Source organism: Anastrepha obliqua, chromosome 5 (genome assembly GCF_027943255.1).
Source record: "Anastrepha obliqua isolate idAnaObli1 chromosome 5, idAnaObli1_1.0, whole genome shotgun sequence".
NCBI classification, from domain to species: domain Eukaryota; kingdom Metazoa; phylum Arthropoda; class Insecta; order Diptera; family Tephritidae; genus Anastrepha; species Anastrepha obliqua.
Window position 1 is genome coordinate 88,958,979 of NC_072896.1, and position 114,652 is coordinate 89,073,630.

General features: G+C 35.7%; 4 protein-coding genes across 11 annotated transcripts; 2 read left to right on the forward strand and 2 right to left on the reverse strand.

Annotated features, from left to right (window-relative positions):
* Window positions 1-4,202: 4,202 nt before the first annotated feature.
* On the reverse strand, window positions 4,203-8,416 carry LOC129246974 (uncharacterized). Its single transcript, XM_054885757.1, has 4 exons — window positions 8,258-8,416; window positions 7,828-8,179; window positions 6,861-7,767; window positions 4,203-6,803 (listed from the first exon to the last, which is right to left on the reverse strand). Exons 1-4 carry the CDS (start codon window positions 8,326-8,328, stop codon window positions 4,630-4,632), a joined length of 3,504 nt encoding a protein of 1,167 aa, XP_054741732.1. The 5' UTR covers window positions 8,329-8,416; the 3' UTR covers window positions 4,203-4,629.
* Window positions 8,417-9,443: 1,027 nt separating this feature from the next.
* On the forward strand, window positions 9,444-11,742 carry LOC129246976 (L-2-hydroxyglutarate dehydrogenase, mitochondrial). Its single transcript, XM_054885760.1, has 4 exons — window positions 9,444-9,879; window positions 10,055-10,568; window positions 10,637-10,986; window positions 11,068-11,742. The coding sequence occupies exons 1-4, from the start codon at window positions 9,761-9,763 to the stop codon at window positions 11,453-11,455; spliced, it is 1,371 nt and encodes a 456-aa protein (XP_054741735.1). The 5' UTR covers window positions 9,444-9,760; the 3' UTR covers window positions 11,456-11,742.
* Window positions 11,722-14,873, reverse strand: LOC129246975 (transport and Golgi organization protein 6). The gene is made up of 4 exons (XM_054885759.1): window positions 14,749-14,873; window positions 12,344-14,686; window positions 12,131-12,282; window positions 11,722-12,070 (listed from the first exon to the last, which is right to left on the reverse strand). Exons 1-4 carry the CDS (start codon window positions 14,813-14,815, stop codon window positions 11,726-11,728), a joined length of 2,907 nt encoding a protein of 968 aa, XP_054741734.1. The 5' UTR covers window positions 14,816-14,873; the 3' UTR covers window positions 11,722-11,725.
* A 3,767-nt stretch (window positions 14,874-18,640) lies between these two features.
* Window positions 18,641-105,128, forward strand: LOC129249386 (uncharacterized). Of its 8 annotated transcripts, XM_054889177.1 has the most exons (12): window positions 18,679-19,425; window positions 38,381-38,502; window positions 38,782-38,915; window positions 39,062-39,614; window positions 48,347-49,143; window positions 52,266-52,729; window positions 52,797-53,072; window positions 100,598-100,768; window positions 100,902-101,266; window positions 101,333-101,410; window positions 101,472-101,597; window positions 104,777-105,128. In XM_054889177.1, exons 1-12 carry the CDS (start codon window positions 19,278-19,280, stop codon window positions 105,035-105,037), a joined length of 3,495 nt encoding a protein of 1,164 aa, XP_054745152.1. In that variant the 5' UTR covers window positions 18,679-19,277; the 3' UTR covers window positions 105,038-105,128. The 8 variants fall into 8 exon arrangements, with proteins under 8 accessions (XP_054745151.1, XP_054745153.1, XP_054745152.1 ...); XM_054889178.1 differs by lacking the exon at window positions 104,777-105,128 and having other exon boundaries at window positions 18,660-19,425; window positions 101,333-101,405; window positions 101,472-101,559; XM_054889176.1 differs by lacking the exons at window positions 100,598-100,768; window positions 100,902-101,266; window positions 101,333-101,410; window positions 101,472-101,597; window positions 104,777-105,128 and adding an exon at window positions 81,850-85,855 and having other exon boundaries at window positions 18,641-19,425.
* The last annotated feature ends 9,524 nt before the right edge of the window (window positions 105,129-114,652 follow it).

Consider the following 114,652-nt stretch of genomic DNA (forward strand, 5'->3'; position numbering starts at 1 on the left):
TTTTTTTATTATTTTATTTTTTTTATTGCAAACACTTCATAAAAATTATATAAAATTTATAAAATTAAAAAAAAAATATTAGCAAATTGAAATATAGGCAAGTTGAGATCAAGGCGAATCTGTTAAAAGTGGTAACGGCAAATCAGCTGATTTACTTTTTCTGACAGCTGTCAGCACAGAACTGTAGCATTTGCCATTCAAATCGAATGGGAATGTAGAAGCAGTCTGCTGATAAATTACGATTCTTAGATTTGTCGTCTCGAAAAGCCCAAGTAAACTAAAGCCCCTACACATCGGAAAATCGATTATTTTGCAGCCCATTACTACTGTGTGAAGTTAAGTTCTTGGGGCCGTCTTCCAATAATCGACTCATCAGCACGAAAAGGACGAAGCGCACTTGTTGTGTGCACAATAAAAAAAACTCTTGCTTTTCGGCGCGTGCGAATGACTCGAGTTTTCACTTATTGAGCTCAAAATTTTCACCACGTGAATTGAGAAGCGTACATTTTATTTTTTCAGCTCGCAAGTAAAAAAAAAGTAATGAGTGGAAAAAATAAAATTTAGAATTTTAGAAATTCACAAATTTTATTTTTTATGAATTAGAATTTTGCAAATTTTATTTTTTCAGCTCGCAAGTCAAAAAAAAGTAATGAGTGGAAAAAATAAAATTTAGAATTTTAGAAATTTACAAATTTTATTTTTTTAATTTAGAATTTTAGAAATTTGCAAATTTTATAAAATTTATAAATTTATTTTTTTCCACTTTGACTTCAGAGCTGAAAAAATAAAATTTGTACATTTTTAAAATTCTAAATTTAAAAAAAATAAAATTTATAAATTTAATTTTTTCAGCTCGCAGGTCAACAAAAAAAAAGTGATCGTGTGGTAAAACTAAAATTCACAAAATGTGTTCAAATAAGCACCTGCGAATCAATAAGCAAATTATTTTATAGTAAAATGCTGTGCAGCAAATTACTAAAATAAACAAATATTAAGGCAAAATTAAAAAAAAAAAATTATTTAAAAATTTAATTTTTAAATTTTATTTCGATAAAACAATTTTTTAAGCGATATTTTTTTTTGTTGTTTTTTTTAAATTATTTTCTTTTTTTTACATTTTAATTATTTTCTTTTTTTTTAATTTTAATAATTTTTGTTTTTTATATTTTAATTATTTGTTTTTTTTTTATTTTATTACAATTATTTTCGTTGTCTTATATTTTAATTATTTTCTTTTTAACTTCTTACGGTATTTCTCTTTTTTTACGCGCTTAATATGTAAGTTTCTATATAAATATGTATTCATGTATGTATATGTACTGTACTATATGTTAAAATAACCACCAAGCTTAATATTTTAAAATATGTATGTCTGTATATTTAATTATTTGAAGTTTATGATATCAGCAGTAAAGATTTAATGTTATGAAATAATGAAAACTTACAATAAAAAAATATATATATTAAAATGTGTGAGAAAAAAATGTTTTTCTTTAACTATTACAATTGAATGGCAAATATTTTCGGAGAGAGCAACAGGTAAGGAATATTTAAGGGGTTATATATAGTTTAAAAGGTCGAAAAAAAGCGAATTTTCCAAAATGTTTCCTGAGAAAATTTTTAAATTTAATTATCTAAAAATTAGCACACATATTCTGTTATCTTTTAACTGCATTTTAAGACTTAGTATTAGTAAAAATATTCATTTGGAAAGGAGCTACAGCTGATCTCCGGGAGCTCTTCTCAAAAAAGACGTTTTGCGGCGACCACCATATCTCTGAACTGTATCCTCTTAAATAAAAAAACCAACTGATTTCGTTAAAGTAATATTAAATCTAGTAATTAATCAAAGGAATAAGCAAAATAAATTTTTTTGACAAAATGGCTCAAAAGCAAAAATTTATTTTTGACCAAAATTTCGGCCTTAAATCGTTTATAAAAAATATTTATCGGTGAGAAAAATCTTCGATTAATTACTAAAAAATATATTAAAGAAACTTGAGTTAGAATTTGAGCCTAATTGGTTTAGCAGTTTTCGAGTAATGTTGGTCACCGCCTTTGAAAACGCCATTTTGAGAAAAACTCGCTGCCACTCCGGCCTTGTACTTTCAAGCACTCTGAAACGCCTTTTCAAATTTGCGAGTAACTTCAAAGATATTCACCGGAACGATATTAAATTTTCTGTGTGTAGTCTTAAATATATGTACATTAAGAAAAAAAAAATCGATTTTTTTGAAAATTCTAACTCTATATACATAACTCCTTAAAACACAAAAAAATTCGAAATTTATTTTACAACGAAAGCAGGCGCATTAAAATAAAAAAGTAATTATCAAATCGATAAAGATCGTCTTGGCGTTAAAAAGAAGTACTTTAAGCTGGCCACAAACAGGGCATACGAGCGATTTGTTCCTAGTCCGTAGCACACACACTGTACACAAATCCATAAACCATCATTTCGTTGCGATCGTCGTACAGTCAACATGCGAAAAAAATCGGATGACGCGATTGCTCTTGCAGTTATTTACTTGAATAATAAGAAAAAAAACAAAACGAAAAAAAAAATAAAAAATTGATTGATGAGAAAATAGTTTCAAAATATGAGCAATCGTTCTCATATTAAATTGTCAGGAAATATGGGAGTGAGTGCTCCAGAGGATTATAAATATTTTTTATTAACACTTGTCATTTTTTCGCTTACGCTGATCTCGACGACGGTCAGTAAAAAATTGAGAAAATCCAAAAACTGCGACACAAACTAGCAACCAATCCCAGGTCAACGAAAATTTTCAATTACTTGGGATTTGTGGCCACACTTCGCCATTCACGATTGATTTTCACTGAACTGCAACAAATCGCAGGGAATTGTACCTTGTTAGTGGTCAGCTTTACTTAGCTGAGTAAGTCCCATTTGGGGTTAAAATAAATGACTTTGTATCTTACGAAAACTTCCATTTTATATAAACTTCTCTAACCCCTTTTGCATCACCGCTGGAAATGCGCGATGTACTCAAAAACATTGCGTCGGCAAGACTTTTACTGTTTATTCTAATGAAAAGAAATGTTACAGGATTACCAAAATTATTTATTTTCCTCAAACTTTAACAAAAAAATAATTTACTGCGGATTATTCCGTTCTCCGGAATAAAACTCTCTCTCATGTTTTTGTGCGCGCGGACTATTTCGCTCTTGGTGATAAGAGAAAGTGTTTGTTCGCGGGCTATTCCGCCGAATGATGCAAAAGAATTAAAAAAAAAGGTATTGTCGAATCGATAGCATCGAAGAAATCCATGTTTTTATATACTTGTGAAAGTTTCAGATAAACTTCGTTAAGATTTTGATTAAACTTAAAAATTCGCGCCATCAATTCGACGAAGAAGTGCAATTTAGGGCTAAATTTCATTAATTAATACACAAAAATTGTCCAATCCCCACAAATCTACTCTAATCTAACTAAAAAATGTGTACAAATTTTAGTAATCATACATTTAGCACTTAAAATATCTTAAAAGCATCAAAAAAAATTTGTTTGTGTGTGTGACAAACTCCCACTCTCATTTAACTGCATCTGAAGTTCATAACGAGCTCTTTATATTCATTATGCCATATGACATCCAAGTCGTGTCACGCCGCTCACACCTATGCGTGCTTCCACAACCGTGAGTGTTGCTTGCTTTTAGGCGCCAGCTATGACATGCTCTAAAAAGCAGTTTTTGCATGTGTTCCTGGTTCTGTTGAATATGCATGCATTAAGGGGTTACATGGGTTTCGTGGGTTCAAAAAATCGATTGTTTTTTTTGGATTATTAATTTCTATAACATCTCAAGAATTTTATCCTAAATTTTCAAGTCGATCCGAATAATAGTTTCGGAGATACAGCCTTTGGAAGGTGTGCGCTCCAAGCCACTTTTATTGTTACTCAAAACTTTAAACGCGTTTTTCTCGGAACCATGTTTTCAAAGTCGGTTGTCCAATGTTCTCGAAAACTACTCAACCGATCTTGATGAAATGTTGTGAGGTGTTCGAGATACAATTTACTCGTGCTTGAACGAAGGATTTATTTTCATTACAACTATTTAAAAAAAAAACAAAAAATGTCAAGCAAATTTGAGCGAAATTTTCATTTTTTTGAAAAAATGTCTGCCAAAATTCCAATTTTTACTTTTTTTCTTTCCTTCGTTCAAGCACGAGTTTATGGTCTTAACTAAAACACTTAGTTTTGTTTTTTCATTTTTGATGATCCTGTCAGGAGTTATGCTGACAACGCGAACACACCTTTTTTCGAGGGGTCACCGGAAATGACGTCACAATGGAGAAGTTTTATTTTTTGAAAAGTTCAGAAATCATTCTTTAAATATGTATCTATAAGACAGAAAAAAGTTTGAATTAAATAAATAATTTTTTACATAGAAAAAAAAATATTGAAAATAGGCCTTTTTTACCCGACGAAGCCCATGTAACCCCTTAATGAAAACCTAAATTTATGATTTATATTTAATACAAATATAAAAATACGCTAACAATGGATTTACAATAAATACACTTAACTTATCTCACTTTAACTATCTCACTTAACTATCTTTACTAACATAAACAATACTTTATTAACGCCACCCTCGGTAGTCGTAGTTACTTTCGCCCCTTTGCGCTGTTTGCGCTTTGATTCTTCTTCTGCGCTATGCCACTGTTGGCCCGTTTGACCGCCGCATGACGGCAACGTAGCATATCACTCTTGAGAGCATAGGAGCGCTGGCATACAGTGCAGGTATGCGGCTTTAGCTGCAGATGGAAACCGCGCACATGCTGTGTTAACCCATTGCGACGCTTGAAGGCACGCGCACACAAGCGGCACTGGTGGCGCCTTTGATCGGTGTGTGTGATGCTGTGCTGGTTGAGACTGTTGGCTGAAGCGAACACTTTGGCGCATATTGGACAGATATACTCACGCGGTGACGATGTTTGCTGTTTGCACTTTGCGGGCACAGTGCGAGAAGTTCGACCTGTGTTGCTTATGTTGGGCGGCAAGGTGCGCGCTCTCCTTCCACGTTGTTTCCTGTTTGCAGGACTTTGATGAATTTGACCTGCTTGTTTTTTGCGTTGCCGGGCTAATTTGCATCTGACTTCGTGCCGTCGATAGAGGCGCCAGTGATTAAATGTGTTGCGCCGACAGCAACGGCATTTAAATGTGCGCATTTGCAATTTGAACCAGCACAACGGCAGCGCTTGGCAAATATAGCGCATGTGATTGTGTAGGGCGATTTTGTGTCGAAAGAATTTCTCACAGCCACAGCAAGTGGCGGCAAAATGTTTGGGCGCGTGTTTGGGCGGCCAATGTTTGCGTGCGTGTCTGTGCCGCAGTAAGTGGTAAATGCTCTTGAATTGTGCCAGGCAAATGCGACAGCGAAAGCAAAATTTCACTTTCTTCGCTGTTTGCTTTTTTGTGGGCGCAAAAGAGTTGACGGGTGAGGATGCGACATTGGCATTGGTAGCGGCCCTGCAGTGCTTCCCATGCATTTGCACCGACAGACATTTATATTTACGCTGCAGCATCATGTAGCGCCGACGCAAATGTCGATACTCAGCAGCTATAGAGTCCGGCGCAGCTGCGGCGCTCACTTTGCGTTCAAGCGCACTAAGGCGTGCTATTACGCTGCTATTTATTTTCATGCTATGCTTGCGACGCTTTTGTGGCGGCGGTGGTGTCGCAGGCGCAGTAGTTTTCAACTGATTTTCCGTTCGGTGTACATTAGTGGCGCTAAAGTTGCCGGATTTGGTTGGATCATTGCTGTTGGTGGGTATTTTGCCATAATCGGACGAAACGTTATCAATGCTGCTGTACGGTTCATGCTGTCGCAGAAATGTGCGCTTCATTTCCAGAATTCTTACTACGTTCGGTGCGCCAATGGAAGACGGATCTTTTCCGGCGAAATTTGGCGTTATGAATGTATTCTTTGTTGGGTTTGGATTGGCAAATCCCAACAGCTGTCCAAACACATTAGGCTGTTGATAGGTAAGACAATCTTCTGCCTTTTGTGTTCTATCCGGCTGCACAGTCGGTAAACTAAATTCCTTTTCCAATTTGCAATTATAGTTAAGCGCCTCACTACTGACATCATTACCCGCACCGTAAGGCTTCCAAAGATACTCAGCTGGCACACTAACCATCGGTAATTGCTCTGGTTGTGGTTGCTGATGTTGCTGATAATGATTTTGCGTCACCATGTTTTGTTGCTGCTGATTATATGGGTCATGCATCTGCTGCATTTGCTGCTGCTGCTGCTGTTGCGCTTGCTCTCCCTGCAGCTTCTGCTGCTCTGGATGCAACTGCGATCCTTGATCAACTTGTGTTTGTGACTGATGCGCTACGTTATAGTGTTGATTTAGTGACTCGACACTGAAGAACTTCAAATGGCAACAATGGCATGTATGCAGTTGGAAGACAGATGAAGATTTGACAATGCTTTCATTCAGCACAACAATATTTGGTTTGGCATGCGTTTTATTTGCAACTGAGGATGATGATGAAATACTTGCTACCGCTGAGGTAGCGGCATTGTCGGTAGTTGGTGCTGAAATGTCATTTACTGCAGTCACCACCAGTTTTTCGTTACGAACTGTATCAGTGGCTGCACCATTGGGCAAAGTTACTGATGCCTCTGCAAGTTCGCTTACTGAAGTGACTATTGGTCTCGTTGAACGTGTCTCGGTCGCAGGTGATATTGAAGTTGTTGATTCGGTGCCGGACAGTTTATCGGTGTCTGCATTAGTGGTTTCTAACCTGCTGGTAGGCGGATAATTTTCTTCTAAAAGAAAACATTTTATTACAACTATCATTACAATATTCAACAATATCCACTTACTATACATGTCCGTGGTATCATCATTTTCACCTTGCTGATGATCATCTCCTACATAGCCCGCTTGTTCATCATCTTCAGGTTCCACATTTGCCATATATTCGACGCTCTCTCCATAATCGCCACCTTCGGTCTTCTCTGTCTTATAAATATTTTTCAATTGCCATTCCTCTTTCAAATCCTCCGCCGTATACGCATAATTGTGTTCTTCGCTGAGCAAGTGCGTCTGCAATAACTCATGCGCACTAGGTAAAGGTCGTTTATCTGGCTGTTGCCGTCGTTTTGTGTGCTCCCGATCTTGGTCCTGCTGCGCATGTGAGCCATTTTCACAATTCGTGTTCGCATCATCATCTGGTATGTTTATAAATGGATCGTCTAAATTGATGATCTCCATTATATCACAATTATTTATGATATCTTGAGCATTCAACATTGGAAAATCACAGAAATCATATTTATGTTCAACATTAGATTCAGTTTCCTGCTCCTGATCGCAAGCTTCATCCACGCCCATATCCAAATCGTCGGACAAAAAACTCTCAAGTCCCTCCGCAACTTCTTGCTTCACACGCACCACGGGCTCTTGCTTCACCTTAAGCTGTCGCTCCACGGTACGTGCGCTATTGTTCGCCTTTTCTGTACGGTATTTTCGTTGCAACTCACTCTGCGTTTCGAGCACTTTGTCCACGAAGCGTGAAAAACTTTCTAGACGTTTAAGGCACACGCGACACATTTCCTTTGGCAAATGATCATCCTTTTGTATATTGAGTGTGGGAAAGCATTTTTGTATCATACCATAAATTTCGAAATTCGTTGAAAAAGACACCACAGATAAGCAGGCGCTGCCACACAAACGGCATTTAATTTTCGGCGCACTCGGCGAATTTGGCAAATGTGCGCTCCGCAATCGCTTGAAGGATCAAATGAAAATAAAACTTTTTGATCTTTACGTATTAATATATTTACATACGCGTTCATCCTCTTCTTCGAAATCTTCGCAACCCTCCTCCAATGCATCTGTACTGGGTTTGGCGCATGCTGTGGGCACTTTTTCCTTAGTTTGCTGCAATCCGCTTTCCTTGGACATTTCTTCATTATGTTGAGCGGGAATGTTGGCGTTTTCTGTGCCTTGCAAATGCTTTGACACAGGTACACAAGGCACGGCCGTCTTTTTTAATATCCTACGGTCAGCCGAACAATTGAAGTCCTCATCACGAAAATGGCGGCTACAAATAGCACTCCATTTCGATGGTTGCCAGTCGGGACCGCGTTGGGAGAAATCAAGCCATTTCTGCATCAGCTCCTGTCGCTTCAAGGGAAATCTATAAAAATATTTCCCTTTCAGAAATGTCGCCACAAGCACAAAAGCATAATAATGACCATCAGTTTGGAATACTAACTTGTGGAAGGAAATATTATCTGCATGTCCATATTTATCGCCGCAATTTTGTACAGCACAAAATGCAGGCATTTCTGTCGTTATTATTTATTTATGCGTGAATTTGCACATACAAATTTTTGCAAGACGCTTTACTTTTTTGCTACAGCTGAAATTCGCAAACTTTTATCAATGAATCTAAAAATCAAAACAAACTAATGTTGGAGATGCCAGATCAAATTAATGAAAAAATATTTCATGTTTATTTTTGGCTTTTCCAGGCAGAACGTATTTATGTAACTTTATATGTATATATAGAACTGGAATATGGCAACAACTTTTCTGTGACGTAATTATATATGAGGTATGTGGAAAAAGTAAGCTGCAAGTATTCAAATAGTCAACTTTTAAATAAAGTCAAAAGTAAGGTTAGGTTAATGTTAAAGAGGAAGATATTTGGAAAACAACTAGAGATAATAGAAAAACAATAAAGATACAAGCTTTGTGTAAACAAAACTCTACAACTGCATCAGCTTCACAGCTTCATTCAGTCAAATTCACTAAGAGCCGAATAACGGTACCATAATATGCGCTCACTTTATTTTCTCTACTGTGGACATTGAATATTTACTACTATTTGAGCGATAAATAAAATCTTTTACTTGAGCTATTAATCAGCTATTTTTCCCGTTTGCAAATTCGTATAAGTAAAGTTTATGGACAAGTGCCCCGCGCGGTAGCACAGAGGGCTATGAGCCTGAGTGTGTTCCCACAGCAGTCGATTCTACGTAGCCGGAACGACTCGGATTTATATCCGACCAAGCACTGTCACTTCAGCAGCATTCTCTATATATGTATGTATGGGAAATGTTTAAATTGGTACAACAACAAGAACAGTCTGAGTGTGTCTCACAGTGGACAACCGTTTCAACCTAACCTAACCTACAACTTGTGTTTCGCAACACACAACGATTTATTTTAAATTTTAAATACCAATTGGCTCCCTCATTTTCGTAATTTTTTGTTAATTTATTGGCCGAAGTGTTTGCAAATTTGAGTGAACAGCATTAAAGTGTAGCAAAAACCCATTCATACAAAAGTTTTATTTATATCTACCCTTGTATTATCTGGCAGCTCTTGCGATGTTGCTAGGCGACGAACAGCTGCTTTGCAATTTACTTTGACGCGTGTTATCAATAAAATCTCTTGGAATGCGCTGACTTCCAACACGCTTAAATGCATATGTCGCTGGCAGATTGAGGCGAAGGTGGCGTGTTGGTGGGCGGTTCACTAGTACAGACAGACGACTTTCTTTCAGTTAGTATTCTACGCTCGTGAAAAACTCACACAACTAGACCAACGAAAATCGTAGAATCTTAACTCTTCTCGTCGACGATAAACGCAGTATATAACAAAACTGTTGCTCCAGCGCTTAGACATAAAGGGGGCACGACAAGGTCAATTAAGGTGGTCTCAGTGAAGGAAAGGATTTGGCTGAAAGAGAAACTGCAAATTTCCTGCGAGAATGGCACAACTCATAAGAAGTATTAAAAGATCAGTGGTGCTGACTCAGAAGATAACGAATTCGGCTGCAGCGGCGGTAGCGACGACGGGACAGCGACGTTTCAGGAGTACTAAACATGAGTAAATATATATCATATGCATATACATATGTACATACATCATATTTACAAATGAAAAAGCGTATGCACACGCATATGTATGCATAATCATTTTTTGAATTGAATGATTTTATCTCTTTGTACGCACATATGTGAGTAGTTACCTAATTTACTTTAATTTTAACATGTCTTTAAAGGGACTATGATTTGGTTGTTGTTGGTGGTGGTATTGTTGGTGTCGCGTCAGCGCGCGAAATTCTGTTACGACATCCCCATTTGCGCGTAGCTCTATTGGAGAAGGAAAAGAAATTAGCTGTACACCAGAGTGGGCATAATTCAGGCGTTATACACGCCGGAATGTACTACAAACCGGGTTCCTTAAAGGCAAAACTATGTGTGGAGGGTATGCGATTGGCATACGAATTCCTGGACGAAAAAAAGGTGCCATACAAAAAAGTGGGCAAGTTAATTGTGGCCACCAATGAAGAGGAAGTGGAGCGCTTAATGATTCTGTATGAACGCGGTCAACAGAATCAGTGTCCCGACCTGAAGCTGGTCGATGCCAAGGGAATAAAAGAGATTGAGCCATATTGTCACGGCATTAAGGCTATACACAGTCCGCATACGGGAATTGTTGATTGGAGTGTTGTCACACAATACTATGCCCAAGACTTTAAACAAGCCGGCGGAATTATACATCTCAGCTACAAAGTAAATATGAATAAAACTCTATGTTTATGAAAATTAATAGTATTAAAATGTATGCTAACGTTTAATAGGTATCGGACTTCTTGGAAACCACCGGCGACGATGCTGCGAAATACCCAGTGACAATACGCGGCGCACGCAACCATCAGCAAGTGCGTACGCGTTATGTGCTCACCTGTGGCGGTCTGCAATCGGACAAGTTGGCCGAACTGACAGGTTGTCCGCGAGATCCACGCATCATACCTTTCCGCGGCGAATACCTTTTGCTCTCGAAGGAGAAACAACATATGGTGCGCGGTAATATTTATCCCGTGCCTGACCCAAATCTGCCCTTCTTAGGTGTACATTTCACACCGCGCATGGACGGTTCTGTGTGGCTTGGACCGAATGCGGTGTTGGCATTCAAGCGTGAAGGCTATACGTAAGTAATATTATAACTTTTATGCAATCAATTAACGTTTTTATACTAATAAGCAAATCGATCACTGTTTGTTTATTTCAGTTGGGTTGATGTGAATTTATTGGATTTATTCGATGCGGTACGTCATCGTGGTTTCTTGAAAATGGCTAGTCGCCATTTGAGATTCGGTTTGAACGAAATTACTAAATCATTGTTTATAAGATCGCAAACAAAGGAGTTGCAAAAGTACATACCGGAAATTAACGAATTTGATATTAGCCAAGGCCCGGCTGGCGTGCGTGCACAAGCCATGGATAGCCGCGGTACTTTGGTGGATGATTTCGTTTTCGATAAAGGAGAGGGCGAAAGCGCACTGGCTAAGCAAGTCATCCATTGTCGTAATGCCCCATCGCCAGGCGCCACCAGTAGCTTGGCCATTGCCAAGATGATAACCGATAAGCTTGAAAAGGAATTTGACATCAAAGGTTAACACAACCTTACCACATGCCACAAGTTGTGCATGGGGTAGGATTATTTACTGGGCAACTAATCAGCATTATTACATTGGTGTTCTTTTTTTTCTATATATATTTTTTAGCATTTACAAATTCCTCTTTATAACTTTTCGTATGTATTTATTCAACCAAAGTAATGTACAGGGCACTTAATTGGCTTCTTGGTACACGCAAGAAATTATTTTATGACGAAAAATGCTCAAAGAATACCATAAATAAAAGAAATAGTTTGCTATAACTAACAGCTAGTTTAACTCTAAAATAGATATTTTTTTATTACCACGATTTGTTTTCGGTTCATTTATGTTGAATATGCGTATCTCCTTTTGCAGCGGTGCTTCTGGAAATAGCAACTTCTTGCATTTTTCTGCTAACGTTTTTAGGCCATTCGCGGCATGGGTACGCATCTTGGCATCAGCATTCTCGTCAGATTCGATGACTTTGAGCGCGCGATAAATAGGCAACAGCATTTCTTCGAATTCCATTAAATTATCGATTCCTTCCAAGAGTTCGCTCAACACTAAGATAGCCGCACGCTTGGCAGGTAAATATTTACCAGTGCTGAGCTCACAATCGATGAGGTTGAGTAGCTAAAATGCACAAATCAATTTAATTTCCGATTTTCACAGAAGCAAATTTGTATGACTCACCTCTTGGAAGAACTTTTGCACTTGGTAGCAAAGTATGCGCGTCAACTGTGCAAGATTTGAAAAGGCCGACATGCGGAATTCGTTTAGCGGACTACGCGCGCCATGCATAAAGCAGTTCACCAAAGTATCTTTGTATTTATAGCAAAGCGGACCTGCAAAAGGAAATTTTTACTTATGGCAAGCAGCCAACGCGCGCGAAATACTGAAACCTACCTAATTGCTGGCCCACTTTCAGTATCGCCTCACCCACCACCAACCGGTAGTCAATGGGCGAATTGTCGCTAAGATATTCATCGGCCAAGGTCTCGAGCACTTCGGCTTCCATCAGCGGCACCACACCGCAAAACAAGCGCACACAATTCAAAAATGTGTACGATTCCCGATTTTTGAGCGTGCTCAACGCCAGCGCCATCAGCAGATGTGTATTGGCGAGCGTTACACTGTCACGCTGACGCAATAAATCCAGCAGCATCTGTATGCCGTAAACTTGTATGTGCGACTCCTGCGATTCGACGAGGGCACGAGCAGTATGAAATGCGCTCGATTGCTGTGCCGCATTCGCCTTAAATTCACCACTAAGCAAAGTGAGCAAACATTTGACACGCTCCTGTATAAGCAGGTTGGGCGTTTGCGCTTGCAGTTGTCGCAACGCAGGCACCAGGTCACGATATGTTTCGGGAATTTGCGTTTGTTCGAGTAATTCCTGAGTGAGCGTCAATAATATAAGTAAAGTTTGATCCATAGCTTCGGTTTGCTGGGCACTTGGATTTGTCAGGTTACGCTTTGTTAAACGTTGTTGGAGCAACGTGCGTAGAAAACCTAGAAAATCGGCGGTGTTTTCGGAAATTTGCGCTTTAAGCGGTTGATGGGAAATTAAGGTATTCAGTGAGAGTAGAATTTCCACCTTAACAGGGTATTTGGAATTTAGAAATGTAATTAATTCCTCCTCAGTTTGTAGCAACTCGATTTGGGATTCATGGTGCGCGAGTTCATCGTCATCTAAAATGTTGGACATTTGTTTTAATAATATCATGAATATTCTATAAGTGAGTTGGTGGTGGTCACTATTCATTAAAAGCTCTGGCAGTGCCAGCGAGGCACTAAAGTCTTGTTGGCTTTCGTTGCTGACTATTTTTACAGTGAGCTGCGTTTGTTCCTCGTTGGGATAGATGATTATGCGTGGATGCAGCTGCTGCCAATCACTATCAAATGTTTGCTTGTATAGTTTTATGATGATATCAGGCAGTTCGGTAGGCGTACGATTGTGTAGGCAACGCGTTACAATGCTCGCAAGTTGTTTCTTTTGCAAAAATCCGTCAGGCATATGATGGTACATTTGTAACAGCAGCGGTTGATAGGGAATCAATAGTTCACTAGGCAGGCATTCTACTGTTGAGCTGCAGAATAGCTGATATGTTGCGGCAATAAGCAGTGATAGTTCATTGTGCTCCAACACAATCACACCACTAAGCACATCCGTCGGCTGGCCTAATTTAGATAGATTACTTGCAATAGTATCCCTTATCTGAGACCGATTTAACTCGCTTAGGTCATAAAGGCGCCGAAGTGACAATAGTCCAGCGCCCATACAATCAATCATGGCACTTTGGTTTAGTAAACAAGTATCAAGAAATTTGAAGACTTGTCTTATCAGATTGCTTTGTGCACGTTGCGTGTGTCCGCGAAAAGCGACAATATTGGCGATAATCTCGAAAACTTGTTTATCACTAAGTAAAGTTCTATTCGCATCAGCGTCACTGCAATGTGTGCTCTGCGTCGTATATAAAGTAGCTACTAACGTTGTGAATCCATCTTTAGACAGCAACTTTTGCAGCATCTCTTGATGCAGTTGCTTTTGAAAATCAGTTGGCGCGCGTGATATACTTTTCAACAACATAATATTACGTAAATATTCCACTTTGGTCACATGTAACCAAATGTAATTCAGTTTGTTTTGCATCTCCCTGAGGGTTTGTTCTTGTAGCGCGAACTCTTGACTGATGCTTGCTAAACGTAAACTGAATATTGCGGCCATATAATCACGGATTACCAACTCCATCGCATTTGCCATGTGGAATTGCTTGATTTTCAAAATGTGTTCAAATACCTCTATGGACAAAGTGAGTGATGCGTAACTGTTGCAGCTAAGTTTCGTGGCGCTTTCAGTTTTAAAAACTTTCGCTTCATAGAATGAAGGGTGCAATTGTTGACGCAGCGCATATACGGATAAATCTTGTACCGCTTCAATGCAGTGGCTGATATGACGCGTTGATATAAGATCTTCCTTGGCTTCGCTATTAAAGTTAACACCATTCAAAATTTGAAGCAGCATATATTGCATGTAAACAACATAAATTAACTCCCTATCTTCGTTGGCGACACTGAAGGGATGTGGTTGCAGTTCATTTTCCAGCCATGTGGCATTAAGTATACTCACGGTTTTCTCTATTAACAAGTTTGACTGCTCTGGCATAAACTTCTGCAGTAGAGCAATGTTTCGTTCCAAGCATTGTTTCTTATGGGTAACTTCTAATTTCACACCATTGTCGCCTCCACCTGTTAGGGAACAAAAGTTTATTATCCTAACACAGGCACATTTATACCCACTGTATATTTACCATCATCATAAGTGAATTCCAGAGATTCTAAAACTAAGAAATATCTTGAAATATTAACGGATTCCATTTATTCTATCTTTTGTCAACAATTTCGTGTAAATAAAGGAATCAAAGTCATTTAGTACACAAAGTTTACATTAGTAACACAGGGTTGCACTGTGGCGAGCCAACATCTCGATACAAAAAAAAATAGAAAAATAGCAAAGTTCCAATACTACTTTTTCAACATGAAGCCAATTTTTGATAGTTTCCCAAATGGCATTGCTTTGCTCCATAGGATTTTTTACGAGAAGTAAATCTTACATAATAAAACGTATTCTATTCGTCTTGTAATACTTTAGAAAATATTTACAAATGTTGAGTTTTATTTATGACGGCGGCCGCCGTGGCCGAATGAGTTGGTGCGTGACTAAAAAAAAAATAAATAATTGGCGCGTACACTTCTGTTAGGTATTTGGCCGAGCTCCTCCTCCTATTTGTGGTGTGCGTCTTGATCTTGTTCCACAAATGGAGGGACCTACAGTTTCAAGCCGACTTCGAACGGCAGATATTTTTATGAGGAACTTTTTCATGGCAGCAATACACTCGGAGGTTTGCCATTGCCAATAATAAAACATTAAAAATTAAAGTTGTGTCTTTTTTAAGCTATAATTTTATTCATCTTTTTGTCAACAGATTTTGATTTCCTTTATCTTGTTATTAAAGTATACACACCATAAATAGTTCTTTCCAACAAAACCGTTTACAAATTTTTCATCTATCATTTGTGTTTGTTAATTAATTTTGCATATAACTTTGACAAGTGGTTAGCCTATCATTATTAATTTTAAAAAAGCTAAAGTTGGCATTTTTCAAAAGACTTTAAAATACAGAATTTAGTTTATATCAACCCCTTTCCGGTACCAAATCAACGTAAATTTTTGATAACTTTCCTCTACTAGGTTAAATCCAAATTGAATTAAATCCATTTATGAAATATTTTAAACACCGCAATTTTCCAGCTAATCGAACTCAATATCATTTAAAGAACTATTGAGCGTTTAATTTTTTTGTTGTTTATTTTGAAAGCCATACATTGTAGAATGTAAATTTTCGAATTTCGTTTTCAATTTTTTTTCATAATTTTTCATATTTTGTTTACACTTTGCATTGAATAAAATATAATTTTTTTTTATTTTAATTTAATTTTAATTTATTGTTATTTTCCATATATTAAATAAATAGATAAATAAATTTTTTTTTTTGGAATTCGGGATGGTATCGCGAAATGTCATAATCTGCTTAACTGTCACATTTAGAAATGAAAAATATTTACGAAGGCTAACAGGTTTCTCATATTATCTTATTTTGCTGTTTTTTTTACCTAAATAAATAACATTATAGAGTTTAAGAAATTTTTGAAAAGAAAGCATGGGTTAAGGATTTTCTAATGCGAGAACATTAAAGAATATGTCTTATAATAATCGTTTAAATAATAATTTGTTTATAAACTATAAAAAAGTTATAAATAAATTATTTTTATATTATTTATTGTAATACTGTCACGGCCCATTTTTTCTTTTCTATACTAAAAAGTAAAATCTCGGCCTCATTTGTGTAATAAATTCTCTTTTTTTTCTAAGATGCTTTCCTTTAGTTCGGACCTGACTTAGAGCCAGTGTTTCAGAAAGAAATTTGTTTACTCTTATCCCTTAACCGGCTCGTAACAATTCGTTGGTAATTTCCGTTACTTTCACTTCAGAGCTCGCTAAGTATGCCATTATGAATAGACAAAATTTGATATTTCATAACTAACTATGAATAAACAAAATTTGACATTTCATAACATAAACAAGGTTACACGTTCCGGATGTTCGACATTTTGTTCGCTTTGAATCTATAACTTTAATAAATTGCGATACGTGTTTGTTTTTTTTTTACATACATATGTCACAATTTAAATATTCAATTTCGTTTACGAAACACATAATTGTACGCTTGATTGTGTATTCTCGGAAGCAGTGTAATAATACGTTCACATATAAGTAGATGATCTACTTTTTCGCGCTTAACTCAAAACCCATTATTAAAAAGCGCAATTTCCCATACACATTTTTTTCCCAAAATCTGAGATAATAACTATACTTTTTGACATAAAACCCCGTGTTTTCTATGTTATGGATAATTATTATTACGAATGTAAGGAGAAACATCAAAATAAAAACTAAATGAAATGAATGCCGGCAAAGAAAACAGGTCCGTAAACATAACTCCATTAAAATGTTTGTTAAATATTATTAATTATGGATTCATTTTACAGAAAAAAGCGGGTGTCCATAAACGTTTTGTCCTCTTATTACTTTATTATAAAATGTATTATAGAATTTCCGATGCGTATTACTGTCATAATTTTTTGCAACCTCAGTAAACGTCGCTTACGGATTTCCTCCAACTGTTTATTATTAGCAGTCAATTGCGCAATTAAATTAGCTATTCCTTCTCCTTGTATTTTCTTCCACCAAAATAATTTCTATGAAGAAAAACCTACCAAAGCAGTATTGACGGCTAGAATTTAGTATAATGCCGATCGCTTTGGAAAAAACGATAAAAAGGGGGTGATAGAGGGGTGTATCCCCATCTTAAAACTGAAAACAGAACCTGCCGGAGGCTTATAGTTTTTAAGTAATTTAATGTTAAAGTTCTATAATTTAGCGAAAAGTTGGTGTTGCCATACACCTGAAATGAAAACGAAGTTCGCACGCAGGGATGTTCAGTGGAAGGTTCATTGTAAAACTGCAGTATTTTTTGCTTTAATTTAAAGTTGAGAAATGAATTTGAAAATAAAAACATACAACTCATTTAAACTTAAAAACAATGATATTAAGCGTATCACAAAAAATAATAAAGTAATTAAAATTAAATTAAATTAATTAACACAGTATTTTTGCGTGGAACTCTTTATCGCGTAGGCGGCCTTCGGCCGCGCTTCAAAAAAATAACCCTCATCAGTCCAACTCCGGCTACGCAATCCACAGTATTTTTGCGTAGAACTCCTTTTCGCGTGGGCGGCCTTCGGCCGCGCTTCAAAAAATAACCCTCATCAGTCCAACTCCGGCTACGCAATCCACAGTATTTTTGCGTAGAACTCCTTTTCGCGTGGGCGGCCTTCGGACGCACTTCAAAAAATTAACCCTCATCAGTTCAACTCCGGCTACGGAATGCACAGTATTTTTGCGTAAAACTCCTTTCCGTGTTAAAACCATTGAACCCAAAATTAAAACGTCATATGCGTGTATGTAGTAAGCAGGCACAATAACCCCCATTCCCATCATTAACACTAAACTCAAGTACTTAATTTTTGTTTTCATTTGCAGGCATCCGGCAACACCATACTGTTGTAATTCCAATCTTCTTCTTGTTCGCGCTTAAAATTGGAATGTGATTGCATAGGCAAATGAATTTGCATTTAATTTTAATAGATATAATTAGAATATTAGCATAAAAATCGGTACAAACACGCGTGTGAGTGTATATTTGGTGATTTATAGTGAAATGTTAAAAAATATAGAGTGTAATGTGGCAAATTATACTGATATTCCCAAGGGCATTTTGAATGTAAATAATTAAAAAATTATTATTTCCCGATTATTAGTTTCATTAAAAAAAACATTATAGTTTGCCAGAAATTCCAAGATCGGCATTGTTCTAAATTCCAGCCGTATTGACAGCTGATTGTCAATTTTGCAGGTAATCAACCATATGTGAACGGCTAGATTATTTTCGTGGATTTATAGGTGATTAATGCATATGTGAACGTATTATTATATTCATAGTAAGAAATTTAAATTTACTACAAGGCAAGCCGAATTTAGATCAATCATACTCGTATGTGCTATGCAACTCTATACAAAAGCACGAAATCGTGATCAAAGCAGAGAATAAAAATGACAAACGGGACAGAAAACCTGCAAATGTCAAGTCTCAACTTTGTGGTTTTTCGCTATTGTTGGCAGGAGAAAAAGTTCAATTATTGCGATTTTTCCGTAAAATCGTCAGCAAAATTTTATGAAATTAAATATCTAAAGCAAATTTAATATCCAATAAAAAAGTTTAGTATTTGTGCTTGCAAATAAAATGGCAAATATATCAAATGAATTGGCCAAAATATTGAAGTAGTAGTTGCGAAAAATACAAAGAAATAAATCGAATACCAAGAATAAAAAAAAAAACTTTCTTTTCTGCCATTAAAAACGGCGGATGCAAAAGCAGCTGTTGGAATTGGGAGAAACGACGTAAAAGTATAAAAAGTGTCAGTAAAAAAGAGAAACGGAAAGAAATATTTTAGTGCGTTCTAAATTTCCTAAGTCCGCCAGGCTGCCGCCGGAAAGAAACGAAGGGTTCACAAATAGTGGGCGTTTCGTCATCATCCCCAGTTAACGCCACCATCACCGTCCTGTGTAATTTTCACTACCTGTCGTGCAGCCTCCGCAAACGTTCCATATTTGCGGCCAAACACTCCACCACCTTTGTGTGGTCAACATACTATCGACATGAAGAAAATTTTTTCAAAATTCGATAAAAATGAAAAACTGGATAATTCGCACAATCACTCCACGTCGAAGGAGACCAACAGTTTTGTTGGTAAAGTGTTTACGGTGGGGCGTGTGAGTGTGACCGTCGAAGATGTGTTGGCCGAAGGTGAGTTGGCAATTGATTTTGTTTTAGAAAAGAAATGCAATAATATGGTGCAATGATTGTAATGCATGCCTTTTGTGTTGGTGCTGGAACAGTGGTTCACGGTCTGCGCTGTGCATAATACACTTTATAGAATGTGGTGTATTGGGGTCACTTGCTTACCTACTGCTATGTACAATGAATTTATTTATTTTCTTATCTGCGACAGTTCCACTTGAGTAAACCAACGTTGCTGATTGGTTAGAGAAGCATTTGAATTGTAAAGATTAAGTTAAATCAAAAACATTCATTGCGACTTTTGCAGGTGGAACCGTGTACTACGATAAGATAACTAATTGTGATGTTTCAGCTACGCGTTTATACGATACCGTTAAAGAATATAGTTCTTGTCTCGACATTTTTCATTTAAGTACCATGTTTGAAAGCGTTATACGGATGTATTATACGCAAAAATTTAAATTTGCATAATGTGGTATAGGGATATATGTATGTACTTATATGAAGAACATATTTCTTTATATCATATCGCACCCTAAATACAAAAGGGTCACAACTCAAAATGTACTTCTGCTCAAATATGAACGAGACGTTATCAATAAAACGGTCCGCGGATGACATATGGGAAAAATAAATTTTTTGTTTTTTGGTAGGACTGTTATAAGCTTATATGGCAAATTTCAGCGTGATATGTCACATAGTTTGTTTTCTGTGCTACTGTAAACAAGTCAAGCTCGAGTGTGGAAAATTTTGAGTTGTGCCCCTTTTGTATTTAGGGTGCGATATATACAATTGGGGTCAATAAAATAGTAGTGCCTATAACAATCGAGTAATCTTGTTTATAAATAAGGATTGTCAGTTTGTAAGTTTGTTTTGCTGTCGCTCAGCATAGATTTATACCTAAACGTTAATTACAATTATTAAATATGAAGGTTTATTGTCGTTATAGCGTTAAATTTTTTTAGGAACGTTGCTGAAGTGACTTTCCTTAGCCGAATATAAATCCATTTGCTTCGCAATTTTAACCGACAGTATGCTCAATATAAAAGCACTGCTACTTGTATTGTTGCAATGCATTTTGTTTTATAATCTGGTAGATAATTTCATGGCATTTATTCCTTAAATATGAAATCCGGCATATGTCCACCACGCCTACGAGTTACTTAGTCCATTCGTTGATGTTGTAGCAGCATAAATGGGGGAATGCCCCTTTACATACATGGCGAATGGTGTTAAAGTGACAGTCCTTGGCCGGATAAGAATCCGAGTCATTCCGGTTACATAGACCCGAATGTTGTGGGAAAGAATTACGTAGAACCGACAGGCGCTTTAAATTTTGACCGTATGGCATCAATGGTGGCTTGAATATTGGAATAAATGGATTGTTAAACGCGCTGTTTCGCCATCTTGTTGGAACCAAATGTTTTAGAAACAAAATTTCAGCCAGCATGGCTCGATAGCGTTCGCCATTCGTCGTAACGACAGTTGATTCCTCATTTCGAAAGAAATAAGGACCGATGATTCCGCTAGTGCTTTATGAATTTGACGTACAGATTTATTTTTTTATTTTTTTTTTATTCACAGTAAATTTCCACAATTTGAAAGCGCTGTTCATGATTCACTTGCCAAAGCTTATAGGTATATATGTATATTAGGGTGGTCCAAAAATGCATGGGAAAAATTTATATTAAAATTTTTATGCTGCCGCCCCCCATAATGGTAAAGAATGAAAAATAAAAAGACCCGTATTTTTTTTTAATCAGACCATATTTAATGGTGCCGCCGGGGCTTTGAAATATCCCATGTATTTTGCATGGGAAAAAAATACTTTTTCGTAGATTTCATGTAAAAACCTGGAAAATGAATATATTTTAACCGGATAACTCAGTTTCTCTTCATAATTGGTCAGGGAATAACAACCAATTATGAAATAATTAATTTTTTTTTGTATTAACTATTTTTTATAGAACCCCAAAAAGCCCCCATAAAACGAAAATCTAAGAAAAAATCGTTTTGGGGATCTATAAAAAATAGTTAATACAAAAAAAATTTATTATTTCATAATTGGTTGTTATTCCCTGACCAATTATGAAGAGAAACTGAGTTATCCGGTTAAAATATATTCATTTTCCAGGTTTTTACATGAAATCTACGAAAAAGTATTTTTTTCCCATGCAAAATACATGGGATATTTCAAAGCCCCGGCGGCACCATTAAATATGGTCTGATTAAAAAAAAAAAAAATACGGGTCTTTTTATTTTTCATTCTTTACTATTTTGGGGGGCGGCAGCATACAAATTTTTTTTGGACCACCCTAATGTATATATGTATATCATTGGGGCGTAGTCCCTTTTTGGGTGTTTGGCCGAGCTCCTCCTCCTATTTGTGGTGTGCGTCTAGATGTTGTTCCACAAATGGCCGCCGTAGCCGAATAGGTTGGTGCGTGATTACCATTCGGAATTTACAGAGAGAACGTTGGTTCGAATCTCGGCGAAACACAAAAATTAAGAAAAACATTTTTCTAATAGCGGTCACCCCTCGGCAGGCAATGGCAAACCTCCGAGTGTATTTCTGCCATGAAAAAAGCTCCTCATAAAAAAATATCTGCCGTTCGGAGTCGGCTTGAAACATGTCGGTCCCTCCATTTGTGGAACAACACTTGCCAAACCTTACTGAACAGAAATGTCAACACAGTTTGCCATTCTCAACTGTCAAAGTATAGTTATCGATATGGATAGTTCTCATGCAACTAAAAATCATATAAAACAAATAAACAATTAATAAACAATACTTCTTGCTTATGTTATTTTTTTTGTTTTAATTTAAAATTTGATTAAATTTTATAAAAATTAATATTACTTATATTAGTTTGAGGAAAAATAAATCCATAATTGTCTCGGTAGATGACTGTAGTGATTGATATCTCGTAAAGTATTGATCAAACAATTTTAAGTTTATGTTCGCTGTCAAGGTGGCATTTCGCATTAAAAACTTCCTTTGCTATTTTTTGTTTGTTCCGTTCAGTTTTGAGTTACAGGGTGTTAACAATGGAAGTCAACAAAGAAAAATTCGGATCTAATTTAAAAATTTTAACACAGAAATATTGTCAATGTTTCAGTCTTTTGATTTATAGTACTTTTTGTAAATTGCCATTAATAATTAATAAAAATATTTAACGTTAAAAATTCTTATTTTAAGCACAAGTTTCAAAAAATGCCCCATTACACACGATTATTTTACTTGAAAAGCAAACCGAAAAGTAACAATATTCACTTTTAAACGCTCTTTATTGATCTAATATTTGATTTAAAGCATTTTTTACAAAATAATACTACGAATTTTATTAAAATTTTATTATTACGAATGCTTTTGGGACATTTGTTATACCGTGCAAAATAAATATGCGGGACTAACTTTCAAAAAACGATAATGAGAAAAAAATAAATCGAAACAAGAAAAAAAAACAGTCAACCAAAATTTAATTTTTAATTTTTCCAGAAATGCACTTTTTTAAAAAGTTCGAAATATCCTTACTTCTTTTTACCTATTATCAATTATAAAACCTTGCTTAAATGCTAATATTCTAAAGTATAAGTAAAGAGCTGGCACCGTTTCACTGAAAAAAAAAACGAAAAATGAAGTTCGGTAGCCGTTTTGTGGTTTTTAGAATGAGTGAAATTGACCTTTGGCCTTCGATAAAACATTGTTTTCACATATTGTAAAAATTTGTAAAAACATGTTACTTTTATAAATCGCTCGATTTTTCAGTCCAAATTTTTGCTTGCGGCGGCATGTTCCTTTTAAATATAACTTGTAAATTATAAAACCTTATTTAAATGCCTGCAGGGTTAACAATTGTGTTATGCACTTTTCTTCCACGATATTTCAATACAATAAGCAAATAGTAAAAAAACGAAAATTTTCATAGTTTTAATGGTGGGGCCTTGCACTTTTTAATAAATGTGGTGGGCGGTGCCACCCCCCTCTATTGTGGTAGTAATGGAAAGTTCAGTGATGATTTTTGGCCAGATATAAATTCGGCGGCTTAAAAATGTATTTTTATGTTTGTTCTTATTTTAACTACAGCTTTTCATACATACGTTTAGAGACATACTATAACACGTATACAGTAGGTTCTGTTTTTATGCGGTAGATACGTTCCGCAAGAAAGAGCATAAAAAAAAACAGCATAAAAAAAGCTACTAGTTCTATAGTAAAACTATAGATACGTTTCAAATGCTAAAACCGCATAAATCTGAAATAATGTAATAAAATCGCATAAACAAAATATTGTATTTTTGAAAATTATATCTTTATTTAAGAAACGTCAGAATCGAAAAATAAATTTAAGTCAGAAATAGAATCAGACAATACCCATATGTTGCGCGTTCGTTTAGGATTTGGCGTAAAATCACTTTCGTCACTTTAGGAAATGTACACGTCTGATCTAGATAGTTATGCAGGCGGTTCCATACTTGTAGGGTTAGCATTTCTGATGTAATCTGTGATGAGTTTTTGCTTAGTTGGTTTAGAATCTTGTTTATATGTACAATTCCCGATAGGTCGACATGCATTTTGTAATTTAAAAAAAAACCGCACTATTTCAAAACCGCATAAAAAAAAGCCGCATAAAAACAGAACCTACTGTATATAAATATATATATGTATATTCCATAGTTTACAACACCTTAGAGAAAAATGTGTCTTACATCAAAATATTCGCTTCACTTCCTCTTGCTGAAGCAAATTCTAAAATTACTCCGTAAATTGTCGCCAAGTCACTTTCTTATACTTCCTTTTATTTTACATTCAAATTGCCTGGTGACCTAGACATTATTTTGTCCCGCTTACTCCATTTGCCTACAAGTGAATGCTAAAGTTCAAACATTGCATGACAAATATACACATCTTACACACAAACCACACACACAGGTGCATTCTTGTGTTTGTACAAACAGGAGGCATTCTTTCACTTATAAAATAAACATAGTTAACTGTATGAAAGAGTACAATGCATGTGTGTGTGCACTTGGGTCATACTAAGAAATTTAAAGCTTGCCAAGCACCCATCTATTGTAAAACTTTTTTAAAAAGGAAATTAAGATTGCAGGAAGTATAGTTGGTGACCATAAAAGGCAAAACTATTAGCTTCTACTTTGACGTCGCCCTTCGGCAGCTAATGCGGTTAATAACACCAACACAAATTTTAATTATGCTAAAGAAGCGAATCACTTTATATGCATATATTCCCACGACAGTCGGTTCTACGTAACCGGAACGACCCGGATTTATATCCGGTTAAGGACTGTCACTTCAGCAGAGAGAAGATAAAAAGGACAAGAACTTGGCTTTACTTGTGTGCCTATCGAGAAGAAAATGAATATTGCCCTAATGCCCTTAAATATGTTAAGCAGATATTATATATTACATAGTTTATAAAAATTGAAAACTATGACGCAGAAAGTTACTTAGATGTTACCAAATACTCAACATACATACATATGTACGTGACGTGTATATGTAATACCTCTTATTTATAGGAAGTAGCATACGTAATATTTGTGTGCTTTCATTAAAGTCACGAACATTAGCTACACAAAAGAACTTTAATGCTCGTTGAGTAGAATACAATAATCGCTCGTTTACTACAAAATGACATAAGTATGTAGATGTGTATATGATGAGATGATGAGATGACCCTATACGTATTGCATTGCACAAGGTGGATTTTTTTTACAGGTGGGCATCCGCCCAGCTGATTTTTTCGTCATAGATATGTATGAATAACGTCAAAAGTATTTGTTTTGTTTACATCTGTGTGTTTACTTTGCCATTTGTGTTCATTGAGAATGCAAAGTTGGTGATTCAAAAAATATCTAAATTGAAATATTACAAAAAAAACATGAGTGAATATTGGGCTTGAAAAAAGTTAAGCATGGTAAAGGCCCCCTTTTTGGTGTTCCTGGAGGGAACATGTTGGAATTCAAAAGCAAAACCAAAATATACGTATGTTTTTACTTACATGCGAATGTCATCACCTGTACCAGTGCACTTCTTTAACCCTTTGCGCTCGAGTGGCGACTCTCACTCGCCACGATGTTTCATGCGGCAACTCGAACGGCGAGTGAGAGGCGACAGTGTTTGTTTAGACTAGATTTCTTTATATCCAGTTAATAGAAGCTCACTATTGGTTTATGAATAGGTCCCTCAGCTGTTTACGTCTTTCATAGGAAGTTTAAAGCATACTGTATATACTGTTTTTCACTCACTATTTTCTAAAAATGCTTTGTAAAAGAATTATTCATAATAAAAACTAAAATTTTGAATATAAAGTAAGTGGAATAATATATATAAATTCATCACAAAATAACAACAGTCAAGCTCAAAACTTTATTAATTCTATTAGTAATCCAGTTGAAGAATTCTTTTTTTAACATAAATATAAAAAGATATAATTTTATAAGTTTTAGTTTTTTTTTTCTCTCTATATTGCAATCCAATTTCCTTCTATTGTATTTGTGTAAACACGTGTAGCTCTATTTTTGAACTCTCTTGAATAGTTTACGGTAAAATTTAAATATTCAACTTGATCAAGGCCAAAATATGTCTATTAATGCTTCTTAAATTTATACTTTTGTTGTTTCTAATACCTTCAGCAAAGCTTTGAATTTCACTAAGCCAATAAGTCGAAGTTGCCGGTTCGCAAGCCGACAGTGCATTGGCAAAATTGTATGAACTATCATACTTATGTTGCAAATTTCTTCTTTATTCAGATATCCTGTGACTATTTTCTTTTTCCAAATCAAGGTTGGTTTCAAGTTTTTCAAACAAAAATTTTATTTTTGATCAAAGAATCGCGATTTTTTAGCCAAAAAAATAAGACCGTAATCATTCACTTGTTGTTGTTGTAGCAGCATAAACATTCCCTATACTTACATACGAGGAATGCTGCTGGAGTGACAGTCCTTGGCCGGATATAAATCCGGGTCGTTTCGGTAACGTAGAACCAACTGTCGTGGAAACGGAATCATTCACTAGACAGGTCTAGTTTACTGGGGCGGCAGCCCTTGGTCGAGGAAAAACCCGAGTTATTTCGTTAACGTAGAACCGCCTGTCATGGGAATGTGGTACAATTACGTTCTGGATATTGTAGCAGTTTACACTTCTACTTATCCAGAATTGACCCCGACATACCAAACATATTTCCGGTATATGAAGGCACCTCTCTTCCTCTGGACCCAACCTTTCGAAGCAGCATGTTTCCTGGGCCTACCTTTAGATGAGCCAGAGGAAGACGATCGGTGATATACCCTACACTGACGGAGCTTCTATTACTGCTACAACAACAACAAGAACAACAACCTTAATCATTCCACAGACACTGCATTCACTGAACTTTGCCTGATAAATATTTTTTTTTTGTGAAAAATAAAATCACCTCGATTCTTGAACAAACCTCGTATTTAGTTTCTTAATGGAAAAAGAGCTGGCGCAAATATAAATATTATATCTAACAGAGGTTACTTTGAATGGGACAAAATAGAACTTGTTGAATAAATAAATATTTTTCTAAAAAAATACGAAGTCACCTGATTTTAAAACGTACCTCGTACGTACTTACACATGCATCTGCTTAAATATGAAATTATATTGAACAAACGAGAACAAATATGAGTTAAATTCAAAGCCGGCCTGTCACCCTGTGGGCCGTTAATAAATCAGCATATCAGCATTTATACGAGAACTCAAACACACACCTCTGTTCATTTTGACTGGTACTGGTATAAGTGTCAATAACAAAAAATATATTTGTTACGAATATATATACATAAGTATAAAATAATATAAAGTTCATATAAAATTGATTTTTTAGTTATAGCTACAAAAATCATGATATCATTACGGCAAGTCTACAATCGACCAAAGTTTTGTTCTCAGCCAAATGTTTGAAAAACACTGTGAATAAGGGCTAGATGTTCACTGCCTGTTCATTGATTTCAAACAAGCCTTCGACAGTGTTAAAAGAGATAGGATCCAGCACATATTGCTTATTCTTAGAATACCTGCCAAACTAATAAGGCTCGTTAGCGCAACGCTCACAAATACACAAGCAAAACTGATCATTCAAGGGAAGCTCGCAGAGTCGTTCCCTATTAAAACAGGTGTAAAACAAGGTGATGCCTTATCAACAGTCATATTCAATTTGATGCTGCACTTTGTCGTAAGGGAAGTCAACAAAGGTGGTACCTTGATAACTAAAACAACCTAAATATGTGCTTATGCAGATGACATCGCTATTTTCTCAAGAAAAGAAGGAATGACTTAAAAGAAATTTTCTTAAAAATTAACAAAATTGCGAACGATATTGGCCTTTTGTAAACGAGGGCAAAACCAAATATCTGTTGAAATCGAGGTGGCCTGCACAGATGACAAATTTCCATGTGGGAGCCTATACTTTTGAAACAGTGCAGTATTTTAAGTAAAGCGTTTTTCAGTAAGAGCGCTTCAACTTTTTTTTTTGAATAAAACACAAACGGTTTGACTTTTTTAACTATTTTTTTTTATCGAGTTTGAACATATACATTTAAGTATGAAATTCGATTTTTTTTGCATGACCACCGCGTGCACGTTTTACGAAGTCCAATCGTTGAACCCAATTTTCGACCACTCTTTTGCATAAATCGGCCGAAATTCCAGCAATTTCGCGTTCAATATTGGCTCTGAGTTCACAAATCGTCGCCGGCTTGTTACTGTAGACCAATGACTTCACATAACCCCAAAGAAAATAGTCTAGAGGCGTCAAATCACACGAGCACGGCGGCCATTCGACCGGTCCATTTCTGGAAATAATGCGCTCATCGAACTTACTCTTCAACAAATCAATTGTAGCGTGTGCTGTGTGGCTTGTGGCCCCGTCCTGTTGAAACCACATGTCGTCTAAGTCCATACCATTCAATTGCGGCCAAAAATAATCGTTTATCATGTCGCGGTATCGATTTCCATTCACAGTAACGTGGCGATCGTTTACGTCAACGAAAAAATATGGGCCAATTACGCCGCCGGCATGTAAACCGCACCAAACAGTGATTTTTTCGGGATGCAACGGTGCCTCATGAATCACGTGTGAATTGCTTTCTGCCCAGTAACGCATATTTTGCTTGTTGACAAAGCCATTGAGCCAAAAGTGAGCTTCATCACTGAAGATGATTTTTTGGAAAATTTATAATAGGACTATGAATAAGTTCGTGCGGTTTTTTTTCGAAATTTGAAACTTTATTGACGTAAAATGGTTACAAATTTAATATTCAAAGTATTGTCCATCGCTTACTACTACTTTTTCCCATCTTTCTGGCAATTCACGGATTCCCTTTGTGAAAAATTCGGTCGGTTTTGCCGCAATCCACGAATCGATCCATTTTTTGACTTCATCGTAATTACGGAAGTGCTGGTCAGCCAGGCCATGTTGCATCGATCGGAAGAGATAGTAATCGGATGGCGCAAGGTCTGGACTATACGGCGGGTGGGGTAGGACATCCCATTTGAGCGTTTCTAAGTATGTTTTGACCACTTGTGCAACATGTGGCCGAGCATTGTCATGTTGCAAAATAACTTTGTCGTGTCTATCGGCGTATTGCGGCCGTTTTTCTCGCAGTGCTCGGCTCAAACGCATCAATTGTCGTCGGTAGACATCCCCCGTAATCGTTTCATTCGGTTTCAGTAGCTCATAATACACAACACCCAGCTGGTCCCACCAGATAGACAGCATAACCTTCAGGCCATGAATATTCTGCGCCGACGTCGATGTTGAAGCATGGCCAGGGTATCCATACGTTGCCCGACGTTTTGGATTGTCGTAATGGACCCACTTTTCATCGCCAGTCACAATTCGATGCAAAAAACCCTTTCTTTTGTGCCGTTGAAGCAGTTGTTCGCATGCCATAAAACGGCGTTCAACGTCTCTTGGCTTCAATTCATACGGCACCCAATGGCCTACCTTTCGGATCATTCCCATGGCTTTTAAACGTTTGGAAATGGTTGATTGATCAACTCCCAAAGTTTTTGCAACCTCTTCTTGCGTTTGAGCCGGATCTTGATCGAGCAATTCCTCCAATTCGGTATCCATGAACTTTGGCGGCGCACCCTCGCGTTCTTCGTCTTCCAAGCCAAAATCACCACTTTTAAAGCGTGCAAACCACTTCTGGCACGTTCGCTCAGCTAGAGCATGCTCACCATAAACTTCCACCAAGATACGATGACTTTCGGCTGCTTTTTTCTTCATATTAAAATAATGAAGAAGAATTCCCCGCAAAAACACATTATTTGGCACGAAATTCGACATTTTCAAGTGTGGTAAAAATATTGTTGTTTACGCTTCAAATAAAAAACTTATACTGACGTTTGTGCTTTACGACAGTAGCTCTCCAATGAATGTTTGGAAATGTGGATCGATGGAATAATAATCAAGTTACGCCATCTGTTGTAAAACCGCACGAACTTATTCATAGTCCTATTACATTTTCCAAAAAAATTTGTACGATTATTTTTATAAAAAATTTGCACGATTTGCAATCGTTGCTCAAGTGTGTAGCGTTCCATGATAAAATGTATACTAATGAAGTTTACAAATGACAAGCGAAAAATAAAAAATATTGCGTCGTTCGCCCTCCCTATCGGAAAAAAGTTGAAGCGCACCTATTGAAAAACGCGTTACCTAGGAGTTATATTCGCATGTAGCGGTGATTCAACTTCCGCCGTCAGGGATCGCATCAACGCCGCCAACAAAGCGTATTACGCCCGCCTTAACTTGTTCAAGTCCCAACTTTTGTCTAAAGCTACAAAGTTCACTATGTACAAGACTCTTATTCGACCAATCCTAACATATGGTTGTGAGGTATGGACTCTTAAGGTTGATGATTGTGCTCAGATTGCTCGCATGGAAAGAAAATTTTTAAGAAAGATCTTTGGCCCAATAAGCATGGATGATGGTACCTATAGAATCCGATTGAGCTCTGAACTGAACGATCTAACTCAGAACGAGACAGCTGTGCGTTTCGTGAAAGTGCAGCGCATACGATGGCTAGGTCATGTGATCCGTATGCCTGTTGACTGTACCGTGAAGAAAGCCTTGACAGGAAAGCTAATGGGCGTGAAGGCCAAAGGCAGACCGAAGAACCGTTGGATAGACGCAGTGAAACACGATCTTAAGAAGCTGGGAATACGTAAATACGAAGCAACAGCTCAAGATAGACCGCTTTGGAGCAGCATTTTGAAGAAAGCTTTGACGCACACCGCGTTGTAACGCTATGAAAGAAGAAGATTTTTTACGTACTTTGACGCCCTTAAAAAAAACCAAAAATATCTCATCACGTTTTATAATCTCTAATATAGCCAAAAATCGTGTTTTCATCTTAAAGCCGGAATATCTAAAAATTGTGACGGCTGAATTTACATAGATTCGGATACAGCACGTCAAACACGTGGGAAGATAAGCGTTTTAAGAGTAACACAGTCGTTTATGATTAATTAGCATCAATGCTCAAAGTACAAACAAGAAAATATGGTTGTGTTGTTCCAACTGTTTTTATTACAAATAAACTTAAAATTAAATTAATCTGAACAGCGGTCAAAACACAAAACAACTCATTCGTCTTAAATGACTACCTAACGGTTGTCAGTCTGTTACTTTTTATTATTCAAACATTTCTCTCTCCTGGTTGTTTATTTCTGAGCGAAATATGATTCACTCTATTTTACTCTTTTCATACTCAGAGTCTGTGTAGGCTCTTTTTTGAGTGCGAAAAAGTTAGCAGTTTTACAATTGTTTCTAACTGTTTTGTTAACCTTCGACATTTATTAGCTTGTCGATATTTTTCAAGCACACACTTTCATTTCTCAGCGGCGCTCAATGCACTAATAGCGACTTAACAAATATTTGTGTAGAGACACATAAAACCGCAATAGAGAATACATAAAATAATTCGAAATTTTAAGTTCGAAATACGTGCAGAAAAAATATCGGCATAATTAAATAAATATTTTTGTTATGCAGACACGTTACAATTGCTTATAGAATACAAAAATAATAATTTTCTCTGTACAGTGTGTGTTTGTTAGTGCTTTTGAAGACTCGAATATTTTATTGCTTGATTTTAGTGAAGAACAACTTAGAATCAGATTTCTGGATACTTCACTTTCCGAGCTTCTACGTCTGAAAAGTATCACAACCACTGACGAGTACGAGTACGAAGTATAAACAAGTTCTTAGAAAATGAGTGTAAAACGTTGTTGACATTTTTTTTCCGATACCTGATCTTAAGCGCTCTCTAAATTGAGCGGAAGCACCCTCCGAAAACATTAAGCGCCCAATCACTGAAAATATTGTGGTACTTCATCCATCGTTGGTTTTACGAGAAAGGTATTACTGGGTTCGAATGGCTACATCGTAAATTCGAAATGGTTAGAGTAAGCCAACAAGTGCTACTTTTTACCAAGTAGACAATTGAGTAGTAAATTTCTCTCTAGACGAACAAAACACTTTATAAAGCTCTAATCATGCTCGTCCTATCGTATAGCGCAGAAGCTTGGATGATGACAACATCCTATGAAGCGTCCCTTCGAGTGTTTAAAAGAAAGATTCTGCTTAAAATGTTTGGGCCTTTGCACGTTAGCGACAGCGAGTATCGCAGGCGATGGAACAATGAGCTGTATGAGCTTTACGACGAATAGAGATTACAGCGAATAAAGATCCAGCGGCCTCGTTGAATGAGTCCGAACGCTCCGGCTCTGCAAGTATTCGATGCGATACCAGCTGGTGGTAGCAGAAGAAGAGAAAAGATCGTGTACTTGGCTTCACTTGGTGTGTCCAACTGGCGGTTTACGCGCCAATCAAGAAGAAGAGTAACATCACTGATTTTTCAAAGATTTGTTACGACGTGTTTCGGTTGCCGGAAAAAAGTTTCAAAATCAAATTCAGAAGAAGTAACCAGTTTTATTTTAATAATATATTCGATTTAATAAACATGTGTTTTTTTAATAAATTTGCTAGTATGTGATTTTTCTTTGAGGTTCCAAACTTAAACAACGTATCAGCTTAACCGCTGGCTTGCTCAATAGAAAATTTTTTTAAAATATGTTATTTAAAACTTGTAAAATTATATATTTTAGTAACCAAGAATCTTCTTTTGAAAGTCTTATCCATTTCTAAAAAATTATAGACATATCTGTCTTTCTTCATTCAAAATTATTTTTGCCGCAATTGCGTTGTAATTTGGCGAGTCGTGCGAGATGCTCAGGCATCATACGAGGAATTTGCCTTCAATATTTTTCACTACAATGATTATTAAGTAAACGTTATGGGTAAAATCTCAGAGAAAGGAATTGGTCAAACTCTCAGGTCTATTTACTTTACAAGTAGGTACGACATGGTTGTGGTTTAAAATTTTCTAAGCATTTATTTAATCGCTATAAATTTTATGATATAAGACAATACGACGCTTACGACACCTTGTGAACCAAATGTTTTCTGAATTGAGAGGAGATCTAGGCAGTTTACTTCTAGTCAAAGAGTTCCTTTAATACTCACTTTTTTTAAGTTTAATTCAGAATTGCTTCAAGAATGTCGAAAATCTATCTACAGTCTCTTCGACAGCAATGAATGGTTCTCTCAAAAACGAGCATACGTCTTCTCCCCTTAGTTGTTGTTGTTGTTGTAGCTGCCAAAAGATTGCCAATATATGGATGGGGAGTGCTGCTGGAGCGACAGTCTTTGGCCGGATACATTTAAATCCGGGCCGTTCCGTTAATGCAGAACCTCCCCTTCTCTACTTAGGTGTAGGGGTTTATTCTCAGCTGAGTCAGAGTGAAAGTGAGTTTTTGGCTATTGCTTAAAAGGGGAAAGAAAAAAACCTTGCGCAATCGGAATGTGCTTCTAATTTTATAAAACACGTGTTCAATGTATTTATTAAATTCATTACTCAGTTCTCAGAAAAAAAGTGACAAGTACATAATTGCTTACTAATAAGTTCATACTTTCCATTTTAAACATACAGGCTTTAAGACGCGTTTTAACAATTCAAATTACATATAAAAGTTAAATATTATTTTACATCAATATTAGCGGTTAAATCGCATACACATTTTGACCTTGGAAAAACGCCCGCAAACGTATGTACGTGTATATGAGTATGTATGCATGAGCTGAGACTGTGCGAAAGCCTCAGTTATGGAGAAATGCAAGTACGTAGATAAATCTCCCCTTTGAATGCTTAAAATATATTAAAAAACACATACACACTTGTACATACGTACATACATATTCGTTGCCACTCACCAAAGCGAATGTTACAATTTCTGTTTGTTGCTGTCGCTTTTACGGCGTTGTTTTTGCTTATCACTTGCACTTGTTGTTGCTGGTGTGGCTGATATTTTGCATATCACCATTATCTCCATCAGCTGCTCAACACCCTTTCCCACATTCATTCACTCACTCACTTGTATTTAAATTCACTTTTATTTTTGTTTAGTGTTTTGGGTCTTCCTTTTGGTTTGTGGTTTTTTGTTTCTGTTTTTGTTTTGGGATGTGAAAACCGCATTCGCGCAATGCTCGTTAGACGTTAAATGCTAACAAAAGCAACAAAAATAAATTGATAAATAAGAATCGTCGCATAGCTTTTGTCCTCGCCCTTGTCTCCATCCACCCAGTCGTCTCCACCTCGCTCACCCTTGCGCACCAACAATTGAAATCCAACACCGTTGTGATTAATTCAGTCGAATGTTTTTCATATTCAAGTCACAATTGCAACATTTTGTATTTCGTTTTATTTTGTTTGCGTGGCATCACTGAAGCGTCCGCCGTCTCAAAATGCCAATAACTTGCCGCACCTGCTAATAGCTTCCTTCCTCCTTCCCCCTGTTTTGTTTTTGGAATGTGTGTATGGCAGTGGTATGAAAAAAAAACAAATATTCTATCTATTTACAGGGTGTTTGAAATACAAGTTTATTTTTTTAACATAAATTGTTTTAATACTGGCAGGTCTTTCTTACTTGAAATCTTGAAGATCGGGTTATTCTCTTGCTGGCACAATCAACTTGAAAATTCTAGCCAAACTAACATCCTGAGGGTTGTAAAACTGGCGCATGATTGTCAAGAAGCATTTGCATCGTTCCGACAGTTTGATCCGGATTTTAAAGTGTAGCATCATTTGCCTAATCGTGGCCAAATTTCTTCTCCTTGAATCCTTGAATTCAGTAAAATAAATTCAGGAGAAGTACAAGAACAATTTTCCCTGGTTTTACTTTAAGTGATATTTGGCTTTCCTCAATACTGCCTAATTGTCTACAAATCACTTGCGGCATGGGATATATGATAGTTTTCCGAAGTCCTTGCGTTGTGTAATAAAAGCCAAAGTCGAATGATTGAAATAAATACGAAAACATTGTGCTTGATTACATATTTAATAAAAAATAATAATTTTTCATAAAATTATCAAATTTTGTTATTGCGGGCTTTTATCGGTGGAGGTTGTTGTTGTTGTTGTAAGCATAAACATTTCCAGTATATGCGGTTAATTCTGCTGAAGTGACAGTCCCTGACTGGATATAAATTCGGGTCGTTACGGTAACGTAGAACCGACTGTCGTGGCAACGTTTTTTTTCTGTCGAACGACTTGATGATTAAAATTGCAATTTAATTTTTTCTATGCGTGGAAAGGATCTTTTAGTTCTGCTCCGCTTTGCGGTCTTGATGGTTTGCTATACATTTTTCTGGTACATCCACTATAAAAAGCACACACTATAAAAAGCACATACAATAAACTATCGATGCATCCACCTTCTCCACCTAACCTTACATTTAGTATTTTAAGACTTCATGAGCTGAATTGGCTTCATTACATCTTCTATTCAACATACCTACTTGATTTCTCAAAGGTATTTTTCATCGCGTTTCCCCTTAGAGTGTGCATTTATTCCCCTTCCAAAGTCGTAATATTGCTCCTTGTCGCAAAGTGCATTAAAACTGGTGTGTTTGTGTTTGTGTGTGTAAGATTTTTTTTTATTTGCTACTCGCAACATGCCACAATTATCGATTACTTTGCTTTTGACACAAAAACGTAAATACTTTGCTACGTAAATAGTAACTTTCTAGCACCATGGTACATATAGAGATGTCAGTGTGTGTATATGTATGTATGCAAATGAGTTTCTTCACAATAAGCTCAATAAGCACATACTCGTATATTGTATTCCGAGAGATGAGTAATACCGTAAGTTTTGCTGCAAATGGCCAAGTGGTACGGTAATCATATAGCGCAACATTGACTAACTGTATATTGTCTTTTTAATTGAATTGTAATTTAATTGTATTACATACATATACGATGTATATATGTACGTACATACACACAAATGCGTAATTAGTGACGATAGTGTGTTTTTCTATGTGGCATATGGACTATAATAAGGTTTTGGTTTGGATTCTCACTTTCTGGTTGTGAAATACTACTACTTTAACGAATCAAAACTGGCTCAACCAATTGGAGGACTGTTTCTTTGTTTTTGCTGCAAAACTTTAAAATTATTATTTAAATTTTGAAAACAAAAAATTGTGTGTATAGGTGGTGTGTGCCAAACTTCACTAAGTGATCCCACAAAACCAAGTAGCAAAGATCACATACGAAGATCGAAAATTCTATGTATTGATTTCCGTGGATTGTCTAGTTAAATCTTAACATCTTATAAGAATTTTTATTTACCTTTACCAAATAAAAAGTCGCACTCGGAACACTAAAACAAAAAAAGAACCAAATGGAAATACGTATATTACATATACTGGAACTCAAACGCTCTCAGAATATTCGTGAGAAGAGTTATATATAAAAGAGAATGGGTTGCGTATCTTCGAAAAGGCAACATGCATAGCATGCCTACATTTCTTGGTAGGAAAAAATAATGCACAGAGTTCCGTTTTTGTGAATTTTTGGCAACGATTGCGAAATCTGAGTTCACTTTTTTACTTACTATAACAAAAATAAACGAGTGTCATTTACTCGTTGAACGAAATTATTTTTTTTTTAATTTAGTAGACTCGATTTGTAAAAGCGTTTACGCTAGTATATGCATGTATAACACAAATGTAAAGGGTGATCAGATTGGAGGAATTTTTCTAATAGAGATAAATACATAATTTGTTTCAGTATCCATAGACATTTCATTTACGCCTCAACAACGTTTACAAATCGTACAAATGTATAACGGAAGTCGACGCTCTGTGAAAAATGCGATGAACATCAGGCCAACTTATGGAGTTCAGCGATGATGCGCATTTTTGATTAATGGCTACGTCAGTAAGGAAAATTGCCGTATTTGGGCTAAAGAGCAACCCGCAGCCATTCAAGAATAGCCATTACATCCATTGAAAACAACCATATGGCGCTGCCTATGGGCTGGAGGAATTATCGGCCCATATTTCTTAAAAGACGAGGCTGGCGCCAATGTAACAGTGAAATGGCCTCCGTCTCGCGCCAGTGGAATGGCCACCAAGATCGTGTGATATCACTCCTATGAACTTTTATTTGTGGGGGTATGTTAAAACCAGCTTCGATTGAGGCATTGGAAGCCAACATTACTAAAGTTATTCACGAGATACCGACCGAAGTCCCCCAACGAGTCATTCAAATTTGGTGCTTACGGATGACCGAATTACGGCGCAGTTCCGACGAACATTTGAAAAGGATTATCTTTTAAAAATAAATGTCATAAATGGTTCTACACAAAAAATAATAAAGGTTTCCCCATCAATTTAAATTTTCGTTTTTTTTATTTTAATTTAAAATCCGATACCTCTAAATTGATCACCCTTTACACTATATATATGCATATGATACCTCCCAAATTTATTCTACGGCAAAAAAATGAAGCGCCAAAGCTTTCTATTGAATTCATTTTTCCGTAAATTTGGATAAAAATGTTTACAGATCGATATTATTATATCTTCTTTTTAATTTCCCATCAGAAATGTCTGAAAAATTATATGGGCTTATCGATAGACTTTATTTAAAAAAATATATAAACTATCTTTTATAGGACCCATAAAATTTTTTGCCTAAAAATTTTGTGATATCAAAAGAATGTTGTTGGTTTTAAATTTTTTAAACTATTTATACAAGGGAAAACTTTTTGGCCGGAATTTTTAGTAATAACGAATGCTTGAAATTTTTTCTATGGAAGAAAATACGTAAAACCGTCAACAAGAAAATTATTATACAAAATCAATGCGAATTTTGAGCCATTGTAATACCAATTTTTTAGCGTACCCAGAATTTTTCGAAAATGTTTAGCTACATATTTGAAATTTTAATGGTTTTGATTAAACTACACCCATATATGTATATATAACATATAATTGACGCTAAACCGAGCTCGTCCTACTATTTGTGGCGTGCGTCTTGATATTGTTTCGTAAATGGAGGGGCCTACAGTTTTAAGCCGACTCCGAACGGTAGATGGTTTTTTATGAAAGCCTTTCCATGGCAGAAATACACTCTAAACAACTTTTTCTACCACCAACGGCTAACAGTTACGGTTAATACTTTTATAAAAAAAAACATAATCAAACCGCGGCAAAATGTCGCTGTGCTATTATTGTGGCCACGGCTGTATGTGTGCCCCAATGACAAAGCGCGATAAATACGAAATAGTAATATTTCATCTTCTTCATTTATCTTCTTAGCTATATAATTAAGTGCATAGAATATGCGAATAACTTGTGGATCATTATCGCAAATAAAATGAAATTATCAAAATATACCCGCGCACAAAGCTATGCACATACATATGTACGAGTAATTGCAAATGAATTCTTAACGGTTTTCTGCACCACAAATTTTCATTGTCTGTTTTTTTTTTTTTGCATTCATGATTAAACTCTCATATTCAACTGCTATTTTCTTTCTCTCGTTGCAGGTGGTTTCGCCATGGTCTTCCTCGCTAAAGCCAACACAGGCAACACAAAATATGCGCTAAAGCGTATGTATGTGAATAACGAGCACGACTTGAACGTGGCCAAGAGGGAGATTCAGATCGCTGTAAGTGCTCCATACACGTCAGCCTGAAAATTTTGTCTGTTAGCCGTTGGCGGGGCTTGGCGGTGCCAGCCATTGTCACGGCTGACATTTCGTGCCGCTTAAATTATTAAATATTTCATTATATGTTGGTGTTGTTTTTTTTTTGTTTTTGGTTAAGCACACATATTAAAATATTTATGTGAAAATTTACGCTATGAGAAACTTTTCTTCTTCTCGCCACATCATTTCCTCCTTCTCTAACCTCTGCTATTTGGTGTACAATATTTTCTCTTCCCGTAGAGCAATCTGAGCGGTCACAAGAATATTATAGGCTATGTGGACTCAAGCATTACGCACACCGGCAACGGTGTATGCGAAGTACTATTGCTCATGCCCTACTGCAAGCAACACATGCTGGCCATGATGAATGCACGGTAAGTGCTAAGGCAGTCAATTCATAATTAATCAAATAACTATGCATGTTGCCACTCATACACACACATACACACACACACACAACATATCATACAAATGTAGAATGTAATGTAATGTAATAATTATGCAATGTTGCACTTTACAGATTGCAGGTTGGCTTCACCGAGCAGGAAGTTCTCACCATATTCTGTGATATTTCGGAGGCAGTGTCACGTTTGCACTTCTGTCAAACTCCCATTATCCATAGGGATTTGAAAGTGGAGAATATACTGCAGAATGATGCTGGTAATTTTGTGCTTTGCGATTTTGGCTCAGCCACCGCAAAAATATTAAATCCACTGCAACATGGCGTCACTGGCGTCGAGGAGGAAATACAAAAGTACACAACTCTATCGTATCGTGCACCCGAAATGATCGATCTCTATTCCGGCAAAAGTATTACGACTAAAGCAGACATTTGGGCGCTCGGTTGTATGCTCTACAAGTTATGCTTCTTCAATTTGCCCTTCGGCGAAAGTACGCTGGCCATACAAAATGGCCAATTCTCCATCCCAGACAATTCCAAATACTCAAAGGGCATGCATCAATTGATTAAATATATGCTCGAGCCTGATATGGAGAAACGACCGAATATCTGGCAAGTGTGCGAGGTGGCTTTCCGATTGGCCGGCAAAGACAACCCAGTTCAAAATTTGCACGTAAGTTGAAAGTAGTTTTGATTGGTGTTGGAAGAACAAAATTACACAAAAAATCGTGCTTGTGCTTTTTTTCTTTCAATATGTGAGATTGCTTAAAATAACTAATATACTATAAGCGTACTTATCTAGTACTTGTAGATAGCTTGTGAAGAAGGCAAAATACAAAGTAAATAGTATAGTATAGTAGTAACTTTTTGCGAAATCAAACTTTGTGTACCCGACGTGTACCTTTTAATTTCAAATAAATCGTATTTTTTTGTTCATATCAATCGAATTCATAATTTCTTTATGGAAACAGGATTACACATACAGTTTGTCAAGAAAGTATTCTGACATCTATAAGCGCCAAAAATTCGCTAAATGAAAAACTGTTTTTAGAAGGCATAACAATAGAAATAAATATAAAAAATTTTATACATTGCTTATTAGTACTTGAACTTTATAATAAAAAAATGTATTTTAATTTTTCTTTACAAAAATTAGTATATAAAAAATCGCGTAACCCCAAGTACAATGAAAAAAAGTTGCTCCACTGTCTGCATCATTTCTCCTTGAAATGTTGATGGATCTGTAAAAAGTAAACAAATTCTTGTAAAATGAAGTTGTAGTCTGTCGAGCCGATTTTTGAATTTCGAAAAATTTTGCAATTTACAGCATTTAAAAATAAAAGTATGCATTTTACGTCATAAATGTCACACTTTGATTATATTTTATAAAATTGTTTAATAAAAATATCAAAAATCCGGCTCGACAGGCTATAGAGAAAACACTTTGGAATGTTTAAAAAAAATCGCTTCAAAAAATATTAAAAACTGTATGAGTTATCATGCAGACCGTGCCGGAAAAAGTAGTTTCGAGAAAAACGAGTTTAAACTTTCAAGTGCATTTAGCTCTAGGTCGCGCGCTACTAAAACATGATCAAAAACAACTAGCCTTTAGTTTCATAAACCTTAACATATCGACCCTACACATACCTATGTATGTACTCTCATAATGTTTTATAGATGTCCTATACATGCTTAAGAATAACAAAAGAAACGACAGGCTGAAAGGCTCCTGTGCGCATCAAACTCTCGTCGGGCAGTTACATTTTCTACCATAACTTTGTATCCATAGGGAATTTTTATAATCGCCTTCCACAGAAATACACTTAAAACTATAAAAAATAATAATCTGTAAAAAACACAAAATCGATTTTTTGGAAACTGTGGACGTATGTAACCCCTTAATCTAGAGAAATTCAGACCTATGGCTTAATAAAACATGTATTTTTTAGGGTTTTCTTCAAATCTTTGGTTTTATTTGGCTAATATAAATGATTTATAAGCCAAGAGTAGAAAATAAAGTTATTCCGTTTAAAAATAACACAAATAAAAGGCAAAAGCAATATGCACTTCAAACACGGCTGTCAACAAAGTCCTTTTACATTTGCAATTAATAGTTTTAAGTTATATATCTCTCTCTTTCTCAGAAGGAGCTTGCGGTGGGCGCCTTCCTCGGCATCGAGGGGGCTTTTAACAACGTCCTCCCGGAGGCAATCACCCGGTCTCTGGGTAAACTGGGGGTCGAAACCGACCTGATCAGATTTATCTATAAAATGCTCAGCGACAGAACTGTCGCGGCAGAATGGGGCGGCATCTCCATTCACTGGCAGGTGAGTAGGGGCACTCCGCAAGGTGGTGTTCTCTCGCCCTTCCTCTGGGTCGCTGTTGTAAATGACTTGCTGGAGGAGCTGGTGAAAGGGGGCTGCAGCGTGGTTGCCTACGCGGATGACGTCGCATTAATCGTCAGAGGAAAATTTGTGGATACTCTGTACAACCTGATGCAGGGATATCTTAACGTAGTTGTTAGATGGGCAACGGACTGCGGCCTGTCGGTGAATCCTCTTAAGACGGAGCTCGTCTTATTTACGAGGAAACATAAAATACCCAGAGCTCAACTTCCCTCACTAGGGGGCGCTCCGCTGATGCTTTCTGACAAGGTTAAGTACCTAGGTATTATCCTTGACAGCAAGCTCACATGGAAGCCCAATATTGAGGAAAGAGTGAGGAAAGCAACAATCGCCTTGTATGGATGCAAGGGCGCAATTGGTAAAAGATGGGGCCTCTCGCCTAGAGTTGTTTTCTGGCTATACAATACTATTGTAAAGCCTATCTTGTTATATTATATGGAGTCATAGTCTGGTGGAACTCACTAGAGAAGACGACATTGGTGAAGAAGCTGGAGAGAGTCCAGAGGTCGGCACTCATTGGAATCAGTGGGGCGCTTCGAACGACTCCTACTCTGGCGCTCAACGCAATGTTAAATGTGGTACCCGTAGACATTGCAGGCAGAATTGCCGCCTCGCGTACCGCAATCAGACTGAGGGACTGGAGCTATAAGCTTAACCTCACTTATGGGCACTCAAGCATTCTCAGAAACTTCGAGTTCATCCCTCTGTCAACGGATCAGTGTATACCCTCGTTCAGCCCAACCGGAACCTTCTCCACTCATATTCCGTCAAGGGAAGAGTGGAGAGAGGGCTACACTTGGGGACAGGGCATGGTGAACTTGTTCACGGATGGATCGAAGTTGGAAGGAAAGGTTGGCGGAGGAGTCTTTTGCGAGGAGCTCCCCACCAGACTCAAATTCAGGCTACCGGACCACTGCAGTGTGTTCCAGGCAGAGGTAGCCGCAATCAAGGAGGCAGCCGATTGGCTGCTCAAATGCGTATTAACGGTCAAGAAAGTAAATATTTACTCCGACAGCCAAGCGGCAATAAGGGCCCTCGGGTCTACGACGGTGCATTCGGAATTGGTCAAGGAATGCTTGACCTCGCTTTCGACTGCGTCCGAATTCTTTAACATCAGCCTCATCTGGGTTCCTGGTCACAGCGACATTGCTGGAAACTGTGAGGCGGATGAGCTGGCCAGACAAGGGAGTGATTTCCCCGCGAAGGGAGAGAATTGGGATCCCCCTGACTACCTGCGGTCTGCTCCTGGAAAGATGGGCATCGCACCAACTCAGCGAGCGCTGGGCAAGTACACGAACGTGTAAGGTCGCGAAATCCTTCTGGCCACGTGTGGACCGCAGGCGCTCGGGCGAGCTTCTGAGGCTGACAAAATTTCAGCTCTCTAATCTCGTGGGTTTTCTCACAGGACACAATGCGCGAGGAATGCATGCTGTGAGACTTGGAATCATCTCGAGTCCCTTTTGCGCTGAATGTATGGAGGATGAGGTGGAATCATCTCAGCACCTTCTCCTTAGCTGCCCTGCTCTGGCGGGGCTAAGATCTAGGCATCTTGGCTCCTACTTCTTTGTCACGCCTGCTGATATAGCTGGCTTTGACATTAAAAATCTGATGAATTTCATCAGCAGCATAAAGCGGTTGACGCAAACATAGTCATCGTTCGTAATCGTAATCCGCACGCTCCCAACTATCCCAGCACCACCTCTCCCCGCCCTCTCCCTGTATCCTATCGGTCTTTCTCTCCCGCCTCACCCCTCCATAATGGCATCACAAAGGACGAATCCTTCTTCGTCCAAGTGTGCCCATTCCCTGGGCAACCATATCAACCTAACCTAACCTAAGTTATATATTTCAAGAAATGAAATGTGAATCAGTACATTGTATGACTAGCACGAACATCTACAATCAACTACATCTACTTTGTAGTCTGCTTCTCATAGAATGAATCAATTTTTGAACATCATCGTCCTGGGTATCTTGTGCCATTCCTCTCCTATAACGTTTTCGAATTTTTGAGTGTTTTGCCAACTTTTTCTTTAGATATAAATAAATTTGCTGTTGAACTAATATCGGGGCTTTAGTAAGGTGCATTTCATAATCATAAAGTATTTTAGATTATAGATTTCAGAGGAAAATAAAAATTTTACACATCGATTAAAGTAACAAAAGTTATCTGTTTCATTACAGAATTTAGAACTTGTTTTAATACATAAAGAAAATGTTTAGCAAAAACGTATTTCCAGGCGTTTCATAATGATAAGACACTGTTTAATTAAAGTGATCGTTTAATAAAAGTATACTTTTTTCGATTTTTTTTCTGTCGTCTAGAATGTTTTAGTATTCTATGGAAGCACCATTTGCTTTAGCGACACAAAATAACCTTTTTTTCATAGATTCTGCAGACATTTTAAGTAAATTTACATCTAGAGAAGCTCATTCTGCCTTAACTGCCGCTTTAAGCTCGTTGGTGTTGTCGAATTGGCAATTTTTGGCGTATGCTCTTTTGACTAATATACCCCAAATGTTTTCTATTGGGTTTAGATCCGGAGAACACCACGGCCAGTCCATAGTTTCTATGGAACAATCGGTCAAATACTGCCTTGTTTCCTTGCTTACGTGAATTCGGGTGTTGTCTTGCTGCAAAATGAAGAGCACTTCCCGATTATCCTGATTAAAAGGAAGGAGACTATTTTTCAAAACGTTTTTGTAGTCCCCACTATTCATTCGCGATGATGTGAACTGTATGTCAAGAGTTGCTTTCGATGCAAATGCACCCCAAACCATAACAGAACCCCCACCGAAGGTACGCTTGAAAATAAGAGGAGGCTCTTGCGCCAATCTATCCAATAATTTAAAAAACCGTCGGGTCCATCAATGCTCCATTTTTTTTTCATCCGAAAATATAACCTTTTAAAAAATAATATGAAATTGGGCAATATTAAAAATATTCCAAAAATCTTACTGTGTCCCAGTTGGTGTCTAGGTGGTTTTCTGAAAATTGACGACGTCCAGCTTGTGCCATGGCAAAAGATGGGGTCCTTTTCTTATTTCTATAATGTGCGCCAAACAGTTGTTTTTGAAACCTTTTTTTGAACAACAGCGGCCAAGTTGGCGCAAGACTTAGGAGTTAGAAGCTTTTCTTATGATTGCTCGCTGTTCTCGACTTGATAGTGATAGTTTTCTTCCAACGAGGTTCAAAATGTTGTAATTCTCAGGACTCCGTAAAAAATTCCGGATAACACAAGGACTTCTGCCTGTTTTTTTTTGCAATTAATTTGATTAACAAGCCTGAATCTTTGTAAGCCAAAATTTTTCCACGATCCTCTTGTGATAATATTAACCCCTCGGCATTTTAAGTTAAATTGAATAAAATTATAATTAAAGTCATCCAAACCAACAATCAGCAGCACCTTCTATCTCTTCAGAAGCTTATTTTCGACTAGTGCCTTATCACTATGAAACGCCGAAAAGACTAGCAAAAGAGCAGTTTCTTGGAAAAAGATAACGGTTCTACAAAATATATGTAGTGAGCTTTCGCTCCAGAAGCAATTTATGAAAGTCTTAATTCTATAACTGTTAAAATGACGTCAAATAAAAGCTACTCCGGAAAGTAAAAGCGAGCTTATGGTAGTTCAAAAATTGTGTACCAAAGGTGTCTTATGATTATGAAACGCACCTTACAACAAAGGAGCATAAAACAAGCCGCATTCCGACCATATGAACTTTATGTTTTGGATCGTAGTCCTGGTAGAATTTAAACTGAGGTTTATTGTCAACAATGAAGTCAAATTTTGTTGTGCACTATTTATCAAATGGCATTCCAGAATATTGAAATATTGTCGTGCATCCATATTATCTTCTATAAACACCAAATCACCCATTCCCTTGCTGGATATGCATCCCCACGCCAAGTTTGCATCCCTGAAAGTTTGCCAAATTTCTCTGTCTGTATAATATTCCGCCTTTTCAGTGCTTTTAATGGCTGCCTCCGCACTCTATTGGGTCCTTTGTCGCAATATAGCATCATTTAAGTCTCATTCCAGATTATCTGGTTGAACCAGGTACGTTCTAGCGAAAGAAAACTGCTTCTCAAAATGCTATGCAAAGAGCAAAGGCTTATTTCGAGCAGCTCGTGAAGTATAATTTGTGCTTTCGCAAAACTTAGCGGACTGTTTCATATGAAACCTCGACCCCACAGTGAACTCTAAGCTCACCAGCAAGACTTTTTGTCGAAACAACAAAATACGTGGCCATATATTTTTCGTGGTATTCCACTTGCCGATTTATTATATTATAAATAGATTGTTGGGTTAAATAAAACATTTCTGACAACTGTTGCACACTTTTCCCGGTTGTATAGTTATAATAGACCAACTGAATCACCTCGAACAATATCCATTTTCCAGGTATTTTTGCGTTCAAATCCCTCTTATGAGCACTTTATGACTGATTGATAAAATCATCTTAGCAAACGATGCCGAAAATAGATATGTAAAACACTTCTTGACAGCTGAGAGAAGCATTTGTTTTGTTTATGTGTTTTTATTTTTGCTCGCTTTGGCGGATTCAAAAAGTGTAGCAATACGAAATACTGGTAACTCGAATATGACTCTATTTTTGAGATTATATTGGTCCAACTCCATTCCAAGAAAATGATCTTCAGCCTTTCAAGTAACCACCACCGTGCTTTAAGGTCTTTTTTGTTTACCGGGGATTGAAAAAATTGAAATTGAAATTGAAATTTTAATTAATCGGGCCAAGAAGCACCAAGCGATTTGTTGGTTCCTAAAACACTCAGGCTAAAAGGCCCATTGTATTTAGAGCTCTGGAAAGAGTGTAAATAGTCAAGGAAAGGAGCAAAGGAGAAAAGTATCAGAGAAAGAGATAGGAAAGAATAGAGACAGAGACAGAGGTAGTTAGTCTTGTGGGAATTTTCCAAATTCTTTTGTAAATCTGTAAATATCCTCCAGTTTTAGAGAACGAATATTAATCATTCTCACGACATCGGAACCCAAAACTCGTAGCCAGGCAGGATACTCACAGAGAAAGTGCTCAGTGCTATCCGCCTCCTCCAAGCAAAACAGGCACATTGTCCTGCACAGGTCCTCAATGATTCCAATGGTGATCATATGCTGACCCCATAGGTTGTGTCCTGTAATAATACCGACCATCAACCGAACGTCTTTCCTTTCAAGTTTTAGTAGAAAGTTTGACAGTTTTGGTTCGGACTTGTCACAAAACAATTTGCAGTGCTGCAGCGTTCTAGACTGGACCATCGCTCTTTATGTAAACTGCATACATAATCGGGTGATCAAATTCATAATTCCTGCGGAACTGATTCCGATTATTGGCTCTGGCCCTTGTGGGCGAACCGCTGATCCACGGTTGGTCAATTCATCGGCAATTTCGTTTCCTTGAACACCGGAGTGCCCTGGAACCCATATAAGTACACGTCTGTGCTGTCTTGCGACAGAATTAAGCTTCTTCTTACATTTTTGAACAATCTTTGATGTTTGCTTCGGCAAACTGACTGCCACTGAAAACTCCAATCTGTTTCCCGTTCCATCTCCTCTCGATTATCCTTTCGGCTACTTTTAGGATGGCAAAAATTTCCGTTTGGAAAACAGTTGCCATTTCGCCCATATCATAGTGATACTTATAATATTACTATCGTTTAAGTACCATCCGGCTCCAGACTCTATTTCATCCTTCGACCCATCGGTAAAGAAAATATCCGTCAAAACGGGGATTGAACTCTTGCCTTTTTTGAATAAACAAAAGTCTTCCCATCAGTTTAGTTAGTTTCGTCCGTAAAAAGTATTATTTTCCAGAATTTTACGTTTTTGCTTCTAAGGGCATCAGCAAAAGGCAAACGTGTTTTTTTTTTATTCATTGAAAAAGTAAACGAAACTTATTGTCCGATATTAGAGAGAAGTAATTCCCAGCTTAATAATAAATAAGCGTGAAAATATGTACGAATATCAGTTAATCCTCTAAGAAACAACAATTCAAATAGAGGACACTATAAGTGCGCTACTTCTCTGTCCATAGCTGTATATTTTCCTATTCATGTTCGTATTCGTATTTTAATTATTCGTATTCGTTTACAATGAGCGCCTGTATACAATGCATTTTTTCCAGTAATACTGAAATGTTAAGGGGGGGGGTAAGGGATAAACGCTAAAAAAAACACTTTTTTCATGAATTTATTGTAGCGAAACGGTTCAAGTCAGTTTATTAAAAGTTGTTGCATATTATAAAGTAACATTTCAAGAATATTTGATAAAATTTTCATGTAAAAATATTGCAAAATGAGCGAATGAGAGCACATTTACGTAGACGTCTTTTCAAAAATACATTTTGCAGTAGTCAGCGTAGAATCATCTGAAATAAAAAAAATCGAATAATTTAGTTAAAGTATGAGTTAAACTTCCCCCCAACGTTTATTTTGACGATTTATTTTCATTTTCAGCCATTTGGTAGTCGTTTGAAGTAAAAAGTGATTTTTGACGAAAAAATGCCGCCATTTTGTAGGTGTAAAACCACCTTAATATAAAAAAAATGGCGAAAAAAAAACGTTGGGGGGAGGTTTTTTATATGTAAAATATGTGTGCAAAATTTCAAAAGGATCGGTTGAGTAGTTTTCAAATGCCAATGACTACGCACTTTAAAAAAAAAGGTTCGAGAAAACCGCGTTTAAAGTTTGTAACGGACTACGCGCGCAACTGCTGCGTCTCGGCAGATGTTTGAGGCGGCTCGGCTTTATGCTCTATAACTTAAAAAGTTTTGCTCGGATTGACTTAAAATTTTAACACGGTATTTTTGAATTGTTTTACTACAAATGCAAAAAAAAAAATCGATTTTTATCCCTAACCCCGTCCCCCCCCCCCCCCCCCCCCCCTTAATGCATTCGAATTTAACAGCGTTACACCCTTGCATATGTACATATATTCATTTATACAAACAATTATAACTAAAAACTTGCTAAAATTTCAAATTTCAGAAATCGCCAACACCAAACTACGACCTACTTGTCGTCCCCCCATTCGAGTCCGAAGCGAAACGCATTTCTGCCGCTGCTGCCAGTGCCTCAAAAACGCCTAAACCACAAAGTGTACCCATAGTCGAGTCGGGCACAAGCGTGGCGCCACGTCAACGTCCCAAAGGTTCCTCCGCTGTGCATGGTCAAAATCCGCTGGGTCTTGGCTTACCGCCAAGTCCATCACCACGCAACAATATAACATCGCCACAACCACAACAACCGGTAGTCGAACAATTTCAAGCGAATTTTCCGCAATTGGCGCCGCCAGTCGTGCCGCCGCCACCAACACCTCAAACAGCAACAGCAGTTTCTGTTTCCGCAGTCGCCATAGCAGCGCCAACACCAGCACCTACCACCGCGGTAGCTGCAACACCCACTGCTGTACTACCACCACCACAACAACCACAAACTGTGACCCAAGCAAATAGTAGCATTGCAGCAATTGCGACACAACAAGCACCACCCGAGGTGTTGAATAGCCTCTTTGAGTCATCCGTGTATCCAGATCCATTCAGTGAGAATGCGCCGGTGTCGTTGAAACAGACAGCAGTGGATGCGGTGCCAAGCAGTAGTGGTGGTGGAGGTATAGGAGACGGTTTGGAAAATATAGCGGCGAGTAGTTTATCAGCACACCAAGTGGTCAATAGTACGCCTACGAAGAGTAGTATGCTGACTGTGTCGAGCGTGGGCTCGAGCGTGAGCAGCAGTGGCACTTCTGGACATCGGCGCAACGTTAGCGATACGTCTGCCTTTAATAAGTAAGATTTTTTCGTTCTATTATTTTTAATTGAATGTTTCTATGCTTGTATCGATTTGTGTGTGTTTCTTCTGTACGTTTTCTTTTCCTCTGCTCTTTCTCGTTTTGTTTTTTGCAATTACATACATGTCTTGCCAATGTATGTGTGTGTATACCACTACTGACTTTATGCATTTGTTTGTTGTTTTGTTCGTTCGAAATGTGCGATTCCCTCACTTTGGTTATGTGGGCTAATTAAGGTCAGCTATTTTAGATGAAAAAGAACATTTGAGTGAATAGTCATCGAATTTCTAAATTGCTTGAGAACTTTTGAAAGTTATAGTTTTCTTGTCTTTTCTTTTTTTTTTATTAAAACTTTACACTTTCTAAGAGCGTTTATCAAAGTTTATCCGAAAGTTTGATTAACATAAAATTTTAAAAGATGTTAGGAAACCTCTTTAACATATTAAAAAAAGTTTTTGAGAAGTAAAATTTAATTTAAAAATTTGACATTAAACTATTTCAAAATATCACCTTTCCAAAAAATTTCAATTATTCATTTAATATAGATTTAGTATTTATTTTTCGAAAATACTTTATTAGCATTTTTTCAAGAGCGTTTATCAAAATTTATCAGAAAATTTGACTGACTTAATATTTTGACACATATTAGGAAAACTCTTTAACATATTAATAATTTTTTCAAAACTAAAATTTTTCAAAAACAAAAAGAAAATTTATCAGAAAATTTTACTGACATAATATTTTGACACTTGTTAGAAAAACTCTTTAACATATTAAAAAAATTTTCAAAACTAAAATTTAATATTCAACAATTTCAAAATATCGTAACATTTGCAAAAAATTCTAATTAATCAATTATATTTAGTTTTTACTTTTTTCGAAACTACTTTATTAGGATTTTTTTTTTTAAGAGCGTTTATCAAAATTTATCAGAAAATTTGACTTACATAATATTTTGAATCATGTTATGAAAATTCTTTAACATATTAAAAATCTTTTCAAAACTAAAATTAAAAAAAAAAAAAATGTATCACAAAAATTTACTGACATAATATTTTGACATTACTATATGTTAGGAAAATTCTTTCACTTATTAAAAAAAATTTCAAAATTAAAATTTTAAATTCAACAATTTCAAAATAGCATAACCTTTGCAAAAAATTTCAATTCATCATTTATATTAAGTTTTTTTCTTTTTTTCGAAAACACTTTATTAGTAAAAATTTTTTATTTGTTTTTTTTTTTTTTCAAAACGTTAAATCTTTTTTAAATATTTGAAGGCATGTTTATAAACTTTTAAAATTGAAAAATAAGCGATTTGAAACTTTCTACTTTGCAAAAATTTAAAACTGTACATTTGTATATTTTATACCAGAGCTCTACATAGATTCTCGGGCATTGAGCTGTGCGAGCAGCTTTATACTCTATACAGATTCCGTGCATTGCTTAACCGATCAAGTTTTTGATCGAAATTTTCCAGCTTTTGCACAACTGGAGCAATTAAACAAAAATTGGCAATTTTATTTGTCAGCATTTCTTAAGCTTTCCAACCAAGGCGCATTCATTAAAGGTGGTGGTACTAGACCAACAACAATGTTTTGTACGTTCGATTGTCAAAGGAAAGTATTGGCGAACAAACAAAGAATGAATTCGTCTTGTTTCATACTGGCCTGGCAGGCACATGGACACGGCGAAAGAAAAAAAAAACAAATCAGCTGATTTACCGATACCATCTTTAATAGATTCGCTTTGGTATTTAGCTTTCCAACAGTGTTCGCACTGTGCAAGACGAATCTATTAAAGATGGTGGTACTAGACCAACAACAACGTTTTGTACATAATAATGTGACGACAAAGGAAAGTAGAGTAGTGTAAAATATAACGGCTTTTCGTCACATCATTTTGTGCTGACGTCCTAATGTACAAACGAAGAGGAAAAAAAAAAAACAAATCAGCTGGTCTACTGTTATCAACTTTGACCCTCCGTTGGACACTTTTTTTCAAACCTTGAAACCTTCGGTTGGGCACCCGTGGCTGGTCGTTTTTTTCGACCTGTTCGAGGATTCTTTTTAAAAGGTTATATCCATAAATCGATAGAAAATTAAATTCTAAGAAACTACCTGGAAGCTCAAGTCTTTAGCTATAATAAATATATATTCAATTCTTGTCCAAAGTCGAAAAAGTCAGTCTTGCCGGGTGCCCAACGGAGGGTTAGTAGATTCGCCTTGACACTGTGTATGAATAATTTGTAAAACCTAAAAAAAGGTGCTGACAAAAGGTCAAAATAGACAAAAAAAGCAGCGCTCAAATTACCTGCCAAAAAAACTGTATATGCTCAAGCACATGCCCGAAAATCTTCGAGTAGTGAGCATCGAAGAAATGTGCGGACTCTCTTTTTGCTCATATGCACAGGCTGTTCGAAAATCGATTTTATACTAAAAAATTGAAATTAAATTAAAATGAAAAAAAGGAATGGTGCGTAGACTATTTAATTTAAATTAAAATTTATTTAGAAATAATATAAAATAATGAATCTGAGAAATATTAAAAAACTATGTTCGGTACGTGGAAACATAACATTATCATCCATGCCTTTTAAAGGTTTTAAATAATTTGATGATTTGACTTTAAACATAAGGAAGTTATTTAAAAATACAAATTCAAAATCAAATTATGAAAAACTTTGAAGTTTGAATTACTAATTGCAACAAAATTTAATTAATAAATAAAAAGTAAATTACTAAATATTTTTCATTCAAAAGCTAAGGTATTTATTACACAAAATTTAAGTTGACCTTCTAAAATGATTTCTAGTTTAATTTCTGTCGCATTTTGCTCAACTGGCGTTATCATTTTAAAAAATGGTTAATACAAAAATTTTACGCAGCACATCTTAATGTTAAATTCTTGAATTCCGTTTGGAAGCACTTCTCCCACCAATTATGTGCACATCTTCTCCACTCCATTCTTCACTTTCCTATTTATTTTGTGTTTTTTTCTATTTTAACATCATACAATTTTTCTTATTTCCATACACATAATTCTTCATCTATTGCTGTGCTCCCTCTTCACCCCTACAACACGCTCGCACCCATTTCTCGGATACACCTCAACTCTTAGAACCTTCGCAAATGAGACCTCTCAATTCCTGGCGCCCTATGATCACTCGGTCAAAAGTCGTGCGACACACTCGAACGATGCCAGTGGCGATGGAGGGGACGACAGCATGCTGGTCAATGCAATGGCAAATTCTGGCACCAACTATGGTGGCTCGAATCCTGGTCTCTTTCTGCCAGCAGCACAAACGCTGCATATGCAAGGACAAGGTGCAGCCGCCGCCATGTCGGCGTCCATATCGAATGCTGAATTGACGAGCGCTCAAGTGTTGCGCAGCAATACGGACACCAACAATGGCATGGCAAATGTGGATGCCGTCGCGTCTATAAGTCGCGCAAGTGGCGGTTCATTGGAAAAGCGCATTGACGCCTGGAATCCTTTCGAAGAGCAACCGTTCGATCAAATGACCGAAGATCACATATTTGAAGCTGAATTCGACAAGATACGCCAACGTGGCAGTCAAGGAAGTGAGTATATGCGCACATATAAGAAATAATTTTTTCGTTTAATTTGATTTTATTTCTTTTCAAAAAGGCATTACTGCCAAGTCTGCATCAACTACTTCAACATTGACGCCCACTGAAGGTTATGTGGCAGGAATGCCTCCACCGCCATTGCCGCAACAGCAAGCACAACCCCCGCCCACGGCTACGTTTGGCCAAACTGGCGCTAGCGCTGGCACAGTTACAGGTGGTGGTGGTGGTGTGAGTGCCGCTACACCACACATACCCGAGGATCCGTTCGGCTCGGCGCCGTTCAGTTTGCCGGCCGGATTGCGCGAGAAAGCAACAACGCTGCGTAAAACTGGAGGTAAAGCATGAAATTATTTTTTGCATTACTTGTTCTTCTCAAACATAGCAGCTGCTGTTGTTGTAGTATGTATGTAAAAACGTACTATGCCTATGAGTATGTGTATGAGTATGTAATTGCTACTACCAACCAATAATTACCGTATTTCTACCACCATTACTACCACTACTACTAAATACCACTCCAGCTATCAATGCTAGTAATTTTACAAATACAACAAACAAGCGTTAGCGCTGTCATTCTTCTAGTCCCTGCATGTACCAAAAAATTAAAAACAAGTTTAAAAAAATACAAAATTTACTAAAAATGCTAAAAGCCGCTTTTATGGCTCATTGCAATATTTTTGGCACAAAGTGCGTAATTCCCATCCGCTCAAAGTATTTAAATATATAAAAAATAACCACTTAAGTGACAATGAAAGTAACTAAAACAATAAAAAAGCTCAGATCAAGTACAATGTGTGCTTTTGCTTGAGCTTAAAAATATGGGAATGAGTCAATTCTTCTTAAAATACAAAATTAATATTTAATGTAAACATCGTTTAAAGTGAGTTGCATAGTTGAATAGTTTTGAAAGCGCATAATTTAACCAGAACTCGCTACGCATTGTATTTAGTATTTTTTTTTATGTACTTTCGTGCAATGTATAAATATACAGTTGCGGACATAAAAATCCAGACATTAAAAAAATTGCTGTTTTTGCTGCATTACTTTTTTACATGCGAATGTTTTTGCATTTTTTTTAGTTAATATTTAGCTATTGTAAATAAAGACGTAAAAGGATGGTGCGAAATAAATATTCTACATACAGATATGGCCATTAAAATAGGAAAATGCAAGCTTTTTAAATTAATAATAACAGATATTCAATTGTATGTGGTTTTTATTTCATAGATTCATATAAAAAATACAGGGTGGCTGATGAATTTTGCTACATTAAGAAACTCAAATAACTTTTTTTTTAGTGTATGGAATTCATTTATTTTTTTTTTTTTTCAAGTTGAAGGTCATTAAATTTTATTAAATGTAGCTTAACTAGTTTTAAAAATAATTAAATTTAAATGCCCCCCATGCTCGTTGACACAAGTGCGGCATCTTAGTAAAAAGTTGTTCATTGCTGCTTTGAGAGTTGCGACAGGAATAGCCGCAATTGTTGCCCGAATGGATTGTTTTAGTTCATCCAAATTTGTTGGCTTTGTTTTATAAACTTCTTGTTTACATAAACCCCACAAGAAAAAGTCAGGTGCAGTAAGGTCAGGCGACCTGGGGGGCCAACGAAATTCGGAGTTTCTTGAAACCAGTTTATTGGGAAATTTTCGTCGCAACTCTGTCATAACAGTCTGGGCTATGTGAGACGTTGCCCCATCTTGTTGAAACCACACAGAGTTGAAAGGAATTCTCTTTCGGCGTAGTTCTGGATAGAAAAATTCTTTCAGCATTTTCAAATAACGGTCTCCAGTAACCGTAACGGTGTGACCATTTTCTTCAAAAAAATAAGGCCCGACAATACAGCGTGCAGAAGCCGCACACCACACTGTCATGTGTGGGTTCTGTGGGTTAGAAGTACTCCATATTCGACAATTTTGTTTGTTCACATTGCCGTTTAAATCGAAATGGGCCTCATCAGACATGAAAAGGCAGTTTAACATGTTTTGGTCTTCTTCCACCATTTGCAGGATCTTCTGGCAAAATTCCAAGCGAATCGGCAAGTCTGCTGCATTCAGTTTGTTAACCATTTGAATTTTGTAGGGAAATAAGTCTAAATCTTTGTGCATTATTGTTTGCAAAGACTGTCGGCTGACACCAAGTTGAGCAGATAAGCTTCTTGTTGAAACCCTTGGATTGTTTTGTATAGCTGCAGCTACAGCAGCGATCGTTTCCTCTGTCCGAACTGGTGGGTTTCGATGATAAGGCCTTCTTGCGACTGTTCCTTGCTCAGCAAAATTATTCACCAGTCTCATTATGGTCCATCTGCTCGGGGGATCGCCGCCAAACATCCGCCTTTACTCTCTCTGTACCAAAACTACGGACTCCAGTGCGTGATAGCGGCGGACTATCCAAATTCTTGTTTGCGTGTCCCAGTTATCCATTTTAATAAATTTTAAAGATCAATCTGCAAATTAAAACAAAAATGGAACAGATAACTTAAAAAGAAAAAAAGTTATTCAATTTTTTTTTGGTAGCGGCTTTCATCAGCCACCCTGTATAAATAATAATTCCAGGATATTTTAACCCTCTGTTGGACACTTTTTTAAAACCTTAGGTTGGGCACCCGGGTCCGGCCTCGATAGAAAATTAAGTTTTAGGAAGCTACCTGGAAGCTCCAGTCGTTAGCTATAATACAATATAATATAAATATGTTAAACTCACTTCCAAACTCGAAAAAGCCAGTCTGGCCACATCCTGGTGCCCAACACAGGGGTGAAGTAGGGACAATAGGAACGAAAAGGAAATATTCATGTGGTCATTAAAATAGTCACGAAATAGAAATATAATTAAATTATTGAAGTTTAATCAATAACCTCTATGTCCATGATTATCAATGACTTTTTGTATTCGATTTGTACAAGGCGCATTTATTGAAGGTGGTGGCCCTAGACCAACAACAATGTTTTGTACGTTTGACTATCAGGGCAAGGTATTGGCGAAGTAGAAAACAAAAAATTAATTCGCCTTGTTTTATTGTGTGCTGACAGCTACATGGACACAACGTAAGAAAAAAAAAACAGCTGATTTACCAACTTCACCTTTAATAGACTCGCCTTGGATTTGTAACAGAATTGATAATCCTACGGCAGGTTGCTGTGAGTGTAGAATACCACAGTTCTTTAATTTTTTGCCATAAATTCTTCTTATTTTTGAATGTTTCCTTTGGAATTCGTTTTTTTATATCTCCCCGAAGGCTTTCAATATGGTTTAGGTCGAGTGATTGGCTTAGCCAAATCATAACTTCACCATTCTTTTGTAAAAAACATTCACGTACTAACATTGAGCTCGGTTTTGGGTCATTAGCTGGCATAAAAAGCCGTCGAAGTGGCATATTCTCCTAAGCAAATGGTAGCATCACTTGAAGTATGTCCTTGAATAGAAGAGTATTTTTCAAGCAGAAGTTCTCGGGATAAGAGAACCTTGCAGGATAATTAAAAACCATCCACAACAACTATTCAGATAGTCAAACAGTCATCTTAGCTCTTTAAAGTCACCTACAACCTATTCAAAAATTGTCATACAATGCAAAGAATAGCTTAATACTTTAGCGCTCACGACAGACATCACTCTCATCTGAGTACCTGACCATAGGAATATAGAAGGAAATGAGAAAGCTTATGAACTGGCAAGACAGGCGGCATTCTTTACTGGATCCGAAGCGCCAGAACTAGGCTGTCCCAAGGCGCGCGCAAAAGAGAGATCCTTTTAATATTTCAAAAGCAGGTCGTTGACAGATGGACTAACAGAGATGCCTGCAAAATAACTCAACAAATCCAGAAGTGGCAAGTTGTTAAGAAATCCACAAGCAGACATATTCAGAATTAAGTCGACAATAACCGGCCACTGAATTATGGGAGATCATGCCAGGAAGAAGCTGCAATCAAGAAGAATCTGAAGAAACAGTTTTTCACTATCTGTGTGAGTGCCCAAGTCTAGGTGCTTTACAACATAGAATGCCGAGGGAATTCTTGTTGATCAACTTGAAGGAAATTTACGTCGTAGATTCACAGCCAAGCCAACGTAGTTCGACTAATAAAAAGTAGTGGTTCTACAAGTGGTGTATCAAAATGGCGTATTTTGTGCTAATTGGGTCTGGGCTGTGTAACTCAGCCAACACCACCACCACCATGCCCTTATATAGTAAATAAATTTGTCCATTTGATTGTTTATGAGGTGAACAGGTCCTACTTCATACCAAAAGAAGCATCGGCAAATCATTCTGTTACCGCCTCCCGGCTTGACTTTTTTTTTTTTTTTGTTTTTTGTGTGAACCGCGGTGAGAACTCTTGTGCTTTAGGACATCTGACGTTTCGCCCAGCATCATTTTAAAATAAATTTATTTTTGTTTCATTGTTCCAAAGTAGGTTATACCAACATTTCATATCCTCTGGTCCACACTATGACTTTTGCTCTTCAGCAAAACTTTTTCTTGTTTGTTTATGGACAAAGTCCTTAGCCTAACCCTCTTCAAGTAGTCGTCGGTGCTTATTGTTCCATCTACTAGAGTCAGTTGCCCAACAGCATAATAGAAAAGGCAACCTCCAGAACATTTTTATATACGTCAGTTTTCAGTCTATTTCCCAAACGCATGCTTTCCAGACAGCGATACAGCCTTGAACTAGCACTTCTGCCAGATCTCTTTTTCACATACTTGTTTCTTGCACAATTCTTCAAGAAAAATCTAACGGCGGACTTGCTCTATCTCTCTCTCTCTCTCTTTCTCTTTCTCTCTCTCTCTCTCTCTCTCTCTCTCTCTCTCTCTCTCTCTCTCTCTCTCTTGCCAACAAGTGCTACTTTGGACTAAGAAGGCAATTGAGTAGTAAAGTTCCTTCCCTCGACGAAGAAAACTAACACTCTACAAGGCTCTCATTATGCCCGTCCTATTGGATGGCGCAGAAGCTTAGACGATACAACGGATGTTGGCGATGATTCGTCCCTTGGAATATTTGAGAGAAAGATTCTGCTGAAGATTTTTAGAACTTTGCACGTTAGCAACGGCAGGCGATGGCACAATGAGCTGCACGAGCTTTACGACGACATAGACATAGTGCAGCGAATACAGACAAAGCGGTTGCGTGGGCTGGGTCATGTTGTCCGAAAGGACACTAACACTCCGGCGCTCTGGAAGTATTCGATGCGGTACCAGCTGGTGGTAGCAGAGGAAGAGAAAGACTGGGTTTCACTTGGTGTGTCCAACTGGCGCCGGTTAGTGCGAGAAAAAAACGGCTGGCCCGCTTTGTTAAACTCGGCCAAACTCGCTTAAGAGGTTAGGGGTAGTCAGAGGCCGAAAAAATGATGATTTTCAATAATTTTTTTTTTGCTAATCTTTGCTTTAAGCATAGCATTAAAACATCATGTTTCGTCTAGACTTTAGCAAAATTTAAAAAAAAAAATTAATAATTCTAAAAGTTATCGCTGTTTGTGTGCAGCCCATTTTTCCAGAAGTCGCTTGTGGTGAACATCACAAGTCCTTGGAGGTTCATCTTAAATCAATCGGACAAGAGAAATTTGTTTTATTAATAGATAATCTTGTGCCTGATCGAAGCTTCTTGTTTTTCAAAATTAACAATATGGCGGCCGCAGCAAATATTTTTCATATTTTCGAGAAAAAACCGACAATTAATTGTTAAAATAAAATCTAAATTTTTGAAAATAAAAATCCACCGATCAGACACGAGTTTTTTATGTTTTTCAAAAGCAGTATAAATTTTATTGCAATCTACAAAGGGGTTTTTAAGTTACGGGGATCACCAGATTGAAAAACATAGTTTTGAGAAAAACGCACTTAAAGTTTTTCTATCGATTTATGTACGAATTATTTAATTACTTACACTGTGTCATCTATTCCTGGGCCATATGATAGTTCTTCAGCCGTAATAGCAGCTTCCAAAACATCGATTTGCTGTTGCCTACGTAGCATTCTACCTTCTCGAGTGTTATCGTTAGCGCGCTTATCTGCTACTTTTGTACGTGCAGAATCCATCTACTTGCTCTCGAACGCTCCGGAGCACCCAAGCGCCCTTTGTTAATTGTTGAATAACTCGAAAAGTATTTGTCGGATTCACTTCAAATCTTCACACAATATTTTTAAGATATTATACTTTAAGAAAATGCAAAAAAAATCCATATTTTTTTTTTTTAATTCTGACTACCTCTAACCCTTTAAGCGGTTATCGCGCCAGTCAAGAACTTTTTCACTTATTTATTTACCGAATGGTATAATTTTCTTACCGTGAATTAATGCTTGAAAATTAACATATACGCTGAGTTTTAAATTTTGCTGCGCTGCATAACCCTTTAAACACTAGTTTACCACCTGTCTGGATTTTTATTTCCGCAACTCATCATTATTATCATGCGTTAAAGTAAAAGTGGTAATTACACAAAAAGGAAAACAATAATATTTGCTTTCAATTGTACAAATTTATATTAAAATGTGTGTATTTACTTTCGAAAACAATATTTACATTTAGATATAAATTTAGTTAATTATTGTACGCAAAAACTTTAACGAGTACACCATTTATCGCTCTATTAAACTTGTTGCACAAACGCGATTGCAGAGGAAGAGGGTAATAATAAGAATATAAACTTAATGAATATTCACTACGTAAAAATTGTATTAAAATTGTACGAGTTGAATTTGTGAATTAAAAATATGTATGTATACTAATCAAATAATTGGGTGTTGGTTTTTAGTCTGTACTAAATAAATAAGTATGTATGCCAGATTGTATGCGCCTATGCTAATCTACTATAATAACGGTATGTACTTCTTCTCTCTTATTAAGTAACTGGGGTTGTGGCTTGTGTGTTTACGCTCTCTTCCTTACACTTTATCTTGTGACTAATCCAATAATATACAAAAACAAAAATAAAAATAATAGTGTTGCATAATCAACGCATTGGCATACATATTTGTACATACATAAGTGTAGGTATTTACATAGGTATTTAATCTCATAAACCACATATCATCATCTATAAACATGCGCATATCTTATGAAACGAAGTAGATACATACATACATACATAAAACACCAGGAAACAAAGTTGATTTCATTTGTGTAAGATTTTTTTTTTTTTTTTTAAATGAATGTAGGGCAAAAAATATCGTTGGCAAATTACTTTGAAGTGAACACGAAATATAAGATTGATAGCACTTTCCTGCGTAGAGACTTCACATCCCTTCTATAGGTTCTTGATAATTGAAAAAATCAAACGAGAAAAATAAAAATTGAATTTAAAGCGGTAAAAAATCATACCTTGGTTAACAGCCCAATATAAATATTTTTTTTTTTTGTTTTTTTCTACTTTTTTGTTTACCTTACGAGGATCGTTTGAAAAATGCGTGCATAAATAAAAAATACTTAATTGTTTCGGGTAAACTTTTTTTTATTTTTCGACATAGTCTGCTTTTAGGCGTATACGCTTCGTCCAACGCTTTTCGAGTTGGTTGATCCCGTCCGAATAATAGGATTTGGCCAAGTCTGAAAAATAGCCACTCGTTTCTACAATCATCTCGTCGTTTGAATAAAATCTGTCGTCGACAGTCGGTTCTACGTAATCGGAACGGCCCGCATTTATATCCGGCCAAGGACTGTCGCCTCAGCAGCATTTCCCGTATATGTATGGGGAATGCTTATGCTGCCAACAACAATAAAAAATCTTTTTTCCCGCCAGCCATTTCTTTAAATTGGAGAACAAATAGTAGTCCGAGGGACCCGAGGGTGTCAAGTCTGTAGAATAGGGGGGGTTGTGAAACGAATTGGGGCCTTATTTCCATTAATTTTGCGACCACAACAGCTGAGTCGTGAGCTGGTGCGTTGTCGTGTTGGAAAAGGAAAATCACTCGACTTCCTCGATTCAAACGAATGCCAAATACAAAGAAATATACCAATTTAGCTTAAATTTTCGTGTGTGTGTTCTTCCAAGAGATGTTATTAACCAAACGACACTTTTCAAACGATCCTTGTATGTCATATATAAACTTCAGCTCAATAGCTGACAATCACGCATTTTTAACCGACTTAAATATTACGTGGGCTGAAAAGTTCCGGGCCTAACAAAGAAAATACCTTCCTTTTTTGTTCAATTTAGCTTTATTCAACGTAATTTCGATAAAGAACAACGCAATGGTTCCAGCGGCGCTCTAACATTTCAATACCTCTTTTGTAGAACGATTTGTCTTTTGCCTCAAAACAGGCCTCAGTTTCAGCGACAACCTCTTCATTTGAGCGAAATTTCTTACCGACGAGTATTTTTTTAGGTCTGGGAACAGCCAGTAGTTGCCGCGAGCCAAATCTGGCGAATGCGATGGATGTGAAAGCAATTCGAAGTTCAATTCATGTAGGTTTGCCACCATTGTTTGGATTGACTTATGACCGATGCGTTGTCTTGTTTTTGTTCAACAGTGAGCAAACGCGTCACCCACTTTTAACAGAGCTTTCACAAAGCCAATGCTCTGCAATATAAAGCCAAGACGTTCTTTTGATATCTTTACGATGTCAGCTAACTCACGCCATTTCACTTTTCGTGCATCATCAGTGGCTCTACGCCGACGTTTGAAGTCAGCAAACCATCGTCTTATTGTTGTTTTCTGTGGAGTGGAGTCCCCATAACACTTTTCAAGCCACTGCTTCGCTTGAACGGTATTTTTCCCCCATCAGGAAGCAGTGTATAATTAAACACGAAATTCTTTTTAATTCATTGTTTTGAGAAAAAAAGAAGAAAAGTAGCGTCACTCTTAGCACAAAAACTTACGAACTAATGAATAGAATATCATGAAATTTTAACAGCTGTTTTTTCAAGATTAGATTAGATTTGTGGGAGGTTGGACAAGTCCAAGCACTCAGTCAGGAGACCATTGTACTACACCCGGATAGATTTCAGTAGAAATAATAGAGACATAGGAAAGATAAAATTTGGGTGGTAAGACGAGAAAATTAAATTAGGGTCACTCTTCCACAAATCTCTTGAATTCATTGATGAATCTTTAGAGATCCGGAAGAGGAAGAGTATGAACTTTATCCATACTCAGTATATCGCAACCCAATATCCTAAGTCTGATTCTGGATAACGCCGGGCAGCTACGGAGAAAATGCTCTGCAGTGTCATCATCCTCAATACAGGATAGGCATATCGGGCTGTCGACGACCCCCATGACAGCCATATGCTGACCACAGGCGTTGTGCCCTGTGATTACACTCACCAGTACTCTCAGGTCCTTTCTGCTGAGTTTTAGGTCACTATTTTCTTGTTTGGTTTTTTCACAAAGCACTTGGATATTCTGCACGAGTTTAAGGTTAGTACTAACTGAAAAAGAGGTGAATGCTATGAAACTAGTGCCATATAGGTGTTAGGCCCGGGACTTTTCAGCCCATGTGTTACATTGGTGCATATATTTATTGAAATGTCTGCAAAAAAATTAAAATATTTAATTGCGCCACTCAAAAAGCTTCCATGTCCAAAAACAAAAGTTTGTCGATGGTCTTTAATTAAAATCAGAAAGCCCAACGGAATTTTCATCTCCATCAAAAAAATCGACTCGTAAATTTCGCATTATTTTAGGTCAGTACGACAAACAATTTTTGAGATATCGCAGAGAGAACAGCTGAACAAAAAAAAAAAAGAAAAAAAAAAATTTTGAAAAACATATTTAAAAGCTCAAATACAATTCAAGCCATGAACCAAGTGCTCCGAACAGTTAGTCTTTTACTGCTGTAATTTTCCAACGACTTCGAATATTGAAAAATCATTTTGCCAATATATTTTACACATTTTTAGGGGTAAATTTAGGTAGAAACAGGCAACGACCAAGCCAAATCAAGTCAAGCGCTAGAAATTCCCTGCATTCTTCAAATATACGAAAACATGGTTTCAATCATTGCTAGAACAAATATACAAGTAGGCATTGCTCGGGAAGCAAATACTACTGTGATCAAAGCTGACAATCTGCATATAGGTATTTTTCCAAAACTATATCTTCGTCTTCAAAGTCGAGCGCCTCGACAAAATATACCATATAATATTTATGTGAACGTTTTTGTAAGGGGTTAGGGGTAGTTAGAGGCCCGAAGAAATGGTGAGTTTCAATTTTTTTTTTTTGCTAGTCATTGCTTTATTTGACAAAAATAAAAATATAGCATTAATATGTCATGTTTCGACTTGATTTTAGCAAAATTTCAAAAAAAAAAAATGTAATAATTGTAAAAGTTATCGCTGTTAGTTATTTTGTTAGTTATTTTTGAAAACAAAACTCCTTCGATTAGGCACGAGTTTTTTATGTTTTTCAAAAGCAGTATATATTTTATTGCAATCTACAAAGCTGTTTTTAAGTTGCGGTGATCACCAGTTCAAAAAACATAGTTTTGAAAAAAAAAACGCATCTAAAGTTTTGTTATCGATTTATGTAGAGTTATACAAATTATTTAATTACTTACACTGTGCCATCTATTCCGAACGCCCTTTGTTGATTGTTGAATAACTCGAAAAGTATTTGTCGGATTCACTTCAAATTTTCACACAATATTTTTAAAATATTATACTTTAAGAAAATGCAAAAGCAAAAAATCAAATTTTTTGAAAATTCTGACTACCCCTAACCAACCCCTTAAGCACCCACAATAGCTGTTGTACTCGATTTTCGAAATGCCTTCAGCGATTTACGTTGAATTTCTTTTATGAACTCGCAAAGGCGCGCCAAACCAGTGTAAAGTTTTTAGTTTTTTGCACAGAACAGCTGAACAAAGAATTTAAGGCCGAACCGAATTGCTCGCAGCTGAAGCAGAAAATCCGCTCGTGCCTTGGTTTTTTGAATAATCAGAAGTCAAGTCAGAGTGAATGTGTTGGTTATTTCAAGATTCGAGTTTTCGACTAAAGAGGCTTGATAAATGAGTGCGAAAACAAATTACCGCCGTGTCGCAAGTCTAAATTTTAAAATCTAAAAAAAAAGTACATAAAAACAAAAATTTTAAAATGTATATAGACTAAAAAACAAATATTTTTCCGAATCGATATACATATTTCTATGCGTAATTTTTATTGAAAAGTCACATTTCTATTTGATCACGGTGGTATTTTATTTAACTTAAATTTTAAATACTCCTCAATTATCCTAAAATGTAAAAGGTCCATTCAATTTTTTTACTTCTACTTGTTTTCATGCTGCGAATATTCAATTTGGATTACTTTATAAAATCAAGATCCAAGTCGTGTTTATTTTCGTTGGCGAACAGTCAGAACGTTGCAACAATTCATCTGTGCACATAAGAAATAAAGACAAAAATACCTCAATTTCAAAACTTAGTCATACACCTTTTTTACGTAAACATAGGCAAGGCGATTCATATATTTTTTGTGAAGTTAGTTTTCTTTCCCCCTTCGCTTGAAACTAACTTGTACACAGTTTTTAAAAACTTTAAAAACGTTATGAAAATTTTTTCACCCTTTTATGGTTATGTGGTTTGCATTAAATTCAACCAATTTTTCGTATTTTTTTTCTTATTACATATATATTGGAATGCATATACAACTTGGTTCAACTTATTTACTTTTTCAGCTTTCTAAAAATGTTTAAGTTCAGCTTTTATAAATTTATTTCCTTAATTAGTTTATGTTCTTTTTATGCATGCTTTAATGTCATGTTTTTTGAACAAGAATCTTTTTCGCCTTCTAGCGGTTGTGAATTTTTAAAATGAGACTGGAAAAATTTCAAAATATAATTTTTTTTAACCCTGTATGTTTACTGAAAAAATATACGCGAAAAAAATTGCTTTAAAATATTTTCTACTAATCCCGAAACTCAAATATTTGGCAAAACTTAAATTTGTATGCTCTAAAGTTAGTTGCTCGATAGTTGCCCGAAGTGTAGTTGATTCATAAGAAAATAAAAGAATTTAAGTGACTGCAACACACGGGCACACAAATGACTTAAGTTGTTTGATACGAATATAAAAACAACTGCACCACAACATCAGTAACTTTCTGAACACAAGTCTCAGCACTCAGATTAAATTATCAAACATTCATCATTAATCAGTTTTATGGTCAGACCTCAATCAAAAGCTTATTTATAAATCAGAAATGGTCTAGAATAAGGCACCAGATACAGCGACATTTGTGTAGTCATTTCCTGAATTCTTATATCAGAGCAGATTATTTTAAAGGGTCATATACAGTTAGAAGGTCGAAAAAAGCAGATTTTTTAGATTTTTTCTGAGAAAACTTTTAAATTTATTGTTCTAAAAATTAGCACACATATTCTGTTATCTTTTAACTTTATTTTAAGACTTAGTATTAGTAGCCGAATGGGTGACTACCATTCGTAATTTACAGAGAGAACGTCGGTTCGAATCTCGGTGAAACACCAACATTCAGTAAAAGATTTTTCTAATAGCGGTCGCCCCTCGGCAGGCAATGGCAAACCTCCGAGTGTATTTCTGCCATGAAAGAGCTTCTCATAAAAATATCTGCCGTTCGGAGTCGGCTTGAACTGTAGGTCCTTCCATTTGTGGAACAACATCAAGACGCACGCCACAAATAGGAGGAGGAGCTCGGCCAAACACCCAAAAAGGATGAACGCGCCAATTATATATATATATATAATGTTAAATATAGTAATTAATCGAAAGAAAAATCAAATTAATTTTTTTTTTTGACAAAATGGCGGTTTCTCAAAAAAAATCGATTTTTGACCAAAATGTCGGCTTTAAATTGTTTATAAAAAATTTTTATCTGTGAGAAAAAATCTTCGATTAATTACTAAAAAATATATTTAAGAAGCCGTTTTCGAGTAATGTTGGTCACCGACTTTGAAAACACCATTTTGAGAAAAACGCGCTGCCGCTCCGGCCTTGTACTTTCAAGCACTCAGAAAGGCTTTTTCAAATTTGCGTGTAACTTCGAAAATATTCATCGGAACGATATTAAATTTTCTGTGTGTATTCTTAAATATATGTACATTAAGAAAAAAATTAAAAAAAAACTTTTTTTTGAAAATTCTAACCGTATATAACCCTTTAACGAGCTTCCTAGCGAGCTTTCAAGCTAAGATCATCATTTTTAGAGTCTTAGTCTTTAGAGTCTTTTAGTCTACGCACTGTCCTCTGATCTCTCGCTCTTAATCTTTTAAGGATGTAGATCAATATCTGAAGGCCAAATTTATCACACGATAGGTAGGTAGAAGTAGCAGTCGGTCTCTAAACCAACTCACTTAAACCGTTGCCCATCCATTGTCAAAGCACAATAGCAGCAGTTTACCAGCTACTCCTCCTTAAACCATTTTATTTTAAGTGCAAACCCATTGATCTGGTTTACACTTACAATATATTTCTAAGATCGTCAGTATTATTCACGAACGATGAGCCGAAGTATCTAAGCATTGCCAAGCGTGGCAGTGGCAGAGAAGATGTCTGTCAGACTCTTTCTCCTCCTCATTTTTGCAGCTGCTGCTATAGTCGAAATGAGGTACGTTCAATCTTTGATCATGTCGACCTAGGGACAGTGATCAAAGTAACTAAAATAAAGATGTTTTTCCTTGGCCGATTGAGTAGCGCCTGACGTCGCATTTTGGCCAAATTATTTTTGTAGCATTACATGGCAGACTCAAAACAACCCGTCTTATGTTGGCTGAAGTGGCACTTGCTACTTGTACCACGCCGTTTGTAGGTTTAGAGGTGTAAGAGACGCCCGACATTTGCGAGAACATTTACATAAACTGCAAAATAACGAGCTTCGATCATCAAATGATTTTATTTTGTCAACTGAAGAACATTCCATTGGCAATTGCATTGTTGTGGCAATCACAGCTTTCTTCTTATTTTTCTTGCCGCCGATTTTTATTTAAATTTAGAATTTCGAATCAATTCGCAAATTTTAGTTCGTGTTTAATTTTACTTTGCGATCAGCTGTTTTTCGCACTTGCAAATTCTCACAAGTAAAAATTTACAAACTTGCAACTTCCCCTCAAAATGAAATGCTAGTTTGCTCTCTCGCGTTCCCCTACTTCGCAAGTGTTTTGGATACATGAATACCAAAACGTGATAATTTGTAACAATTACAAATACAAAATTGCTTCGTCACTGCAGGAAAACTCTTTCGGTAAATAAACCAAAAAATGCATATCCACTACGATAGCACTTATAAGAATATGGTTTGTTGATTTGACAATTTTTAGTATTTTTCAAACTCACTTTTACTATCAAATTTGTCAGCTTAAAATTTTTAAATTTACACCAAACATTTTGAATTTTGGCATAGTGAGCATTTACCAGCGGCCAAGATGGCGCACCATATAAATTTCACTTTATAAAATTCCACTTTAATAGTTTTAGCAGCAAAAACATTCGCCAGCAATTACGAGGAATGCTGCTGGAGTGACAGTTCTTGGCCGGATATAAATCCGGGCCGTTTAGAAACGACTGCTCTTGCTTAATTCTACTTAGATTATTAGTAAAAATTCCTTTTCTACTTACACTATGCATGCTCTTTATGTCCATTTAAGTTTTTTTTTCGAAAATAATTTCTTTTCCACTCTTTAACAAGCCACTAAAAAGTTCAAGTATAGCAGGCAAAATTATCCAAACTACTTCTTCAGCCATTTAAACACACAAACCTACACTCAAATCATCCGACCAATTGTGAACAAGGTTCCTTTTATTACACAAATTTGCTAAAAAACGAAAATATGTATTAAACAAAATCACAATTATAAAAGGCCAAAGAGTTTTTTGGACTATTTAAACTAAATTATAAAATTTAAAATAATGAAAAAATGTAGAAAACAGTACCTTAAAAATGTAAACGAAAATTGAACTCACCAAATGCAATGCGTATGACTATTTTCTTAAACTGAAAAGCATTAAATAAGCAAATAAAAAATTTGTTGTCTTAATAGAAACAGAATTAAAGAATTAAAAAACAAAACATACATGAGCTTAAGTAAGAGAATATTAAGAAGAAGAAGAAGTATTTTAAAATGTAAAGCAGAAATGAGCAAAGATTGTGATTCACAAAAACAAACAACTGTATTAAAATGTGCAGGTGAAGAAAATAAAAAACCAATATAAATAAAACATTAAAGCAATTCCAGGAGCGTAGCAAGCAAAGATTTGTGTAAGTGAAAATTATTGTAAATGCAAAATGTGACCTATAATTTAGTAGCATAATCAGCACTCTTCCCCGATATCCCTTATAAATACTTAAACCGCAAGCAACAAGAACTAGATTTTAGTCAGTGAAACAAATGCGCCTGCAACATTTCAGCTAGGCTGATATACATACATGCATACATATGTATGTGTGTGCTATATTTATGTAATGTAATAACTAAAAAACTAAGCAACTAAAGGCATTAAAAGAATGAAATTATCTACGTAAATAATTTAAAGTATTGCGTTCGTTTTAGAGAAAAACTCTATTACAATATATTATAAACTATATATATATATATAATTATTATAATTATGAAAATATACTTAAATCTATTCAATTACCAAAAAACGCTATGCAAATTATTCACCATCAAAAGCAAATAACAAAAACTACAACTGGGCTTCGTTCTTATTCACCAACATAACATAAACTCATGCCTACATACACACATATATACATACAAGTAATAATTAGTATTTGTTTTTAACAGGATGGGAGGTGAGAACTAATATACAGCAAAAGAGAAATGTTATTTCTCTAAATCAAACTGAATTTCATAAACTTGTGATATCTACATATAACTTTACTAAACAAAAAAATATGCACTATTTAATTTTTATAAACTTATTGACTTTTTTTAACCTTAAATCTAGCTTAGGTTAGGTTGTAGCGGCTGTCCACTATGAGATACACTCAGACTCACAGCCCAATGTGTAACTCTCACTGAGAGTAGTGCTCTCATCTTACCAATGAAGTGAGCCCCGATAAACCAGTATTCTCCTTCAAGTGCCCTTTCACACATTTCGTTTTCTCAACTGGCTGTCAAAGGCGAATTCGCTAGTTTCGTAACCGCAATGTGGGTGTAGAAATCCACTATTTTCAAAGCTACTACTGCCAGTGAGAAAGACCAACTGTTTTGTTTTGTTTATATTTACATACCCTTAACCCTTTATGGTCGTATTAAATTTGGTAATGGGGTCGGAATTACCATAATTTCCTTTGAATGAGCAGTGATGCATGATAACATATAAGATTATGAAGGATAAACAAGATTTATTAATTCTATAAATAAATACATTATGAAATTAGTATGGTTCCTTACTGTGATGGCTGAAAGTAGACACGTACGGCTCCAAAGGGTTAATTGTGCCAGTGTGTGACCCACGAGCGTTATTGCGCTGCATACAATGCTGTTAAAGGCTCTCTTGATGTCTATGAATGCTAGCAACGAATATTCGTTGAACGCTGGTGACTTTTCTCTCAGCAATACGTATACTTCTGCATATGGATTTATCATTCATTTATGCGTACTGTGTGGTTTTTGGCCTATTTAGCGATACATTTCTCCGATGTGATGTTCTCACTACAATCATTAGATAAAACGTATTTTCTTATTATATTTTCAAATGACATTTTTTTTACACTATGCGAGAAAGCTATGTGGATTCAAATCGAACATCTCAAAGACTTACCACAAAAATCATAGAAGTACTAATTTTTGACACATCTTTGCCTAATTTTCTACTATGAAAAAAATCTCGTGAAGACCATCTGCCGTTCAAAAACGGCATGAAAATTTAGGATGCACCATTTTTGTAGAGAAATGGGGATCTACAAGTAGACTAAAAAAACGGCGAGATGTGTATTATGGCTCTCTAATTTAAGTCAAGAGTTGAGACGATAACTGTATTGTATGCATACTTATATATGTATGCGTTATAACCGGGTCAGCATAATGAATATTTTAAATACTCTTAAATATTTTCTCTTATACGAGTAAATTTGTTATGAGTATTTATTGAAAAATAATTGCACTTTGCGGCAGCAAAAAAAGACAAAAATATTTCCTATATTTCTTCCACCGTGTAGGTGATTTTGGCTCTAATTTTTCAAATTTATTATTTTTTATTTTTTCCCTTTATCTTAAAAAAAAAATAAGTTTAATTAATTAATTAAAAGAAGGCGAGAACGCCGCTGTGTTGCTAAAAGTCAATTTTTTTTACAGTATATTGAATTCTTCCTAATTTGTTTTCAAGTTGATCGAAATTATTTGAAAAAACTCGTATACAACTATATTTAACATTAATATTGTCTTTAAGACTTTGGAAACATTGTGGAACATTTTAACCTAATATTCCTTACTTTGTGGTTCATTTTGACCCTTATTTTTGAAAATCTTAAAAATTTTAAGTTTCTAGGATCGATAGAGGATTAAAATATTCCACAAAAATATTCCCCAGAAAATTTCAGTAAGGGTCTTCTCCAACGGAAATAGTGTGCAGTAACGGTATAATTTGTTTCTAACACTACTAAATAGAGCTGGCATTACTTATGTACTCGTACTTTCATATGAATAAAACGTGCTTACATTTTACCTTATCAGTGGAAGCTCAGATGTTGTAATGACAAGTGTGAAGTGAAAAAATAGTTTAATTAATTTTTAACTTATTTAATATAGTTGCAAACTGAATAAGTGGCCAAAAGCAAAACGGCGGCTAACTAAAGGGATTTTTTAAGAGCTATAGAAAAGTTTTCCAAAAAAACACACGTAAAATTCAGAAAAATGCATGAGATTTTTATTTAAATCGATAGTACAGTCCATATAATTTAATGTTTGAAGATTATTTCATGCAAATGTTGACCGCGACTGCGCTTCAAATGGTCCATCCGCTTAGTCCAATTTTGGCATACTCTTTCCAATGTTTCGACCGGTATCTCACATATAAATGCTTTAATGTTGTCTTCCAATGCGTTAATTGAAACAGGCTTGTCTGAATAGACATGAGCTTTAACATAGCCCCACAAAAAATAATCTAAAGGCGTTATATCGCACGATCTGGGTGGCCAATTGACAGGTCCCGAACGTGTAATAAAATGTTCACCGAACTCGCCTCTCAACAAGTCCATTGTTACGCGTGCTGTGTGGCATGTGGCACCGTCTTGCTAAAACCACATGGCATGCAAGTCAAGCTCTTGCATTTTGGGCAACAAAAAGTTGGATGTCATTTCACGGTAGCGCTCACCATTCACATTTACGTTACATTGGTAGCTCTTGCAATTCTTCTGGCTGATCTCACTCCAAAATCGACAATTCTGCTTATTTACGTACCAATTGATTCAAAAATGAGCTTCGTCGCTGAACACAATTTTTTGATAAAAAAGTAGATCTTAAACTTTCTTTACAGAACACGAATTTTTATAATAAAATTCAATAATTTGCAAGCGTTGTTCGTTTGTAAGACTATTCATGGTTCAATTATAGACCAAACTTGACAGTGAAACAAAACACGAAACGTGCGTCAGCTGTTTAAACCAACTGTTTAAAAAGATAGCTAAAAAATCACCCTTTAGTAGTGGATGATGTTGTTGCTGTTGTAGCAACTCACAGTGCACTATGGGCTGGCATCAAGGAAAAGCGGCCATAAATCGAAATCAAAACATTTTTTCGTGAAACTTGGTATATAAATGTTTTTGGGGTCGCTGATGTCGAATCTGAAATCAGATTTTAGAAATTCAATATGGCGGATCCAATATGGCGACCGAAAATTTAAAAAATCCATATTTTTATACAAATATTTGCATACAGGGGTTTTCGAGGTCGCTGATTTCGAATCTGGACTCAGGATTTAAAAATTCAATATGGCGGATCCAATATGGCGACCGAAATTTTAAAAAATCAATTTTTTTATACAAATATTTGCATACAGGGGTTTTCGAGGTCACTGATTTCGAATCTGGACTCAGAATTTAAAAATTCAATATGGCGGATCCAATATGGCGGCCGAAATTAAAAAAAATCAATTTTTTATACAAATATTTGCATAAAGGGGTTTTCGAGGTCGCTGATTTCGAATCTGGACTCAGAATTTGAAAAATCTTTATACCAAGCGCCTAAGTTGAAAATTCCAGCACTTTCATAAGCCTGTTATTAGCCTGCAAAGTTTGGTGAACATTTGCAGTTTCCAGAGCCTACCACGAGGAGGTTACAGGTTTAGAAGACTCCACTTTTTTTTTTTTTTTTTTTTAATTTTTTTTTTTTTTTTTATTTTTTCTTTATTTTTTAAATTTTTTTTTACGGTTTTTTGGTTTTTTTTTATTAAAACGATTTTTTTTTAAGATTTTTTTATTTTATATTTTTCTTAATTTGAAAATTAAAGATATTTTAGGAAAATAAAATTGATTTCAACTGAAAATATTTTTTTTTGCTTTTTTAAGATTTTTTTTTTTAATTTTTTTATATTTTTATATTTTTTTTATGATTTACTTTTTTTTTATCTCTTTTGAGGAGTGGCCGTTACTCTTCACTTTGCGAAACCTCTGGTAATGCGAGTAATGCAATTACTGCAGATGGAAGAGGCAATTTTTTTCGTTTTTGTAGTCGTGAACTCAAGCTATGAGACGCTATTAGTGGATCTGAGGAATCCATAGAACGCAAGAACATATCTTGCATTGTAGCTTCTCGACTACATTTCCGACTGTGCCGCTCACGGTAACACTTATAATTTTTATTGCGGGCTTCAGAAGCTTCTTCTGCAAACATTCCTACAGGTAAAATACTATTTTCTATAATCGCAGAGCCGTGAATTAATATTTTATGAACCGTCGCAGGCATAAAATACCAATTGTAGTTCGCAACATAAATTCTTGCAGTCTGATGGCACAGTATATTGAATTTATTAGGATCTATCGGCAGATGGCAGGATAAAGCCATTAATATTATTGAAAAGTTGGTTACTAATTCTGTATTCAACTCTAAACAATTTGCAAAGACTTCTGAATTTTGAAAAGCCCGACGAGCTGAATTGCCATCATTACTGTTTCCGCAACCTCTATCCTTGGGCATGTCCACTTTCAATCCCAATTTCTTCCACAAAATATCTTGTATTTCTGCTTTTCTGCGCGAATATTCTTTTTTATCAACTTCGTTTGAGACTCTCCACTTTCTTATATTTTTCCTGTATGAAATATTTAAACAGCATTCCAAAATTTTAATCCAAGCGTGCAATGGACTTATGCCATGCTGCAGGGAGCCAGTAATTGGTAAGAAAACATCTGTCGCAATATTGGAAAGATCATTGAATTGTTTTGGTGTCGCGTGGCAAATTGGACATGACTGTGATGATGTTGTGTCAGTAAGTGCATTTAAAACTTTACCATCTATTAGAGTCATATGCAAAGAAAAATGTAAACGTATACGAAAATGTTGTACCTCAATTTCCAAGCACTCGAGCTTATTAATTTGTTCGTCCATTATTTGCTTTTGTGATTTAATAATTTCAGTAGTTTCTTTTATCCATTTAAGTGAAATTGGGCGACAAAATTTTTCAGATTGAGAAATAGCGTTGTTCCACAAAATGGTCCCATTTGACGTTACTAATCTTAAAGGAATGCATGTACAAGCAAGTAAATTTGTATCAACTTTTTCTACACTTGATTCAGAATAAGGTTGTTTGAATGATGGAAATCCACTGGTTCCATCAAACCCCCAAGAAAAAATAAAAACAGCTTCAATGTCGCAAAAATTAGACTTCTGTGCATATAAAAGTACTACTTCTTGCTGCAACTCGGCAATTCTTCTGGCAGTATGATTTAAAAGCGCTTGAAGATCGCACTTAGCTTCATTCTCATTTATTTGAATGAATTCTTTTAGAGGTCTACATTGCTCTTTAGCTTCCTTTAATCGATCGTAAGGAGGCCAAACATCAGCTCCGCTTAATTTTGTTGCTAACCTTATATTTGTATAAACTGATTTTGAAAGCCCATTATCGATCAAAAAAGCCAGAGCTTCTTCAGGAGATTTCACAATAAGTGAAAGCGTGGCTTACTGGAACTTTACCGAACTTAATTCGCACTCCTGAGACTTTATTGCAGCTTGTCGTGCCGCCTATAATATTTTTAGAGGATCGTTTTCACATTGCTGGCTTATTTTTGCAATTGCCCGCCGCTTCGATCGATCTGACATTTTTTCAAATTCAACACATGGGCGACCACGTTTCAAGGAAGAAGAATCGGAACTAGACTTTATTCTTAATTCTGGAATGAGAAACTGTGAATTAATCCATTCGACATTTTTCTCTGTAAATGATTTATTATTTTTTTTTGGTTTTTTTGTATTTAACCTTTCTTTTAGAAATAAGAGACGCAACCATCTTAACTAAACGCTTAAGATCCTCAGAATGTACCTTATTTTCTTCAATTAGTAATTTATTTAAAATATATTTTACACCGCTTCCTTTTTCAGCATCATTGGCATCTAAAATTTCCTTCTTCGTGAATGTCGCCATTATAATGAAACAGCTTTGATTAAATTGCATTTAACAATGAGCCGACCAACTAAGTTTCGAATTTTCTGAAATTTATTTTTGATTTAATGCCTACTATGTTGTTAGAAGCAAAATTCTAGACATTTAAAAAAACCTTCCCCCAATCAGAATTACGTTCTCCCAACGATTTTTTTAATTTATCATGGCTACTTTGTTACTTTTGTAATGTAAACAAAAAAAACATTTCTATTGGCTGTGTAACGATTTTTTAAAAATATTTTTAATATATCAAAAATGACTCAAATCTGTCAATTCAGTAAAACGTTATGGGCATTTGAACATAGACACAGTACAAAAGCTGTTCAGAGCGCACATACGTTTTTACCGTTATCTCTGAAAATACTAAAAAGCGCACATTTGCGCATTAATAGGTAATAATAGATACTTCAAAGAATATTTTCATATTGAAATTTTGTTAATATCATGGAGTGCCAAAAGTTGCCAGCATTCGACGGCTAAAACTTTTTGGTAAAAAACAACATTTTAAGAATAAAATTAATTTTTTTTCGTCAAGTTCCTTTATTTCAAAGCTTTTTCAGTATAATCTGTGTTGGAATATTCTAACTGAATACAAAAACGTAAAATTTACCAAAAATATTTTGAGCGATATTCGAATTTCGCACTGTTTTTAACTATATGACCAAGTGCAAAAAAAGCCGAAGTATGAATGGTTATCGCCCTTTAATGGCAAAACTACTAAACGAAATTCTCTGAAATTTTGCTCATAGCTGCTCTAAAGTGTATAGCTATCAAAAATATACTCCATTGGTCCCAGTTCCAAAACCGACTTTTGGCCACCTTTCTTGATGCCAGCCCATAGTGCAGTGCCGTGTAGCCACCGATCGTCATCGTGTGACTCATCTAACGGTAGGCCCAGATTAGGTCCACAGGGAGAGGCGTGTTAGGTGAGTGAGAGTAGTGGATGATGTTGTTGAAAAACCGTTAGTGTAGAGAAGGAAAGTCGAGATTTGACGAAGCATTTGTTGGAAAGCCTAAGCTAGCCATCGTTAAAGATAAATATAACCTTCATAGAATCTACACCAAGAAAATTATAGGATGTTAGGAGAAAAGTAGCTAAAATTACAAAATCCCCATACCTCCGAAACGAAGCTTCCCATGCGATATTTTGCTACTATCGCTCGCCCCTATCTTCCCACGTACACGGCCCCACTAAAAGCGGAACATCCTGTTTTTGATTGCTTTGAGTTTCACCCAGCACCAGAGTAATTTTTTTTTGCAAATATTATCGGACACATTACCTGTTAAAATAACTTATTTATGAGATTAAGGATTTGAAGCAATGCAGCTACAACAAACAAAGAGTAGCAGTTTTTTAAATAAATGCTGCTCTCTCATAAAATTTATCTACATATGTATGTCTTATTTTAATTTACGGCTATGAATATCCCATTCAAACCAAGGCACATTGAGTAGATAGTACCAGTAGAGCAGCTGATTTGATTTTTTTTTCTATTTATTTGGGCTCTAAATTGTAAAATTTTGTTTAAATTAGATTGACAGAATCTTTTCTTGTAGATTTTCGCATGTAGAGAGCAAAAGCAAAAACAAACTACATTGCACTTGTTTTTTTTTCTCTCTCTATTGCTACTACCTGTTCAATGTGCATTGATTCAAACACTATAATTTAGTGATTGACAGGCATAAAGTACTAAATGGACTAAAGTCATTTTGAGGGAATTCCACTGAATCGTTCTGTTTCCCTGAAGCACTTGGAAGCATGAAGAAAGAAAAAGATGCCTACGCAAAAATGTACTATCGTATTTAATAGGTACAACGAAGAAAAACGCATTTAATAAAAAATTTTAAACAAAAATTACTTTTAATAAATAAAATTTTTAATAAAAATATAAAATAATTTTTATTAAAAATCAATAATAAATAAAAATAAAATTTATTTTGAATAACAATTTTTAATAAAAATATAAAATACAAAATTTTTAAAAATTACTTTTAATAAAAATAAAATTTATTTTGAATAAAAATTTTTCGTGCAATATTATTTTTGAAAAGCTGCAAAATATTGCTTAAATATATTTTAGCGCAATCAGCTGCGCTGTTGTAGTGTAATAATATTTTCTAATATATAAATATTATATTTATAAATGTAAGAGTATTTGGTAGCTTCCGACGCGCGCACCTAACAAATGCTTGGTACTGCATATTATTGAACACTGTCGTTTATAACAATTAAAACAAATTTATATAATATACATACAAGCATAAATGTACATACATACATAACTAAAATACATACATACGTATACTCACTAATTGAAATCACATAACACAAACACATGGCGGCATTCAAAGGCATTTCTACTTGGTGGGCCATGGAAAAATGGTTTAGATGTTAATTTTTTTTATTAGATATCTAAGCAAAATCTGTTGAATGTGTGCCAAACCGACTAGGATGCAATTTACAGTCGGCAATAGGGCCATTTGAGAGTGAAAGTAGAGCGATTTGCTGTTTGGTAAGCTTTTTTAGTAAATGTTTCATAATTATATACGAGTCTACTAAGAAAAACTTTCATTTCTATAACTTTTGGATTTATTAGAAAATATAAACATTTAAGTAGAAATTAGAACTACTTTGTATATCGAAGTTTTTTAAGTATTTCAAATTATTTATATTTCAACGAATAAGGCAAAACCAGGCATTGAAATTGCTCTGCCACTTTCTAGTTTTCGTTTTTCCTCTCGCTACTACTCTGAACTTGAACAGATAGATGCGTAGTGGAGCATGTAGCGTAAAACGACGATAAATTTTTTTTCCTCCGTCGTTTCGTTACTGCTAGTAGCTCAGTGTACTGATAAAAAAAAAAATTTCAGTACTCTCTGCAGTTGGAGTAGTAGTAGAAAACTTGGAATCGGCCGGAGCGCTACTTGCGAAATTATTCATGTGTTCTCCAGCGGTACCGCTACTACTCTCACTTCTGTTACGCTACTGTTATTCGCCAAGCTGTTGCTTGCAATATATAAACACGATAAATAGCAGTAATATGTAGCGTTTGGGGAAGAATGCTCATCATCATCATCATCATTGTTCCAACAACACCTGCGCGCCATCTCGTCCGATTACTGGATAACGCCTTCACCTGCTTAACCCGAGTTGTGTTCTCTCGCGGTCCACAGTTTCCAGGTTTCCATTAGCCTGTCAGTCGCTTTTCTTCTCGCTGTGAGTGGGTTCAATTCCATTGCCTTCTTCGCTATGTTACCGTTTGCCTTGCGTAAGGTGTGACCAATCCACTTCAATTTCTGTCTTCTAATCTAAATGTGCGGCCGCCGTAGCCGAATGGGTTGGTGCGTGATTACCATTCGGAATTCACAGAGAGGTCGTTGGTTCGAATCTCGGTGAAAGCAAAATTAATAAAAAAACATTTTTCTAATAGCGGTCGCCCCTCGGCAGGCAATGGCAAACCTCCGAGTGTATTTCTGCCATGAAAAAGCTCCTCATAAAAATATCTGCCGTTCGGAGTCGGCTTGAAACTGTAGGTTCCTCCATTTGTGGAACAACATCAAGACGCACACCACAAATAGGAGGAGGAGCTCGGCCAAACACCTAACAGAAGTGTACGCGCCAATTATTTATTTTTTTAATCTAAATGTCTATCCTTACCACGGAGAGGGCATGTTGATCAGGAAATAAATTATTTATAAAAGTAGCGAAATTGCGGTAAGCTAATCCGTGGTTTATTCCCTGCGACAAGGCATCGGCTCGCGCACCTCTTTTTGTGGGCGACTACTTGAACAAAAACACCTTTAATGTTGTTCTGTAAGCTCTGTATGCGCTTTACGAGCTCATGTTTAACTATTTCTTACTTCCACGACACAATTTACCACTTCGAGGTAAGCGTTTTGAGACGGTTCAGACGGCAAATGAGAATTTGCAGAAGAAGCTGAAAGTGATTCCAAAATCGGCCTAAGAAAAGTGTTTGAGAAAGTAGGTGAAATGGTTGAAGTACCAGTCTGGCGGTCCAATTCTGCCTATTTGGAAAGATTGCCGTAGCACGGTCCTCAAACTATAGATCTGTTCGAAATCCGGAGAAATACGGTGTTAACTGCCCGAAAATGCTACCATTCCCTTGAGAGATTGCCTTGGAAATTTAATGGTGTGCGATAAACCTCTTTTAACCTCATTGCATGTTGAACAGCGATGGAAATGTAACGTAAAAGTCGATGGAAGTAAGTGCAAAATGATGTTCAGAGTAGCACTGGGGCAAGTTCTTATATCGAGTGAAAAGGCGCCATTTGAAGTAAAATTTTAATACAAAACAAAATTGTTTCACAGTTTGCTTGGGAGACTATCGTCAATATCCAAAGCATTCACTCCAGTTCAAAAAAGTTATGTTCACGTATTGTACGCCACTTTGCCACCGCGTGGAAAGCTTCAGCACCTTTGGTGCACGATTTAGTTTGTATGAATATTTGTACCCACTTTAGAAGTGGCTCGATTTTGTTCCGCTTCGCCGTTGGATATTCGGTCCATTAAATTTTTTACTTCTTAAGTTCAATGGTACCAGCTGGTAGTTGCAGAGGAAGAGGAAGGGCTCCTAACTGGGGCGCTTTGTTAAACTCGGTCAATACTGTGGAAGCGGTTATCGCGCTAATGAAGAGAGCTCAGGGACACTAACACGTAAAACTTGTTCCAAATTTTCTCAAATTGTTCATGGCGATGAATGCGTAGTTCCTTGCTAGGTAGGTAGGTAGGGTGGTTGTCGTAAGACACACTTAGACCTTCGGCAGGTCCATTGTGATACCACTGGAGCTTATCCTTACTCTACGTGTTCCTTTTCAAACCATCCGGTTGCTTTAATAAACGAGCAGAGCTTCGTTAGTTTTAGATGGGCTATATCCGCTACATCGGTTAGAAATGCTGTATCGAGGGTGCGCAGCCTTCTAGGCTTTCTAGGCTAGGCTTTCACACTCACATAAATGGTGTCTGACTGTTTCCTCTTCTTCTGTATTTAGACAGCTTCTACAGAAATCGAAGTAAGGGAGTCCTAACCTTCTAGCGTGGCTGCCTATTAAGCAATGACCAGTTAAAACACCTATCATTTTTCTTATAGATTCTCTGTTGAATCTTAGCAAGATCTTCGATCGACCGCCATGTCGGCCATGTCTGTCTGCTTAGTTCGCATGTTGTGAGGTTTTGCCAGATTGTATTTGCCTTTTTGATGGTTTCCCTGTCTATAAGTAATTTACAAGTGGCTATGGGCATGGGTACCAGCGCTTTGTCCGGTTCGAGATCGAGCTTTGTACCGGTTCTTGCAAGTTCATCCGCCTTGCAGTTTCCTGCGATGTTCCTGTGGCCTGGTACCCAGATAAGGTGCACCTTGTAGCGCTTAGATACGTCATCTAGTAGTTTAAAACATTCTAGAACTGTTTTTGACGAGTGTGTTTTTGATTCCAGCGCTTTTATTGCTGCTTGACTGTCCGAGTAAATGAAGACTTCATTTGCGGATAATACTCTCGTTTTTATCTCTTTAAGTCCCTCTTTTATGGCAGTGACTTCCGCCTGAAATACACTGCAATGATCAGGTAAGCGAAATGATTGGCATACTCCGAGTTTGTCGGAGTAGACCCCTCCGCCTACTTGGTTGTCTAGTTTTGAGCCATCTGTATAGATGTTTAAGTCATTTATCTTAACAATGAGCCCGTTATCCCATTCCTCTTGTGACAAAGGATTTATCGAAATTGATGTCCTTGGTCCTACAGAAGTCCGTTGTGCTGGGAATGCAGGGGAATTTTTCTAAAATTGAGGAGTGCCCTCTTTGGTACGTTCTCAGTAGGCCGATTTCTCTTAGTCTGAGAGTTGCTTTGGCAGCTGTTTGCTTACCGTACTGCTCTATTGGTAAAATGTTAAGCATAATATTTAGTGCATCTGTGGGTGTGGTTCTGAGGGGCCCGCAGATGCAAAGACTGGCCATTCTTTGTACGTGTGCCATGGTTCTTTTGATGTACAATTTGTCTAAAGCTGGCCACCATACTAATATGCCGTATGTTAGGATTGGTCTGACAATTGCCGTGTAAAGCCAGTATACGATGGATGGGGAGAGACCCCAACTTAGTCCTATTAGCTGTTTACAAGAGTATAGTGCTATTGTCGCCCTTTTTACTCTATCTTCGACATTTGCCTTCCAAGTTAGCTTTCGGTCTAGTATTAGACCTAAGTAGCGGGCCTCATCACTAAATGACAGTGCCGTTCCACCTAGGGTCGGAGGAGCTATATTTGGAATTTTATGCTTCCTGGTAAATAGGATTAGTTCAGTTTTATTGGGGTTGACTCTTAGCCCATTTGCTTTTGACCAGTTTTCAACCATGTTTAGTAAATCTTGCATGACTTCTCTAAGTGTATTGGGGAATTTCCCCCTTACTACCATTGCAACATCGTCCGCATATGCTACGACGTGTTGTCCTCTCTCCTCTAGGCTCTTTAGCAATGAGTTTAGTGCCAGCACCCATAGGAGAGGGGACAGCACACCGCCTTGAGGTGTTCCTCTGCTAACTTTTTTCTTGATCTCTGAGGCCCCTAGGGTTGCGATCACAAATCTGCTCAAGAGCATGTTTTTGATGAACTCAACCAGAGCGCCAGAGATCCCGAAATCCGTCAGTGCCTTTATTATGGTATCCGGTAGGATGTTGTTGAATGCGCCCTCGATATCTAGAAAGGCTACCAGTGTGAATTCTTTATTATACATTGACTTCTCGATTTCTGTAACAAGTGAGTTAAGTGCTGTTTCAGTTGATTTCCCTTTAAAGTACGCATGTTGTGAGATGCTGAGCTTATTAGGGCTGATGTTAGCCTTAATATGCTCTTCTAAAATTCTTTCTAATGTTTTTAGCAGAAAGGAGGATAGGCTAATTGGCCTGAAATCCTTGGGTGTAGTGTGTGAACTTTTTCCCGCTTTAGGGATAAAGACCACTTTTACCTCTTTCCATAGTTCCTTGCTAAAGTCGGGATTATTTATGTGCTGCTATTTCTAATTTTTTTCCATGATTGCATTGACTTTTTCAGTGATTGGACGACCCGAGTGAAGTTTATCCTTAATTTCGACCGTCAAAAACTTTTTTAAGCAGCTTACGCGGCACTCCTACTATTTATGATAGAAGCGCAAAATGTAACGAAAATTTTAATTAATAAAAAAATATATATAAATAGCTAAAATATCTTTAACCGTATTTATCTATTAAATATTAAAACCTGTAAAGTTGATTTTGTTTAGTTGTATTACAATTTTGTTTGTTTTGTATTTTTTGTGTGAATATCGTGCAAAAATCTTAAAAATACTTGGGTCATCAATCCACGAAATCAATGACTCTACAGCATCCCAACCCATGCGCGCTTATAATTCGTCCCCACCCAGGGTCAATTTAGTAGAGAACCAACTATATATCTTCTGTCTTTCTTAGTCATTGTCACCTAATTAGTCAAAAAGCAAATAAAAACTGTAGCTACCACACAAAAATAGTCATTATACGTACTTAAGAGTATGCAAACCTACATACATACGCACCACTACGCTAACTAGTTCATTTTTAATACTGCATAAAAGAACTTAATCTCATTTTCAGCTAAATTCGTCGTCCCCGGTGGTCCACCGGCATCGCTGACACAGTCGTCCAGTGGCGGCGTGAGTGCCAATATGACCGCGGCCTGCGGCACCACTTCATCGACAGCTTCATCTAAATGGCTGCTCTCGCCCACTTTGGAAGTGTCGAGTGAGGAGAAAACTTCGTTGATAAATAATTTAAAAACCGATTCAGAAGGTGGCGCTGGTGGCGGTTTAGATGATGTTCTTGGTTGTGGTGGAGGCGATGTTGATTCCATAGCCACCTTGGCTGGGGTAGCACTTCCTGGTGGTGGTTTTGTCAAACTCCCATTGGACGATCGTAATAAATATGAGAAATTGCGCAGTAACGATAATCCCACTTCGGATGATTCCGATTCGGAATTCTTTCAAGAAGACTATGGCAATACGACTGGCCCTAGCAGCACGAAAGCGATTTTCAAACAAATTGTTACCAACAACATACCAGATACTATACACAAGATACAGCAGGCCGCCTATCACAAAGTCGACAAGACACAGCTAAAAGTGCCCATCGTCAAGAAATTACGTCATTCCACAAGGAAGCCGACAACGGCGGCTCAACAGGCCGCACAGCAAGTGAATGCCGCTTTGGAGCAGCATGAGCAACAGCAGCAGCAAGCGGCCGCTATTGCTGCCGCTGCAGCCGCAGCATCGGGCGCCAAGTCGGATGGTGAGGACTCGATTGGTTCGGCGAGCGATTTGCGTGCCGAGGATGATGACTTTTTCGACGAGAACGATGTGCGTACACGCAATACGCGACTCCGTCGCCCTGTTATGGATGTGGATGGGATAAGTGAAAGTGTGAAGACGTGCAGCTCGTCGGCATACCACGCGGAGTGCGAGAGCGTCACTACGCATGAAGATGATGTGAGTAGAGTGTTGGTTAAGGTGCGTATGCGCAAGAAGGACCGCACAGCCGCTGCTGTGGCAGCTGCTGCCGAAGCGAGTGGCATTATTGCCAGCCGCGAAGACGAAAGCGAACTTAGTCCTACGTCTAACGAATTTCTAAATAAGCTCGGTGATAAGCCGCTGTTACTCGACGATGAATTGGATTATGGCTCTGGCGATTCCGATTCGAAAGGTAAAAGTAGTAATGAAACGGAAGAGTCACCCGAAAGTGGTCCGGCGCCTAATTTGTTGGAGAATGCAAATACCAAACCAGAGGAGTTGGATGTATTTGCGATGGCGCCTTTTAAAATGCCTGTTGGTTTACCTTTGAAGAAACGTACTTCAAAAAGTAACCGCGTGCCGCCGAAAGTGCCGGCGCGCAATCCCCCCGTGCAGTCACATTCTGCGGAAATTTGGACATCAACGCCAGTGAAGGGCGCGGGTAATCGCACCAGTTCGGTAGATAATTTTGCCAACTTTCCTTCTGGTCCCTCGCCGCATTTGGATGAGTTCAACGAGCCGATTTTCAATCCTTTCGTCGAGCCAGTAGTTGCACGGTCCATTGTAACGCCCAAACCGCCTGTACAAAGTGCATCCAATTTCGGCACAGTGACCGTTATATCATCAGCAGCAGCGGAGCCGATTGCAAATGCAAAACCTATAACTGCGCCTGCAAAGTCAGCGGCCACGACGACTTTTGTAACCAATTTCGCAGCAACGGAGCGCCCGATTGCTGAGCCGAAGTTTCCGAATAGTGCAGTGCATGCGCAAGAACAAGACCTCTTTGGCTCGGAGCCATTTCCACAGGTAATTCGTAAATGTATTATTGTAAACTCCACAGATGGCGGCAAAGAAAGCACCAATCAAAATAAGCACAGCAACAATATTGTGCAAATCAAACAAGCCCAAGTCGCCACACCCGCGAACCCAGTGGTCCCAGCACAAACTCAACATTCCAATGTGGCAACGATTCCCACCTTTGCCACGCTTACAAGTGCGGCGCCCAACGCCACCGTGCCCCAACTTGTCACAATCAATCACTCAATCATTATAAACAAAACTCCCGAACCTTTGCCGAACTCTTCACTGCAATATCGCAACAACATCAATTCACTCCAACAAAATGCCGCCACGACTGCGTTCGCCGTAGGTGCAACGGCAGGTGGCAGTGCCTATATAAAATTACCTGCAACTGCAACGCCGAACACTACCAACATTGCATGCGCCAAGCTTGTCAATGTCAATGTACCCCCGCCAAATACGGCATCTATCAATATACCCGGCCCCCCTGCCGCCGCCATTCACAAGCAATCTCTCAAAGTTAATGCTCATGTTCCTAGCACACACGGTGTCGTGCTCGCCATCCCTGGGAGTGCCCCCTCCTCCGTCTCCAACACCGCCTCCGTCTCGAAATCCGCATATGCGCTAAGCAATAGCTCCATAGCGTCTTCCAGCACAGTTGCGCATTTGCAACCGTCCGATCACCAGTCATTGTTTCCCATTGCCGATAATGGTTTCGTACAAATCTCTCAAGATCGTTGTTCGGACTTTGCGTCAGATGATGAGGCGGAACCAGTAGTTTCACATGGATCGCATGCCACTGATATGAGTGCAGCCACATCAAGAACCACGCCACCAACTTCATCAGCGGCGACTGGGATCCTCAACAACAGCACCGCCATGTCCACGGCAAAGCCAAAAAAAGAAAAGTCCCATTTAGGTGTGAGAACTTTGCCGGCTAAAATAACACAAAAAGTTAAGGGTCACACCTATAAAAAGGTTGTGTCCGCAAGTGTACTCGGCTCGACTTCGTCGCTCACTTCGAGCAGTAAACAAAAACATCAACGCCTACAGAGTCAGTCACATGAAGATGACGACGACGACGAGGACAATGAGGAGAATTTCAAAAATCGATCTACAACAAACACCGCAAGCAATTTAACAAAACATTCCAAACATGCAACCAGTACCGGCAGCACGAGTAGCGCCAAAGGCACAAGTGCCTCGGCCAATTCGGCAATGTCGAATAGCTTCCAATCGAATACAATACAAAATTCAGCGAAAACTGGTTTTAGTAATATGAGTTTCGAAGATTTCCCCTCCGATCAAGAGATCGATCGGCTGTCGAAAACCCTACCATTCGAGGTGGTACGCAACGAGAAAATGCTGTTGGAAGCCGAAAAGAAATTCGGCTCGTTGAAACGACGTAACAATTTATTCTCCTAGAAGCGAATTGCCGAAACGAAACGATCGTTGAAACGCGAATTTAAGCAAGTACTACAAAAAGTATTGAAAAATTCCAAGGACTAATAAATGAAGTCAATTAATAGAGAATGTTTATATGTATGTACGTAGAATTAAGTGTAGAGATGTAAGTGTGAAACACAAATGTGAATTGATGAAATATATGAAAATGAGTAAAATGGGTGTGAAAAGAGTAGTGTAATAAAGAATATTTTGTAATGCACTGTGTATGCGAAAAATAACGAAAATAATGAAAATATGAAAATATGAAAAAAGAGTATTCGCATAATGCCGTAAAAATGTGCATATGTCATCGTGTATCGTCAGTATGGCGCCATTCTAAGCAGTATTCTCAATTTAGTATCTTTTTTTTAATTTATTTCAAAATGATTTATCACAGTTTGACCAAGGTCAGAGACAGTAAAAGAAATAAATATAATGTTGATTTTCAAATATAATATTTTCGCAAAATCAAATAATATTAACTTTTCCAGGCAAATTTTTGGTTACACAACTGCCAGCGTAGGGTAAAAATTTAGCACAAAATAATTAATAATTAAAAAATTCTAAAGCTTCATATAAATATATACTTTTTTGTTATCTTTTAAGGAGTATATATCACTTTTCCTAGCACATAGGAAACACATTTTTATAAGTACATAGAAACTCGCTAATTAAACATAACAAAGAGCCAAAACTTTTTCGAATTTATAATTTTACGGTGTGAACATCTTTTTTACTCCATTTACTCCACCATGTCAGTTAAGGGTTAATAATTATTTTGTCATTTTTTGTATATGAATCCAAAATAAAGAGTTATTTTATATCTGTGGAATGAAAATTGGTTATTTTTAATTTTTATGTAAAAAAAAACAATAAAAGTAGTTTCCGTTGTTTTTTTTTTGTTTTTGTTTTTTGTACATTGCAAAAACGAAAAGCTCTAATATGAGGATAAGTTGAAATTGTACCAATAATGTTGACATTAAAATGGAATTTGTTATTTTTAATTTTTATGTGAAAAAAAGAAAAAACAAAACAATAAAAGTAGATTCCGTTATTGTTTGTTTTTGTTTTTTGCTTGCACATTGGAAAAACGAAAAGCTCTTCGTTGAAAATATACCAACAATGTTAACATTAATTAAATAATAAGTATCGATGTCTCGATATATCGATATATCGATTATTTCACCGAAAGCTAGTGAACAGCATTATTTTTAATGCAGCAAATCGGTCATATGACAAGAAGAATTTTATCGGTAAATGGGCAATCGATATCTACAAACAGTATCGATATGGCATAATATTCAATTACATTTATATTCCGGTAATTTAATTAAGAAAAAGTTTTTTTCTTTGCCTATGTTTTCTGCATCACAAATTGACAGCTGGGAAAAGTATATAAACCTAATTCTTACACAATAGGTAAGGTAAGGTTAGCCCGGCTAGCATTAAGGGGGTCTTCTAGTCTAGAGGCCCGAATTTCGAGCATTTTTTGACGATGAATAAAAAAAAAGCTATTGATATTTTTGAGATACATTTTTTTATCATTTATTTATTTATATTTTAGGAGCACACAAAATAAATTTGAAAAAAAAAAATGAATTTTGATAGAGTTATGCGTCCTTGAAGTGGAAGGGGGGAAAAAAAGGCAGTGCCCTCGTCGTCACGATTTCTACCCTTGTGGTCATCTGAAAAAAAAAAATACAAATTCTTAATTAATATGAATGTCATTATCGTATGAACCAGAAAAAACGGAAAAAAAAATTTTTTCCATAAAATGGCGGCTACTCAAAAAATTTAGGTCGATTTTTCTCTTATTTTTAAGCTTTCTCGAATTGTTTACACATATTAAAAAATTGAAATTTCCAGTTTTTCGAGGTTCATACGATAGAGATATATTTAAGGAATATTCATGACAAATTTCAAGCAAATCGGTTGATTAGAACTTGAGATATCGTGACAACCGTATCGAACGAAGTAGTTCGAGAAACACGCGTTTAAAGTTTTACCGTCCCCTCAAATCAGTTTAGCTGCCACGTCACTAAAATCGTTGTAGCTTCGAAAATAATTCGAATTTTGAAAAATCCTTTTAGGGAGATATTTTTGAATAGTTAAACTATCAAATTATGAAAAAAAAAAATTTTCGATTTTTTCAAATTTCTAGACTAGAAGACCCCCTTAAGCCATGCATAGACCTTTTCGTCCCTTTGGTATCAAAATAGCCTATAAATTTTTTGATGTTTTGAGAAAATGAATTTCAAACTTTTTGTCGAAAGTAGCTCTCACTCAAATCTCGTTATGTCTGTAAATATTTATTATTTTTTGACTGACGTTTTGACCCACTTTGTGGAACTAGAATTTGACAAAATTTTGACCACATATAAAATCGACGATGGAGAATCCAAAAATTCAATAAAAAAATAATAGACTATGAGCACATAGGCTATTGTTATACTAAGGGGACGTTTTGGTCTCTAGCGACACCAGATGGGGAGACTGGCCTTTATTAAGATTTAAAGCAGTCATGACGTAGGATGTCAACGCTTTTATCAAACCTAAACAGCGCAGGAGGATCTATTTTTAAGATATCCTCCAGACACTCAAACTGTGTGGCTGCCAGGCATTTCGAACGCGTTTTTGAAAATGCCGTACAAATAGATACGTTCCCAAAAAATTCGTGTGAAAAAAATCGTGTAAAAAGAGAATAATGTGAAAAGAATATTAAAACAATATTTTTAGAGTTCACTTAAGAATTTATTTCGTGCTTGCACATTTTAATTCAAGTCTCAAAGACTTTTCCTGAGACTAATTTAAACGCTTTGTATTTGCTCTATGAGATTCCAGAATAATTAAAAAATGTTGTAAATCGTGTTAAAACAAAACAATTCATCTAAAAATTAAATTCTCGTGTCAAATTAAATTCGTGTAAAAGGATAATAAAGGAGAAAGGCCGCCGTAGCCGAATTGGTTGGTCCATGCGTAACATTCGGTATTGCTCGGATTCGTAACCTCGGGCATGAAACAGCAAATAATAGAAAAAAACAAAAATGGTTCTAATAGCGGTCGGCCATCGGCAGACAATGTCAAACATCTCCAAATGTATTTCTACGCTGAAAAAGCTCCTTATAAAAAACAACACCAACTGCCTAGTATGCCGTTAGGAAGCGGCATAATGCTGTAGGTATCCTTCAATTGTGGAAAAACATCGATACGCGCACTTCATGTAGGAGAAGAAGGCGGAGCTTGGCCAAACACACACAAAAAGGTTGGAGGCGGCAATTGTTTAAAGTCAACGTCAAAAGAAAGTGTACACATACACGCAGGACATGTTTTGACTAATGCACTGATTGTTGAGAATTTTATTCGGACGCGGCCTTGTTCATTTTTTCAAGTGTAGACAAGTCTTGACTATTTATCACGTTGATTTTTGAGAATTGTTTTCAGTCGCGGTCTAATATTAAGGCGAACTCCACATTTTTGGCATTTGCAGTTTATTATTCTAAAATTCAGTGATATAAAAAACTGCATATCCGAAAATTTTTCTAAAAATTCTGAGTGAAACGTTCGATGCAAATTCCCCACATTTTTACAAATTTTGTACAAAGTGCAAAAACTTGCTTTATATGATTTTTGTTGTAGTATAAACTATATTTTTATACAAAAATACATGAAATTACAAAATAAATAAATAAATAAATAGACAAAGCTTATAAATAGGTATGTGGTGCGCTCTTTCTTTTGACGCTGACGGTATGTTAAACAAAGTCGGGTTAGTTACACCATTTGCAAGTATAACTCAAGAATCGTTTAACCGATTTTTATGATCTTTGATGTGTTGAATTCTCCTCCCCTCCAAATGGCAGAATAAAAATTAAAATAACGAAAAAAATGCCCGAAAAACAAAAATTGAATTTCTCAAAAATTTTGTACGGAACGGCGTTTTTGATGACATTTTGTGAACGGAGAAAAGCAGTTAAGCAACATTTTCTTTTTACCTCCACCATCTGAGCCATTCATTGCAAAGTAACAAGAATACGACATTTTTGACCAAACGAACGGATTGATTTCGTTTCTATCGAATTTTTGCAATTTCGTTTCAGCGAGGGGCGAGCTCAACAACAAAGCAGAGAACGAAGTGTTCACGAATATCACTGCTAACCGTAAAATGCACAGTGGGTTGACTGAATGAGTAATTCTTGAGATAGATTATCCGATATATAATTTCATGGCATGCATTTTTTGAATAAGAAAACCAGAATTTGTCCTCCGCGGCTACGAGTTACAGACTCCATTCGATCAACCCAATTTTTGACTACTTTTTCCAATAAATCTGGTCGTATGGCGTCAATGGTGGTTTGAATATTGCCAGAAATTGTTTGTTAAGCTCACCTTGTGGCAAAAAAATATTCTAGACTAATTCGGGTAATGAAAGACAGTCGACGGTCTCTCTTAAATGTAATTAAATTATATGTACGCCTCATCCAAATATTTGGATATCTTCTACATTGAAGTGTTGCTGCTGGAAATTATATCGATAAATGTAATATCGATATTTATTTATTAATTCAAATTATTGATTGTTCGACCGATAATTTACCGAAACATAACAGTTAAAACAAACAGTTAAAAAAATAGAAAATTCAACTGAGGCGTGCAATTTTAAATGTCCCATTAAAAAATATGGGTTTCGAAATTCGAAATATGAAAGACTAAGCAATTTATTTTGTGGAAAATGTCGATATATTGATGCATCGATACATTTTAATTGAGTTATAGATTTTTTTCAACTACTTAACTTCTTTCATTTTATGCTGAAATTAAAAAATTTATTAATGAAAAATAAGCAAAAATTTATTAATAAATTTCTACATAAAAGTAAAAAATTATAATGATTTTTACAAAAGTTATGAATCATCTCTTATTTAAAAAAAAAATCAGAAAATTTAACTGGGGCGTGCCATTTTAAATGTCTCATAAAAAAATATCGGCTTACAAATTTGAAATATCACAGATTAACCAATTATTTTATAGAAAATATCGATATATTGATGTATCGATACATTTTAACTGAGTCAAAGATTTTTTTCAACTACTTAACTCCTTTCATTTTTTATATTTTTCAGTATCTACGTTGAAAATAAAAAATTTGTTTATAAATTTATAAAACTATTAATACAGTTTTTGATAAAAGTAAAAAATTAGCATGATTTTTACCAGAATTGTAATCTTACTTTCAAACAACAAAAAAAAAAAAGAATGATAATAATTAAAAAAAGGATTCCATTCAGAAAAGAAAAGTAATTATTATTTTTTTTTAAGTAACTTACGTTAAAAGCAAAAAATGTAAAAAAAAAATTGAAAATAAGCAAAAATTTAGTTTTTCACAAAAGTAAAAAAATTTGAATGTATTTTACAAAAATTAAAATCTTTTTAAAAAATAATAATAATAATAATAATTTAAAAAAAGATTCCTCTCAGAAAAGAAAAATTATTATTAATTTATTATAAGTTTTAATTAATTTTTTATATTTTTTAATTCGAAATATCAAAGGCTAACCAATTATTTTATGAAAAATATCGATATATTGATGTAGCGATACATTTTAATTGAGTCAAAGATTTTTTTCAACTAAACTTTTTTCACTTTTTATATTTTTCTGTACCTACGTTGAAAATAAAAAAAAAAAAAACAATATTATATTAACAAATAATAATAAAATTTGTTAACAAATGTTTTCATAAAAGTAAAAAAATAGAATGATTTTTACAAAAAATTATAATCTTACTTTCAAACAAAAACAACAAAAGCAATAATAATTAAAAAAAGGATTTCTTTCAGAAAAGAAGTAATTATTAATATCATTTTTATAAGCGACTTACGTTAAAAGCAAAAAATTTATAAAAAAATTTTAATTAAGCAAAAATTGATTAAAAAAGTTTTCCATAAAAGTAAAAAAAAGATAGAATTTATTTGCAAAAATTAAAATCTTATTTAAAAAAATTAATATTAATTAAGAAACGGATTCCTCTCCGGAAAGAAGTTATTATTAATTTTTTTTTTGTTTTTGAAAAAAGTAACTTAATTTTTTAAATTAAAAAACAAAAACACTAACTATAATTTTTTTTTTGTTTTTGAAAAAAGTAACTTAATTTTTTAAATTAAAAAACAAAAACACTAACAATAATAATAAAAAAGGACTCCTTTAAAAAACAAATGAACTAGAAAGAAAAATAATTATTGTATTATTTATTTATTCAATTTTTTTTCTTCACACAAAATATTTATATTCTTTATCGTCGCTGATTTTTTACTGTATTGTAAAGTAAAGTGCATTTACGACGCTGTGCGAATATTCTTTGATAGTTACTCAATAAAAAAAAAGCAAGAACAACAATATTGCTATTACCTACATACCTACTAGATATATAATACATATGTACATTAAGTAAATACGCAAATTTCGTAAACGTTTTGCTGGTATTGAATTATTTTCGAACGAAGTTCATAAAAAAATGTGAATGCTATATTTAATACACCCATACATGCGTAGTTACAAACGCTTTAAACTTGGCGAAAAAGTTCATATTTATAGAAACATTTATATTCGAAGAAAGCATTCAAAATATTCAACTTTGATTTATCATAACACTTTTTTCACCACGAAATCCTACAACCTAAAAGCTTTTGAAACAATTATTTTTTCTTTGAGAAAAAACAAAATTCATTATTTATAGTAGTAAGCCGTTACTTTTTGATTTTTATATTGAAAGCTTTGAACTTTTAAATGGTGCCTAATACTATGAGCAATTATGCATACAGTCTTCCACAATAGTGAAGGTACACACACTCATATGGATTTTGAAAATTATGCATATTTTTTATATGAACAATAGAAGAGCAGCATATTTTCGGAAAATTTTGACATTTTAAAAAGATATGCATTTTATGCAGTAAAAAAAAGAAAAAATAAATAAATAAGCAGGTAGCAATAATAAAATATTTTTGTGGGCTAAATAATAAGTTCCATAAAAGTCGTGGCATGGCGCACCAACAAAAAGTGTATGCTTGGCAAAAAACCTAAAATTCAGAAATGACTTTTTTTTGGTTTTTTAAAAACAAAATTTTAATTAAAAAAAATTAATTAATTGTTTTTTAATTTTCTTAATTTTGTTGAATTTTGTTGAATTTTCCTAATTTTATTTTTAATTGTGTTTTAATAAAAAAAAATATGATTTGTTTTTTACTTTCGCCTGTTGCGCTTTAAAGTACGACTATTTTAAGCGCCTGATTTACCGCTCTACAAAATATCTCGAAATTGTGGAAATTGCAGACTTTTGATAAAATTTGCTGATCAAATTTTTTGTGGTATTTTCGCCACAATTTTTTGAACAATTTAAATTATTTTGACAAAACTAAAAATTTTGAGCGCGTGTTTCCACACTTCGCAGCTATAAAGTCCAAAAGGAACTTATTAAGGTGGTGGCAGTAGACCAGCTGATTTGCTTTTTTTTTCTTTATTGTTTCTTGCTTTGTCGTATACATTCGTCGTATACAGACAGAACTTACAAAACGTATTAATTACATTGAAATTTCAATTCAAAACTGAAAAATTTCAATGAATTTAAATTCAAAGGATTTTGGATAAATAAATGAATAGTTTTCAATTTGTTTTAAATAAATAAATCATTTCTTTGTTCTCTATTTTGATGTGACACTTTAATGTACAAAATGTTGTTCTTGGCCTAGTGCCACCACCTTTCATGAATTCACCTTGTACGAAGTCAAATAAAAGTAAATAAAATAAAACACAGTTTTTTTGGTTCCTCCGCTTTCGAGGTGCCCTGTATATGCACATACATATATAGCGCTCGTTCAGTGGAAGAACGTCATAATCGAAAACAAAATTTATGTAGGGCACAAATGACCAAACCTCATTTTCATTCAATCCAAAGTTTTTTTTTTTTTTGATAAATTTTGCAGAAGTGAAGGCGGTTATTTTAGTGTAAAAAATGCATGGCAGTATCGTTTGAGTTGACTTAAAACTGTAGGTCCCTCCATTTGCGGCACAACATCAAGGCGCACGCCACAAATAGGAGGAGGAGGGGTTCGGCCAAATACCTAACAGAAGTGTACGTGCCAATTATTTTTGTTTTTATCTATTAACACTACCCAAATATGTATTTATTCTAATTTGAAAACTTGCTTAGCTCGAATTTTTGATTTTTTGACTTATGCTGCTCTTCCGGCAAACAAACGATATTAGCATATTCTAAATAAGATAAATGAAATATTTTACCACAACAGTACTTTAACTTGAACCAACGCAGTCATTTTTTTTTTTTTATATTTCTTAAAGCAACACAATTTTTTTTTAAATATTCAAATTATATATCTACAGCTTAAATAGGTCAAAATTTCATATAACTTTATAGCATTGACACTACCATCATCTCAATTTTTATTTATTTTTTTTTTTTTTTTAAGTATACGAATATTTTTTTTATTGCAATTTGACACTATAAAAAACGTAGTTCTAAAAAATCAATTAGCCAGCTTAAAGGTGCTGAAAAAATATTTTTAACAATTTTAATATTTAGCTGCGTTTAGTGGAAATTTTTAAATGAAAAATACTAAAATTTTATATTTCTCTTACTAATATTTTAATTTCCTTTTTTATTTTTAATACTAATTAATTAACTAAATAAACTTCACGCATTCGTCAAAATTTAATTTTTTAAGTTTTTTTGTTACTGTAATTGCAAACACCATGGTAACAGGCACGAGAAAAGTTACTGTATAAAAGGTGAAAAGATTGGTCTGATTAACTAGTAATTTTACAGGCTCTCTCGATAGGAACGAAAAGTTTTTTTTACAAGAATAACAGCAACTATCATTTATATTAGTCTCAAGGTTGCAAGATAATGTAAAAAACAATTCCTATTGGGAAGCTAAGCATGCAAAATTATTGAAGAAATGACACAATGCTAAAAAATGTGTACATACTATACGTTAGCTTGCACGGTCAACAAATAGGTCTGTTCATGTAAAAATTATCCAGTAACTTTCGGACAAAATCGCGTAAGCGGTTATCGCGCCAATCCAGGAGAACTTGCCAGTAACTTAAATTCCGAGAATTCCCGTTAAAAAAAATGCGCGACCGCAAATCCAATAAAAATTTGCAAGTTTTACGAACAGCTGATTAAATTGTTGGCGGAAAAATTAGGAACTTAGCATATCGACAAAACCTTTCCAGCCCTCTCTATTACAAGCCATGTATCGTAATTCGCTAAACGATTCGCATGCTTCATTATTAATTGTACGGTTCCACGTAGTTTTTGGACGCCCTCTGCAGTTCTTTTCCAAGGCCGAATGTGCGGTGTTGCTTGCCTCCTTTCTAAACGTGAGTCCGATCCACCCATATTTAATAAATGACTTCAAATAAGCTTTATAAATTTTATCTAAAATATATTTGCAATATGTACTTACATTCTCCATTTTAAACCACATTTTTATTTAAATTTAAAACTTTGTCTCAATTCACAAATTTTAGTTCGTGTTTATTTTTACTTTGCGATCAGCTGCTTTATTCACTTGCAAATTCTTACAAGTTGAAAGTCCAATAAAAAACTTGCAACTTCCCCTCTAAATGGAATGTTATTTTGCTCTCTCACTTTCCCCTGGTGTGCAAGTTTTTCGAATACATGAACACTTAAATTTGATATTTGCAAAAATTGTTTGCTTCATGAACAGACCTAATGTTAGAACTGAAATTTATATGTATACAAGTTGGCGCAAAATCAATCACTCTAACGGAAGATTTATAATTTTTGCAAATGGTGTCGCCTGCCAATCATATTTGACGCTTGTAAAGTAGACAACTGCAGTATGCAGACAGACCAGCAATGGAGCGCGTAAAAGTAAAATAAAGGTACAAGATGGTGCAAAATTAATCACTCTATCTATCGGAAGATTTACAATTTTTGCAAATGGCGTAGTCCGCAAATCATTTTTGACGCTTGTAAAGTAGACAGCTGCAGTGTGCAGACTATCACTCAAAATAATTTTTTTTAATTTTTACTTTGAATGAAAAGTTATTCAAAAACAAAGTTGGTTGATTGATTTTGCGCCCTTTGTGTATATGTTTTTACACAAATCTTAAAAAAGGTTCTCTTTAATAAAAAAAATCATTTTGATGAAGAATGAAAAAATAATATTTTTTATTAAAAACTGTTATTAAAAAATTGAAAAAAAATATTTTTCTTTAATAAAAAAATCATGTTAAAAAAATGTCATTAATAAATAATAAACAATATTTCTTATTAAGAAAAATTAAGAAAAAATTATTAAAAATATTTTTAAAAATGATTTTTTTATTAAAATGATTTTTTTATTAAAAATATTTTTAATAATTTTTTTTAATAAAAAATATTGTTTTTTAATTTTTAATATTTTTTTTAAATAAAAAATTTTGTTTTTTAATTTTTTAAAAAACTTTATTAATGACATTTTTTAACATCATTTTTTTTTTATTAAAGAAACATATTTTAAATAAACATTTTTAATAAAAAATATTTTTTTTAATTTTTTAATAACATTTTTTAATAAAAAATATTATTTTTTCATCAATCATTTTTGACGCTTGTAAAGTAGACAGCTGCAGTATGCAGACTATCACTCAAAATATTTTTTTTAAATTTTTACTTTGAATGAAAAGTTATTCAAAAACAAAGTTGGTTGATTGATTTTGCGCCCTTTGTGTATATTTTTTTACACAAATCTTAAAAATGGTTCTCTTTAATAAAAAAAATCATTTTGATGAAGAATGAAAAAATAATATTTTTTATTAAAAACTGTTATTAAAAAATTGAAAAAAATATTTTTCTTTAATAAAAAAATCATGTTAAAAAAATGTCATTAATAAATAATAAACAATATTTCTTATTAACAAAATTATTTTTTAATTTTTAATAATTTTTTTAAATAAAAAAATTTGTTTTTTAATTTTTTAAAAAACTTTATTAATGACATTTTTTAACATCATTTTTTTTATTAAAGAAACATATTTTAAATAAACATTTTTAATAAAAAATATTTTTTTTTAATTTTTTAATAACATTTTTTAATAAAAAATATTATTTTTTCATTCATCATCAAAACGATTTTTTTATTAAAAAAAACATTTTTTATTAAAGAAAAACTTTTTTAAGATTTGATTTTATCATAATTAGTAAATTATTTTTAATAAAAAAATTATTTTTAAAAATATGTTTAATAAAAATTAATTTTTTTTATTTATTAAAGAAAAAGATGTATAATAAATTCTTTTAACAACTTTTTTTTTTTAATTTTTTAATAAAGGTTTTTAATAAAAATATTTCTTTTTTCATTCATCGATTAAAAATTTAGAGTCCACTTTCTTTTTTTTTTATAAGCATAAACTTTTATGCTTATTTGCAAATTATTTGTAACGGCGTGTTATAAGCCAGATATACTTACATATGTACAGACATGTAAAACTGCAAATAAATTTTAAAAATGTGTAAATGCAAATGAAAAAGAATTTATTATTTGTGATAAGTTATTAAATAAAGTATTTAAAGAATGTCATTAAAATTATAAAAACTTTATATGTAACATTGAAAAGCAAATCTAAGCGCTAAACTTACCGCATTCAAAAGTTTATTACATTTATAAAAAGTATTTAGTTTAGAGTTAAGAATTTAATTTATGCATTTTTGCCACATTCACCGTGCTGTATTTACAGAAATGCAAAACACAAAATGTATGGAATGCGCGATAAATATTGTACATTGTTAAATATATGCAAATATTGTTAAGCTTGTTATAAATATATACTAAACTTATGCCTAAACAAAACACATACATACATAGTATACTATATACATATACATATGCATATTCATATTATTTTATTTTGTTCAATTTTACTTAGAATATTCGTATGTGTACAGCTTCTCACGGCTGCAAGTCAAAAATCGATTGATTTTGCTCACAGAAATTTTTTAAAATTTCACTACTGTAGCAAACTATGTTTAATGGATATGTAATAAAAATATTATATTTACATACATACATACATACTTATGTTAACACATACATTTATTGTAATATACCCGTACACTGCACTCATATACAATACAAAAATGCATACATGAAAATATTAATAAATGCTAAAATAAAAAATTCTACCCGAAATTTTACCTTAACAATGAATGACACTGTGGCAAGCTGCTAAGCATTTGTTTGGAATGAAATGCTTTATTGCATTTCTGTTTTTTTCTGCACGCGTTTATTTTTCTGTGTAAGTTTTTTAACACTTTGGTGTTTATGTGAGTTTATTAAAAGTTTTTTTTAATAAGATGCTGGAATTTCTTCTTTTTTTTTTTTGAATAGAAGATTTCTTACCCGAAAGTATAACCATAGGTAGCATCAAAGAGATTATGTATGTAGCTTATATAACTACGTTGTGAGGACCAAATAAAAAATTCAATTACTTTTCACCTCAAATATAACTTCAAAATTAATATTTTGCTTATTAAAAAATTAATAAATCTTAATTTTTTGAAAATACTTATAATGAGTACGGCCCCTGCTTATATTGTCTTCGTAATCTTCAATACACTACTTGCAAACATGAAGTTTTGAACAACTAATATTAGCAGAAAACAAACACTCAAATCCTAAAACTACTCATTTCATTCATTTTCTCATTGTTACAAAAATAATGAAGATGCAATTTTATAAAGGTAAGTAAAAATATAATATAAACGCCCACTGTAGCCGAATGATTTGGTGCGTCACTACCATTCGCAAGCGCGAAGTTTCCAAAACCCGAGCACGAAACACCAATTGAAAGAAAACGTTTTTTTTCCAATGGCTATCACTCTCCGGCCGAAAATGGCAAACTTCGAATTGTATTTTTGCCATGAAAAGGGTCCTCATAAAATACCATCTGCCGTTCGGAATCGGCTTAAAAACTGTAAGTCCCTCCATTTGTGAAATAGCACCAAGAAGCACAAAACAAATAGGAGGAGCTAAATAGATTACATGTTTTTAAGAAAAGCGCGTAGCACTTGGCAACGTTACCGTTCAGCAAGTCACGCCTATATGAAGAACAATTTTCTATCGCACAAAATTTAATATGTGGTGTTTTTAACACACTTTTATTAGGTCGGGTTGTATGTATGTATGTATGTATGCATGTAACGGAATCTTTGAGCTTAATTTTCACTGGCTTCTAAAAATCTGATCGACTTGAAATTTTGCACACCTATCAAGGACCGATGACAATGCAATAATTTGATAAAAGTTTTCCATTATCCTTATTAGGATTGCCAGGATTAATATTTTCTTTTTTTACCTTTGGGCAAAAAGTAAGGTGAATTTGGTTGTAAAATGAAAAAATCTTTTTTTATTCTTGTAAATCAGTTTCTCAGGCTCCCTCCACGAAATAAGTTCTTCATCCCGATTACTTCCTTATCACGGCCGATAACTGCATAGCTTTAGACTCACAGTCGATAAGAAAGGAATTAAATATAACACGAATATATCGAATCATTTATTCACTGACTGCAGTGATAACAATAATTTTCATTCATAATAAAAAATAGTTTAAAAAAAAAAACTAAAAAACACGCTTTTATTGCTAATCCAACTAAAAAGTAGAAAATAAATTTTAATGACAAAGAGACCTATAATGAAGTAATAGCAAATCGAACGATCAGTCATAGTCAACTACCTCAGAACAGAATTATAACAAAAATTAAGATACAAATAGAATAATTCAAATTCGAGTTAAAAGCGTGGGATGCTTGATATAGTAAATATTACAATCATTCTATTGGCAACTACCTATGTACAGAGGGTTATGAAAGTGAAGCAAAATGCATCCCACGCTTTTAACTCTAATTTGAATTACTCTATTTGTATCTTAATTTTTGTTATAATTCTGTTCTGAGGTAGTTGACTATGACTGATCGTTCGATTTGCTATTACTTCATTATAGGTCTCTTTGTCATTAAAATTTATTTTCTACTTTTTAGTTGGATTAGCAATAAAAGCGTGTTTTTTAGTTTTTTTAAACTATTTTTTTTATTATATAAAATTAAATGCAGAAAATACAAAATCCATAGAAGAACAAATTTCGTAAATGCTAACAGTAACCAATTTGAATTTGTACCCGGGAAGCTTAATATTTTCATTGCCGACTGTATCGATTTATCTACATACATACATATGTACATAATGGTTTACATTGCTTTTGTTTGAATATAAATCTTTATGCAGCTAAAATAAAGTAGGAATAAGCCATCCCAAAAGCGTTATAAAAAACACACACACTTTGCCTTTGCCTAGAAAAATATTTCCAACAAAAATAAAAACGAACTCTAATACTTACGAATTTTCTGTGCGCACATACATACATACATACGTACATAGTTTTTGTCTCTCTGAATGTCAAGGTCACTATGCCGGATAACAACACCAACAACCAGTATGCGCCCCTTGAACTATCGCCTACCCTTTCTATCTAAAAATCGCAACTTGCTGATGCACTATGATGACAGCTAACAACCTGCGTGCTTTTACGCTTCCATTTAAATATTTAACTTTTCTATTTTGGACATTTTCGTATATAAAAGCAAGAGAATAACAGAAGCAGAAGTAGAAAAAGGTAAACAACAAAAGGGATCTGATAAAATCAGCTGTTTTTCAATTACTTGCTGTTAAACTACTGTTGTATTGTGTGGCTGACAACTCACCCAATAAGATTTTTGTTGTTTCTTGGGATTGTGATTTGTTTTTACATATTTGAAAAGAGTTCATTATGACGTATCCCGTTGCTTGTTCGTTTTTTTTTTCTTATGTACATATGTACGCACATATATGCTTTTAATAGGCGCATTCATATGCATTAAATTTTTCAGTGATTACATTTTGCAAAATTTATACAGAGGAAAACCTTAAAAATCGCTTTAGATATTGCACGTACATACATCAAGAGATAAATGGAATATTTGAACTGAAAAACTGAAGTAAGTACAAGTACTGCGCAAACTGTGTGTTTGGAGAAAGCATTAAGAAGTGTTTGTTGGGTGTGTAGGAAAGCTGAAAAATGCTTGCAAAAGCTATATTTTAGCAAAGAAAGCACAAGTTGACTTAGTATAAGAAAAGAAACAAAACTGAACTTATCTGGTTGCAAAAAAGCAAAGTGATTAATAAATATTGCATACGTAAATAGAATTTGGAATAACAAAAGCGAAGGAGTTGTTGGTACACAACGATTGTTATCTTGATTTCCATTGAAAGAAACACGTTGCTTGCTTTGTGTCATTCATTTGTTCATTTACCTACTCGCCCAATCAAAAGGTATTTACTTGGAAGCTGGTAAGTACGTGTCCATTGTTGAAGGTAAAATTTTCTTCATTTTATGCAACCGTAAAAAGTATTTTTATTTTGTCTTTGTTTACACCAAATAGCAAAAATTAATATGCAATATTTTCTTTCTCATTTTCATTGGCGTACGCTGCAACGCTCTATATTTTCCGTTTGATTTTCGCCACAAATTACTAAGCCATTTTAATGATGCCACCGACCCAACGGATTTTGGTGAAATGCGGTGGTTTTTCAACGCAACTAGCACGTCATGTACAGGAGAAAATCGATGGAGATCCTTTGTGGGGTTCACGTTTTGATCAGAAGAATCCCACGGCTGTGGTGCAAACACATTTGGATTTTCTTCAGAGTAAGTAGGTGCAAAGAGTTGGTTAATGCGAATATCGCAGAGTGACAAGACTTAGTAAATATTTTTGTTAAATAACAAGAAAACACATTTTTTTTTTTACCAGCTTAATATATTAATCTGTAATCCTAAATAGATGGTGCTCAAATTATACTTTCCAATACCTATCAATCCAGCATTGAGGGTTTCATGCAACACTTGCTACTGAGCCGTGAAGAAAGCATACAGTTGATGCGTAAAAGTGTGCAGCTTGCCAAGGAGGCTAAATCTAAATATATCGAAATGGTGGAGAAAACGAATGGCACGCAGGAGTCTGGTCTGCCACTTATAATGGCATCGATCGGGCCCTATGGTGCACACTTACATGATGGTTCCGAATATAAAGGCAGTTATTCGGAACGTGTCTCAAGCGCGGATTTACAAAATTGGCATCGGCCGAGAATTGATGCTTGTCTAGCGGAGGGTGTTGACGGCTTGGCTGTGGAAACAATACCATGTCAGGTGTATGCGCAACTTTGATTTGTTGGCAAGTGCATGGTTATAATATTTTGGAATTTGTCTTTGTAGATGGAAGCTGAATCGGTTGTTGATATGTTGCTAAACGATTATCCTGATGTAAAATTCTGGGTTTCATTTCAATGTAAGGTGAGTCATGAAGAATTGAAAAGTTTTTAGAAAATTAATTTTGTTTTTGTCTTATTCGTAGGATAATGAAGCATTGGCGCACGGTGAGCTATTTTCAAATGCAGCCTATTCAATATGGAATAAAGTAAAGCAGGCAAACGCTGTTGAACGTTTAATTGCCATTGGCGTAAACTGTATCAATCCAAAGGTAGTGCATAAATTTGTAATAACTTGAGAGCAAAATTTATGCATATGTATTGTAATATTTAAGTTAGTTTTTTTTGTTGTTGTTGCTATAGCAGTAATTTTGCCCTGTCAGTGTAGTGTCTATAGACAAGTTGGGTCCAGAGGGAGACGGGTGTTAGATGAGTGCGTTTAATGGGGCATGGGAAAAGGTGGTTAGTGTTGTGGGGGTGAGTGTGTCTTCACATGCTGGACATATGTTTAGTATGTCGGGGTCGATTCTAGATAGATAGGAGTTTAACCTACTACAGTATCCAGTACGTAATTGTGCCAAACTTCGCGGGACTCTCGGGGTAGTTGGAGCTCCTGTTGTAGCAGCGTAAACATTCCCCATACTTACATACGGTGAATGCTGCTGGAGTGACAGTCCTTGGCCGGATATAAATCCGGGTCGTTTCGGTAATGTAGAACCGACTGTCGTGGAAACGACTCCTCGTATGCAATGGGTGGTTGTTGGACTCCGATAACGGCATTCGGGGGTCGGGAGCTTAGGAAGGCGGTAAGAGTCTCCCAATGAATGTCGTTAATTGTCTGTCTGTACAAAGTCCGGTCCACTAATTGTCCGCCTGCTTTGTACTGGATTTCGTCCGCGTAGTTAGTTTTTGTAGCAGGATTTACTTGAAGGATTTTTTAATGAACTCCGACTGTTTTTCTGCCTTGAAAAAGCTCCTCATAAAAAACTAACTGCCGCTCGGAGTCGGCTTAAAACTCTAGGTCCCGCTTTTTGTGGAGCAACATCAAGACGCGCACCACAAATAGAAGGAGGAGCTCCACTAAACACCCAAAAAGGTTGTGTTTGGTTGAGTCAATTTCGATAGCAACTTTAAAAAATCGAATGCAAATACTAAGTCGAGGGCTGCGGGAAAGTTAACAAAGATTTTTTTTTACTTAACCCTCTAACCGTTTTTTTTAAATAACGAATTAAAATGCATACGAATTTCATTTTCCGGTGAATTTAGCAGTCTGAATAATGTTGTAATACTGCAGATCAATAAAATTCCCGAAATGAGGAAATTAGAGAGGAAAAAAGTTTGACCGTCTCTAGAATCAAATATGAAATCTGGTAAGCAATGTATTTTAATAATTCAATTAAAGTTAAAATATACTACATTGCAATGGTTTAAAATACAAATCATATTAAAAGATTATCAATGAAATTTATTTCGAGTGGAATTCCTTGAAGCAATTTTTGTTAGGCGTCAAACACAAGTTTATCTCACATTTCGAGCAATATATTTGAATATCGGACTGTTTGCTATATTTGCATCTCTTTTTTCCTGATTTATCAAACATAGCGGGAATGTGTCCAGTGTTATCAAATCTGATGTGATCTATAGGTCTGACACACCTTTTTCCCTGGCTTGTAGTTGGCTGACAGGAGGTTGTTGATGGTCTTCCTACTTTCTTTGGAAGCGAAAAAGAACAAAGGCCACAAGCGATTTTCTCGCGGAAGTCTGGAAGATTAATTTTATCGCTTGAATTGACGCGATGGTAGAGTATATATGCATTTGTTACGGCCATATCGAGGAAATGGTAAAATATTGGGTTCATTGGGTTGCGTGTCTTAAGTCGGATGTGGTATCGTCCCATCAGTCCATCCATCACATACACCCCTCCCATGTGGGTATTGTACTCTTTTATTATTTGTGGGCAGTCTACTTCGATATACGATTTTTTTTACGATCGTAACGTGGTAATTTCGTTGAGACTGCTGTGGGGTTGGTCTTCAAAAACGGCATCACCCCTACATATGTCGATGCAAGTCGAACTGCTCTGTTATCCTTCCATGTCACTGTTGAAATGTCCACACCATATGCTGCACCAACATACTCAACGGAATATCCCCTGCTCGAAACAGACAAATCCAAAGCATTCAAAAATGCAGAGCTTGTGTTAGCTTCCTCCATTTCATCTAAGCACTCCAATATTGCCCTATCGGTACTCTCCTCATCAGGTTGAAAGTCAGGGTCAGAAATATCGTCGTCACTATCGAAGCCATCATCGTTGAGTTGCTCATCAACTGACATCATATATGCTTCTATCTCCTCATCCAACATCGTAGACAACTTAAATTTTCTCATTTTGTCCATTACTTGAAAAAATACGTTACAAAATAGCCGATATATAAATGAAAGTCATATTTGGTATGAATATGTAAATTTTCGCATTAACTGTTTAGACCGTCTACAGACGGTCATCAGAAAATGCTAGAATAATACATATAACCTTCGGCTTACTCAAAGGAACATGATAAATTATCAAAATATATATTATTTTAAGCCTACCATAAAATTTTAAAGCATCAGCATAAGTAAAAATTCCAATTTCTTTCGAATCGTAACTTCACCAGTTTTCAAAATAATTTATTTCACTTATCACACTGACCTGCGGCACTCCACTAGCGCTGTGCGCTCAAAATAGAGAGAAAACTGAGATTGTTAGCTTCACTTCATAAAAAGCATACTGACAACAGTGCGGAGTAACGGTTTTTTATTCTAAAATAATATTTAAGGCGTAGTTGTTGGCAAAAAATTATTGACCGTCTACAGACGGTCTAAACGGTTAGAGGGTTAAAGTTATCAAAGTTTTTTACTTAAAGTCTGAGGTTAAGTTCAACCGCCAGTTGCGTTTTTGTGAGAACCGCTTTGCGAGCTTAGGAGTGACCAGTATTAACTCACATATGCTCGAGATTGCATTTCAATGGTTTCGGAAATAATTTGACTTAAAAAAGCAGTTGCTGTAGCAACACAAAATATCCTATCCAAAACTTCCTATTCAATAGTACTTTTATATTTTTTGTTTTAAAAAATATGTTTGATGATTCATGTGCCAGGTATTCCACCCAGTGGCACGGTAATTCTCTTGTCTATAGCGGATTTATGCTTAAAGATATTTTCTTTTTCTAAATCCAAATATATTTTTATGCTTGAAAGCTTCACTTGTATATCACCCAGTCGCTAACATAGAATTTTTTAATGCCACTTTGGACTTTAACTTGCGTTAGAATGCTTGTTTTGGTTCCAATCATCCTTTTTCGTATTTGCAAAAAGTAATGCATTGGTAATTTGTAAAGCAAATTGAGTTAAAAAGAACTATTTGCGATTCGATTAGTTAAATCTAAACTCATTTACTTTTTTCTTTCAGTTCGTTAAACCGCTCTTTAAATCGCTGCACGTACTGGCCGATGCCGAATCCATACCTCTCATTGTGTACAGCAATCGTGGCGAATTTTACGATGAAAAACAAGGCGAATGGACAGGTCACGATGATTGCATACCGCTGGAGTCTTATGTACCTGAATGGATTGAGCTTGGCGCATGCATAATTGGAGGTTGTTGTCGTGTTTATCCTGAGGATATTCAACGGATCAGGATATGTATTGATAATATGGGAAATAATAACTGAACATTAATGTATATAATTTTATTAATTTTTAAGCTTGATGATTATATGAAAAAGAAATAAAAGAAGGTATGTTTGACATGCAAAAATGTGAGATTTAAATTAACTTATTTAGAAGTGTAAAAGTATAAGTCGTTGCAATGCTTTTGTAAGAGCGTTGATCTTCTTATAAAGCATTCATCTTTTCAAATCGCCAGTGCATTAACCCATGAAGTCGAGCATTTACCTAATTCGATCTGTTAGCAAAATGTTCAGATGTTCTAATGCCGAAAAACATGTGCAAAGTCGATCTCTGGAACCACCACCAAGGCATCATCAAAGGTTATCGCTCTGGCAGTTTGTATTGCGATAACAGTGGGGTATTGAAATATGTTTCTATTTCATATTTCTTTGACATTCATTTATTTATGTTTTCTTTTGTTTTTGTGATGCTATTAATTGTATGTATATTTATACGTATGTATGTAGTTATGTGCTTGTGTAAACATCGTTTTTGCTATGAAAATATTGCATCAGACTCAGAGTTGTTTATAAAACAAGAATTAAATAATAATAATTATACAGATTTGCGCGAAGAGGTATTCAATTATGAATTTTTGGGATTAGTTTCATCATCAAATACAACTCCGCCACGTCTGCTACTTTTGACTGCGGCATTTTTGTATTTCTAACAGCATAAAATGTTCTCCATACATTTTAAGGAAATGAAGCTTAACGACAGTCTTGACTTTGTTTGTCATGGGAAGCCTGAGGGATCTCCAATACGAGATTCAGCGTTTTTTTGTAGCAAGCGGCCCATTGCATAAAGAAAACCATAGAAATAAATTTCAATGGTTGTTGGTGTTGTTGTAGCACATTCAGGGCCGTGGAGAGAGTATTCGGGCCCCGGGGGAAACTTGAGATGCGGGCCCCTTCAAATTTTTTTATTTATTTATTTATAAAAATGCGTATTATGTTATAGTGATATAACATTTAAACATTGAAAAACTCATTGATAAAATTTTTGATAGAATTAATTATGAAATATTGATTAAAATGAATTTTAGAAAACTCTTCAGCAGATCTGAAATAAAAAACGCAGCTGAAAAAAGTTAAAATTGTTTATTCATTTTGTGAGCCTTACAAAAATTTGAAAGTGACTGCCACGATGCTTATAATTTTGCTTTTCTTGCTTTAGCTGAGGCAAAAGCTCTTATAATATCATCGAAGTCGAGTTTCCTTGCTAACTCAGATTCCAAATAAAAAGTTGCAATCCTGTTACTCGACTCTGAGTTGAACAAGAACGATGGTAGTCTTTGATCCTTGATAAAGCGCTGAACGATCTTTCGGCGCCGGCAACCGATACTGGCAGGGTGCAGAATATTCGCAAAGCAATGCAGATGTTCGGGAACAGAGTATCCAAGTTGTTAGCTGTGATGGCATTCAACAAGGCGAACGGAGGCATACAACATTCCGAATTTCCAGTAAAATTCGCCTTGTACACACTCTTCAAGTGACACATCTCAATTGAGATTTCTTCCGACACAGCAGAAGGGTATTTTTTACCAAAATTAAGAGCTGCTGTCTGAAGTTCTGCTTTTTCAATTTTAGGAAATAGCCACAGGAATGAGAAAATGTTGTTTATGTTTTTAATTGCAGTAAACCGATTTTCAATACTAGTGATAACTGAGTCCATGAGTCCATGGTATTATATAAATAATTTTTTAAATTCGTTTTCCCAGTCAATTTCACACTTTTATTTTATTTTTTTATGTTTCGGCAACTAATGCGTAGCCCCTTTCAAGAAAATTTTGCAAAAATTTCTAGTCTATAAAAAGTATTACACTGTGCGACAGTGAAATTATACTTTTATGGAGACCTAGTTCAACTTGTAGGTATAGTAAAACTAAGAAACATGGTATAGGAGAAATTTCCAATATGGTACACCCCCAAAATCTCATTTTATGGCCATAAAACCGTTTTTCAGTAGGTTCATGTGAACAATCCCTCCTAACTTCGCCAATTTCCATCTGATTTCGAATTTGTTTTTTTAGTTCGAAAGAACAAAAACAAGCCTTTTTGACAGTGTGTTGACATTTTTTCTGAAATGACAACTGACGAGACTGTAGACGGAAGTATTCGGAATTTTTTTATTTTTTCTCAATTTTTTCAACTTTGACATCATTTTTGCGATATTATCCGATATTGAGGATGTTTTTTAGTACACTACTGTATAGTGAATTTAGTTCTGCGTCGAATGAGCTATATTTAACTGTAATTGAATTAAAATTCATAGAGTTGTGCGAGTTGTGCGAGTTTTAAGATTTTATTTTTTTTACTAATTTTATAGCAAGTGTCAGTATAAACACATCATTAGTACGAAACAGTACAGGTTTAAGATTTTAAAAGATGTCGGGAAAAACTAATCTTCATTTCAAAAATGTTTGCTAGACCAGCACATTACTAAGCCCTGCCAATGCGTTATGGTCACCGGTCGTCCTCGTCTAATTCAGCTAACGGTAGACCCAGAAAAAGTGATGTTTCGACAGGTTGGGTTTCAAAGAAGGGGGGGTGTTATATGGGAAGGTTTGATGGGGCATGGGAAAAAATAGGTTAATGTCGGGCGGTATACCTTCACATGCTTGACATATATTCGGGGTCGTTTCTGTGTAAGTAGGAGTTGAATCTACAATATCCAGAACGCAATTGGGTCTCGCGGGGCAGCTAAAGCTCTTCATCTACAATAGGTCGTGGGTGGACTCCGAGAACGATATACGCGGGTCGCGAGTTTAGGAAGGTGGTGAGAGTCTCCCGATGAATTTCGTTTAATGTCTGTCTATATACTGTCCGATCCAGTAGTTGCCGTCAACTTTGATCTTGGATCTCGTCGGTGTAGTCGAAGAGATGCCGAACAACTCGCATAGGAAGTGGCTCCTCTGTTTTGAGCTGTGGTCTCGAAAGATTACAAAGCATTGCGGACTACACAGATAGCTCGCGGGACATACCCTATTATCAGAAAGTACCGGGAATGTTTAAATAAAACAAAACAGAGTTAAATTTCACGCAAATTTGTTTTATCTCCTTCAAAATATGACCCGCCTGAAGCACACACATGTGCCAACGTTTAACCCAGTCCTCCATACATCCCTGTTAGGCCGACGAAGGGATGGTTTGATCTCCTCTATCGACCGAAATCTCCTTCCTTCAATTTGGGAAACAAAAAGAAGTCGCACAGAGCCATATCAGGTGACCGTTTGCGACGTACAGCATCTCTCAAACGCTTCGAAATGGATAAATAATAATCTTTATTGACAGTCTGGCCTGATGGAAGGTACTCATGGTGCACTACGCCTTGGCAATCGAAGAAAACAGTCAACATCACCTTCCCGATACTTTTTGAGCATAGAGTATATGCATGGGCAATGCGACTCTAGTAACAGTCCTTGGCCGGATATACATATATCCAGAGCGTTCCAACTGTCATGGGAACGATCTGCCTATTAATAAACTCCTTTGTCTAGTAAGTCACAAAATTCAATATCAATAACTCTCACAATCAATAATTTAAATTATTATATTTTTATAAATTTAGTTTTCCAACATATTATATATACATTAGGGCGGGTCGATTTAAAAATGGTCATTGCTCTGTGAAAATGGTATTCTAAGGATCAAAATAAGAAACTTTGCCGAAGGAACCATACCTCTAAAACGAGTTCTGATGTCCCCCAATTTGGGTCGAATTACGGCTCCTCAAATATGTAAAAACATTTCAAATTACTTTGGCAAGCATATGAACGACGATACTGTACGTAAAATACCTAAAAAAGATGGGTATCGCGGACGTTGAGCACGTAGAAAACCGTACATATCCGAAATCAACAGAAAAAAAACGCATAAATTTGGCAAACGAATATATTAAAAACAGTCCTCCTGAATTTTGGGACCGTGTTCTATTTTCGGATGAAAGCAAATACACCCAACTCTGTTTTGACACGGTAGAAGCGATCCTTAGAAACGCGGGCCAAAAAATACATGCGACATAGGTATGGTAAATTTGGCGATATGTTCCACAACTTAAAAAAACGTCAAAGAACTTGTCTTAAATTTTGTGCTTTGAAGGAGATTTCGTGTGCTGAATCGTCGAAAATGTTGCAAAAAGCCTATGGCGAGTGTGCTTTGTGAAAAACACGGGTTTACGAGTGGTATAAGGCTTTTGAAGAGGGCCGAGAAGTCGTGGAAGATTTGCCCCGATCTGGTCCCCCATCAACGTCTTTAACGGATGAAAACGTTGACAAAGTCAAGTAAATGATGCTGGAAAACCATCATTTAAGCTTAGCTCGTGACCTTAGCGTGTCTCACGAATTAATTCGCAACATTTTACATCATCAATTGGGCACGCGACGCGTGGCTGCTCGACTCATTCCAAGAGAGTTGAATTGCTTTCAAAAAATTAATCGAAACCCAAAAAACCACGCCAACGTCGGTCAAAAGTGAAAGTCATGCTACTCGTTGTCTGTCCAAATGGCACTCGGAATTCGTTCCAAATGGCTCTACGGTAAATAGAGAATGTGCGTAGGAAACGGCCCAACTTGTGGAAAGAAAACTCATGGATCTTGCACCCTGTGAATTTTCCTTTTCCCAAAGCTTAGGCCATTAAGGAGAATTCGCTGAAGGAGCTGGAGATCTCTTCAAACGCGTTTAAAACGTACTTTAATGACTTGGCTAAACAATGGCATACATGTGTATTGCTTCGAATGGAGCCTATTTTCAAGGCGACAAAATAAATTTTGATGATTAAACAATTATTTTGGGTTTTTTTAACAATTCCCGGTACTTTTTTGACAGAATGTAAGTGTTTATGTGGACGGCCGTCGTAGCCGAATAGGTATGTGACTATCATTTGGTAGGGCCAGAGTTTGGAACCCCAGGCATGAAAAAGTTTTTTTTTTAATACCAGTCGCCCTTCAACAATGGCAAACCTCTGAGTATATTTTTGATATGAAAAAGCTCCTCATAAAAAACCGTCTGGCGTTCGGAGGCGACATAACTAGCACAAAATGTATGTAGATTCCTTTATTTTTGAAATAAATGTCAAGATGCACCCCATAAATAGGAGAAGGAGCTTGGCCAAGTACTCAAGAAAGGGTGTAAACACCAATTATATACATATACTAGCAAACCCGGCCCCCTTCGCTGGGCACACCAAAATAGAATAGATATGGTTTAGAACAGAAAATATATGGTTTTCATATTATTTATTTCTTTATTCTTTATTCAAGCGCTTTGGCATAAACAATATTTTTTGTTTTCCTATTTGTTTTTGAGTAAATATAAAATATAAATTGAAAATCAGGAAAAAAGAAGATTGTTTTTAAATTTCAAATCAACGCATATGAATAACTAAGAAACAATCGTCTTTTTTCTTGATCATCCATGAATTTTTCGTTTCAATTTATATGTTTTATTAAGCATTGGAGCTTTTTTAACCATTATCCATTTATATTTTTCAAAAAAAAAAAACGAAAAAAAAAATTTTTTTCACGAACACATAATTTCATTCGGATTTCCCATTAAATTCTCAAATTTCGTAAGAAATTATTCACTGTTCCAAAATCCACTCCAAAAAAATTCACAAACAATTTTTACATATTGCACTTACGTTTTTTCCTTATGGCATCCAAATCAGAAAGAAATATTGACACATTGTAACTCACACTGTCAATTTGACAGTTCAGTTCCGCCTCAAGCGTTAAAAAAGTAAGCGACATTATGGCTGGTTCAAAAGAACGCTATACCCGTTGCCAGTGCTCCGAATTACAACCAAACCCATTTTCAATACTTACTTAACAATGTGCGTAAGTTTGGTTCAATTCGGTGCAAAGACACGGCGGGTCCACGTTTTGGCATATATTTCGAGACCCTAGTCATCAATAGGTATGAAAATTACCCCGTATTAAAGCACTTATCAACAGCTTTCATTTGATATCCATATTGTACAAACACATTCTAGGGTCCACGTTTTGGTCTCTATCTCGAGACCCTAGTCACGGAGCGGATGGAAATACTCTGAACTAAAGCATTCACCAACAGCTTCCATTTGATACCCATATTGTACATACACAGCCGAAGGTTACCCGGGTCCACGTTTTGACCTATATCTCGAGCCCTATGTCCAAAATAAAATATAATCCATGTTACTCGTGGATAATGTAGCTTTCGAATGGTGAAAGAATTTTTAAAATCGGTCCAGTAGTTTTTGAGCCTATTCATTACAACCAAAGAAACAAAGTTTTCCTCTTTATAATATAATATTAGTATAGATAATAGGTATATATATGTATGTATGTGTATATGTGTGTTTGTATAATAATTACCCTTGAAAAAGACTTTCAATCTATGGAAAAATGCAAACTGCAGCAATAAAATTATCTCCACTTTAATAGTTTAATATTGGAATATTTACCATTTCTATTCACAACAAAACGTGTCGGGGCATTTGTTTATGCTTAGGTCTATTAACGCCACAAACGTAATATACTTAACACATGCATACATACATACATAAGTGTTATTTTATTTTGAAAAGAACAAAAACAGTATTCATAGCTGACGATAATGTAAATCTACTTTGAATTCATTTATCAGCTGCAGCGCTCGTCGACCTCAAAAATAAAAACAAGTAGCAACAAAAACAAGGCGGGCAATACTTTGTTACTAACTACATACTTACATACTTATGTAGACGCTCGCATAAATTATTTAAGTACATACATACGTACATATTATGCACACTGCTATAAAAACCGGGACACTCTCATAAAATGCCCAGCTGTGCGAAGCCATGTCGCGACTTTTTTGCAATTGTCTTTGCGCCAGCAGCGCCACCATTCTGCTTATACAAGTAAAAGAAGAGTGATCCTGCGGTTTAATTCAACTATGGCGAGATAATCCATCTCAGTATCGGTCCTCTCCATAGTACTGTGCCGAAAATGAGGCCCATCATCAACCAACTTTTTGGGCCAAATTACTATGGTTTTATACTTGGCAAATTCACAAAATCACCATTGATTTCTCACTATGGGAAATCCAGGAAAAGATCCTAGAAAAAATCGACTCTCACTACTCTTTCATCGACTTTAGAACCGCCTTGAACAACACGAAGTGAAGCTGCCTACAAGTCGCCATGTTCTCACCTCTACCAGCCTTTCGAACCCAGTCAAAGCTCTAGCCAAGGCGGCACAATTTAATGCGAAATTTTTTTAATTTGACATTTCTTATTTGTAGAATCACAGCGTACGAAAACAATATTGATGCAGTTGGTCGGATCACGTAAGTAAAGTCAGCCTGATTTACTCCGGCTTAAAAAGGAAAACAAAAACAGCAATGAATGGGGCATATTTTTTTTCTTGTTCATTCCTCTCGGGAGCATAGGGCATCTACAAGACTCTTCCATAGTACACGGTTCTGTGCTGTTGTTTTTGCACCGTCCCATGAGATGTCGGCATCTGCTAGTTCGCGCAGCATCGACCTCCTCCAATTGTTTTTTGGTCGACTGCGACCTCTGCTCCCTTGCAGGTTCCAGTCCAGTGCCATTCTCGTGATGCTATCTGGTGGTTTTCTCAATATGTGACCTATCCATCGCCACTTTCTGCTTTTGATATACCTAATAATGGGTTCCTGGCTCGCTAATCTCCACAGTGCGTCGTTACTGATGGTGTTTGGCCAGAATATTCTGCAGATGATGCGGAGCCATTTGTTGACGAAAGATTGTAGGCTCGGTGTGATGGTGTTAGAGACCAGCCATGTTTCGGGCATATATTGCAAAATATAAAGAACCAAATACAATTCGGTCAGGTATTGTGAAGAACTTTTTCTACTAAAGAATACACATTTTTAAATACTACCAACAATGTCAATGAATGGAAATGAAATTGCCGATGAATTAGCCAACTGCGTATCAGTTACGCCACAGAGACCCGAGCCTATAATCGAAATCAGTTCTACAGGAATTTACATCAAGAGCGATGATCCAGTCTAGAATGCTGCAGTGCTGCAAAGTGTTTTGTGACAAGTTCGAACAGAAAATTGTCGAACTTTCTTCTAAAACTTGGAAGAAAAAACGTTCGGTTGATGGTCGGTATTACCGCATATGACCAGCATTGGAATCATTGAAACGTGGAAAGTCAATCAAAGTTGAGAGCGTTGGGAGTAACTGAGATAACTGTTCTATGCAAACTACACCGTCCAGTTCGCGTAGGAAAGCGATTGAACTGGCTATGTCATACGTATGGGCGATGATGCTTCAATGGCATGATTCTTTCACATGGTACACAAAACTCAAGGTATTTTTATTCGTAGGACGCATTCAAAACGCACTCACAAATTAGAGGTGCAGCTTCCAGAGGATACATCCGACAATTTCTTATTATTATTAAATCTTTTTGCAGCCTTTTTCCCCATCACTGGGCCCAAATAGAATACAAGTAATTGGACAGCTAGATTTGTCATCATCATCAATTCCTAGAGCTCCAAATTGGAGCATAGCACCTGAACAAATCTCTTCCATTCGGGTCTGTTTTAGGCCAATCCCTCAACTTCATTCCAGCTAAGGCGCATGGCGCAAGTTTCTGACTCCAGTGGTCGTATCCAGGTGTTCGCTGGTCTTCCTTGCCTGCAGCTTCTTGGGGGTTCTAATAAATCGCGGCCCTTGTTATATCGCCTCTTTGGGTTTGAGAAAACAAAATGACTGGCATTCATTCGCTTAAGGGACTAGTTAGGGCACAGAAGACCATCAGGTTGAAGTGCAAACCTCATAGAGAATCTATCTAACGTAACTAGTTCCGAACTGGTCCGTAGATAGTCCTTTTCGTTGAGGGGAAGTATGCAAATATCGCCATATGCTTGTTGACTTGTGTTATTATAAAAAATCTTATCACTACTTCCAACAAACCGGTTGAGTTGATAACAACCAAAAGGACAGTCCAAACTATAATACATACATACACACATACACATGCATCCACATGTACATAATTATAGTGCCAAGAGAGCAATTTTGTACAAAAAGATGTATGTAGGGAGGTATGCCCGGCACTCAAACAGTTGCGCACCTAAAAATACGGGCACTCGAAAAAAATTTAAATGAATGATTTTTTAATGAATGTTTTAATTATTATTTTTTTATTAATAAAAAAAAGTTTTTTCTATATATTTTTAGCTGCGGATATGGATAGTTTTATTTCGCATATTTTGGGTTTGGAAAAAAATGTTTTCGGGTTTTACTATATAATAATATTAATAAGTATATCTTCGAGTCTCATATACATTTAAATTTACCAAATGTCAAAATAAGATTTGCCGTAAATGCTACCTTGGCGAGATCTATGCGATTATTCAATATTTTATCCGAAAGTAGCGTCAGCGATTTCTTTATAAGAAAAAAAACCATTTGTACTCTACTTAGCCCCACGAATAAAAGTCCAAAGGTGTGATATCACACGATCTTGGTGGCCAATCCATTGGTTCGAGTCGAGAGATAAATTGCCACCGAAACGACGACAAAATAAACCTATTGCTTCACGGGCTGTATGGCAAGTAGGCGCCGTCCGCCGTCTTGTTGGAACCAAATATTGTGGA

Coding starts and splice junctions, on each gene's coding strand:
- LOC129246974 (XM_054885757.1), bottom strand. CDS start 8,328: ATGCCTGCATTTTGTGCTGTACAAAATTGCGGCGATAAATATGGACAT. Junction 8,180..8,257: donor GATAATATTTCCTTCCACAA/GTTAGTATTCCA, acceptor ATATTTTTATAG/ATTTCCCTTGAAGCGACAGG. Junction 6,804..6,860: donor TGATACCACGGACATGTATA/GTAAGTGGATAT, acceptor GTTTTCTTTTAG/AAGAAAATTATCCGCCTACC.
- LOC129246976 (XM_054885760.1), top strand. CDS start 9,761: ATGGCACAACTCATAAGAAGTATTAAAAGATCAGTGGTGCTGACTCAG. Junction 10,569..10,636: donor TTATACATCTCAGCTACAAA/GTAAATATGAAT, acceptor AACGTTTAATAG/GTATCGGACTTCTTGGAAAC. Junction 10,987..11,067: donor TTCAAGCGTGAAGGCTATAC/GTAAGTAATATT, acceptor TGTTTATTTCAG/TTGGGTTGATGTGAATTTAT.
- LOC129246975 (XM_054885759.1), bottom strand. CDS start 14,815: ATGGAATCCGTTAATATTTCAAGATATTTCTTAGTTTTAGAATCTCTG. Junction 14,687..14,748: donor GGAATTCACTTATGATGATG/GTAAATATACAG, acceptor GTTCCCTAACAG/GTGGAGGCGACAATGGTGTG. Junction 12,283..12,343: donor GAAAGTGGGCCAGCAATTAG/GTAGGTTTCAGT, acceptor TTCCTTTTGCAG/GTCCGCTTTGCTATAAATAC.
- LOC129249386 (XM_054889176.1), top strand. CDS start 19,278: ATGAAGAAAATTTTTTCAAAATTCGATAAAAATGAAAAACTGGATAAT. Junction 38,503..38,781: donor AGAGGGAGATTCAGATCGCT/GTAAGTGCTCCA, acceptor CTCTTCCCGTAG/AGCAATCTGAGCGGTCACAA. Junction 38,916..39,061: donor CTGGCCATGATGAATGCACG/GTAAGTGCTAAG, acceptor TGCACTTTACAG/ATTGCAGGTTGGCTTCACCG.